Here is a 144179-nt window from a genome sequence, read left to right as displayed (position 1 = left end):
ACAACGTGACTGAGTTAGTTGGGCTTAGGTTGGGATAGCATGGTTTTTTTCTCCTGTAAACTCAGGTTTTTCATCCAGAAAACAAAAAATCACCCACAGGATACATTGCAATTTACAGACAGTATACACAGAGCTATATGGCCATAGCTACATTAGTTACGGAGGTAACTAATTAGTTATGTTTAGATTAGATTAGTTATGGCCATATTAGCTACGGAGCTATATGGCCATAGCTATATAGCCATTACTACATTAACATTGGAAGACACTATAACCATAAAAACACTCAGTGGTCCATAAGGAATCAATTCTTAATCAACAAATTTACTACCAAACTTACTCATCATTAGTTACACCCAGGGGCATATTCAGGGGAAGGCAGAGCGGGAATATGCACCCTCCCTTAACCATGCTTTTAAGTGTATGCATATAAGTGTTCCTAGGTCTATCTAAAAAAAAACACTCAAAAACCTGGTCGTCATGCTCCCCTTACAATGATACCTGGATACAATAGTAGTTACACCTTCCTGTACACTCTGTCACTCTGAACTCAAAACTAATTGCCACTTTATTTGAAAATACACTCAGAGCCTAAAATTGTACTGCATCACAATTGATGTCCATAGTAGGGAAAGTCTGTACTGAAAGGACAAAAATGTCAAAATGTGCTTATATTTCATGGGCGGTCTCCAGGGTTCCCCTCATTAGTTTCTGTATCATCTGTATGAGACATATGCCAATGCTGGCAGCATAGTAAGTGTGGTGTGTGTTTCTGTTGAGTGTTTGCCTGCTCCTGGCATCTTTGCAAGCATGGGGCATAGAATGAGTTCGTTCACTGCTTTCTGCCTCCCATCCTTTGCCGCCTGGAGGCACACAAGGGTTCACATTGCACTGATGGGGTTCCTCTGGGGACCCCATCCAAAAAAAGTGAAAGTGAAAGGAAGATTGTATGTCAGTGGGAGAAGTCAGGTTTCAGGGAGGGGGAGAAGTCAGGTTTTCAGGGAGTAGAGGATTGAAGAGAGAGGCATCCCTTGAGAAAAGTAGAGTTAGGACAGTAGGACCCTTTGGTTCCAATAAGGATTCTTCAGCTTGGCATCATGCTGTGGTCTTTGTCATTGTTAGTGAGTGTCCATCTGCATCCGGGTTCTGTTTAGATCATCTCCTGTGTTTGAAGAGGCCATCTGCGAAGTCAGCAAACGAAGTGAATCTTTGGGGAGTTGAGATGAGATTTTTTGACATTTTCTTGATCATATATACTTCAGTGATTATTTGTAGTTGAGCTCTTAGGTCCTGATTAATGTGGCATTGAAAGATTAGGACTATCTCTGGTGATCCACAGGGGAAGAGAGGTGAGTCTGTTAGTCCAAGAGACTACAACTTTGAATTTACACTGCCATATCCGGTTAGCAAAAATGATAGGTGAAGTCCAGTTCTGAACCATGAACCATGTAGTGTATTGTTTATTGAATATTTTAGCATCTGGTAGGAATTCATATGTGGTCCTTCCTAACACCGAGCCAGTCCACTCCCTTTTCCACTCATCTGTCATTTCTTTGATTATTCTCTTGTTGCCTTCTCTAGTTGACATGTTCAGATTTATTGCGTAGTCTGTTTCTTGCAGGGAGGCGCTTCATTCTGTAGTATTGAAGATGGTGGAAGGCTACTTCATGTTGGATCGGTAGCTTGCCACATATATCTTTCCACATACCCAGTTCAATTTCTGGTAAAGAGTGTAACTGTGGACACTGTCTGCAGGTTCTCTGCAGGCTCCTTGAAAATGCCAGGAGCCTGCAAATACTCAACAGAACAAACACACATCCACACTTACCACACTGTCGGCATTAGCACATGTCTTATACAGTGGCTAATAGGGGAAACCCTGGAGACCGCCATGAAACATAAACACATTTTGACATTTTGTCCTTTCAGTATTAATAATTAAATTCAGTATTAAATTGATAATAAATGACTTAGAACAAATCATCTGAATTGGAAATCAGGGCTAGCCTTTTTGACCAGATAATGCAGAAACAAATTATCTACATCTCCATAAGAATTTTGCTGATGCTGTTCGTGGTAGTTCAAGGCAAAATAGACAGACTTCTAAGATAACAGAGATTCCATCCTGTTTTCTTCAGTGGAAGTGGCAGCTTTTTCACACAGTTCAATTTCTGGTAAAGATAGGATGGGTTCCGGAAGTGGGGTCTCTGATTCCCACAACATGCTGATACTTAGGCCCTCAGCACAATAGTCCCCGGCATCTAGTCAGGGTGTCAGGAAGGCAGTTACTGAAGCAATTAAAAAAGATCACAAGGACATGAAAATCAAGAGTGTACATCTCTTGGGGAACAAGGGTGTATTATTAGAGACAACAAATCCTGATGATGCTAAGATTTCAAGTGCTCCTGCACTGAAAGATGCAGGATTATCCATGGAAAAATCCAGATTGTCTGATCCTACAGTTTTCATCTACGGCATACTGAAGGACTACTCAAAGGAGGATATTTTGGAGGATTTAATTAATAAAAATTTAAAAGATTTTAGTTTTAGCCAGGAGGAAGTTATGAATGTGATCACATTCAGATTTAATTCTGGCACCGGGACCAGAGTGACTGACCAATTGGGTTATTGGTTTTAGCCCACGCCTGATGGGATACATGATTCAGAGTGACAGAAATTATCTAGGATTTACATCACATAGATTTCGTAAGTTTACAATTGTTAGTAAATGCTTCAGATGTCTGGGATATGGTCACAGTATGCAGTTCTGTTCCCATAAGGCTGTATCTTGTGACCACTGCAGGTAGAGGCCATGTTTTTGCTAACTGTATCCACAAGCAGGAACTACCTCAGTGCATTAATTGTAAATGCAGATGTAGGGATTGTAATCACTCGGTTAGGGATAATAAATGCTCTGAGTATCTTAAAGCTCGTGAGTTGACAGAACTGAAGAACCAGGCATGATCAATACAACTGTAAATGATCCAAAAGTGTTAAACTGCAATACAGCGAAATAAAAATTCTTCAAATTAATGGGCAGAGATCTCATGCCAGGGCGAACAAAATTAGGAAAGCTGCTGATGACCTGGGGTTTGACATTGTATGCTTGCAAGAACCCTATTACTCTTCTCAGGTAGGGGGTTCAGCATATAAAATTATAGGATATCCAATTTCTGCAAGGATCATTGCCTCAAGTGACAATCGACCGAAGGCCGCCATAATTATCTTTAACAGTGAATTAGTAATAACAACTATTTCAAGTGAATATTCTGCTACCACAGTTTGTATTCTAGTTTCCCTCAGGGACCAGTCATGTTTATCTGGTTTCTCAGTATTTTCCTCCCCTGGAAGATATTCAGTGAGCTTTACGCAGACTTGATAGGATACGTTGTAGATTTTCAGCTAACAACTTACTAATTATAGCTGATCTCAATGCAATTTTTGGAATAGCAGCTTTTCTGATGTTCGAGGTGAGCAGTTGGTTGATCTGATCTTATATCATAATCTCTATGTAAAGAACTTACCTGATAAACAATATACATTCTCAACAACAAATGGTGAATCTAATATAGATGCTACTTTAACCTCCATTAATCTGGTAGATAGGGTGCAAGACTGGGACATTAATCCGTATCTAATAAATGGTGACCATCAAGCAATCACCTTCACAGTTTTACCAGGGGATAGACAAGTAGATACAACAATAAGGGATTTAACAGCGTTTCCAGATGGATAGGGTGAATTGGACCAAATTTTGCAGATATCTGAACACAATTTTTAATGGAGATGACAAAGAGATCATTAACATCTTAACAGCAAAAGAATATGTCTTTCTGGTTCAATATCATTTATATCAGGTGATGGCCTACATGACTAAAAGAAAACAGACAAGAAAACAGATGAAACTGACTGAAAAAATTCAGTCAGTTTTGAATGGCTTGGGTGGATTTAAATAAACTAAAGATTTCTGTCCCATGGTGGTCTTCAGCACTAGCTGAATTGAGAAAACAAACTCAACAAGCAAGAAAAACATACCAAAGGAATAGGCATTTATCAGATGCAGACACTCGGGCTTTGAAAAATAATTACAGAGACTTCAGAAAGAGGTACTATAAAGCAATTGCTGACAGCAAGCAAAACAGTTGGCAATGCCTCATGGTGTCATGCTAACCTTTGGGGAATAATCTATAAGCTCTCTAGAAATAAACTTTTGTGTGGAAAAATTTACAATACAGTAATCAGAGAGAATCAAAAAACTTCAGACTGGGAATCTACAGTCGAAGCGATAGTGGGCAGCTTCTTTCTGGAAGACTTACCGTATATGGGTAGCCTGACAAAGCCAAAATTAGATGCATTAATTGGGAATACACAGGAATAACTGACATTGCTATTTTTAACATGCTTGAGCTGCAGTAACTAAATTGAATAGTAAAAAATGCCATGGTATTGACCTAATTGAGAATCAAGTGATTGAAAAATTTTATGAATTCTTTCCTGAGACCTTATTAAACTTATTTAATAAATGCTTGCTAGAGGGGCTTTTCCCTCATAAATGGAAGTTTGCATAAACACCAGGAAAGCCAAAAACAAACCCAAGAGCCTACAGGCCAATCTTAGTAAATTATTTGGAAGGATGATTGCCTCACGGATTTTAAAATTATTCACAGAACATCAACTCTCCTCTGATTGCCAGTTTGGATTCAGAAAAGGACAATCCACAGAGAACACAATCTCAACCCTGCTGACTTACAGTCAGGAGGCAAACAGCAAATATGTTCTTGTTGTTTTTATTGACTTTGAGGGCACTTTCGATTCCCTCTAGTGGGAGAGTGCTCTCAGGTCACTGCAGATGGCAAAGTGTGATGACTACCTATTCAAAGTTCTTAGATCTTACTTTAAGGATTGACAAATTAGAGTATGTGCAAAGCATTTATCATACACGACTACCACCATTTCCAGAGGATACCCTCAGGGTTCAGTCTTGGGAACTCTCCTCTGGAATGCAGTGCTAGGCCAGCGGCTCATGAAGGATAGCGAAGGGTTCATAAAAGTTGCATATGCCGAGGACCTCGTGGTGGCTGTGCAGGGTGGATCAAGACAAATTCTTGAACAAAAAATTCAGTCAGTTTTGAATGATTTATTGGCTTGAGTGGGTTTAAATAAACTAAAGATTTCTGTCATTAAGACCAATTTCATGGTGTTCAAACACCACTTCAATTATGGAAGGCTGCCAAACTCTATATGGTACTCAAATTCAGTATGTACAGAACACCAAGTATTTGGGCTTAACTTTGGATGATCATCTCAGGTTTCATGTGCATGTCACAAAAATCAAAGAAAAAATCAAAAAGTTTGTAGCTGCAATGGTTAGAATTTCCTGCAAGGAATAGGGTTTATCCAAAAAACCCCTGGTATTATACTACAAGATGATATTTCTTCCCATTGTGGTTTATGGTATTGGTATTTGGGTTGAAGCTGCTACCAAGGTTACAACTGAAGCTAAGCTTCTGTCCCAACGTACAGTGTTGCTTACAATTATATGTGCTTCCAGAACAGTGTCAACAAACACCTTGCAGGTTATTGCAGGTACCATCCCCTTGGATTTACACATTATTTTCCAAGGTATTGTATATAACTTAAAGAAGGCTGTCACAGATATTGAATATCACCTCTAATCCAAATAACAACATTAAGGAGGAAAAACGAAGAATTTGGGGGGGGGGTGAGCTGGTGAATTGCTGGCAGCAATGTTGTGAGTGAGTTTAGAACTATTACAAGAGGGTTCATTCCAGCTGTAGGCTTTGCAATGAACGAGAGGTTGATTTCTTAGTTTGCTCCCACCATGCCCACGAGTTACTTAATCACTGGACATGGCTTAAGGGCCAAACTATTTCAAAGAGGATTAAAATCTGACCCTTACTGTTAATGCAGTGAGGTTGAACCTTGGAAACGTCATCTTTGATTGTGGACTGTATGTCTTATATAGGCAGGAATTACTAAATAGGTTATCAAACCTAACGGAGAATAATTTACCTCTCTTGGTTCAGAGCTGGGACATCTTTGCTTTGCTTCAGGAATTCCCAGGCAAAGTTTTTAAAAGATGAGAGGTAAGAACTCTATTGCAGGATACAAGTTAACAGAAATGCTGCACTTTTAAGAACAGAACGCTTGCTGTACTGTCATCTTCATTGGATGCTTTTGAATCATAGTGCAAGTTGATCTTCCGCTCCTGTAAACCCAAGTGCAGGCTTTTTAATTGTTTGTTTCCATTCTTTAAGAATTTTATTGATGTAGATATTAAATAAATTTGGTGATAGTCCACATCCTTGTTTCACTCTTTTATTGGTGTTAATAGAGTCTGATAGTTGGCCATTAGAATATTTTATACAGACTTTTGAGTTTTTATATAGGCTTTGGATTGCTTTTTGAGTTGGAGTTGGGTTGGGATATTTTCTTCACATAGAATCTGCCAAAGTTTTTCCCGGTTTACATTGTCATATGTGTTTTCATAATCAATAAAGAGCAAAAATGTTGGTAGGTTGAATTCTCTTCTTTTCTCCAAAATTTGTTGTAGTGAGAAAATGGCATCTATTGTGCTTCTCCCTTTTCTGAACCCACATTGTTCTTCTAAGAATTGTTCACTGTATTTATTAAGTTTATTCTTTAGTATATTAGAGTATAGCTTTGCAGCAGTTGCAAAAGTATGGTGCAAAGAATGGATTTGTTCACTGCTCCCTGCCTCCCATCCTTCGCCATGTAGAGGTGCACCAGGGTTCACATTGCACTGACGGTATGCCCAGGAAGAGGGTCCTCCAGAGAGGAGCCTTTCCAGGTGGGGGAAAGGAGTTATGCTTTTAGTTAAGAAATGCATAAAATCCAAGGTAGTGCATCCAATTGACATGGGTGGCCAGTGCAATTTTGAGTCAGTTTTGTGTGACATAAGCACTGAGAAAACAAAAATAAGAGTAGGAATGTGTTATAGGCCTGACTGTGAAGAGAATAATGAACAACTATAAAGACAAATAGAGTGGAATATTAACTTTCCAGATATTGACTGGAACTTGTGAGTTGGTCTCTCAAACAGTAGAGAGGATTTTGTTGATTTGTTGGCTGTTTTCTACAACATCATGTTAGAGTGGCAATAAAAAAAAATCAGTACCCTTGATCTGATTATGAGCAGTGATACTTCCTTCATGAAGAATCTGCATATAAAAGAACTGCTAGGTGGTAGTGATCACGGTGTTAATGCAGGAGTTAAAGATGTAAGTACTATCAAGGGTGAAGGGAAGGGCTTTGGCTTTTGTGAAGGTGACGACAAGGGGGTATATGAAAAAGTTTTTCCCTTAACCTCCTGTGTATTCTCTAACATTATGTTTTATTGATTTTATTGCTTATTTATGTAGTAATGTATGCTAGACGTTTCATTGTTCTAAATCATATTTCTTTCGTTACAGAACTAAACGTGTGACAATGTCATCATGCATAAAGTTGAATATCAATCCATTATCAAATTCCTGTTTTTGTAAGGCAAACAGCCAAGGACTATTCATGAACAGATGTCTACATCTGTCATCTATATGAGGATATCTGTCATTATATGATGTAAAATATTGGTGAAGACAGTTCAATTGCAGATGGGGGAGAGTTCATAATAAGGAAAGATTGGGCAGCCATCCACATCTCACACTGCCGAATTCATGAAGAAAATTGAACGGATGATCATCAGTGACTACCACATAACAATTAAACAGATAGTTGTTGAGACTGCAATAAGCTATGGATGAGTGGAGATCATAATTCACAGTGATTTGAATATGAATAACATCTCAACATTATTGATTCCTTGCTTGCTTACATTCTTTCAGAAAAAAAAATGGCAGGCCTGCTCTGCTGATTCGACCACATGTTGACGGTGATCCTAACCTGTTTTTTTTCCCATTTGGTGACTATGGATGAATCGTGGATTCATCACTTTGACCCAGAAACAAAACAGGTTTCAAAACAATAGAAATGTTCATCATCACCAACTCCCACAAAAGGCAAGAGTGTAACCATTTGCAGGGAAGGTGTTGCTATCAGCCTTTTGGGATGAGATGTGTATAATTCCCACAGATTACCTGTAGAAGGGTATCACTATCAGTGCACATTACTACAGCAACTTACTGAAGTAGTAACATGTGGCAGTTCAGGAAAAGTAATGTGGAATGCTCAGCAAAGGCATGCTGTTTCTTCATGACAATGCACCAGCCCACACTGCTGTCGCAACCACTGATAAGGCCCAGAAGATAAGACTTCATATCTTGCCACACCCACCTCACTCTCTTAATTCCTCTTTCCAAAGTTAATGTTTTTTTTTTTTTTTTAGGAGCATTAGCAACTAAGGCCATATTGCTCTGGGGATATGCGGTGGTCATTCCCTGACCTTTCCACATCCTCCGTATTTGGTGGTCACAAGCTCAAACCCTGGTCTAATCAAGAAGCGTGTACTACGTACTGCTGCACCTGGCTATGGAGGCACCAAAGTTGAAATAATTTTTGCATGGGAACTATTTTTTTTGCCAGTGCAGAGGTAGTTTCTGTAACAGAAGCATGATTTCAACAGCAAAGTGAGACCGTGTACACAAATGGCATAAGTAAATTCTGCAAAAGATGGACATAATTCTCCTAATCTTTGGTGACTATGTAGAATAGGAGCAATATATGTTCCAAATCGGAAACTTCTGTAATATTTAAAACATAGTCCTTGCACAATTGTCTGAGACAGTTTTTAAATTCTGTTCAGTGGGACCAATTGATATAGCATTAGCAAAGGCACATGATGCAAGAAAGCAAGCTTATATAGCATCAGCCAAACAAAAACCCAAAAAAAAAAAATACCTTATTTCACCCATCGACTTACTCCAAATGTTTGTCAAATTCTGCCTTGAATCTATTTAAGCTATCAACTTTTACGACAGATGGAAATTTGTTTGAGCAATCAACCACCCGCTGGCTAAAGGCAAAATTCCGCACATCTATCCTACAACCGTATTTCCTCAATTTGAATTTATAACCTCTCAGGTGATTATTCTGAGCAAGAGGAAGAATCCCATCAGCATTGAGAATGCTCAAACCATTCAAGGCTTTATAGTCAGATCACCTCAGGTGCCTAGTCTTCAGACACTGTAATTTGCAAAACTTCATAATTGCCTTTCTTCGTAAGAGCAACCCTTTGTTCCATTCACTAATCTTGTTGCCCTTCTCTTTACTGGTGCCTCTGTAGCCAGGTGGGCAGGAGCAGCAATGCGTAGCACACGCTTCTTGATTAAACCGAGGTTCGAGCCCATGACCACCAAATACAGAGGATGTGGAAAGGTCAGGAAATGACCACCGCATATCCCCAGAACAATATGGTCTTAGTTGCTAATGCTCCTAAAAAAACCAACCAAGTACCAAGTGTGAAATGTGGGCATCGTCAGGAGTTGCTGTTATAATAAAGAAAGAATGGGAAAACAAAATATTAGACTACTCTTGGATATCACCCAGATTGAAATTAAGACTAAAAATTCTATCTTATAAAATAGCAATCATTGGCATCTACGCACCAGTAAAATGCAACATTGATGAAACCACAGAATTTTATGACGAATTACAACAGATCATAGACCAAAGACCATACAACAGATCATAGACCATTAATGCATGGATTGGTGCACAATCAGTAGACAAATGTATAGGATCAGAAGGCAAACCCATGGTCAACAATAATGGAAGATGCCTGATAGACTTCTGCATTTTTAATAAACTTAAAATTACAAATACTTTTATCAGACACAAGAATATCCATAAATTCACATGGGAAGCAAGAAACACAAAGTCTATAATAGATTATATTATCATTAATGAAAATTTAAATGACAAAATTAGAGACACTAGAGTATTCAGAGGCAGTGAAATTGACAGTGATCACTGCCTAGTAGAAAGCACTTTCAAAATAAAAAGAAATTATCTTAATAAAAAAGAAAATACCAACAAAAACTACTAAAAAATTAAAAGTACATTTGTTGGAAGATGAAAGCACTAAATTCCTGTATGAAAGTCGATTGAAAGATAAACTCAAATCAGATGAAAGTGATAATGTTGAGGAAATCTGGTCAAACATGAAAAAATCAATTCTGGGAGCTGCTGAAGAAAAAACCTATAAAAAATAAAAACTGGCTAAGATCTTTGAATGAAGAATTGAAACAAACAATCAATGAGAAAAAAAGACCTATAAACTGTTCCTACAAACTAAAGACCTACATCTACACATAAAATAGAAAAAGCTTAGAGCAGAAGTCAGAAAACTAACCAGAAAAATCTGACGAGATGACTGGGATAAATTTGTTAAATCTTTAGAATGTGATATCACGGGCCCACAAAGAGGAGGTTTTAAAATTTTAAGAAATTACAACTAGACATAAATGATCAAATAAAAACCAACTCCATCTCCTAAGCAGAATGGAAGCAACACTATTCCAAACTATGGTATAACTCAGGCACTAGGGAATTGGAAGATGTTATTGTTATTTGGTTTTTAGGAGCATTAGCAACTAAGGCCATATTGCTCCGGGGATATGCGGTGGTCGTTCCCTGACCTTTCTGCATCCTCCGTATTTGGTGGTCACGGGCTCGAACCCTGGTCTAATCAAGAAGCGTGTGCTACGCACTGCTGCTCCTGCTCACCTGGCTACGGAGGCGTCAAATTGGAAGATGAATGTGTGATAACCAAAGATGAAGAAAATATAACAATGGAAGAAATAGAGTTAATATTACAAAAATCAAAAAACTGAAAAAGCCCAGGCATAGACAATTTGAATGTAGAACTATTTAAATATGGGGGCACCTTACTAAAAAATGCACTACTAAAATTATTTAACATCATATGGCATAAGCAACAGATACCTAAAGATTGGGAAACAGGAATAGTAATCAATTTACACAAAAAAAGGCTCCAGAAATAACCCTAACAACTACAGAGGGATAACACTGCTGTCAACTGCTGCAAAGCTATACTCTAATATACTAAAGAATAAACTTAATAAATACAGTGAACAATTCTTAGAAGAAGAACAATGTGGGTTCAGAAAAGGGAGAAGTACAATAGATGCCATTTTCTCACTACAACAAATTTTGGAGAAAAGAAGAGAAGAGAATTCAACCTACCAACATTTCTGCTCTTTATTGATTATGATCCAAAGCAATCCAAAGCCTATATAAAAACTCAAAAGTCTGTATAAAATATTCTAATGGCCAACTATCAGACTCTATTAACACCAATAAAGGAGTGAAACAAGGATGTGGACTATCACCAAATTTATTTAATATCTACATCAATAAAATTCTTAAAGAATGGAAACAAACAATTAACAACGGAATACAGTTGAACAACAGGAATAAAATCCAAACTGTATTATATGCTGATGATCAAGTTATAATTTCAAAATCCGAAGATGAACTACAGATAGCAGCAAACAAACTTAATAAAATAGGTAAAAAGTATGAGATGAAAATCTCCACCTCAAAAACAAAATCAATCGAATTATGTGGAAAAAACATACAAAGAGTCAAAATTGTTATTGATGATAAAATAATAGAACAAATATCTGACTTCACCTATTTGGGAAATTTAATATCAAATGAAGGGAAAGACATCCACACTAAACTACAAAAATATAATAAAATGAATGGAATGATTAAATGCCACTTCGGAAAACAAATGACAACTGAAACAAAATTACGGCTGCACAACATCACTTCAAAACCAGCCCTCTTCTACAGTTGTGAGACTTTGGTCATAAATAAGAAATATGCACACAAACTAGAAGCAGCAGAAATAAGATTTTTAAGACCATTATTAGGCTTTACAAGATTAGACTACCAAAGAAATTTAGATATCCGCGAGAAATTAAAAGTAGATAACATAGTAAATTACATAAAATTACATACTAATTTTATACTACCTACATACTACCACTACTAAAATTACATACTACCACTAATCTTCTCACCATCTGGCAACAGGTTCTAGACACCGTCGATCGCGGGGGACAGGTTGATGTGATCTACACAGACCTTACTAAGGCTTTCGACAGTGTCCCGCATAATCAACTTGCTCAAAAACTAAGCCACTATGGAATACTTGACCCTTTATTATCCTGGTTGATGAGTTATATCTCATATCGTAAACATACAGTGATCATCGGACAGGAAGTCTCAAGGGAATTTTTTCCATCGAGAGGAGTACCACAGGGATCATCTCTTGGGCCTCTTTTATTCACCATCTTTATCAACGATCTACCGCAATTTGTTGAGAGAGGTGGTATCAAGATACTAATGTTTGCCGATGATGTGAAACTATATTCACCTATCTGCAGTCCAGATGATGTAGTTAACCTTCAGACTGCTCTCAACTCTTTTGCTGATTGGGTTGCTTTGAATGGTTTGGAGGTTAATACTATGAAGTGCAGCTCTATTTCCTTTGCCGCTACGAGGAAAACTAAGACTTTAGTTAATGAATATTACATCAAGGAGATGCCGATTTCCAGAGTTGACGAAGTTAAAGATCTGGGAGTTACTTTTACCGCTACATGTGGGTTTGAAAAACACGTTAGGAATATATTGAACCAAGCGAAAAAACAAATTGGCTTCATTAAACGGCAGACGTACAGATTTCAAGATCCTCAGTTCTCTGTGCTCCTATTTAAGACAACTATACTCCCTATAGTGGAGTTTGCTTCTCCTATATGGAACCCACACTATGCATACTTGATACAGCAAATAGAATCGCTCCAGATGAAATTTATCCACTATCTTTCCAGACGTAACCCCATGTTTTACCACAGAATCTTCTACCGGAATCTCTGTTCCTACTTCAAGCTTCAATCTCTGGAAACTCGGCGAACTGTTCTTGATTTAAAACTGTTGTACCACATCTTCGCTGGATCAACTTACCTGCCGGATCTTCTATGCCATATTGACCTTCACGCTCCAGTGGTGGCTACTAGACAGAAGACTACTTTCCACATTGGTAACTCCAGATTAGAGATATCCAGGAACTCCTTCTTCAAAAGAACATTGGCACTCATGAACAAGTTTGACTTGGATATGGCTGTGAACAAGAAACAATTTCACAGATCTATTTGGAGTAAATTGACCGATTGACGGATGAGTTCTGGCCCAAAGATGTCCTCATTAATTCGTGTGTGTGTGTGATGATGTCTCCTGCAGCAAACTGCTTTCTGCGAGTTTACATAGCGCTGGACTTGACGTCATGAATATCTTTTTATTTTTGTGAATTGAACTTTTCCCGTTTCTATTGTACAAAGTATATTAGTCTACCACTTATTTTTATGTTTGTACAACCTTTGCTCTGTTATACACTTTAACTGGGCGAATGCCTGTTGTGTATATTATATGTTAAAAAATAAAATAAAATAAAATAAAATAAAACGGTATCAGGAAAAATGGATCAGCCACATAGAAAGAATGAACCCAGACCAGATCCCAAAATTAGCCTTTAACTACAAACCTACAGGCAAGAGAGATGTTGGTCGATCAAGACCACCTCCAAGAGCAACAACGGAACAGGTCTTAAAAGACCTAAGCTGGAACAAGTTCATGATGATGATGATAAATAACCTTCTTTGTACTTGTTCCAACAGCTCTACATCCTTCTTAAAATTAGGCCTCCAGACCTGTATACAGTACTCAAGGTGTGGCCTGACCATTGCCTTATACAAGGGGGATAATCACTTCCTTATCCCTGCTAGAAAAATTCCTGTACATCATTGACAAGACACCATGAACTACTCTTGCAGACTGTCTACACTGCTCAGAAAACTTCACATCTTCCTGCACAATTACCCCCAGGTTCTTTTCATTCTCTACCACTGTCAGTGTAGTACCACAGAGTTGATACGTTACTCTGGAGTTACTGCTTCCCATATGTAGTACTTTACATTTGTCAATGTTAAACTTCATTTGCCACCTCTTAACCCATCTGCTCAACTTTTCTAGATCCTGTTGTAGCAGGGTACTGTCATTAGTTTCATTAACAACCCTGCCAACCTTTGTATTGTCTGCAAACTTGGATATTAAGCCTGATATACCATCATCAATATCATTTATAAATACAGAAAACAACAATGGACCCAACACTGAACCCCGAGAGACTCAACCAGGGATTGTTTCCCAGGATTTCAGGATCCCGGGATCACGGTTAATTTTTGCTGCGGGATTTCCCTAATTTTAATAATCAATACTAACAGTCTTACACACACACACACACACACACACACACACACACACACACACACACACACACACACACACACACTATAAAGAAATATATATATATATATATATAGTAGTATATAAAACAGGTGAAAAAGGTAAAGAAAGGAGAAGAAAAAGGAAAAGAAAAAGAAAATAGAGAATAGATGTACCTGGACGCGCAAGGCTACAGAACAGGATACAACTATAAAATAAAACATAGAAATAAATGATAAAGGACATAGTAAGATGGGAAAGTTATTAACAACAACGTGCCATGCCTAATGGAAGATATGAGAAGAAAAGAATTCAGCCAATTTTTCCACTTAATTCATTAGGATCTTAACATTCTTTTCTTCTCATATCTTCCATTAGGCATGGCACGTTGTTGTTAATAACGTTCCCATCTTACTATGTCCTTTATCATTTATTTCTATGTTTTATATATATATATATATATATATGCGATAATTGTGCGCTGGCAAGATAAATAGTTTCTTCATAATTTGAGATATCGTCAGCAATAAAGATGTGTATTATTTTAATTTAGAAAGTTATTTATTTTCATACATTACATTTGCAATATATATATATATATATATATATATATATATAGCAGAAAACGAAAGGCCAGCACTTTCTTACATATCTCTGTAATGTCATCGTCGTCATTTCTTGAGTGTCGACTCTTCCCGATTATACTTGTCATTTGTCCTAGAAAGATCCTCTTGCAGTTAAGTAGCTTTATATATATTTTATTGTTTTAATATTTTGTGATGATGGAGAGATCAAAAACATTCATCTGGCAGTACTTCATTAAATGTAATAATAATGAAGAAGTGTAGTCATTGTGGAGCAATACTGAAATGTAGAGGTTTTTCTACAAGTGGCTTGCTTCGGCATTTAAAAACTAAACATTCTATTGAGAAGCCTACATCGGCAAATGATCGTAACCTCAAATTTTCTGCAGGGGATGAATCTATAGAAAGCTCTTCGAAATATTTAAAAATTGTTCATTCTCAGCCAACATTGCTAAGTTTTTTAAAGAACGACACAAAAGAAGAAATCATTGCAAAACTTGTAGCTGTAGATGGATTTCCTCTCAGTGCCATATGTAAAAGTGAATTTATTCAGCAAGCATTCAGTGAAAAAGGTTTGCTTCTTCCTAAAAATCCAAATCATGTTATGCAATTAGTGTATAAACAGTATAATATTATAAAAGAAAATATAATAAAAGAAATTGAACAATCAGCCTTTCTCTAGATGAATATTCGTTGCTTAAAAACAAACGTTATCTAAATATCAATGTTCATCAAGATAAAGACAAATTTTGGAATCTAGGAATGATTGCTATTAATGGTAAAAGAAATGGTTGAAGAAGTAAAACAGAAGTTATTGGAGTTTAAATTATCAATAGAGCATCATATTGCACACCAATAGCCATGAAGAAGTCCTTCCAAAAACAGCTCAGTAAAAAGCTTCCTAATCATTATCTTTTTTGTTATGTAACATGTCTTTGTCTTTTCTTTAAGCAGCCATGAATAAATAATCAGTGAATCATGAAAAATTAATTCTTTCTCACAATAATTTGTAGAGCGGATATCATCTTTTAAGGGCACAAAAGGTGATATAGTTGCACACGTTGGCACTAATGATATTAAGAGTAGGAGACCAGCGGAATTACTTAACAAGTACAGGTCACTGTTGAAAAAAAGCAGCGAAGTAGGGTTGAAAGTGTCTGCAATTTTGCCCAGACACGATAGGAGGGAGTATATGATGAGAGCCTTGTTGATCAATTCGGCCCTGGAAAGATTGTGCAAGGCTCAAGGGGTAGAATTTTTTTCAGCCTGGTCTGTACTTGTTAACAGGAGAGACTGCTTTTACAGGGAAGGGATACACTTGAATTGAAAGGGTGCAAGAATATTTGCTGATGCTGTCGAGGCAGTGTTACGTGGGTCGGAAAACTCCCATTTGGGGGGGGATACAAGGACTAATAGATTAACAGCAGCCACTGGCAGAGGTGAAAGTGATTCTTGCTTCTACTGAAATGAGCAGCAGCCTGGAAAACAAGATGCAGGATATTTCAGAGACTGCTGGGAGTCATCGCGGAACAAGTAAACACATGGGTTGTTGTGTTAGGGCAGCTAAGAATAAGAACAGGTGCATGTATACTTGCATGTACACCAATGCTAGGAGATTGGTAAATAAATTTGATGAATTTGAGGTATTGCTCAACACATCAAAGGCAGATATTGTTGAGATATCAGAGACGTGGTGTCACACAGATATAAGGAATACAGGACTGGAATTTCTATACAATCTGTATAGAAAGGATAGACAGGAAAGGAGGGGAGGAGCGGTTATGCTATTAGTTAAGAAACACATAAAATCCAAGGAAGTGAAGCCAGTCGACATCGATGGACAGTGCAGTGTCGAGTCAGTTTGGTGTGACATAAGCATAGGTAAATCAAAATTGAGAGTAGGAGTGTGCTATAGGCCTAATGACTCTGATGAGTATAATAAGAAACTGTACGGGGAAATAGAATGGGCCAGTAAATCAGAGAGTCTTGTAATGGGTGATTTTAATTTCCCAGATATTGATTGGAATTTGTGGGTTGGTCACTCACACACTAGCAAGGCTTTTGGATGATTGTTTTCTACACCAGCATGTTCGGGAGGCAACTAGGAGTAATACTCTTGATCTGATTATCAGTAGTGATTCTTCATGCATTAAGAATCTGCAGATAAAGGAACCACTAGGTGGCAGTGATCACAGTGTGCTGAAGTGAGATTTACTCAAGGAGGTAACTACCATCAGAGGAAAAGGGAAGGGATTTTGCTTTCGTAAAGGCGACTATGATGGTCTGAGACAGTATTTAAATTCTATACAGTGGGACCAACTGATGATGTTACCAACAGCAAATTCAAAATGGGAAGCATTCAAGGAACTAATCTTGGAAGCTACCAGGCTTTGTGTACCAACCAAGAAATATTGCTCAAGGTTCAGGCCTAAATGGTTGTCAGATGAACTAATGAGACATATGGCAGAGAAGAAAAATGCATTGGATACATATAAATTAATGGGTGACATGGAAGCCTATGATAGATATAAGTTGGTCTGTAACCAAGTCACAAAGGAGATTAGGCAGATTATGAGAAATCCTTGGCAAAGGATGCAAAGAAAAACAGAAAAGAGTTCTTTACCTATTTAAACTCAAGAAGGAAAGGGATGAATCAGATTGTCCACTGGATGTTGATGGTTCAACAGTTGAGGATCCTGCTCAAGTGGCTAACAATCTAAATGAGTATTCTGCATCTACATTCACACATGAGGAGTTATTCAGGAAGGGGAATGTCGTAGGTGAAGTAAACATTGGCAGTGAGCTAGATGATTTTGTAATAACTGAGAGGAAAGTGGAGGAGAAATTGTTGAGAATAAACATAAAAAAGGCACCCAGGGTGGATGGGATCTATCCAGTTATATTAAAGGAGGCAGCAAGGGAAGTAAGCAAACCCCTAGCCATAATTATGAGAGCATCTTTGGACTCAGGATATGTACCTATAGACTGGAGATGTGCAAATGTAACCCCGATTCACAAAGGAGGATCAAAGGCTGACACAAGTAAATATAGACCTGTTAGTTTAACTTCAGTTCCAGAAAAATGAATGGAGGCACTGGTTAAAGAAGCACTGCAGGATCATCTAGACAAGAATTCAGTTATAGCTCAGACACAGCATGGTTTTGTTAAGGGCAGGTCTCGCCTGACCAATTTGATTGGATACTATGATGTAGTCACAAAAGAACTGGATGCAGGGAATAACTTTGATATTATATATTTGGATCTTAGAAAGGCTTTTGATACTGTTGCGCATGGAAGACTGCTGCACAAATTGGAGAAGTGTGGCATTGGAGGCAAATTGCTGCTAGGGATAAAGGGATGGTTGAGTGGCAGAAGACAGAGAGGGGTAATCAATGGACACTGCTCAACGTGGACTAATGTTATTAGTGGAGTTCCTCAGGGTTCAGTGTTGGGTCCGTTGTTGTTTTCTGTATTTATAAATGATATTAATGATGGTATATCAAGCTTAATGTCCAAGTTTGCAGACCATACAAAGGTTGGCAGGGTTGTTAAGGACACTACTGATGTTATGCTGCTGCAACAGGATCTGGAAAGGTTGAGCAGATGGGCTGATAGGTGGCAAATGAAGTTTAACATTGACAAATGTAAAGTACCACATATGGTAAACAGTAACCCCAGAGCAATGTATCAACTCTGTGGTACTACGCTGACAGTGGTAGAGAATGAAAAGGACCTGGGGGTAATTGTGCAGGCAGATATGAAGTTCTCTGAGCAGTGCAGACGAGCTGGATGAGTAGCTTATGGTGTCTTGTGAATGATATACAGGAATTTTTCTAGCTGGGACAGGGATGTGATTATTCCCTTGTATAAGGAAATGGTCAGGCCACACCTTGAGTACTGTATACAGGTCTGGAGGCCTCATTTCAAGAATTATGTAGAACTGCTGGAACGAGTACAGAGAAGGACAACAAGATTAGTGAATGGAAAAAAGGGTTGCTCTTATGAAGAAAGGCTTAAGTTTTCCAAATTACAGTCTGGAGACTAGGCATCGGCGAGGTGATCTGATAGAGGTGCATAAGGCTTTGAATGGCTTGAGCATGCTCAATGCCGATGGGATTCTTCCTCTTGCTCAGAATAATCACCTGAGAGGGCATAAATTCAAATTGAGGAAAGACAGATGTCGGATAGATGTGCAGAAATTTGCCTTTAGTCAGCGGGTAGTTGGTTTGTGGAATAGACTTCCATCACTTGTTGTTGAAATTGATAGCCTAAACAAATTTAAGGCTCGGCTGGACAGGTATTTCGAATGAATGGAGGGGTGAAATGGGAGTGGTGTGTTTTTTTGTTTTTTTTTGGCTGATACCGAATAAGCTTGCTTTCTTGCATCATATGCCTCTTATAATGCTAATGCTAATAATTTAAACTACATTAGCATTAGTAGTACTTTACATTTGTCAATGTTAAACTTCATTTGCCACCTCTCAGCCCATCTGCTCAACCTTTCCAGATCCTGATGCAGCAGCATAGCATCAGTAGTGTCCTTAACAACCCTGCCAAACTTTGTATCATCTGCAAACTTGGACATTAAGCTTGATATACCATCATCAATATCATTTATAAATTCAGAAAACAACAACGGACCGAACACTGAACCCTGAGGAACTCCACTAATAACATTAGTCCATGTTGAGCAGTGTCCATTGATTACCACTCTCTGTCTTCTCCCCCTCAACCACCCCTTTATCCAAAGCAACAATTTGCCTCCAATGCCACACTGCTCCAATTTGTGCAGCAGTCTTCCATGTGCAATGTATCAAAAGCCTTTCTAAGATCCAAATATATAATATCAAAGTTATTCCCTGCATCCAGTTCGTTTGTGACTACATCATAGTATCCAATCAAATTGGTCAGGCAAGACCGTCCCTTAACAAAACCATGCTGTATCTGAGCTATAACTGAATTCTTTTCTAGATGATCCTGCAGTGCTTCTTTAACCAGTGCCTCCATTAATATTCCTGGAACAGAAGTTAAACTAACAGGTCTATAATTACTTGTGTCAGCCTTTGCTCTTCCTTTGTGAATTGGGGTTACATTTTCACATCTCGACTCTATGGGTACCTCCCCTGAGTCCAAAGAAGCTCTCATAATTATGGCTAGGAGTTTGCTTACTTCATTTGCTGCCTCCTTTAATATAACTGGATAGATCCCATCCACTCCGGGTGCCTTTTTTATGTTTATCCTCAACAATTTCTCCTCCACTTTCCTTCAGTTATTACAAAATCATCTAGCTCACTGCCAGTGTTTACTTCACCTACAACATTCCCCTTCCTGAATAACTCCTCATGTGTGAATGTAGATGCAGAATACTCGTTTAGTTTGTTAGCCACCTGAGCAGGATCCTCAACTGTTGAACAATCAATATCCAGTGGACCGATCTGATTTATCCCTTTCCTTCTTGAGTTTAAATAGATAAAGAACTCTTTTCTGTTTTTTCTTTGCATCCTTTGCGAAGGATTTCTCATAATCTGCCTTTGCCTGCCTAATCTCCTTTGTGACTTGGTTACAGACCAACTTATATCTATCATAGACTTCCATGTCACCCATTAATTTGTATGTATCCCATGCATGTTTCTTCTCTGCCATATGTCTCATTAGTTCATCTGACATCCATTTAGGCCTGAACCTTGAACAATATTTCTTAGTTGGTATGTAAAGCCTGGTAGCTTCCAAGATTAGTTCTTTGAATGCTTCCCATTTTGAATTTGCTGTTGGTAACATCATCAGTTGGTCCCACTGTATAGAATTTAAATACTGTCTGAGACCATCATAGTCGCCTTTAATAAAGCAAAAACACTCTTCCCTTTTCCTCTGATGGTAGTTACCTCCTTTAGTAAATCCCACTTCAGCATACTGTGATCACTGCCACCTAGTGGTTCCTTTATCTGCAGATTCTTAATGCATGAAGAATCACTACTGATAATCAGATCACGAGTATTGCTCCCTCTAGTTGCCTCCCGAACATGCTGGTGTAGAAAACAATCATCCAATAAATCCACAAAAGCCTTGCTAGTGTTGTGAGTGACTAACCCACAAATTCCAATCAATATCTGGGAAATTAAAATCACCCATTATAAGGCTCTCTGATTTACTGGCCCACTCTATTTCCCTGTACAGTTTCTTATTATACTCATCAGAGTCATTAGGCCTAGAGCACATTCCTACTCTCAATTTTGATTTCCCAATGCTTATGTCACACCAAACTGACTCGACACTGCATTGTCCAGCGATGTCGACTGGCTTCACTTCCTTGGATTTTATGTGCTTCTTAACTAATAGCATAACCCCTCCTCCTCCCCTGTCCTGTCTATCCTTTCTATACACATTGTATTCCCCAAATTCCAGTTTTGTATTCCTTATATCTGTGTGACACCACGTTTCTGATATTTCAACAATATCTGCCTTTGATGTGTTGAGCAATACCTCAAATTCATCAAATTTATTTACCAATTTTCTAGCATTGGTGTACATGCAAGTATACACGCACCTGTTCTTATTCTTAACTGCCCTAACACAACAACAACCCATGTGTTTACTTGTTCCGCGATGACTCCCAGCAGTCTCTGAAATATCCTGCATCTTGTTTTCCAGGCTGCTGCTCATTTCAGTAGAAGCAGTGCAAGAATCACTTTCACCTCTGCCAGTGGCTACTGTTAATCTATTAGTCCTTGTATCCCCCCAACTAGCAGTTTTCCCACCCACCTAACACTGCCTTGACAGCATCAGCAAATATTCTGACATCATCAAACTATGCTTGATAAGGATTGTGTAATTAATAAATTAATAATTAATTTTGAAGGTTGAATGCCACTGTCTAGCATTATAAAGCAATGCAGCATTAAATAGTTAAGCAATAAATTTTATAATTTTAAAGTTTGAAAAACAAAGCATGATTTATAACACACTGTTTGTCAGCATTTAAATAAATATATAAGAATTAATATAATATATATTTTTTTGTTTTCAGTTAGTAATGAGAAAGGGTATTCTGGTTTTGATGCATTATTGAATAACTGCGAAAAATATAACCCTGATAGCACAAGAAAGTATAGTTTGGCTCTTCCTGCTCTTCTTGAAACAGAAAATAGATTTTTTGATGCATTAAATACTGGTAATTTAGTAATTGTACAAAAGTTCATCCAGGTAATATAATATGTTTATATATTAGGATTTTTCTTAAGGTAAATGCCTTAAATGTAAAAGAAAAACAAAAAATCTGTATGACCTTGCATGCTGTGTAAAATAATATACTCTTTGATAGCTTGATTTAAGATTTTACGTATTAAATTCCTCTCATGGGAAAATCAGTTAAAAAAATAATATAAATAACTCTTTAATTTGCGCTTATCAAAATCATCTCTGAGCTTATTTACAAATACAAAATTTTGAACACCATGAAATTAGGATTTATTTTTGTTTCTTGGTTTGAAATCAAGATGAGAAGAAACTGAGCTCCAGCCAAATACAATTGGTAAGCGCCTCTGTTTGGAGGTTAAAATGCAGCAGAAGAAGAAAGAACCAAACAGGGGTGGCATCTGAAAACCAGCAATGTTAGGACCTGGAGAATGCTGATTATTGAATAATAAATCTAACCAAATATGACTTGCCAAAATAAATGCTAAACCAAGCTTGGACCATCTTAGGTTTTGATAATTTTTCTGCCCGATTAACTTATTTTTTATTAACTTTATAAACTACACCGTAGGAAATTGGAACATCACGAAAAAGTGATCTAGTTTCACTAAATTTGGGAATAAATCATTAAATTTTCAGGGAATTTGATTTGCTATGAAAAGAACCATAATGTATTTGTAAATAAATTTTAGAGTTGAACTTACTATTTTTTACGTAAAAAATTTTCAAAGTTTTTGCTTAAAATTTAATGTATTCCTAGAGAAATGCTGAGAAGAAGATAAATTTCTATGTACGTTCAAATGACAGATTTCAAGGGAGTGAGAGGGTAAAATATTCTGTGATTGCTGAACAAGAGCTTAAAGAAAAGCTTGAACAAGAGCTTGCATGTACACCAATACTAGGAGTATAGTAAACAAATTTGATGAATTTGAAGTGCTGGTTAAGACATCTAAGGCATTTATCAGAGACTTGGTGCCACTCAGATATAAGGGATGCGGAATTGGAATTTGGGGAGTACTATGTATACAGAAAGGATAGGAAGGGAGGAGGGGTTATGGTATTAGTTTAAGAAACACATAAAATCTAAGGAAATGCATCCAGTTGACACAGATGGACAGTTCAATGTTGAGTCAGTTTGGTGTGACATAAACACTTGGAAAGAAAAAATGAGATTAGAAGTTTGTTATAGGCTTAATGACTCCGATGAGTACAATGAATAATTATACAGAGAAATAGAGTGGGTCAGTAAATCAGTGTCCTATAATGGAGGATTTTAACTTCCCAGATATAGACTGGAACTTGTGGGTTGGTCACTTCATACTAGCAACACTTTTGTGGATTTATTGGATGATTGTTTTCTACAGCAGCATGTTAGAGAGGCAACAAGAGGGACTAACACTCTTGAACTGATTATCAGCAGTGATTATTCATGCATTAAGAATTTACAGATAAAGGAACCACTAGGTAGCAGTGATCACAGTGTACTGACATGGGATTTACTTGAAGATGTAACTACCATCAGGGGTAAAGGGAAGGGTTTTTGCTTTCGTAAAGGCGACTACAGTGGTCTCAAAGATTTTTTAGGTTCTATACAGTAGGACCAATTGATGATGCTACCAACAGCAAATTCTAAATGGGAAGCATTCAAGGAAGTAATCTTGGAAGCTACAAGGCTTTTTGTTCCAACTAAGAAATACTGCTCTAGGTTCAGGCCCAAATCGATGCTGAACTAATGAGACTTGTGGCAGAGAAGAAAAAGGCATGGGATGCACATAAATTGTCAGGTGATATAGAAGCCTATGGTAGATACAAGCTAATATGTAATCAAGTCACAAAAGAGGTTAGGCAAGCGAAGGAAGATTATGAAAAATCTTTGGCAAAGGATACAAAGAAAAAGAGCAAAGACTTCTTTACTTATATAAACTCTAAAAGGAAGGGGATGAATCAGATTGCATTAGCATTAGCAGAGGCATATGATGCAAGAAAGCAAGCTTATTCAGCATCAGCCAAAAAAAAAAAAACACACCACTCCCATTTCACCCCTCCGTTCATTCGAAATACCTGTCCAGTTGAGCCTTAAATTTGTTTAGGCTATCAACTTCAACAACAAGTGATGGAAGTCGGTTCCACCAACCAACCACCCGCTGGCCGAAGGCAAATTTCCGCACATCTATCCGACATCTGTCCTTCCTCAATTTGAATTTATGCCCTCTGAGGTGATTATTCTGAGCAAGAGGAAGAATCCCATCGGCATTGAGCATGCTCAAACCATTCAAAGCCTCATACACTTCTATCAGATTACCTCGCCGGTGCCTAGTCTCCAGACTCTGTAATTTGCAAAACTTAAGCCTTTCTTCGTAAGAGCAACCCTTTGTTCCATTCACTCATCTTGTTGCCCTTCTCTGTACCCGTTCCAGCAACTCTACATCCTTCTTGAAATGAGGCCTCCAGACCTGTATACAGTACTCAAGGTGTGGCCTGACCATTGCCTTATACAAGGGAATAATCACCTCCTTATCCCTGCTAGAAAAATTCCCGTATATCATTGACAAGACACCATGAGCTACCCTTGCAGCTCGTCTGCACTGCTCAGAGAACTTCATATCTGCCTGCACAATTACCCCCAGATCCTTTTCATTCTCCACCACTGTCAGTGTAGTACTGCAGAGTTGATAAGTTGCTCTGTGGTTACTGTTTCCCATATGTAGTACTTTACATTTTTCAATGTTATTCATTTGCCACCTCTCAGCCCATCTGTTCAACCTTTCCAAATCCTGTTGCAGCAGCATAGCATCAGTAGTGTCCTCAACAACCCTGCCAACCTTTGTATCATCTACAAACTTGGACATTAAACTTGATATACCATCATCAATATCATTCATAAATACAGAAAAGAACAACGGACCCAACACCGAACCCTGAGGAACTCCACTAATAACATTAGTCCACGTTGAGCAGTGTCCATTGATTACCACTCTCTGTCTTCTGCCACTCAACCATCCCTTTATCCATAGCAGCAATTTGCCTCCAGTGCCACACTGCTCCAATTTGTGCAGCAGTCTTCCATGTGCAACAGTATCAAAAGCCTTTCTAAGATCCAAATATATAATATCAAAGTTATTCCCTGCATCCAGTTCTTTTGTGACTACATCATAGTATCCAATCAAATTGGTCTGGCAAGACCTGCCCTTAACAAAAACATGCTGCGTCTGAGCTATAACTGAATTCTTGTCTAGATGATCCTGCAGTGCTTCTTTAACCAGTGACTCCATTAATTTTCCTGGAACAGAAGTTAAACTAACAGGTCTATAATTACTTGTGTCAGCCTTTGATCCTCCTTTGTGAATTGGGGTTACATTTGCACATCTCCAGTCTATGGGTACCTCCCCTGAGTCCAAAGAAGCTCTCATAATTATGGCTAGGGGTTTGCTTACTTCCTTTGCTGCCTCCTTTAATATAACTGGATAGATCCCATCCACCCCAGGTGCCTTTTTTATGTTTATCCTCAACAATCTCTCTTCTACTTTCCTCTCAGTTATTACAAAATCATCTAGCTCATTGCCAATGTTTACTTTACCTACGTCATTCTCCTTCCTGAATAACTCCTCATGTGTGAATGTCGATGCAAAATACTCGTTTTGATTGTTAGCCATCTGAGCAGGATCCTCAACTGTTGAACCATCAATATCCAATGGACCAATCTGATACATCCCTTTCCTTCTTGAGTTTAAATAGGTAAAGAACTCTTTTCTGTTTTTCTTTGCATCTTTTGCCAAGGATTTTTCATAGTCTGCCTTTGCCTGCCTAATCTCCTTTGTGACTTGGTTACAGACCAACTTATATCTATCATAGGCTTCCATGTCACCGATTAATTTGTATATATCCCATGCATTTTTCTTCTCTGCCATATGTCTCATTAGTTCATCTGACAACCATTTAGGCCTGAACCTTGAGCAATATTTCTTGGTTGGTACACAAAGCTTGGTAGCTTCCAAGATTAGTTCCTTGAATGCTTCCCATTTTGAATTTGCTGTTGGTAACATCATCAGTTGGTCCCACTGTATAGAATTTAAATACTGTCTCAGACCATCATAGTCGCCTTTACGAAAACAAAAACCCTTCCCTTTACCTCTGATGGTAGTTACCTCCTTGAGTAAATCCCACTTCAACACACTGTGATCACTGCCACCTAGTGGTTCTTTTATCTGCAGATTCTTAATGCATGAAGAATCACTACTGATAATCAGATCAAGAGTATTGCTCCCTCTTGTTGCCTCACGAACATGCTGATGTAGAAAACAATCGTCCAATAAATCCACAAAAGCCTTGCTAGTGTGTGAGTGACCAACCCACAAATTCCAGTCAATATCTGGGAAATTAAAATCCCCCATTATAAGACTCTCTGATTTACTGGCCCATTCTATTTCCCTGTACAGTGTCTTATTATACTCATCAGAGTCATTAGGCCTATAGCACACTCCTACTCTCAATTTTGATTTCCCTATGCTTATGTCACACCAAACTGACTGGACACTGCCCTGTCCATCAATGTCGACTGGCTTCACTTCCTTGGATTTTATGTGCTTCTTAACTAATAGCATAACCCCTCCTCCCCTCCTGTCCTGTCTATTGTATTCCTTTGTATTCCCCAAATTCCAGTTCCGCATTCCTGATATCTGTGTGACACCACTTCTTTGATATCCCAACAATATCTGGCTTTGATGTTTTGAGCAATACCTCAAATTCATCAAATTTATTTACCAAACTCCTAGCATTGGTGTACACGCACGTATACATGCACCTGTTTCTATTCTTAGCTACCCTAACAAAACCCATGTGTTTACTTGTACCGCAATGACTTCCAGCAGTCTCTGAAATATCCTGCATCTTGTTTTTCAAGCTTCTGCTCATTTCAATAGAAGCAGTGCAAGAATCGCTTCTACCTCTGCCAGTGGCTACTGTTAATCTATTAGTCCTTGTATCCCCCCCCCCAACTAGCAGTTTTCTGACCCACCTAACACTGCCTCAAGAGCATCAGCATGGTCCACTTGATATCAATGGTTTGACTGTAGATGATCATTCTCAGATAGCTATTGAACTAAATGAGTATGTGGCATCTACATTCACACATGAGGAGTTATTCAAGGAGGAGAGGGCCAGATGTTTATCAAACTCTAACAAGGAGTTAAATGATTTTGTAATAACTGAGAGCAAAGTGGAGAAATTGTTGAAGTTAAACATAAGAAAGGCACCTGGGGTAAATAGGATCTATCCAGTTATATTAAAGAAGGCAGCAAAGGAAATAAGTAAACCCTTAGCCATAATTATGAGAGCATCCTTGGACTTGGGGGAAGTCCCCATGGACTGGAGATGTGCAAACGTATCTTCACTTCACAAATGGGGATCAAAGGGTGATGCATCACATCCTAAAAAAATGTACAACTTGTGAAATGTTTGCCGAACTCTCTGGAACGGAACATCGCTCACACACAAAGACATCCCCCATGGCAATGGGGGATGTCTTTGTGTGTGCGCGCGATGTAAGGAGTGTAAGGAAATCAGGTGGCAACTCAGCGTTGTTATGGGCCTATATGAGAGTTTGAAGGACAGGATGGATGCCCTCGAAAGATCTAAATTGAGGGGCCCATCAGGCTCTGAGCTACCCACATCAACACCAGAGCTTGCACTTGGTCATCACGCAACACAGCGGCAACCCCCAAGGCAGAATGCTCTGGTCCCACAGGAACTAGTAGTTGTTGGTGACTCTATTGTCAGGGAAACGGGGAACATGCTTTGTGACAAGGATAGGTGGAACAGGTCCAGGGTATGTCTGCCAGGGGCAAAGGTTGATGACGTTGTAGAGCAGATATCATCTTTTAAGGGCACAAAAGGTGATATAGTTGTACACGTTGGCACTAATGATATCAAGAGCAGGAGACCGGCGGAATTACTTAACAAATAGAGGTCACTGTTGAAAAAAAGCCGTGAAGTAGGGTTGAATTTGAAAGTGTCTGCAGTTCTGCAGGAGGGAGTATATGATAGGAGGGAGTATATGATGTGAGCCTTGTCGATCAATTTGGCCCTGGAAAGATTGTGCAAGGCTCAAGGGGTAGAATTTTTTTCAGCCTGGTCTGTACTTGTTAACAGGAGAGACTGCTTTTACAGGGATGGGATACACTTAAATAGAAAGGGTGCAAGAATATTTGCTGATGCTATCGAGGCAGTGTTAGGTGGGTCGGAAAACTGCTAGCTTGGGGGGGGGATACAAAGACTAATAGTTTAACAGTGACTGCCTGCAGAAGTGAAGGTGATTCTTGCACAACTTCTATTAGAATAAGTAGTGACCTGGAGCGAGGGGTGTTGGGGGTTTCAGGGATGGATGGCAGTCATCATGAAATAGGTGGGTATATGGGATGTGTTAGGGTAACTAGGAATAGGCATAGGAGCTTGTATGCTTGCATGTATACCAATGCTAGAAGTATAGTAAATAAATTTGATGAATTTGAAGTGTTGGTCAAGACATCTAAGGCGGATATTGTTGGGATAGCAGAGACGTGGTGTCACACAGATATAAGGAATGCAGAACTGGAATTTGGGGAGTAAAATGTGTACAGAAAGGATAGACAGGATAGAAAGGGAGGAGGTGTTATGCTGTTAATTAAGAAAAACATAAAATCAAAGGAAGTGCACCTAGTTGATATAGATGAACAGTGCACTGTTGTGTCAGTTTGGTGTGACATAAGCACTGCGAAAGCAAAAATAAAGTAGGAGTTTGTTATAGGCCTAATGACTTGAATGAGTACAATGAACAATTGTACAGAGAAATAGAGTGGGCCAATAAATCAGAATGTCTTATAATGGGGGATTTTAACTTCCCAGATAGTGAGTGGAACTTGTGGGTTGGTCACTCACACACACACTAGTCAGACTTTTGTGGATGATTGTTTTCTGCAGCAGCATGTTTGAGAGGCAACCAGAGAGAGTAATACTTTTGATCTGGTTATCAGCAGTGATATTAAGATCATTCGTGTATTAAGAATTTGCAGATAAAGGAACCACTAGGTGGCAGTGATCACAGTGTACTGATGTGGGATTTACTTAAAGATTTAATTACCATCAGGGGTAAAGGAAAGGGTTTTTGCTTCCGTAAAGGGGAGTACAGTGGTACAGAGACAGTTTTTAAATTCTGTACAGTGGGATCAACTGACGATGTTACCAACAGTAAATTCTAAGTGGGAAGCATTCAAGGAATTAATCGTGGATGCTACTAAAAGTTTCATACCTATTAAGAAATATTGTTCAAGGTTTAGGCCTAAATGGTTATCAAATGAACTAATGAGACTCGTGACAGAGAAGAAAAATGGATGGGATGCATATAAATTATCAGGCGACACAGAAGCCTATGGCAGATATAAGCTAGTCTGTAATCAGGTCACAAAGGAGGTTTGGCAGGTGAAGGCGGATTACGAGAAATCTTTGGCAAAAGATGCTAAGAAAAACAGCAAGGATTTCTTTACTCTAAAAGGGAGGGGATGACATTGATGGTTCGACTGTTGATGATCCTGCTCAGATAGCAAACAAACTGAATGAGTATTTTGCCTCTACATTCACATATGAGGAGTTACTAATGTTTGAAACTGTCAGAAGGTTATCAAATTGTAGCAGGGTGCTTAATGATTTTGTAAAAACTGAGAGCAAAGTGGAGGAGAAATTGTTGAAGTGAAACATAACAAAGGCACCTTGAGTGGATGGGATCTATCCAGTTATATTAAAGGAGGCGGCAAAGCAACTAAGCAAACCCTTAGCCATAATTATGAGAGCATCCTTGGACTCAAGGGAGGTTTCCACAGACTGGAGATGTGCAAATGTATCCCCAATTCACAAAGGGGGATCGAAGGGTGACACGAGTAATTACAGACCAGTTAGTTTAACTTTGGTTCCGGGTAAAATAATGGAGTCACTGGTTAAAGATGCATTGCAGGATCATCTAGACAAGACTGCAGCAATAATTCAGACACAGCATGGGTTTGTTAAGGGAAAGTCTTGTCTGACAAATTTGATTGGTTATTATGATGTGGTCACAAAGGAACTGGATGCAAAAAATAATTTTGATATCATATATTTGGATTTCAGGAAAGCTTTTGACACGGTTGCGCATGGAAGATTACTGTACAAATTGGAGCAGAATGGTATTAAGGGTAAGTTGCTACAATGGATAAAAGGATGTTTAAGTGGGAGAAGACAGAGGGTGGTAATCAATGGGTGCTACTCTTCATGGACTAATGTTATTAGTGGAGTCCCGCAGGGTTCGGTGTTGGGTCCACTGTTGTTTTGTATATTTATCAATGATATTGATGAAGGTATATCAGGCTTAATGTTGAAGTTTGCAGATGATACAAAGTTTGGCAGAGTTGTTAATGACAGTCATGGCAGTGTGCTACTGCAACAGGATCTAGATAATTTGGGCAGATGGGGCTAAGAAGTGGCAACTGAAGTTGAACCTTGGCAAATGCAAAGTACTGCATATGGGTAGAAGTAACCCCAGAGAAACGTACTACACTTAAGGTGGTAGAAAATGAAAAAGACCTGGGAGTAATTGTGCAGTCAGATATGAAGTTTTCTGAGCAATGCAGACAGTCTGCCAGAGTAGGTAATGCAGTTTTGTCAATGATATATAGGAATTTTGCTAGCAGAGACAAGGAGGTGATTGTCCCTCTGTATAAGGCAATGGTCAGACCACATCTTGAGTACTGCGTACATGTCTTGCATACCTCATTTTAGGAAAGAAGTAGAGTTGCTAGAACGAGTTCTGAGAAGGGCAACAAGACTGGTGAAGGGAAGAAAGGGGTACTCTTATGATGAAAGTTTTAAGTTCTGCCTATTGCAGCTTCTGGAGAGTAGGCACCTGCGAGGCAATCAGATTGATGTGTATAAGGCCTAGAATGGATTGAATAGGCTTAATTCTGATGGGATTTTTCCTTGTGCTCAAATTACAAATCTGAGGGGTCATAGATTCACTGAGGAAAGACAGTTGTAGAATGGATTTGCAGACGTGTGCCTTTAGCCAGCAGGTAGTTTATTGCTGGAACAGACTTCCATTGGTTGTTGTGGAAGTTGATAGCTTAAATAAATTCAAGGCAGAACAACATTTGGAATGAATGGATCAGTGAAATGGGAAGGGGTGTTTTTTTTGGCTGCTTCTGTATAAGCTTGCTTCTTTGCATCATGTCGCTCTACTAATGCTAATGCTAAGAGTAAGGTGGATGCCAGTCAACTCTCAGCTGCTGAACTCTATGCCAGAGCTCATACTTGCTTCAAGCAACACACTGGCAATTCAAGGCAGGAATGTGCTGGTACCACAGGAGGTAGTTGTTGTCGATGACTCTATTGTCAGGGAAAAAGGAAGTATGTTGTGCAAGAAGAAGTAGGTGGAATAGGAAAAGGGGTTGTCTGCCAAGTGCAAAATTAGATAACGTTTAACACATGTCAGTGGTTTTCAACCGGAGTGCTGCGGCACTTAGGTTTCTGCAACAACATTCCAGGGGTGCCATGTAATTTGAGTTTAAGTTAGTTAAACTCATTTTTTTTAAAATGTATATATTTATTTCATTATAAAATGGGATACCGTATCTTTTTAATTTTGTGGCGATCTATAATTGATGTTTATTTAGTATCTCTATATAAAGAATAAAATTATTATATAAATATATATAATTTGTATTATGAATTGTAATTTTGTTTATAGTTATATTATTATAATAACTATCATATAACATAGTTTTTAATAACACACACACACACACACACACACACACACACACACACACACACACACACACACACACACACACAGAATCGGATCTAACAGGCAGAAAATTGAGTAGGGATGGCACAAAATAAAATAAATTACTTAGGGCCGTTATTAAAAAAAGGTCGAAAACCACTGAGATATATCATCTTTTAAGGGCACAAAAGGTCACATTGTTGTACACATTGGCACTGATGTCATTAATGGTAGGAGATCTGCTGACTAACTTAACAAGTACAGAGAACGTTGAGGAAAAGTCATTAGTTAGGGTTGAATTAGTAATAGTAATAGCTATATTGTGCAAGGAAGCCACAGGCTTTTGTTGCATTGGCTGAAAAAAGAAAAAAAAGAGTAGATAAAAAAAAAGCAGCATGTGTACCCTGTACTCAAGAAAGATGTTTTATTTTATGTGAAAACATCTATGGCAGGACTAGAGTAAAACCGTTTAAATTTTTGAACGGTTTGGTTGAAACTTACTTATGCTACTTAGAAGGTTAATCTTGATCAAAATCTTGAGAAGCAGATTTTATTAGTCTGCATTTATTCTTGCATAATATTACTACCCACTGCTTACTCTGCTGAATCAACATTAGTGACTGAGTTGGCTCATTTAGGAAGTGATGTCATTTCGATATCTTAGTATGGAAATACTGTACTGAATCACCTACCAAATCAATGTTAGTGACTGAGTTAGCATCATTAGTGCAATTTAGGAAGTGGCATCATTTGTGTCACTTAAATTCTATCAGCCACCTAATAGGAAGTGATGTCAAATGCGTCATTTCCTTAAAAAATCTCATTAACAATCAGTTGTGTCATTTCTGTTACCGTAAGAAAATTTTGTTACTAATCGATTTTACTCTAGTGCCACCATAGATGTTTTCACATCAAAAATGTCTAATCCACCGAAATTATGATCTACACAGCCTGTAATTTGTCACAAGCGAACATCTGAGATAAAAGTTCAGCTCGAATCATACTAACTTCGTGAATAATTAAAACACGTACATATTTGAAAAGAGTATGATATTGTTGAGCAGCGTTATAAGACAGAGGTAAATTCTTCAATATTGAAATTTTCAATGTGGTGTGCATGGTAGTACCATTAATAGCTAGAGCAGCTTTTCCAGTAGAAGCACAAGTTATGTAAGCATTACAGAAGTTATCGGTGCTAGTAAAACGATTATATCCATCAATAATTGAATCACGAATGTCTTGCCACAGCCAACAGGGCCAGTAAGGAATATTTGGATAGGTTGACAATTATGTTGAAGTAAGATATAAACGACATGCAATAAAATTCCTTCCTGTTTTAAATTAACTTTTTGCATTAAATCCCAAAAACATCATTTGGCATTAAATTTTCTTGTTTCTGTGCTATTGCACTAAGCTGATTTAAAGTTGCTATTCGAAGGTCGCTATTGATTTCACTGTCTGGATGTTCATAGAAATCTTTAAATGGATCCGCATCTTCATGAATCAACATTGCAAAGTTTTGTATATCACCGACGATGGCTGCATTAGCTTCTATGTCAGTATGGTATATTTCACGACAGATCTCCATAGTTTTGTGAATATCTAAATCAGATTCATAATTTTTACGACATTCTAAAATAACTTGTTTGTATTCATCATACAAAGTGAGAAATTTCATTTCAGAAAGTATTTCCTCTTCTTCACTTTGAAAAGGTAAATGAAGAATAACCATCTCTCTTTTATATTCATTCAATTCATTGGCCATATCATAGTTTCGATATCGAATCATTTTTGGACATTGACGAAGTCGATATTCACGCCCTGAGATGTAAGTATAATTGGAAACGAAGTCAGCTAAAGTAACATTTTCTTGTTCTGGAGGTCTTTTCTTGTACTTATTAAACCAATTTTCTTTCCAAATGTTGGTAGAATCGTCATCCAAGTTTTCTCACTCCATTTTTTCATTTGATTTTCTGTTATGCTGTCGCTCAATGGGCTACATGGTAGCCCATTGAGTTACAACTGGACTCTCAGATGGTAGCCTATATAAGTTAGAACAACTGGACTCTCAGACATTGGTTGACGAAGCAAATACCAAGCATACCTGTAACTTACAAACCAAGTAGGTATGTAAGTTACAATAACTGAAATCTCAGACATCGATTGACAAAGCAAATACCAAGCACCTTCTTGACTAGTAATTTCAACAGAGTTGAGCATGTCAATGCTTAATTTTCTTGTAATTTCAACAATGTCAAACTCAGGATATTCATTCATAATTTCAATAATTTTATGTTGTAGATTGTTAATTCCGCGATTGGTCTTATTTGCGTATTCGATGACATAAGTAGCACAAGAATATACTTCTGTGATGAATTGAATATCCATGTTAGAGTAACACTAAACACAAAGGATTGAAGGGATTATGCATTTTTTATAAGGTTCTCGTTTTAGCAAGTTGAGTAATACCAACTCCAACTAAATCGATATAATATGATTCCGAATTAATGCGATTTTCTTTAAAGAAGTGATCAATGCAAGTATATTTGTTTGCCTCTAGATTCTTCCACAATTTCTTGTATTCAATTTGTATTCAAGCATTATATTTGACTTGTCATGTGTTTGCTTTTGGCATGGGAATTAAAATCATTGTAGATTGTGATGGCATAAATGGAGCTTCAAAACGACAAACCTGTTTGTCAGTAGCTTGGATCCTTTTGTAACAAGTAAAAATATGTTTATGAGTTTGGAGTTTGATATTACCAGAGGCTTTTGCAGTAGAAATGGAGATGAGCTGATTTAGCATAGCTATCGTTGTGTTCATACCATTTCACATAGGCTCTTTAGGAGCATTATTAAGCCACAAAAGAATGTGAGCATGTGAACTGCCACAATGTTTAAATTCGATCCATTTAAAATAGTTGACGAAGTAATATTGTTAAAATGGACAGAAACGCTTAGACTGAAATAAAGTTAAAATACAACCCACAAGTTTATTAAAATGAATCACACACATTACTGCATCTTCATTAACTAATGTTGTCTTTTCCATAAAATGAAAAGCTTCTGCTTGCTTGTCAGGGATATCCAAACCATTGTGTTTTAATTTGTATAAAATTTTTAGTGATTTAGACCAGCCAATTTCATTTGCACTCAAAGTTAAGAAGAACGTACATTGTGTCCAATAATAAATTGAATTAGGAATCGATTTCAAAAATGCCGAATTGTTTTCAATGCAGTTATCGACATATTCTCGAGATTTGATTTGTTGTTTGGTGGGCTTAGTGTCTTTTCCGATGTATTTAAAAGCAACTGTTAACGAATTTCGAGTTCTTGGTCTCATTATTTTCATGGCCAAAGAAGATGATTAGACATCACTCTACGCTGTTCTGAACAATGAAGTTCACTCAATGCCATCATAAACAGTGTAACTTTTAAACTACACTGTTCGGGGTAAAATAATGGAGTCACTGGTTAAAGATGCATTGCAGGATCATCTAGACAAGACTGCAGCAATAATTTGGGTTTGTTAACGGAAAGTCTTGTCCGACAAATTTGATTGGTTATTATGATGTGGTTACAAAGGAACTGGATGCAAAAAATTATTTTGATATCATATATTTGGATTTCAGGAAAGCTTTTGACACTGTTGCACATGGAAGACTATTGTACAAATTGGAGCAGAATCGTATTAAGGGTAAGTTACTACAATGGATAAAAGGATGGTTAAGTGGGAGAAGACAGAGGGTGGTAATCAATGGGTGCTGCTCTTCATGGACTAATGTTATTAGTGGAGTCCCACAGGGTTCGGTGTTGGGGTGTTGTTTTGTATATTTATCAATGATGTTGATGAAGGTATATCAGGCTTAGTGTCGAAGTTTGCAGATGATACAAAGGTTGGCAGAGTTGTTAATGACAGTAATGGCAGTGTGCTACTGCAACAGGATCTAGATAATTTGGGCAGATGGGCTAAGAAGTGGCAACCAAAGTTTAACCTTGACAAATGGAAAGTACTGTATATGTGTAGAAGTAACCCGAGAGAAAAGTACCAATTGTGTGGTACTACTCTTAAGGTGGTAGAAAATGAAAAAGACCTGGGAGTAATTGTGCAGTCAGATATGAAGTTTTCTGAGCAATGCAGACAGGCTACCAGGGCAGGTCATGGGGTTTTGTCAATGATATATAGGAATTTTGCTATCACGGAAAAGGAGGTGATTGTCCCTCTGTATAAGGCAATGGTCAGCCCACGCCTTGAGTACTGCATACAGGTCTGGAGGGCTCATTTTAGGAAGGATGTCGATTTGCTTGAGCGTGTACATAGAAGGGCAACAAGATTGGTGGGGGGGAATGAAGGGATCCTCTTACCAACAGAGGCTAAAGTTCTGCAAATTGCAGTGGCTGGAGACTATGCACCTGCGCGGTGATCTGATTGAGGTGTATAAGGCCTTGAATGGGTTGAGCACGCTGAATTCTGATGGGATCCTTGCACTTGTTCAGATTACGAACCTAAGGGGGCATAAATTCAAATTAAGAAAAGACAGATGAAGAATAGATGTTCGGAAATTTGCTTTTAGCCATCGGGTGGTTAATTGCTGGAACAAACTTCTATCTGTCATTGTGGAAGTTGATAGGTTGAATAAATTTAAGGAGGAACTGGACAGGCATTTGGAGGGAATGGTGTGATTTTTTTTTTTTTTTTGGCTGATGCTGCATAAGCTCATACACTTGCTTTCTTGCATCACATGCCACTACTACTATTATCTGTAAACTCTCGATACTGACCAAGGTAAATGTTGGGAAAGGTCAATTCTTTGGCATATTCGTGAAAAAGCAAACTTTGTGGAACATTTCATTCACCAGGAGCTATTAATAAATATTTGTTATCGCTCCACAAAAGAGTTTGTTGTTGAGCGACTAAACTTTCTTTAATAGGTACAGCTTCACTCGTTTCATCACATGTTCCATGTTTTCATGGAAGAATGCTTTGGCAATCTTGATATCATACAGACGATACAAAGGAGTCGTAAGTAGATACTTTAACCAAAGATACTTTAATCCTGACATCTCCTCTATGAACAAGGCCCATTAAATAACTCAATTTGTTTATTTTTTTACATTTGATATGAACTTTAATTCAATAATTGTCATCTATTCTCTGAGGCAAATGATTGACCATTGAATTAATACAGGAACATTTATAATTTGGCCCAAAATTCTGTATTGGCCGAAACCATGTCTTAGTCTTATAATTTGCATAAATGGTATACAAGGAGAAATGAGTCGTTCCGGTACTAAATTCAGTCGAAGCAGATGAGATAGCAGGATAAACAAAACCATCGCTCTTCGAAAATGTTGAAATGGAATCATTTTTGAGAGATGCTCTACAAGTATTACAAGCCTTCATAGTTGTTACATCTGCAGTTGGAAATTCTAGGAGAAGTAATGGGTAACTTCCTGGAGTGCACAATTTTACATCATTTTCATACCATAATCGATCACAGATATCACAAACAGCTCCAAATGTATTTTTCAGAAATTGTCGTTCACATTCTTTATAGGAGTTACAGTCATGTTCGATGTTCTTGTAAATAATTTCATGCTCAATTGAGAGAGAAAAGGCGATTCAGCTGAAATATGATTTTGTTTCTTTGTGGATAATGCAATCGAAGCTGGTTGTTGCACTTTAATCTGTCTAGCTGATTCAGGAATCAATTGAAAATTCTCAAGTAATTCATTTGAACTCAAATCTTCTGGATCAAAATCTTCAGGAAGTTCTTGAATATAATTTTGTGATGTTGATGGTCCAGTTTCTTGATGAGAAGTTGATGTAGAAGGTTGATGTTGATCAAAATCTTGAGAAGCAGATTTTATTAAACTCTGCATTTTTTTTTGTTCTCTATGTTTTTGAACTCATCTTTTTGTCCACTTGGTAAGCTTGTTTGGTGGCTCTGAAACAGCTTCTTGATGAGAAGTTGATGTATGTAGAAGGTTGATGTTGATCAAAATCTTGAGAGGCAGATTTTATTATTATTATTATTATTATTATTAGCTATATGGTACAAGGAAGCCTGAGGCTTATGCTGCACCAGCCAAAAAAAAAAAAAAAAAAAATTCCCGAGTTACCCCCTCTGTGTGAGAGAGAGAGAGAGAGAGAGAGAGAGAGAGAAAGAGAGAGAGAGAGAAGTAGAAAGGCATCACCAAGAAAGAGAAGAATGATGGTATCCAGCTGAGGACCCTGGGTTTGCCAAGCCCATACTCACTAGATGTGAGCCCCCGGGGTTATTTTTATTACACTGAATTATTTTTTCGTTCTCTGTTTTCGAACTTGTTCTTTTTTCGACATGGGAAGCTTCTTCGGTGACTTTGAAGCTTTTATTCTTGCATACATTTCTCGATTTCACTCAGCTGGAGTTTTAGCCATCTTCAAAATACTTTTATAGGTATTTTTACAATTCATTACAAAATCCATTTGTAGACTAGTATGACGTCATAACCCAAAAACTACTGCAAGAAGTTATTGTTTGTTGAAGTGATTGTTTTATTGTTGTGTTCTTGAATCAAAGCCATTTAAATTTTAAGCAATAAAATGGTCTTGTGTGAAAGAATATTCTTTAATAAAATCTGCAGATTTTATTAAAAGTCTGCAATTTTTTTGTTCTCCATGTTTTTGAACTCATTCCTTTTCGACACAAGAGGCTTCTTTGGTGGTTTCAAAGCTTTTATTCTTGCATAATGTTACTACTCACTGCTTACTTACTCTACCGAATCAACGTTAGTGACTGAGTTAGCGGCTTTTAGGAAGTGATGTCATTTCCACATCTTAGTATGAACTTACTCTACTGAATCAACTACTTATCCTACTGAATCAATATTAGTGACTGAGTTAGCATTGTTAGTGCCTTTAGGAAGTAATGTCATTTGTGTCATTTAAAATCTAATAGCCACCTAATAGGAAGTGACGTAATTTGCATAATTTAAAATCTAAATGGTCAGCTTTCTTCATTACCAATCAAATTGTAAGACCTGAAAATCTTACAAAACTAAAATAATTTTTTAAACTTTGGAAGTCAGTTTTTCCTTTGATTCTTGCCGTTAATAGGATAAATGGGTAATATATGCAGTTTCAGAAATAAGAATTATTCTGGTAAGAGGTATAAAAATTAAAAGGGTAGTAGGATCGAAAACAGTGCCATTAGCTTTACATCCGTTAAAACTGGGAACTGACGGAGAATACTATGACAAACCCAGCAGGGGGTTCGGCGCTACAAAAACAACTTAAGGTTTATGAGGGGTCACACACCGGAAACTAGTCTCTAAAAATAGACGCGATAGTCTCCAGTGTCACAATTTGTGGTTTTTCTGAAGTGCTATAGAGACAAGCTGTCATGAGACTGGTAGAATTGTTTTGGAATATTCGGCCGACATCAAAGGACACAACGGATGTCAACAAGTTGGAAAAAAAAAGAGAGGGATATTGGGAATCACGTGCTACGGGGCAGGCTGATCTAGGCCTTCCAACTAATGAAAGGAGAAAAATGGATATAGGAAGGAGGAGATTGGTAGAAAACACTGTGGAGAGGCGTGGAAAACTCCGAAGCAAATTGTGGATGGAGAAGAAAAAAAGGAATATAGAAGAAAGTGGAAAGGTAGGAGGACGAGGAGAGACCTGTGTTGAGCTATGTGGGAGTGTGGGTTTTTTTTTTGTGGTGGTTTTAAGAAATGGAAGTAGTCAGCAGACACAGCTGTTAAGATTTTCGTCAGTGTAAATAAAAGAAGTGAGTAACAGTTAATAGTTGAGGGTTTCGTCGTCGTAAAAATTATGTGTAAGCAACATCTGAGTTTTCAGGGTGTTAGGAAGAGTACGGAGATTAAGCCGGTCTGGCATTAGAAGGCAAGAGCAGTGGCCGTCTTTGCGAGTCAATCCGTCATGGATAGTGACCGTGTGTTACGAGCACTGTCAAATAATTCTTAGTTTAATAAGAAGCTTGTGAAAGGTGGAGTAAAGAAGAGTAGCTCCAGTGAGCTCTCTCCCTGGTGAAAAGATAGCCGTATAGGGTGGAAAAGGGCCTCAGGAAGGAAAGATAGCAGTCCCCATAGCCACGGAGTAAGACCGTGCGACGAAGTGCCAGTCCAGTTCAGGTGTACAGTGAGTCCATCTAAATGCCAGAATTGTGATCCTCACTAGAGAAATTAGCCAGGAGTCCCAGAATGAATGCCCTGAAGTACGACAATGACATTTCCAACTAAGAATGGAAGGATCCAAAACAGCGAAGCCCGACAAAAGGAAAATTAAGTAAGTGTCTAACATAGTATTCTCGTTACCTTAAAGGACTTTAGGACCCTAATAACTGATTAGTGGGGATTTATGATACTTAGAGATATATATACATGTATAAAATTATATACGTAAGGTGAGAGGGATAGGTTAGGAAATAATAATAGAAATTTGACTGATATAAATTTTGTAATTAGAGAAAAGAACTAAAGAAAAAGATAAGAGTGTTAATGATATTATTGGCTTTGATTACTAATCAAACATATGTTATGTTATAATAAAGGAGAGAAAAAGGGAATATTTGTAATAAGTTGTTTCCTGGAAATTGTAGGTATGAATAGCATTTTTAGAAAGGGAGAGTAAGGTCCTAAACCTGTGTATAAGGTAAGAAATATGGAGCATGTAAAGAAAATTATGGATAATGTGCAAGGAAGAAACTATAATAGGTTACAGTACTGATATCGTTTGTGTTATAAATTAAAGGATAACATTAATTGAGAATATCCAATGTATGAAGTTGAATATATAACTAATACTAAGCTGTCAAAGTTGAATATTAACTGTACATTCCCCAGTTGTTCATTTTGTATGTTGTATATATATATATATATATGAAAATAAACTATGTTATATTATATATTTGTGTGTGTAGTTGTTGTACTGGACACAAGCCTAACCAATGGGAATTAAACATACATAAGAGTTTCTCCCCTATGAACTTAGAATTTTCTGAGAAGTAAAGTCAGATACATAAGTGGGGTATAATATTATAAAGGGGATATATAAATAATAAAGGGGACAAACCAAAAAACAAAATAAAAATAAAAAATATATATATATATAACAATCAATATAAAATCCCCCCCCCCCACAAAATGCATCATTTCCGTTACAAGAAAATTTTGTTACCAATCAATTGCATTCCCTCAGCTGGAGTTTTAGCCATCTTTGAAATACTTTTATAGATATTTTTACAGTTCAGTAGTTAGCAAAATCCATTTCTAGACTACTATGATGTCATAGCCCAAAAACTACTGCAAGAAGTTATTGTTTGTTGAAGTGATTGTTTTATTGTTGTGTTCTTGAATCAGAGCTGTTTAAATTTTAAGCAATGAAATGGTCTTGTGTGAAAGAATATTCTTGGCAGAATATTCTTTAATAAAATCTGCAGATTTATTAAAGTATACATTTTTTTTGTTCTCCATGTTTTTGAACTCGTTCCTTTTCGACACGAGAGGCTTCTTCGGTGGCTTCGAAGCTTTTATTCTTGCATAATATTACTAGCCACTGCTACCCACAAGGGTGTGGGTAGGCAGTACTCTAGGTGTGGTCAGGCCACACCTAGAGTACTGTGTACAGATCTGGTGGCCTCATTTTAGGAAGGATATAGAGTTGCTAGAACAAATACAAGATTGGTGAGGGGAACAAATGGTGCTCTTGCCAAGAAAGGCTTAAGTTCTGCAAATTGCAGCTCCTGGAGAGTAGGAACCTACAAGGTGATCTGATTGAGGTGTATAAGGCCTTGAGTGGCTTGAGCAAGCTGAATACTGATGGAATTCTTCCTCTTGCTCAGAATAATTGCCCGAGAGCGCACAAATTGAAATTGAGGAAAGACAGTTGTAGGCTAGATGTGCGGAAGTTTGCCTTTAGCCAGCAGGTAGTTGATTGGTGGAACAGACTTCCATCTTTTGTTGTGGAAGTTGATAGCCTAAATAAATTTAAGGCTGAGCTGGACAGGTATTTGGAACAAATGTAGGGGTGAAATGGGAGTGGTTTTTTTTTTTTTGTTTTTTTTTGCCTGCTGCTACATAAGCTTGCTTTCTTGCATCGTATACCTCTACTAATGCTAATGCATCGTTTCCGTTACAAGAAAATTTCATTACCAATCAATTTTTTACTCTGATGTTGCCATAGCTGCTTTCACATCAATAATACAGTCATATTGAACATAGATTTTTACCTCGAATATACTTGAGGTAGTTGATATAATTAGGGGTGACGTCCTTCACAATACAGATGACAGGGTAACATCATATGGATTTTCCAAAGTGATTATTTTATTGTTACGTTCTTGAATGAAAGTCATTTAAATTTTAGGCAATGAAATGGTCTTGTGTGAAAGAATATTCTTTAATGAAATCTGCATTTTTTTCATTTTCCATGTTTTTGAGCTCATTTTCCTTTTCGACGCGAGAGGCTTCTTCAGTGGCTTTGAAGCTTTTATTCATGCATAATATTTCTGCCCGCTGCTTAGTCTACCAAATCAACGTTAGTGACTGAGTTAGCAGCCTTTAGGAAGTGATGTCATTTACATCATTTAAAATCTAACAGCCACCTAACAGAAGTGATGCAATTTGCATCATTTAAAATCTAAACGGTCAGCTTTCTTCATTACCAATCAATTGCATCATTTCTGTTACAAGAAAATTTCATTGCCAATCAATTGCATCATTTCTTTTACAAGGAAATTTCGTTACCAATCGATTTTAATCTAGTGCCACCATAGATGTTTTCACATCAAAAATTATTTGCTTCCCTCCTCACATAAGTAACTATCCAGTTGGCCTTTGAATTTATTTAAACTGTCAGCGTCAACCACCTGCCAGGGCAACCTGTTCCAACAATCAATTACTCACTGGCACTCCATGGTAAATACCAATCAGATTTTCCACCTAATAGTTACCTTAGAAAAAATAAATTAAAAGAACTTAAATCCAGATTATTTGCACAACAAAATTTCTTCATGACACCTAATTTACAATCTAAAGCAGTAACTGTAGCATCATTTAAAGTGAGTCATCTTCTTGCAAAAAAATGCAAACCATTTTCTGATGGTCAATTCATCAAAAACATATTTTTAGAAATAACAGATTCGCTTTGAAAATTTTAAGAACAAAAATGAAATTAAAAGTGCTCTTCAAGATCCGCAATTATCTCAAAATACTGTGATGCTACCCGTCAAAAAAAATGAGTAAAAATGTGAGAGAACAAATTGCGTGCCCATATTGCTAATTGCGTGTCCTTTTCTTTACAACTGGATAAATCTACAGATGTTAGTGATACAGCTCAATTGCTCATTTTTATTCTTATGGTTTTCGGTGATTCTGCCACTAGAGAAGTGCTGCTGGGTATGGTTTCATTAAAAGAAAGAACTAGAGGTCTTGATATATTTAATGCATTCAAAAATTTAATTGAAAAAATTAAATTACCACTATTTAAGCTCCTATAAATAACAACAGATGGATCTAAAGCAATGACAGGGCATCTTAACAGATTCATCGCATTGCCAAAAAGGATGATGAATTCCCAGATTTTTTGATGATACATACACCAACAAGTGTTAGCCAGCAAAAGATTAAATACTAAAAGTATTATGGACATAGTTTTCAAAATCGTGAATTCTATCAGAGGACAATTTATTCAAAGGAGACCTTTTAAAATGCAACTTGAAACTGAACCAGATGTGATATTACACACAGATGTGAGGTGGCTGAGTCGGAGTAAGTTTCTACAGAGATTTCGAAATTTGTTGAATGAAATTAAAAAATTTGTTGATCAAAGGTGAGATGATTATCAGCAGCTACAAGATGCAGAGCGGTTGTGTGATCTGGCTTTTTTGGCAGATTTTACCAGTAAATTAAGTGATCTGAATTTGTAATTACAAGGAAAAAATAAAAATATGGGTGAGATGATTCATAGTATTTCTGCATACAAATATCAATTTTTGGCAATGGCTAAGGATCTCAAAGAAAAAAAAAATTCTATCATTTTCAAAAATATCCTTTTTTTTGGATTTAATAGTGAAAAATATGTTTCTGAAATTGAGAAAGTTGTGGATGATTCTGAAACCAGATGCAATGATTTTAAAACAGTTGAAGACATTGTTCAGTATATTTCTTATCCATTTATTGTCGACTTAGATACGAAACAAATTGCAGAAAAAATCGCTGAGATTTTTCACATGGAGGAAACATTACTTTAAAATGAAATTATTACATTTCAGAACGATATCTTCCTAAAAGCCAGATCATCAGAACAAGACTTTTGGAAATATGTTTGCAGAGAAAAGTGATCAAATGTGAAAAAATGCAATTTAAAAGTATTCCTGTTTTGGTTCCACATATCTATGTGAATCGGCCTTTTCGTATTTGAAGCAAACAAAGATGAAGAATTGCTCTACTCTTACGGATTTACATACAGAAGATTCTTTACGGTTGGCCTCATCACAATATATCCCTCATTTTGAAAGCTTGGCAGATGACATGAAGACACAAACTTCACATAAATTTAAAATTTAAATTCGTATGAATTTAAAATAAGAATTCTGAATTGTACTTAATTTTAAAATTTATAAACATTTTTCAATATGTGTTGATTAACTTTTTTAAACATGTGCAGTGAAATTCTTGAGATGGTAGATCACGGCACATTTTGAACAAAAAAAGTAGATCGCATTACAAATTAAGTTGGCCATCCCTGAAATACATTATTGATTTTTATGCAGATTGGCTATATGGAATGACATTCTTCATAATATTGACTGGGTAAATAAAGCATTGCAAGCTAAAAAGCTTTTCATACATAACTCTTACCAATTAATAAGTGGATTGATAAAAAATCTCCAAGAAATACAGGAAAGTGAATTTAAAGATATTTTCAGATATGCTGCTACCACAGCAGAAAAAATGGATATACCAGCTACATTTCCAGATTAAATAAGAAGAAAGAAAGAAAGAAAAAAAAAAAGAATGACACTTTATGAATCTTCAAATGATTTCAATTTATTATATTTTTGTTTATAATCTGGCATGACCACCAGGTCAGTGGTGTTTTTAATAAATCAGTCAATACAAACGTTAATCATATTTAGCAGTCATGGGCTTGAACCCCGGTCCACTCAAAGAGCATATGCTACAGCACTCGCACTGCTGACCACTCGACTACAGCCGAACAAAAATTTTGTATTGAAATTAACTATGTTTTGGATGTTCTTATGAATGACTTAAGCACTAGATTTGAAAAACTGAATACTATTTCTTCAGATTTTGATTTTCTATTTGGAACTTCACTGGAATTAATTAATTAATTAATTAATCAATCTGACTTTCAGAAGGCTCCTTCCGACCTTGCGTTAAAATAAAACAAAGATTTAAATGCGTCAGATATTTCAACAGAAATTGAAAGTTTCAAAAATCATATTTTATCAATTCTGCAGGATATAAAATCTGTAACCCCTTTACAATTTCTCCAATTCATTCATGAGTATTGTCTAATAGAATCTTATGCAAATATAGAAATAGCATTACGAATTTTTCTTACTCTGCCTGTAACAGTAGCTTTTTGTGAAAGGTCCTTCAGTAAACTTAAATTGATTAAAAATTACCTTAGATCAACAACTAGACAAAAACGACTAATCAACGTATCAATTATATCTGTTGAAAATCATGAATTATGATAAAATTATTGATGATTTTGCTTCAGCAAAAGTGAAAAAAAATATGATTAAAATGATACATCTTCATTGCATATTTTTATTTTGTGTTATAATGTTAAAAATACTATATTTCGCAATATTTTGTTTCCATGATTTTATGCTAGATATATAAACATAAGCTGTCTGTGATTTTTTAAATTATTTGTATTTTCTTTGTAGTTTATATAAAAACAAAGTCTCTGTAGATATAATTGAATATTTGTAAGTTTCTTTTTCTTTGATATTTGTTTTGTTGTTATATTCATAGTATTATTTAAATTATTTTATTAATAAATATATGCAAATCGTAGATTTTTAGAATAGTAATTTTTATAAATTGATAAAGATTGACTACCTACATATAATGGGGGGGGACGTACTTATAGTTCTTTTGCCCCAAGCGCACGCGCGCGCACACACACACACACACACACTGTATGGATATGTATTATTTATTAATTCAAACAGGTAACTTCAATCCTTTTTTGAATAATAAGCTAAACAAACTTCAGCTTGCTTAGGATACTAAGTAAAAATGTTACTGAACAAATATGGAAATTCATCTAGTTTAATTAATTCTAACTAGTATGGGTATAATGCTGCAATTTTTTTACCTACTGGGAAACCAGATCTATTAATCATAACTGTTTTTCCATGTAATGCAGCAATGGGTGAAAGCCATCACTGTGATGGGATAGTTGCAAGACCTTTGAAACAACTATTTTGATTGGTAATGCCTCATGAAAAAATAATATTTAATCCATTACAAAAAAAGGAATGGTAACTCCTGCTGTTGTAATTAGTATTGCTTTTTACTGCTTGTATGGTTGAAATTGTTTTATATATTTTATTATTATTCTGATTATTTTTACAGCAGTATTAATTAAATTCTTTTGAGATTTAATTGATATTAATATTTAACTGAGTGTTTATTTTAAAATTTATTGCAGAAACATCCTGGTATGAATATAAATTGCACAAATTATAAAGGTTTGAGTGGCCTTCACATTGCAATTAAACATGAAAGTTTTCATTTGGTGAAATTCTTGTTGGAGCAACCAGATATTGAAATTAAAGATACAGTGCTGTATGCAGTATCAACTGGAAACATTGAAATAACAACACTTCTTCTGAATGCACTTAAGTATGATTTTAATCATATAAATAATTTATTTGTTTAGTGTGCCTTACATTTCTCTCCCTCTCTCTCTCAAAGAAAGTGTTGATAAAATCGTATTTTATCAATGCTTTCTTTGAAGGAGTCTTGCATTTACCTAGGCCAAATTGCACCCTGATGTCAGTGCTGACCTCATTGGTAATCCGCAGTAACTGTTACAGTTGATTCTTGGTTGTGGCTTAAAATTTGATGTAATCCATGTACATCAGGTGAGAGAGGGTGTACAGGTTTTTCCTCTCTTCCTATGACACAGCCTGGTGATTTGGCACATCAAAAGACCTCTATAACTTTGGTCTTAGGGGTAACCTTCCTCTTTTTAGTAAAAACTTTTCTCTCGAATTGCCAATTTCAAGTCCATTTAGGATCCACACTCTCTCTCTTGAGTATTTTGTCAGGAGGAGGGAGTCCCGCAAGGATCTGTTCTAAGCATCGTGCTTTTCGCAATCAAAATAAACTGTTACAGAACAACTTCCATCCACGGTAAACAGTGCCCTCTATGTTGATGATTTTGCTTTATTTTGTCATTCGTGCAATATGAGGGTCATTGAAAGGCAACTGCAAATCACCATTGATCACCTTACATTGTGGTTATTGACTAATGGGTTCTGATTTTCATCACAGAAGACCGTTTGTGTACATTTCTGTCACAAATGTAATCTTCATCCTGACCCAGAATTAAGGCTTGGGCAAAACAACATCCTAGTTGTAGCAGAAGTCAAATTCCTTGGACTTATTTTCGACAAGAAGCTGACATTTCTACATGTTCATCAACTTAAGACAAGATATGCTAAGGGACTTAACATCCTTTGTGCCGTTTCGTCAACTTCATGGGGTGCAGATCGTTCTACCCTTCTTCGTCTCTAGCATTAGCATTAGTAGAGGCATTTGATGCAAGAAAGCAAGCTTATGCAGCAACAGCCAAAAAAAAAAAAAAAAAAAAAAAACCACTCCCACTTCACCCCTCTGTTCGTTCAAAATACCTGTCCAGCTGAGCCTTAAACTTATTTAGGCTATCAACTTCCACGACAAGGGATGGAAGTCTGTTCCACCAACCAACCACTCGCTGGCTAAAGGCAACTTTCCGCACGTCTAGCCTACATCTGTCTTTCCTCAATTTGAATTTATGCCCTCTCAGGTGATTATTCTGAGCGAGAGGAAGAATCCCATCAGCATTGAGCATGCTCAAACCATTCAATGCTTTATACACCTCTATCAGATCACCTCGCTGGTGCCTAGTCTCCAGACACTGTAATTTGCAAATCTTAAGCCTTTCTTCGTAAGAGCACCCCTTTGTTCCATTCACTAATCTTGTTGCCCTTCTCTGTACTCGTTCCAGCAGCTCTACATCCTTCTTGAAATGAGGCCTCCAGGCCTGTATACAGTACTCTAGGTGTGGCCTGACCATTGCCTTATACAAGGGAATAATCACCTCCTTATCCCTGCTAGAAAAATTCCTATATATCATTGACAATACACCATGAGCTACTCTTGCAGCCCGTCTGCACTGCTCAGAGAACTTCATATCTGCCTGCACAACCACCCCCAGGTCCCTTTCATTCTCTACCACTGCCAGTGTAATACCACAGAGTTGATACGTTGCTCTGGGGTTGCTGTTTCCCATGTGTAGTACTATACATTTGTCAATGTTAAGGCGCCTCCGTAGCCAGGTGGGAAGGAGCAGCAGTGCGTAGTACACGCTTCTTGATTAGACCGGGGTTCGAGCCCGTCACCACCAAATACGGAGGATGCGAAAGGTCAAGGGAATGACCACCGCATATTCCCGGAGCAATATGGCCTTAGTTGCTAATGCTCCTAAAAACCAAATAAGAAATAAGAAATAAGAAGAAGAGTCAATGTTAAACTTCATTTGCCACCTCTCAGCCCATCTCCTCAACCTTTCCAGATCCTGTTGCAGCAGCATAGTGTCAGTAGTGTCCTTGACAACCCTGCCTACCTTTGTATCGTCTGCAAACTTCAACATTAAGCTTTATATACCATCATCAATATCATTTATGAATACAGAAAACAATAATGGACCCAACACTGAGCCCTGAGGGACTCCACTAATAACATTAGTCCACGACGAGCAGTGTCCATTGATTACCACTCTCTGTCTTCTCCCCCTTAGCCACCCCTTTACCCACAGCAGCAATTTGCCTCCAATGTTACACTGCTCCAATTTGTGCAGCAGTCTTCCATGTGCAACAGTATCAAAAGCCTTTCTAAGATCCAAGTATATAATATCAAAGTTATTCCCTGCATCCAGTTCCTTTGTGACTGCATCATAGTATCCAATCAAATTGGTCAGGCAAGACTTCCCCTTAACAAAACCATGCTGTGTCCGAGCTATAACTGAAGTCTTGTCTAAATGATCCTGCAGTGCTTCTTTAACTAGTGCATCCATTAATTTTCCTGGAACAGAAGTTAAACTCACAGGTCTATAATTGCTTGTGTCAGCTTTTGATCCTCCTCTGTGAATTGGGGTCACATTTGCACATCTCCAGTCTATGGGTACCTCCCCTGAGTCCAAGAAGCTCTCATAATTACGGCTAAGGGTTTGCTTACTTCCTTTGCTGCCTCCTTTAATATAACTGGATAGATCCCATCCACCCCAGGTGCCTTTCTTGTGTTTATCTTCAACAATTTCTCCTCCACTTTACTCTCAGTTATTACAAGATTCTCTAGCTTACTGCTAGAGTTGAATACACCTCTGGCTTTCCCCTCGCTAAATAACTCCTCATGTGTGAATGTCGATGCAAAATATTCATTTAGTCTGTTAGCTACCTGAGCAGGATCATCAACAGTTGACTCATCGATATCAAGTGGACCAATCTGATTCATCCCTTTCCTTCTAGAGTTTACATAAGTAAAGAACTCTTTGCTATTTTTCTTTGCATCCCTTGCCAAAGATTTCTCGTAATCTGCCTTCGCCTGCCTAACCTCCTTTGTAACTTGGTTACAGATCAACTTGTATCTATCATAGGCTTCTGTGTCATGTGTTAATTTGTATGTATCCCATGCATGTTTCTTCTCTGCCATATGCCTCATCAGTTCATCTGACATCCATTTAGGCCTAAACCTTGAACAATATTTCTTAGTTGGTATGTAAAGTCTAGTAGCTTCCAAGATAAGTTCTTTGAATGCTTCCCATTTTGCATTTACTGTTGGTAACATCATCAGTTGGTCCCACTGTATAGAATTTAAATACTGTCTCAGTCCATCGTAGTCGCCTTTACGAAAGCAATAACCCTTCCCTTTACCCCTAATGGTAGTTACCTCTTTGAGTAAATCCCACTTCAGCACACTGTGATCACTGCCACCTAGTGGTTCATTTATCTGCAGATTCTTAATGCATGAAGAATCACTGCTGAAAATCAAATCAAGAGTATTCCTCCCTCTAGTTGCCCCCCGAACATGCTGATGTAGAAAACAATCATCCAATAAATCCACAAAAGCCTTGCTAGTGTGTGAGTGACCAGCCCACAAATTCCAGTCAATATCTGGGAAATTAAAATCTCCCATTATAAGACTCTCTGATTTACTGGCCCACTCTATTTCCCTGTACAGTTTCTTATTATACTCATCAGAGTCATTAGGCCTATAGCACACTCCTACTCTCAATTTTGATCTCCCAATGCTTATGTCACACCAAAGTGACTCGACACTGCACTGTCCAGCGATGTCCACTGGCTTCACTTCCTTGGATTTTATGTATTTCTTAACTAATAGCATAACCCCTCCTCCCTTCCTATCCAGTCTATCTTTTCTGTAGATGTTGTACTCCCCAAATTCCAGTTCTGCATTCCTTATATCTGTGTGACACCAAGTCTCTGATATACCAACAATATCTGCCTTTGATGTTTTGAGCAATACCTCAAATTCATCAAATTTATTTACTAAACTCCTAGCATTGGTGTACACGCAAGTATACATGCACCTATTTCTATTCTTAGCTACCCTAACACAACCCATGTGTTTACTTGTACCGCAATGACTCCCAGCAGTCTCTGAAATATCCTGAATCTTGTTTTTCAGGCTTCTGCTCATTCCAATAGAAGCAGTGCAAGAATCTCTTCCACCTCTGCCAGTGGCTACTGTTAATCTATGTGTCTTTGTATCCCCCCAAGCTAGCAGTTTTCCGACCCACCTAACACTGCCTCAATAGCATCAGCAAATATTCTTGCACCCTTTCTATTTAAGTGTATCCCATCCCTGTAGAAGCAATCTCTCCTGTTAACAAGTACAGTCCAGGCTGAAAAAAATTCTACCCCTTGAGCCTTGCACAATCCTTCCAGGGCCGAATTGATCGACAAGGCTCTCATCATATACTCCCTCCTATCGTGTCTGGGCAGAATTGCAGACACTTTCAAATTCAACCCTATTTCACGGCATTTTTTCAACAGTGACCTGTACTTGTTAAGCAATTCTGCCGGTCTCCTACTCTTGATATCGTTAGTGCCAACGTGTAAAACTATATCACCTTTTGTGCCCTTTAAAGATGATATCTGCTCTACAACGTCATCAACCTTTGCCCCTGGCAGAAATACCCTGGTCCTGTTCCACCTATCCGTTTTACAAAGCATGTTCCCCGTTTCCGTGACAATAGAGTCACCAACAACTACTAGTTCCTTTGGGACCAGCGCATTCTGCCTTGGGGGTTGCCGCTGTGTTTCACGATGACCAAGTGCAAGCTCTGGCGTTGATGTGGGCAGCTGAGAGCTTGATGGGCCCCTCAATTTAGTTCCTTCGAGGGCATCCACCCTGTTCTTCAAGCTCTCATATAGGCCCGTAAGAACGCTGAGTTGTTGCCTGATTTCGATACACTCCTTGCATCGTGCACACACAAAGACATCCCCCATGGCAATATCATGTCCCGTACCTGAATGCTCCACAAACATCATGCAAGCTGTGCATTTTAGAAGGCTGTGACTCAGAAGGCAACTGCCCCCCTCAGTTCTCCTCTGAGCCACAGCACTTCCATTAGCTTGAGCCTTTTGTTTTGCTGCTCTGGTCTGAGTCATGATTACTTTTAATTTAAATAAAATTTCAATTTCAGTTTATAACCCTAACTTATCTCCCAACACAGCTATAACAGGATATATATTTTTAGCGTCAAGTATTAATCAATCAGTCAAGTATTAATTATCTCCGAGTTCCCTTTATATAACTTCCGTATCAGTTATGTATTAATTAATTATACGTATTTATTAGATTACGTTTGTAATCTAAGTCGGTATATGTATTTATTTAAAAGTGCAATTTAAATGCCAACGAAGTTGAACAAGTTTAATAGATTTTACCGATCGCTGTAAATATTATAACGTGTACTATACTAACGCTATCTAGGTTCGATATATAATGATCGTATGACAAAGACAAAGGCGGAAGTTACGAACGGTAATCTATGGTCACTTAAGTATTAATTAACTTTCAAATCTCGCTGTCCCAATTCAGAATAAACCAACGATCCTTACTAGCTCTATAAGCTACTTACAAAAAATAATTTGATGTAAAAGATATTCAATAAGCGGCTAAATTTGGCTAAAAAAAACATGTGGATTTGATACCCTTACCGATACTTTTATGCAATTACAAGGCCGAGTAAAGAATAAATACACCAGATTAATCAGAAATATCACAAAATAATGCTATACTACTAAATTTAAATCAAAAGTTTTAGAAAAACAATAATTTCAAATCAATAAATAAGAAAAATCCACTTAGCGGCTTTGAACACGTCTGGCCCGTACTAGCCTCGTCTACTGAGCCCTTGTCTGTTCCAAACTTGATTATGGGTCTGAGCTTTATGGTTCTGCTAGATAGTGTATTTTGGTGGTTAGATCCAGTCCACCGTCAGGCCATTTGGACTGCCACTCGAGCTTTTCACATATCTCCTGTCCAAAGCCTTTATGTTGAAGCAAATGAACCATCTTCTTAACCCCAGTGGCTCACATCTGGTGAGTATGGGCTTGGTAAACCCAGGGGTCCTCAGCTGGATATCATCATTCTTCTCTTTCTTGGTGATTCCCTTCTATTTTTCTCTCTCCCTCCCTCCCTCTCTCTCTTTCTCTCTCTCTCTCTCTCAGGGTAATGCGGAATTTTTTTTTTTTTTTTTTGGCTGGTGCAGCATAAGCCTCAGGCTTCCTTGCATCATATGGCTAATAATAATAATAATAATAATAATAATAATAATCTCTATCTCTTTGGCATCTGTTTTTGAGCCACATTGGGAAAATCTCTACAACACCCATCGAACTGCCAACAAATCTTTTGGTATTTGTATCCAAGGCCTGTTAAATGAACTAAACATGACTGTAGACAATGTTGCTCAGTCACCAAGGCAATTCCTTCCACCCTGGCTTGCCCACTCTCAACTTGTGACTTCTCCCCTAAGATCTGGAAGAAGTCTACTATGCCGCCATCTCTCTCTCTACCAGCAATTCTTTGCATCACAGAGATCAGTATTCTGACTTTCTGCCAGTTTATATAGATGGCTCGAAGTCAGAATGTTACACGGGATCTGCTGTTGTGTTTCCTCACAAAACTTTATCCAATAAGATCCCACAAGAAGCTTTTATATTTATAGCATTTATACTGCAGAGTTGCGATAGAAACAGCGCTTGATCACATTAAAAATAGTGATTATCAAAGCTATTTGATATATAGCGACTCATCAAGCATGTTGCAGGTCCTATTATTGATGAGGTATAACTCTCACCCGGTCCTGTCCCAGATCCAGCAGATGCTTTTTTTTCTCTCGTTGAATCAGAATTTGATATTCGCTTCTGCTGGATCCCAAGTCACATTGGAATCCGGAGAAATGAATTAGCTGATACTGCTGCCAAGTCAGCCATTTTCCTGAATAATCATTGCCTGTCAGTCCCCCTATACAGACTACAGGCTAATAATATGCTCTAAATTATATTCCCAATGGCAAGATTCCTGGAACGTACAGGCCACAAATAAACTATATCACATTTAGCCTTTAATCACACAATGGCAGTCTAGTCTACTCAGGGTCCGAAGACAGGAAGTTGTTCTTGCTCGGCTCTGCAGAGGTCATACTAACCCATTCCTTTTTGCTGAGGGCGTATGACCCACCTATGTGTGAGATGGGTAATACTGTTTTAATGGTTCGTCACATTTTTATAGAGGGTCCTGTTTCTATAGGAACATGACGTTTATTTTTTAAGGATTTTAATAATCTGACTGAACCATCCACACTCAGTCAGATTTTAGGTGACAGAGACAACATGTCTGACATTTTTAACCAATTATACTCAATCAATTTATATACAGATTTAAGTTTATAATTTTATATTTTTTATTTATCTTTATACATAGGCTATCAAAATTTTTGTATCAGCTTTAATTTTGATTTGGCGCATTATGGCCTCAGTTGCCAATGTGCTATTAAACACCAGACCAACCAACTTCCTCCCTTCTTTTAGAGTATATCTGTACTTGCTGTTATTAGTTTCCAACTAGTGTTCTGTTCGACCCATGTCAAAATTATCCTACACTCAAAATTCTTAATTCTACACTGTAAAACTTAAAACTCCTTTGGCTTGACCCAACCTCTAGCATGCCTTTGTTTTTTTCTTTTTTTTTTAGATTCTAGCCATTGAAATCTCAGGAAACTAGGTGGCAGGACCTGCCAGAGTACTATATAAAAATACTGGTGTAGGGCTTAGGGTGGTCAACGATGGGTCCCATTAGGAGGCCCAGTGGCTAAAAGGTCAGAAGAACAACTATACATGACACTACACTTTACAATATCCATATACTTTTAAATCTCTGGCCTTTACAGTACTGTAACACACAACAATGTATACTACACAGGGATGGGAGGAACCCCTGGTGCCATTAGACCCCACTTGACACTTTACTTGTGTACGACAGAAGCACAGTCGACTCAGGGTACCTCCCAAGAAGATTTGTTTTCCGATGGCAATTAGTCTGGTTGTGATGTTTACGAGTAGTATAGAAAATAGGGGTTCTAGCACAATGTACACTTTTACAGATGAAAAAAAAAATTATTTCTCCCTAAAAACACACTCTCTTTCCTTAAAATTTTTCATTTTCATAAAATAAATGACAAAAAATCGAAAAATTAAAATTCTTTAGCTATAGCTAAGCTATCCTTAGGTATACCTTTAATAGCTTTAGCTGTACTTCCAGGTATAGTTTTTAGATTTTCTGTAATTGGTTTCTGAAATTCATATTTAGTGTAATTTGCATTTTTTGATTTTCCTAACAGAAGAAAAAAATGAGATTAGAAATTAGCACACTATTAAATTAAGTAAGAACGAATTCATAACATAATTTAATGAAGCTCTGAAAAAATTTTATAACTTATTTTTTATTGATAAGGTAACTGATGAGAAAAAATTAAAATATAGAATACATTTAGACAATAATAAATGAGCTATTACAGTAAGTTAAGCACTATAAAATCAGAAACTAGTAAAAGTGAAAGAGGACCTCCTGGTATAGGTTTTAAGTTAGACGAAAATGGTAATTTGAATATTGTAATAAGCAAGTGAAGAATGTAAAAAATTCTGAGCATGATATGGGGCGCCTCTGTAGCCAGGTGGGAAGGAGCAGCAGTGCATATCACATGCTTCTTGATTAGACCGGGGTTCGAGCCCGTCACCACCAATTACGGAGGATGCGGAAATGTCAGGGAATGACCACCGCATATTCCCGGAGCAATATGGCCGTAGTTGCTAATGCTCCTAAAAACCAAAATAATAACATGATATAGATTCAACCACTAAAAATATATGATGAAAATATTACTCATATTACAGGAAGAATGCAGAATGAATAGCTTACTTTGTAAAATGACTTAGTTAATCTTAAAGCATTAGTATTAGTAGAGGTATAGTACTGATGCTGTATAAGCTTGCTTTTTGCGATGCAAAAAATCAGGCTTATACAGCATCAGTCAAAAAAAAAAAAAAAAACAAACACCCTTCCTCTTTCACTGATTCGTTCATTCCAAATGTTTGTCTAGTTCTGCCTTGAATTTATTTAAGCTATCAACGTCCGCAACAACAACAGATGGAAGTTTGTTCATGCAATCAGCTACCTGCTAGCTAAAGGCAAATTTCCACACATCTGTTCTGCAAATGTCTTTCCTCAGTTTGAATCTATGCCCCCTCAGGTTCTTAATCTCAGCAAATGGAAGTATCCCATCAACATTGAGTCTGCTCAAATCATTCAAGACCTTGTACACCTCAATCAGATCGCCTCACAGGTGCCTAGTCACCAGAAGCTGTAATTTGCAGAAATTAGCCTTTCTTCATAAGAGCACCCCTTTGTTTCCCTCACCAGTCTTGTTGTTCTATCAACTCTACATCCTTCCTAAAATTAGACTTCCAGACCTGTACACAGTACTCAAGGTGTGGCCTGACCATTGCCTTATACAAGGGAATAAACTCCTTATCCCTACTGTCTGCACTTCTCAGAAAACTTCATGTCTGACTGCACAATTACCCCAGATCTCTTTCATTTTCCACTACCCTGAGTGTAACACCACCCAGCTGGTACATTTCTCTGGGTTACTGCTACCCATATGTAGCACTTTGTCAATGTTAAACTTCAGTTGCCCCTTCTCAGCCCATCTGCCCAATTTTTTCTGATCCTGTTTTAGCAGCATACTTTCATTATGTTATTAACAACCCTGCCAAACTTTGATATTAAGCTTGGTATACCTTCAACAATATAATTGATAAATATACAAAACAACAATGGGCCCAACACCGAACCCCGAGGAACACCACTAATAACATTAGTCCTCATAGAGCAGTATCCATTAATTACCACTCTCTATCTTCTCCAACTCATCTATCCTTTTATCCATTCTAGCAACTTGCCCTTAATGCCATACTGCTCCAATATTGTACAGTAGTCTTCAATGTGTGAAAGTATTAAAAGCATTCCTGAAATCCAAGTATATGATATCAAAATTATTTTTTGCATCCAGTTCCTCTGTGACCACATCATAGTATCCAATCAAATTGATCAGACAAGACTTCCCCTTAACAACCCATATTGTGTCTGAATTTTTACTACTGTCTTGTCTAGATGATCCTGTAATGCTTCTTTAACCAATGACTCCATTGTTTTCCCTGGAAAAGAAGTCAAGCTAACAGGTCTGTAATTACTCATGTCAATGAGTAATTACAGATCTGTTACCTTTGTGAATCGGGAATACATTTGCACATCTCCAGTCTGCGGTTGACTTCCACTGAGTCCAAGGATGCTCTCATAATTATGGCTAACGATTTACTTATTTCCTTTGCCACCTCCCTTAATATAACTGGATAGATTCCATATAGCATTAGCATATGATGCAAGAAAGCAAGCCTATGTAGCATCAGGCCAAAAAAAAAAAAAAAACGCTCCCCTTTCACCCATCCATTCAACCCAAATGTTTGTCTAGTTCTGCCTTGAATTTACTTCAGTTGCTGCCCTCTACTACAACAGATGGAAGTTTGTTCCAACTACGAACCACCCACTGGCTAAAGGCAAATTTCTGCACATCTATTCTACAATTGTCTTTCCTCAATTTGAATTTATGCCCTCTCAGGTTATTAATCTGAGCAAGAGGAAAAATCCCATTAGCATTGGATGCTAATGGGATTCTTGCTCAATCCATTCAAGGCCTTATACACCTCAATTAGATTAACTTGCAGGTGCCTTGTCTCCAGAAGCTGCAATTTGCAGAACTTAACCTTCCTTGGTAACAGAAACCCTTTGTTCCACTCACTAATCTCGTGGCCCTGCTCTGTACTCGTTCCAGCAGCTGTACATCTTTCCTAAAATGAGCCCTCCAGACCTCTATACAGTACTCAAGATGGTGCCTAACCATTGCCTTATACAAGTAGACAATCACCCCCTTATCCCTGCTAGCAAAATTCCTGTATATCATTGACAAGATACCATGAGCTACTCTTGCAGGCTTTTTTCACTGCTCAGAAAACTTCATATCTGACTGCACAATTACCCCCAGGTTCTTTTCATTCTCCACTACCCTGAGTAAAAGTGTAAAGTGTGTTTGGGGTCAAACGGCACCAGGGGTTTCCCCCATCTCCGCGTAGTTTACATTGTCATGTGATACAGCATTAGCATTAGCATTAGTAGAGGCATATGATGCAAGAAAGCAAGATTATTCAGCATCAGCCAAAAAAAAAAAAAAAAAAACCACTACTCCCATTTCACCCCTCCGTTCGTTCGAAATACCTGTCCAGCTGAGCCTTAAATTTGATTAGGCTATCAACTTCAACAACAAGCGATGGGAGTCTATTCCACAAACCAACTGCCAGCTGGCTAAAGGCAAATTTCCGCACATTTTTCCGACATCCGTCCTTCCTCAATTTGAATTTATGCCCTCTCAGCTGATTATTCTGAGCAAGAGGAAGAATCCCATCGGCATTGAATATGATCAAGCCATTCAAAGCCCTATACACCTCTATCAGATCACCTCGCCGATGCCTAGTCTCCAGGCTCTGTAATTTCCAAAACTTAAGCCTTTCTTCATAAGAGCAACCCTTTGTTCCATTCACTAATCTTGTTGCCCTTCTCTGTATTCATTCCAGCAGCTCTACATCCTTCTTGAAATGAGGCCTCCAGACTTGTATACAGTACTCAAGGTGTAGCCTGACCAATGCCTTATACAAGGGAATAATCACATCCCTGTCCCTGCTAGAAAAATTCCTGTATATCATTGACAAGACACCATGAGCTACTCTTGCAGCTCATCTGCACTGCTCAGAGAACTTCATATCTGCCTGCACAATTACCCCCAGGTCCTTTTCATTCTCTACCACTGTCAGCGTAGTACCACAGAGTTGATAAGTTGATTTGGGGTTACTGTTTCCCATATGTAGTACTTTACATTTGTCAATGTTAAACTTCATTTGCCACCTCTCAGCCCATCTGCTCAACCTTTCCAGATCCTGTTGCAGCAGCATAGTATCAGTAGTGTTCTTAACAACCCTGCCAACCTTGGTATCGTCTGCAAACTTGGACATTAAGCCTGATACACCATCATCAGTATCATTTATAAATACAGAAAACAACAATGGACCCAACACTGAACCCTGAGGAATTCCACTAATAACATTAGTCCACGTTGAGCAGTGTCCATTGATTACCACTCTCTGTCTTCTGCCACTCAACCATCCCTTTATCCATAGCAGCAATTTGCCTCCAATGCCAGACTTCTCCAATTTGTGCAGCAGTCTTCCATGCGCAACAGTATCAAAAGCCTTTCTAAGATCCAAATATATAATATCAAAGTTATTCCCTGCATCCAGTTCTTTTGTGACTACATCATAGTATCCAATCAAATTGGTCAGACAAGACCTGCCCTTAACTAAACCATGCTGTGTCTCAGCTATACCTGAATTCTTGTCTAGATGATCCTGCAGTGCTACTTTAACCAGTGCCTCCATTAATTTTCCTGGAACCGAAGTTAAAACTAACAGGTCTATAATTACTTGTGTCAGCCTTTGATCCTCCTTTGTGAATTGGGGATACATTTGCACATCTCCAGTCCATGGGTACCTCCCCTGAGTCCAAAGAAGCTCTCATAATTATGGCTAGGGGTTTGCTTACTTCCTTTGCTGCCTCCTTTAATATAATTGGATAGATCCCATCCACCCCGGGTGCCTTTTTTATGTTTATCCTCAACAATTTCTCCTCCACTTTCCTCTCAGGTATTAGAAAATAATCTAGCTCACTGCCAATGTTTACTTCACCTACGACATTCCCCTTCCTGAATAACTCCTCATGTGTGAATGTAGATGCAAAATACTCATTTAGATTGTTAGCCACCTGAGCTGGATCCTCAACTGTTGAACCATCAACATCCAATGGACCAATCTGATTCATCCCTTTCCTTCTTGAGTTTAAATAGGTAAAGAACTCTTTTCTGTTTTTCTTTGCATCCTTTGCCAAGGATTTCTCATAATCTGCCTTTGCCTGCCTAATCTCCTTTGTGACTTGGTTACAGACCAACTTATATCTATCATAGGCTTCCATGTCACCCATTAATTTGTATGTATCCCATGCATTTTTCTTCTCTGCCATATGTCTCATTAGTTCATCTGACAACCATTTAGGCCTGAACCTTGAACAATATTTCTTGGTTGGTATGTAAAGCCTGGTAGCTTCCAAGGTTAGTTCCTTGAATGCTTCCCATTTTGAATTTGCTGTTGGTAACATCATCAGTTGGTCCCACTGTATAGAATTTAAATACTGTCTCAGACCATCATAGTCGCCTTTACGAAAGCAAAAACCCTTCCCTTTACCTCTGATGATAGTTACCTCCTTGAGTAAATCCCACTTCAGCACACTGTGATCACTGCCACCCAGTGGTTCCTTTATCTGCAGATTCCTAATGCATGAAGAATCACTACTGATAATCAGATCAAGAGTATTACTCCCTCTAGTTGCCTCCCGAACATGCTGGTGTAGAAAACAATCATCCAATAAATCCACAAAAGCCTTGCTAGTGTGTGAGTGACCAGCCCACAAATTCCAGTCAATATCTGGGAAATTAAAATCTCCCATTATAAGACTCTCTGATTTACTGGCCCACTCTATTTCCCTGTACAGTTTCTTATTATACTCATCAGAGTCATTAGGCCTATAGCACACTCCTACTCTCAATTTTGATCTCCCAATGCTTATGTCACACCAAACTGACTCGACACTGCACTGTCCAGCGATGTCCACTGGCTTCACTTCCTTGGATTTTATGTATTTCTTAACTAATAGCATAACCCCTCCTCCCTTCCTATCCAGTCTATCTTTTCTGTAGACGTTGTACTCCCCAAATTCCAGTTCTGCATTCCTTATATCTGTGTGACACCAAGTCTCTGATATACCAACAATATCTGCCTTTGATGTTTTGAGCAATACCTAAAATTCATCAAATTTATTTACTAAACTCCTAGCATTGGTGTACACGCAAGTATACATGCACCTATTTCTATTCTTAGCTACCCTAACCCAACCCATGTGTTTACTTGTACCGCAATGACTCCCAGCAGTCTCTGAAATATCCTGAATCTTGTTTTTCAGGCTTCTGCTCATTCCAATAGAAGCAGTGCAAGAATCTCTTTCACCTCTTCCAGTGGCTACTGTTAATCCATTAGTCTTTGTCTCCCCCCAAGCTAGCAGTTTTCCGACCCACCTAACACTGCCTCGATAGCATCAGCAAATATTCTTGCACCCTTTCTATTTAAGTGTATCCCATCCCTGTAAAAGCAATCTCTCCTGTTAACAAGTACATTCCAGGCTGAAAAAAATTCTACCCCTTGAGCCTTGCACAATCTTTCCAGGGCCGAATTGATCGACAAGGCACTCATCATATACTCCCTCCTATCGTGTCTGGGCAGAATTGCAGACACTTTCAAATTCAACCCTACTTCACGGCTTTTTTTCAACAGTGACCTGTACTTGTTAAGTAATTCCGCTGGTCTCCTACTCTTAATATCATTAGTGCCAACGTGTACAACTATATCACCTTTTGTGCCCTTAAAAGATGATATCTGCTCTACAACGTCATCAACCTTTGCCCCTGGCAGACATACCCTGGTTCTGTTCCACCTATCAGTACGCTGATAGGTGGAACAGTACGCTGTAAAGGCCAGAGATTTAAAAGTGTAAGGATATTGTACATGATTAGTGTTGTGTACCGTTGTTCTTCTGGCCATTTAGCCGCCAGGCCTCTGCTGAGGCCAGACGTTGCCCACACTTTGCCCCGTGGAGGCAGACCAGATACACCAATATTTTAAATAAGTACTCTGGCAGGTCCTGCCACCTAGTTCCTGAGATTTCAGGGGCTAGGACCTAAAAAAAAAAAATAAAATAAAAAAAAATAAAAATAAAAAAAAAAATAAATAAATAAAAATAAAAATAACTAAGTAAAAAAAAAAAAAAAAAAATTGAGAGGTTATCGCGTGGTGGTTGTGCTAGAATTGTGAGGCCGAAAATTGTGGGCGAATCAAATTTGGCTGTAATTAAGTTTGGATGTGTGGGGCTTTCACTTGCATGCAGGTAGAGTGGGAGAGAGACTGAAGGCTGGGGGGGGGGCGACAGACAGAAGAATGGAGTCGATAGGGATGGTGACTCCAAGATTTGGTGGGACATGCCCATGCCCCACCAGAAGGGAAAGTGTGGGTGGCAAGGAGGGAAGGAGACAGAGGGACCATCACCTTCCCCCCCCTGGCCAGGGAAAGAAGGGAAGAAAAGTGGACCAGGCAAGGGCGCCAGGTCAGATCGCCAATAAGGCTAGTGTGCAGAGAGGCTCTGCAGTTTCTTCAGTCGGTGGAATGTCATTTTTGGGACATTGTCCCATCCGAGGTTTATAAAGTCCAGTTTATTTTGTAGCCATTCATTGGTTAAGATCCCATCCGAGGTTATTTAGTCCAGTCAGCTTGGATGTGCATTTGCGATTTCATTTTGTTCCTTCTGTTATGAAGTCGGATCCCTGTGGGTTTGATTTGTTCTGGTGGTCCATAGTGGTGTCTAATTGTTTTTCAGATTATGGGCAGCTTTGATGGGTACTTGCATTCTCTTCATTGCAGTGGTTGCGGCTGGGGGAAGGTCCGTCTTCTGCTGAAGAGGCCCTGAGCGAATTTTGTTAGTGCTTTGTAGCTGTCTTCTTCTTCTAGGATGAGGTGTTCCTGGTTTTGCAGTGTGAATTGAATTTCAGTGATGAGCCGGCAGCGTAGATCTTGATACAGGTGACAGTGGTACATGAGGTGTTCCCATGTTTCTGTTTGGCCACAGTGGCAGAAAGGAGTGTCACTGAGTCGGAAGCCTGTGTCTGAATGCACCGTGTCCGGTGAGTAGGTATGTGACCAGGAGTCCTGGAGACAGCCAGTGGGGATATTTTGGATATACCGTATGAATTGTCGGCACGAATTTCCGGGTGATTTCACCTATGATTGAATTTTCCCAGCTCGTTTGCCAGGTCTGTTGGAGATGCAGTGTGAGTCGCTTCTTTTCCATTTTAGGGTCATTGGCTAAGTCAATCGTGTAGTTCAGGCAGGTGGACATTTTTCCTTTGCTGAGGTGGTGTAGGATTCCGCGACGAACGATCTCCAGGTCCAGGGGGAGGGCACCCATAAGGACCTGCAGCGCGTGAGTACTCACTGTCCTGCAGGCTCTGGAGATCGTTAGCAGGGTATATATTTGTATCGTCTCGAGTTTTCTCCTGTTGACCGCGGTGGTCGCTTTGTGGAACCAGACTCTGGAGGCATATGAAATGGCTGGCAGGAATACTGTCGTATAGAAGAGGGCGAGGGTCCTTTTCCTCAAGCCCCAGTCCTTACGGGTGACTCTTGCAAAGAGTGCAGAATAGTTTCTGATTTTATTCCTGATGTATGTCAGATGTGGTGTGAAGGATAGATTCCTATCGAGCGTGACGCCCAAATGTTTTAATTCCGTTGCGAGTTTGACGGTTTTCCCCTGGACTTTGATTTGGGGAGGCCTCCTGATATCTAGGTTCCCCCTGAGTAGGACTGAACATGTCTTGGTTGGAGAAATTGTGAATTTGTTGTTGTCAGCCCAGTCTTGCAGGATAGTGACTGCTCTATTTGCGGAGTTCTCTAATTGTGCTCTGGAGTCCTCAGCAAGCATCAGAATAAGTTATTTGGTTTTTTTTTTTTAGGAGCATTAGCAACTAAGGCCATATTGCTCCGGGATATGCGGTGGTCATTCCCTGAATGACCTTTCCGCATCCTCCGTATTTGGTGGTGACGGGCTCGAACCCCGGTCTAATCAAGAAGCGTGTGCTACGCACTGCTGCTCCTTCCCACCTGGCTACGGAGGCGCCTATCAGAATAAGATCGTCTGCATAAGCCTGGGATGTGACGTATCCAAGGTTGAGATTTAGGAAGCCGTCTAGGACGACATTCCAAAGAAGAGGGCCCAGAACGGAACCCTGTGGGCATCCTCTGTGTATCAACCGTGATACAGAGCAATACGGAGTAGTGACTGTGACTGATCTGTCTGAGAGGTATGTACTGATGCATTTGTATAGATTTGCTGGCAGGTTAGCCTCCCGGAGCCTGCTGAGGACACTTGGCCACCAGAGAGGTGTGGTACCACCCAGTTGGTACGTTACTATGGGATTACTGCTACCCATATGCAATACTTTACATTTGTCAATGTTAAACTTCAGTTGCCACCTCTCAGCCCATCTGCTCAACTTTTCCAGATCCTGTTGCAGTAGCATACCATCATTACAGTCATTCATATCATCTGCAAACTTACACATTAACCCTGATATACTTTCATCAGTGTCATTGATAAATACCAAATGGGTCCAACACTGAACCCTGGGAGAACCCTGGGAGATTCACTAATAACATTAGTCCATGAAGAGCAGTGTCCATTGATAACCACTCTGTCTTCTCCCACTCACCCATCCTTTTATCCATTGTAGCAACTTGCCCTTAATGCCATACTTCTCTTCCCCAGGTGCCTTTCTTATGTTTAACTTCAACAATTTCTCTTCCACTTTGCTCTCAGTTATTACAAAATCATTTAACTCCCTGTTAGAGTTTGATAAACATTTGGTCCTCTCCTCCTTGAATAACTCCTCATGTGTGAATGTAGATGCAAAATACTCATTCAGCTATCTGAGAACGATCATCTACAGTGAAACCATTGATATCAAGTGGACCAATTTGATTCATCCCTCTTTTTTAGAGTTTATATAAGTGAAGAAGTCTTTGCTGTTTTTCTTTGCATCCTTTGCCAAAGATTTCTCATAATCTGCCTTTGCTTGCCTAACCTCCTTTGTGACTTGATTACAGACTAGCTTGTCTACCATAGGCATGTGTCGCCTGACAATTTATATGCATCCCATACATTTTTCTTCTCTCCCATGAGTGTTATGCTTTCGTAAAGGTGACTACGATGGACTGAGACAGTATTTAAATTCTATACAGTGGGACCAACTGATGATGTTACCAACAGCAAATTCAAAATGGGAAGCATTCAAAGAACTTATCTTGGAAGCTACTAGGCTTTACATACCAACTAAGAAATATTGTTCAAGGTTTAGGCCAAAATGGATGTCAGATGAACTAATGAGGCATATGGCAGAGAAGAAAAATGCATGGGATACATACAAATTAACACATGACACAGAAGCCTATGATAGGTACAAGTTGATATGCAACCAAGTTACAAAGGAGGTTAGGCAGGCGAAAGCAGATTACGAGAAATCCTTGGCAAGGGATGCGAAGAAAAACAGCAAAGAGTTCTTTACTTATGTAAACTCTAGAAGGAAGGGGATGAATCAGATTGGTCCACTTGATATTGATGGGTCAAGTGTTGATGATCCTGCTCAGGTAGCTAACAAACTAAATGAATATTTTGCATCGACATTCACACATGAGGAGTTATTCAGCGAGGGGAATGCCAGAGGTGTATTCAACTCTGGCAGTAAGCTACAGAATCTTGAAATAACTGGGAGTAAAGTGGAGGAGAAACTGTTGAAGATAAACACAAGAAAGGCACCCGGGGTGGGGATCTATCCAGTTATACTAAAGGAGGCAGCAAAGGAAGTAAGCAAACCCTTAGCCATAATTATGAGAGCTTTCTTGGACTCAGGGGAGGTACCCATAGACTGGAAATGTGCAAATGTGACCCCAATTCACAAAGGAGGATCAAAGGCTGACACAAGTAATTATAGACCTGTGAGCTTAACTTCTGTTCCAGGAAAATTAATGGAGGCACTGGTTAAAGAAGCACTGCAGGATCATTTAGACAAGACTTCAGTTATAGCTCAGACACAGCATGGTTTTGTTAAGGGGAAGTCTTGCCTGACCAATTTGATTGGATACTATGATGCAGTCACAAAAGAACTGGATGCAGGGAATAACTTTGATATTATATACTTGGATCTTAGAAAGGCTTTTGATACTGTTGCACATGGAAGACTGCTACACAAATTGGAGCATTGTGACATTGGAGGCAAATTGCTGCTATGGATAAACGGGTGGTTGAGGGGGAGAAGACAGAGAGTGGTAATCAATGGACACTGCTCATCGTGGACTGATGTTATTAGTGGAGTCCCTCAGGGCTCAGTGTTGGGTCCATTGTTGTTTTCTGTAATTATAAATGATATTGATGATGGTATATCGGGCTTAATGTCCAAGTTTGCAGACGATACAAAGGTTGGCAGGGTTGTCAAGGACACTACTGACACTATGCTGCTGCAACAGGATCTGGAAAGGTTGAGCAGATGGGCTGAGAGGTGGCAAATGAAGTTTAACATTGACAAATGTAAAGTACTACACATGGGAAACAGCAACCCCAGAGCAATGTATCAACTCTGTGGTACAACACTGACAGTGGTAGAGAATGAAAGGGACTTGGGGGTGGTTGTGCAGGCAGATATGAAGTTCTCTGAGCAGTGCAGATGGGCTGCAAGAGTAGCTCAAGGAGTATTGTCAATGATATACAGGAATTTTTCCAGCAGGGATAAGGAGGTGATTATTCCATTGTATAAGGCGATGGTCAGGCCACATCTAGAGTACTGTATACAGGTCTGGAGGCCTCATTTCAAGAAGGATGTAGAGCTGCTGGAACGAGTACAGAGAAGGGCAACAAGATTAGTGAATGGAACAAAGGGGTGCTCTTACGAAGAAAGGCTTAAGTTTTGCAAATTACAGTGTCTGGAGACTAGGCACCAGCGAGGTGATCTGATAGAGGTGTATAAAGCCTTGAATGGTTTAAGCATGCTCAATGCTGATGGGATTCTACCTCTAGCTCAGAAAAATCACCTGAGAGGGCATAAATTCAAATTGAGGAAAGACAGATGTAGGATAGACGTGCGGAAATTTGCCTTTAGCCAGCGGGTAGTTGGTTGGTGGAACAGACTTCCATCCCTTGTGGTGGAGGTTGATAGCCTAAATAAGTTTAAGGCTCAGCTGGACAGGTATTTTGAACGAACAGAGGGGTGAAGTGGAAGTGGTTTATTTTATTTTATTTTATTTTTTTTTTTTTTTTGGCTGATGCTGCATAAGCTTGCTTTCTTGCATCAAATGCCTCTACTAATGCTAATGCTAAAAAAATGTTATTAGTTCATCTGACATCCGTTTGGGCCTAAACCTAGAACAGTATTTCTTAGTTGGTACAAAAAGCCTAGTAGCTTCTAAAATTGGAAAGGAGATAATAAAAAGTTAAATAGTGAACTAAAGAGCTACAAATTTACTACGAATAAAAACATTGATAGTATAAATTCGAGTATTGATTCATATAAAAGAGAAGACAGTGGGGGCCCCCAAAACCTCTCTCAGGCTTCTTGATTCCATCCAGAAGAGGGCAGTTAGGTTAATTAATGATTCATATCTAACAGAGTCTCTCCACTCGCTTTCTCATAGACGTACTGTTTCTGCTGCTAGCCTCTTCTACAGATACTTCCATGGGCACTGTTCTTCTGAATTGGCTTCTATAATTCCCGCTCTCTCTCTCTCTCTCTCTTTCAAAACAGTCCGAACACATGCCGCCACCAGCCAACGTCCATTTACTGTCCAATTTCAAACCCACAGAACCAACTTTTCATCTATCTCATTCATTCATTCAACTGCCGTTTTCTGGAACAACCTTTCTTCATACGTATTTCCTGAAAATTACAATCTACAGAAGTTCAAGTCCAATGTCAACAAATATCTTTTTTTGTCTTCTCAATCTTCAACCCAAGCACGGTACTAAGTACTATAGGTTCTAATACCTCTCATGTTTGGGGTTCACATAAAAAAAAAAAAAATACAGCTCTCATCAGAAACAAGAAAAAGGAATGCTGGAAGCACTTGGTGGGAACTCCTGGAAACAATAACCCTTGGGGAGTTGTATTCAGAATAGCAACCAACAAGCTGCCAAGTGGAGATGTCTTGGAAACTACTATCAAACCAGATGGAACCCGAACCCTGTGTTGTTCAGACTCTGTAAATAACAACCTAGACAGTATTATTCAGCCTGAAACTCGGGATTCATTCCCCCACCCAGCTAGACATTATAAAAGAAAACACCGAATATGGCAATGCCAATATTGAACCTCCATTTATCATACAAGACTTAGAAATAGCACTATATAAAACCAAAAACAATAAATGCTCAGGTTTTGACCTCTTAGAGGTTGAAATTAGCAGAAATAGCACGAGACAAATTAATAGCACTATATAATAACTGTATGATGAAAGGTATACAGTATTTAAAAAAATATAAAAAAAGCTGTGTTAAGATTAATTCTCAAAACTCCTGAGATCGTGAGTTGGATATCATTATTCTTCTCTTTCTTGTTGATTCCCTTCTACTTCTGATTCTTGTTCTCTCTCTCTCTCTCTCTCAGGGTAATTCAGGAATTTTTTTTTTTGGCTGGTGCAGCATAAGCCTCTGACTTTCTTGCACCATATGCTAATAATAATAATAATAATAAAATTGCCCACTGATCTCAAATCATATAGACCCAATAGCCCTACTCCCCATACTAGGGAAAATATACGAAAGACTAATATATAATAGATTAGGTCAATATTACACAGAAGCAGGTTTACATTCCAACAATCAGTATGGTGTTAAGCAGGGCAACGCTACGGTGGCGCCTCCGTAGCCAGGTGGGAAGGAGCAACAGTGCGTAGCACACGCTTCTTGATTAGACTGGGGTTCGAGCCTGTCACTACTAAATACGGAGGATGCGGAAAGGTCAGGGAATGACCACCGCATATCCCGGAGCAATATGGCCTTAGTTGCTAATGCTCCTAACAAAAAAAAAAAAAAAAAAAAAACAAAGCAACTCTACGGAGGATGCCATGCACCACCTACTGACAACAGTTAAAAACTCAGAGAAAAAATATATGCTGGCAATCTCTATTGACTTTACTGGGGCATTTGACTCACTCAGGTGGCCTGGCATCCTTAGAAGGCTCCACCAGACAAATGCCCCACAAAACCTCTGTAAGATAATAAACAGCTACCTTACAGACAGAAGTGTCTCAGTATGCACAAGGTTCCAGGAATTGACACACCCCGTGAATAAAGGCTACCCGCAGGATTCAATCCTTGGCCCTTTGTTCTGGACGAATTTCTGGCCTTGGATCTGAGCCCAGTGGAATGGAAATTCTGGCCTTTGCAGATGACATCATTTTCTAAAAGGTAACACGTGAGTGGTTGTCGAGCAAAGATCAAATGCCGCCCTCTTGCAGCTGCAAGATTGGGCATAAATTCACATGCTCAAAATATCGCCTGGAAAAACCAAACAAATACTTCTAAAAGGTAATTTGGGCATAAGAAGACGTCCACAAATCAAAATTTATAAGACTACTATAAAAATGTAACCAAACTAAAATATTTTCGAGTGGTCTTTAATTCAAAATTAATTTTTATTCCCATTTTACCAATTTGGTGAAGAAAGTGAGAAATTGTGCGGGCATAATTGCCAGGATTAGTTGAGGAGACTGAGGGCTCAAAAGAAAGACTCTGGCAATCATATACTGTGCAATGTTCCTACCTATTATCACTTATGGAGTCGGTGTGTGGTTCACCCGCTCGGCCATAGTAAGAAATTGAAATAAATTAGAATCGATACAAAGGACAATACTACTCACTATTACCAGAGCATGTACAGTAACCATACCTGCGCTACAGTTGCTGGCCAGAGCTCTCCCACTTTACCTGGAAGTAGCCAAAAGAGCCTTATATTATAGACTTAAAAAGGGCATACCCACAGAATTGTAATAACTGAGAGTAAAGTGGAGGAGAAATTGTTGAAGATAAACACAAGAAAGGCACCCGGGGTGGATGGGATCTATCCAGTTATATTAAAGGAGGCAGCAGAGTAAGTAAGCAAACCCTTAGCCATAATTATGAGAGCTTCCTTGGACTCAGGGGAGGTACCCACAGACTGGAGATGTGCAAATGTGACCCCAATTCACAAAGGAGGATCAAAGGCTGACACCAGTAATTATAGACCTGTGAGTTTAACTTCTGTTCCAGGAAAATTAATGGAGGCACTGGTTAAAGAAGCACTGCAGGATCATTTAGACAAAACTTCAGTTATAGCTCGGACACAGCATGGTTTTGTTAAGGGGAAGTCTTGCCTGACCAATTTGATTGGATACTATGATGCAGTCACAAAAGAACTGGATGCAGGGAATAACTTTGATATTATATACTTGGATTTTAGGAAGGCTTTTGATACTGTTGCACATGGAAGACTACTGCACAAATTGGAGCAGTGTGACATTGGAGGCAAAGTGCTGCTATGGATAAAGGGGTGGTTGAGGGGGAGAAGACAGAGAGTGGTAATCAATGGACACTGCTCGTCGTGGACTAATGTTATTAGTGGAGTCCCTCAGGGCTCAGTGTTGGGTCCATTATTGTTTTCTGTATTTATAAATGATATTGATGATGGTATATCAAGCTTAATGTTGAAGTTTGCAGACGATACAAAGGTAGGCAGGGTTGTCAAGGACACTACTGACACTATGCTGCTGCAACAGGATCTGGAAAGGTTGAGCAGATGGGCTGAGAGGTGGCAATGAAGTTTAACATTGACAAATGTAAAGTACTACACATGAGAAAGAGCAACCCGAGAGCATTGTATCAACTCTGTGGTACTACACTGACAGTGGTAGAGAATGAAAGGGACCTGGGGGTGGTTGTGCAGGCAGATATGAAGTTCTCTGAGCAGTGCAGACGGGCTGCAAGAGTAGCTCACGGTGTATTGTCAATGATATATAGGAATTTTTCTAGCAGGGATAAGGAGGTGATTATTCCCTTGTATAAGGCAATGGTCAGGCCACACCTAGAGTACTGTATACAGGTCTGGAGGCCTCATTTCAAGAAAGATGTAGAGCTGCTGGAATGAGTACAGAGAAGGGCAACAAGACTAGTGAATGGAACAAAGGGGTGCTCTTACGAAGAAAGGCTAAAGTTTTGCAAATTACAGTGTCTGGAGACTAGGCACCAGCGAGGTGATCTGATAGAGGTGTATAAAGCCTTGAATGGTTTGAGCATGCTCAGTGCTGATGGGATTCTTCCTCTCGCTCAGAATAATCACCTGAGAGGGCATAAATTCAAATCGAGGAAGGACGGATGTAGGATAGATGTGCGAAATTTGCCTTTAGCCAGCGGGTGGTTGGTTGGTGGAACAGACTTCCATCCCTTGTCGTGGAAGTTGATAGCCTAAATAAATTTAAGGCTCAGCTGGACAGGTATTTCGAACTAACAGAGGGGTGAAGGGGATGCTTTTTTTTTTTTTTTTTTTTTGGCTGATGCTGCATAAGCTTGCTTTCTTGCATCAAATGCCTCTACTAATGCTAATGCTAATTTCTGGGGATAGCCCTTGATAGAAAGAAAACTGAAAGAAAAAGAATAGCCACAAAGCTCCATGAGCTATGTGGATGGCAATGGTTAGCCCAAAGCCACCTAAGTGGTATGCCCCTGGACTTTTTACAAAATTTATTTTTTGACAGGTCACGGCTCCCTAAAGGCAAAACTAACCTCCTTAGGGCTGATTGATGACCCAAACTGCACCTGTGGCAAGAATGAAGACTGAGCACTCATTCTATATGAATGTATAATTTATGACATTCCCAGAACACAGTTAATAGCACAGATTGGCCCCTTTTCCAGGGGAGGAAAAACATGTGTTCATCATAGAAGAGGAAAATTATAAAGCCTTTACCTCTTTTACACAGAAAGTATTCGAAATGTGCAGAACTATCAAAAGAATAGCAATTCAGCCCCCTAGAAATTAAACAATAATGAATAGTTAAAATTGCCCACGTTTCCCACCACACCCAGAGACGATGACTTAAAAACTGTCAGGATAGCAGTATTCTGTGCCCTGACAGAAACCTGACATTACAAAACTGGATTGACCTGGGTACCCCCAGGACTACCTTGCCATGTGTAAGGACCTGGGACCCCACATGAAATAAGTAACCATGTAGGGGAGGGCGATGTACAGCAGCCAGGGAAGCAGATTAGCTAAAAAATATCAGTAAGCTAGTAGCAAGGGGATGCAATGTGGATTGAAAGAAGAATGAATGAGGAGAATGAAAGACAAAATGAATAGGCTGGGCACTGAGTGAAAGGGTGAATTAGGAATTATGGTAAAAGGGAATAAATGGCAGTTTTGGTGAAAGAAAGAGTGACCTACCGTGAGGGAAAGAAAGAGTGAATGGGGATAAGTGGAAGAGCAAATGCAATTGGTCAAAAGAATACAAAGTTAATAATAATTTACATTACTTTATATATACTAATAAAAATTTACTAACAACAAACACCATCACTGCATTCTCCCTTGGCTTGCAAAAACTTGTGGCTAGGTCTGCACCACAATTGAAGAATTGTGGTGCAGACCTAGCCACAGGTAAGTTGAGGTGCCAGAGAGTGCAGCACAGAAAGCAAGAGTCGAGCAAATGAACTAAAAGCCAGATGAATGGATGAGAGTGCAAGTTCGGGAGAAGAAGAACACAAACCATAAGTGCTACAGTTAAGTATACACACTAACCCTAGTTTTAATTAGTATTTAAATTTACATTACACATCTTTGATTCCCCCCACTGTTGTGTGAGAAAAAGATGAATGAGTGAGTAAAAAAAAAAATATATATATATATATATATATAACCAAACAGGAGAAAAAATTAATAAATAAAAATAAATTTATAAAATATAAGAAAAAAAAAATAGAATGCAAGTAGAGTGAGAATGCAGATTATGAATGAAGTAAAATGTGTCTCTCCCACCCCTTCACCTGGTGGGTTCCCCACTGCCAGCTAACATATCTCACCCCCCCAAAGCGGGATGGGCAGTTTGACCTTCCTACTGGATTCAACACTACATGGACCTGACAACCATCACCGACAAATGCATACTGTGGCTTTGCTGCCGACATGCCATTTGGCAATCTGAACTGAGTACTCTAACCTGGTTCCCTTTGAAAACCCATCCCCAGGCAGGGGGAAGTAGATATCTTCAGAGATGTATACTCTATTGTCCCCATACTTCTACCTGTTTCTCACCAGTCTTCAGCTCTCCCCCCACTAAACTGATTCTAATCAACGTCTAAATTCTACTGCTTTCTTGTAAATCTCTTTCAGCTAAATTCTAGTGTTCAACCCCCCCCCCCTTTTTTAAATTTTTTTTTTTTTTTTTATATAGACCTTGCCACTGAAATCTTTGGAAATTAGGTGGTGCAGCCTGCCAGAGTACTTAAATAATCTACTGGGTGCCTGGCCTGCCTCCTTGTGCAAAGTGTGGGCAATAGGGGCCCAGTGGCTAAATGGTTAGAAAAAGAACAGAACATAACACTACACAACAAACCCCTCCCCACACACTTTTAAATCTCTGACTTGCACAGAGTTCTGTGTCACTTACAAAGAATACAATGCCGAGATGGGGGAAACCCGTGGTCCCGTCAGACAACTAATACACTTTACAATTACTTTATAGTCAGTCAGAAGCCTAGCAATGATTCAGTGGCATACGTCACAGAAAGCATTGTCCATGCAGCTGTAATTACAATTCTGAAAACATCTACCCGGTTTCCACCATTTCCAAAACTTTGGTGGAATGCTGAATGCACAGTAGCAAAAAAGGCATGAAACAAAGCTTTTCTGAAAAAAACAAAACCCTCTTCTGGATGGAATCAAGGAGCCTGAGAGAGGTTTTGGGGCACCACCCCAGATGTGGGAACAATATTCCATGGCAGGGCGGATTTGCGATTTATACAGAGTGAGCAGCTGTTTGGAAGAAAAGTAACGCCGAGAGCGAAAGAGAAAACCAAGTTTTTTAGATGCAGAGGAAGCAATATTTGTAATGTGCTTGTGCCAAGAGAGATTAGAAGTCAGGGTAATCCCCAAAAGAGATATATCATTTTGCCTAGAAATCGGAGTGTCACTAAAGATAAGCATAGGAGCAGAAGAATCCTTTTTGCGAGATATAAGACAAGACTCAGTTTTAGAAGGGTTGAAATCAACTAAGTTTTCTTTGCCCCACTGGAGAATTACCTGAAGATCGGCATTTAAGGAATTGGTAGTAGATTTTCGAGAAGTTGAAGCTGGTTGAGCAGGACAAGGTTTCTCAAAATGGAAAGTTGAATGCAATGTGCTATCATCGGCAAAACTATGGATAGGATTTCCAGTCAATGGAAGAAGGTCATTGATATACAAGAGGAAAAGAGTGGGGGAAAGAACTGAACCTTGGGGGACACCGGAATTAGTGGAGAAGTTAGAAGACAGAGCCATCTACCATCACCCTCAGTGAACGATCACAGAGAAAACTGGATAACCAATTACTAAAAACAGTTGGCAAACCATAAGATGGAAGCTTGTTTAAAAGACCTTTATGCCAAACACGATCAAAAGCCTTTGAGATGTAAAGCCTTTGGGGAGTCTGGGTGCGAGGTTAGCCTGTGCGGCATTGTACCTTAAAGCTCTTCAAACAGAGAAGTTTTTCCTGATTTATTTTCTGCTTTATTAGTTTAAATTGTCATATTAACTTATTTTCTAGAGTAGCTTTATATTCCTAGTTACGATACTTAGTTTAAAGTTTAACTTAGACAGAGATTTTGTAGATATTACTTAGTATCGGTAACAGTATCAAATCCATGTGTCACAAACCAAATTTTTTTTAACCAAATTTAGTCAATTTATTAACCAACTGTTATATCAAATTATCTTCTATAAGTAGATTATAGACCTAGTCAGGATCCTTAGTTTATTCTAAATTGAGATAGCGAGATTTGGAAGCTAATCAATACTTACGAGTCCGTAGAAATACCGTTCGTGAATTCCCGCCATTTTTACACAATAGCATAAGCTTAGTGTCGTATAGTGCATAATATAATATTGTCAATTAATCAGTAAATCTATTAATCTTGATAAACTTTATTGTCAATTAAATTTTACTTTTAACTCTATATAACGACTTAATCGTAACAAATGATTAATACATAACTATAGTGGTGCACGTGATACGGAAGTTGTATAAAGGGAACTCGTAGAAAACACTAGATACCGAAAAAAATATATATATAACATAACGGTTTTGGGATATAACTTAAGGATTTAATTTTTGTTTTGAATTTTATTGAATTAAATCGGAATCATGACTCTGACCAGAGCAGCAAAGCAAAAGGCTCAAGCTAATGGGAGTGCTGTGGTTCAGGGGAGAACTGAGGGGGGCAGTTGCCCTCTGAATCACAGTCTATTAAAATGCACTGTTTGCTTGATGTTTGCGGAGCAGTCGGGTACGGGACATGATACTGCCAAGGGGGATGTCTTTGTGTGTGCAAGATGTAAGGAGTGCAAGGAAATCAGGCGACAACTCAGCGTTGTTATGGGCCTTTATGAGAGCTTGAAGGACAGGGTGGATGCCCTCGAAGGTAATAAATTGAGGGGCCCATCAAGCTCTCAGCTGCCCACATCAACGCCAGAGCTTGCACTTGGTCATCAGGCAACACAGAAGCAGCCCCCTAGGCAGAACGAGCTGGTCCCACAGGAACTAGTAGTTGTTGGTAACTCTATTGTCAGGGAAACGGGGAACATACTTTGTAAAAAGGATAGGTGGAATAGGACCAGGGTATGTCTGCCAGGGGCAAAGGTTGATGACGTTGTAGAGCGGATATCATCTTTTAAGGGCACAAAAGGTGATATAGTTGTACACGTTGGCACTAATGATATTAAGAGTAGGAGACCGGCGGAATTACTTAGCAAGTACAGGTCACTGTTGAAAAAAAGCCGTGAATTAGGGTTGAACTTGAAAGTGTCTGCAATTCTGCCCAGACATGATAGGAGGGAGTATACGATGAGAGCCTTGTCGATCAATTCGGCCCTGGAGGGATTGTGCAAGGCTCAAGGGGTAGAATTTTTTTCAGCCTGGACTGTACTTGTTAACAGGAGAGATTGCTTCTACAGGGATGGGATACACTTAAATAGAAAGGGTGCAAGAATTTTTGCTGATGCTGTCGAGGCAGTGTTAGGTGGGTCGGAAAACTGCTAGTTGGGGGGGATACAAGGACTAATATATTAACAGTAGCCAGTGGCAGAGGTGGAAGTGATTCTTGCACTGCTTCTATTGAAATGAGCAGAAGTCTGAAAAACAAGATGCAGGATATTTCAGAGACTGCTGGTAGTCATTGCGGTACAAGTAAACACATGGGTTGTGTTAGAGTAGCTAAGAATAGAAACAGGTGCATGTATACCTGCGTGTACACCAATGCTAGGAGTTTGGTAAATAAATTTGATGAATTTGAGGTATTGCTCAAAACATCAAAGGCAGATATTGTTGGGATATCAGAGACGTGGTGTCACACAGATATAAGTAATGCGGAACTGGAATTTGGGGAATACAATGTGTATAGAAAGGATAGACAGGACAGGAGGGGAGGAGGGGTTATGCTATTAATTAAGAAACACATAAAGTCCAAGGAAGTAAAGCCAGTCGACATCGATGGACAGGGCAGTGTCAAGTCAGTTTGGTGTGACATAAGCATAGGGAAATCAAAATTGAGAGTAGGAGTGTGCTATAGGCCTAATGACTCTGATGAGTATAATAAGATATTGTACAGGGAAATAGAGTGGGCCAGTAAATCAGAGAGTATTATAATGGGAGACTTTAATTTCCCAGATATTGACTGGAGTTTGTGGGTTGGTCACTCGCACACTAGCAAGGCTTTTGTGGATTTATTGGATGATTGTTTTCTACATCAGCATGTTCGTGAGGCAACAAGAGGGAGCAATACTCTTGATCTGATTATCAGTGATTCTTCATGCATTAAGAACCTGCAGATAAATGAACCACTAGGTGGCAGTGATCACAGTGTGTTGAAGTGGGATTTACTCAAGGAGGTAACTACCATCAGAGGTAAAGGGTAGGGTTTTTGTTTTCGTAAAGGCGACTATGATGGTCTGAGACAGTATTTAAATTCTATACAGTGGGACCAACTGATGATGTTACCAACAGCAAACTCAAAATGGGAAGCATTCAAGGAACTAATCTTGGAGGCTACCAGGCTTTACATACCAACTAAGAAATATTGTTCAAGGTTTAGGCCTAAATGGGTGTCAGATGAACTAATGAGACATGTGGCAGAGAAGAAAAATGCATGGGATACATACAAATTAATGGGTGACATGGAAGCCTATGATAGATATAAGTTGGTCTGTAACCAAGTCACAAAGGAGATTAGGCAGGCAAAGGCAGACTATGAAAAATCCTTGGCAAAGGATGCAAAGAAAAACAGAAAAGAGTTCTTTACATACTTGAACTCGAAAAGGAAAGGGATGAATCAGATTGGTCCACTGGATATTGATGGTTCAACAGTTGAGGATCCTGCTCAAGTGGCTAACAATCTAAACGAGTATTTTGCATCTACATTCACGCATGAGGAGTTATTCAGGAAGGAGAATGATGTAGGTAAAGTAAACATTGGCAGTGAGCTGGATGATTTTGTAATAACTGAGAGGAAAGTGGAGGAGAGATTGTTGAGGATAAACATAAAAAAGGCACCTGGGTTGGATGGGATCTATCCAGTTATATTAAAGGAGGCAGCAAAGGAAGTATGCAAACCCCTAGCCATAATTATGAGAGCTTCTTTGGACTCAGGGGAGGTACCCATAGACTGGAGATGTGCAAATGTAACCCCAATTCACAAAGGAGGATCAAAGGCTGACACAAGTAATTATAGACCTGTTAGTTTAACTTCTGTTCCAGGTAAATTAATGGAGGCACTGGTTAAAGAAGCACTGCAGGATCATCTAGACAAGAATTCAGTTATAGCTCAGACGCAGCATGGTTTTGTTAAGGGCAGGTCTTGCCTGACCAATTTGATTGGATACTATGATGTAGTCACAAAAGAACTGGATGCAGGGAATAACTTTGATATTATATATTTGGATCTTAGAAAGGCTTTTGATACTGTTGCACATGGAAGACTGCTACACAAATTGGAACAGTGTGGCATTGGAGGCAAATTGCTGCTATGGATAAGGGGATGGTTGAGTGGCAGAAGACAGAGAGTGGTAATCAATGGACACTGCTCAACGTGGACTAATGTTATTAGTGGAGTTCCTCAAGGTTCAGTGTTGGGTCCGTTGTTGTTTTCGGTGTTTATGAATGATATTGATGATGGGATATCAAGTTTAATGTCCAAGTTTGCAGATGATACAAAGGTTGGCAGGGTCGTTAAGGACAATACTGACGCTATGCTGCTGCAACAGGATCTGGAAAGGTTGAACAGATGGGCTGAGAGGTGGCAAATGAGGTTTAACATCGACAAATGTAAAGTGCTGCATATGGGAAACAGTAACCCCAGAGCAACGTATCAACTCTGCGGTACTACACTGACAGTGGTGGAGAATGAAAAGGACCTGGGGGTAATTGTGCAGGCAGATATGAAGTTCTCTGAGCAGTGCAGACGAGCTGCAAGAGTAGCTCATGGTGTCTTGTCAATGATATACAGGAATTTTTCTAGCAGGGATAAGGAGGTGATTATTCCCTTGTATAAGGCAATGGTAAGGCCACATCTTGAGTACTGTATACAGGTCTGGAGGCCTCATTTCAAGAAGGATGTAGAGCTGCTGGAACGGGTACAGAGAAGGGCAACAAGATTAGTAAATGGAACAAAGGGTTGCTCTTACGAAGAAAGGCTTAAGTTTTGCAAATTACAGAGTTTGGAGACTAGGCACCGGCGAGGTGATCTGATAGAGGTGTATAAGGCTTTGAATGGTTTGAGCATGCTCAATGCCAATGGGATTCTTCATCTTTCTCAGAATAATCACCTCAGAGGGCATAAATTCAAATTGAGGAAGGACGGATGTCGGATAGATGTGCGGAAATTTGCCTTTGGCCAGCAGGTGGTTGGTTGGTGGAACCGACTTCCATCACTTGTTGTTGAAGTTGATAGCCTAAACAAATTTAAAGCTCAACTGGACAGGTATTTCGAACGAACGGAGGGGTGAAATGGGAGTGGGTTTTTTTTTTTTTTTTTTTTGTCTGATGCTGAATAAGCTTGCTTTCTTGCATCACATGCCTCTGCTAATGCTAAAGAGCAACTACTTGTGTTTCACCGAACCTTTCCATTGAATTAGTCCATAAATGGGTAACATAAGCCAGAATATCACCAGTGGATCGACACTGACGGAGTCCATACTGGCGATCGTTCATCAGACGGAAGGTTTCTAGGTAGTTTAAGAGTTGGCGGTTAATTGATTTCTCCATTACTTTAGAAAGAGTAGAAGTAATTGCAATGGGACGATAATTGGATGGGAGGGATTTGTCACCCTTTTTAGGAACTGGCTGGATATGAGCAAAATTCCAAGCAGAAGGAAAAACGCCTTTGGAATAAGAAAGTGAAAAAAAGGCGGCAAAGAATAGGAGTAAGTTCAGGAGCACAGGTTTTGAGAACAAGTGGAGAAATACCATCAGGACCTGGAGCTTTCTTAGCATCAAGATTCATCAAAATCCTTCTGATATCCTTTTGACGGAAGACCACAGGAGGCATTGAATGGAGCGTGTTGGGAATGGTGGGAGGTGTTTTACCAAGATCATTAATACATGAGCTGGAAGAAAAATGGGATGCTAGCAGGTCAGCTTTATCCTTGGCTGAAGTGACAACAGAACCATCTGGTTTGGACAGAGGTGGGAGGAGAGATGGGAAAAGTTGCGGCCAGTAGCTTTGGCAAGAGACCAGAATGCTCGGCTACCATTAGGGCAAGAAGCAAGTTTTCTACTCTTAGCCTGGTCAAACTCTAGTTTCGACTGATTAATAACTGCTTTGCAATTGTTGCGAGCTTTGGTGTGTAGGCAGAAAATGAAACTGAAGAATTAGAAACAAGCCAATTACGATATGCAACATTCTTCTCTTGGACAGCCTTAGCACATTTATTGGAAAACCACGGTTTAGATAAAGGACGAGATTTTAAAGTGGAGTGTGGCATAAAGGATTCCATTCCTGCAAGAATAATTTCACTGACACAATCTGAGTAAACGTTGACATCAGAAGTTTTGAAACAGTAATCCAACCAAGGAAAAAAGAAGAAAAGAAGTCTCGCAGGTCATCCCATTTTGCATTCTTGTAATGCCAAACAACACGAGGTTGGGAATAACCATGAGATAAAGGTTCCATTGGAGAAGAGACATTCACCAAGTTGTGATCTGAAGTGCCTAAAGGACCTCTCACTTCGACCATGTACTTAGAAGGGTTGTTTGTGAGAAAAAGATCAAGCGTATTGGCTGTATGATTAGGATTGTCCGATATTCTTGTAGGTAAATGAACAATCTGTGCTAGGTCATTAGTAATTGGAAAAGCCTCAGCATCTCGACCAGCTGGGTCGGTGTGACTAGAAAATGGAAGCCAGCTGAAGTTGTGAACATTAAAATCACCAAGGAAAATTACCTCACTGTAAGGAAAGTTGGACTGGAGAAAGTCAAGTTGCAAAGAGCTCCAAGTGATTAGTGGAGTTGGGAGAATGGTAGAGACAACAGATGAATTTGATACAATGAGGTAGAGAGAATTTAAGCCAGAGAAGATCAAAGAGAGGAGATTCCAAATTGCCAAGTCTTTGACAGGGAATATCAGAACGGACATATGCACAAGTACCACCTTTGAGGCGAAAGGAATCATACAGCGAATAATTTGGGCATCTGAGATGAGCAGTAGTTGAATCAACCGATAACTGAGATTCTGTCAGAAAAAGTACATGGGGTTTGGCAGACTGCAAGTGGAAATGGACATCGTTGAGGTTAGAATTGAGACCACGTATATTAGTGAAATTAATTAGGAAGTCCTTGGGAGGTTTAGATCTTTTTGCAGATTAGCTTGCTCTATTAGTTTGACAATTCATGGTGTATTCAATAGTAAGAAAAAGTGGGTGAGACATGCTGTATGAAGTAATGAAGTTTTTTGGATATGGCATACACGTGGTAAGAATATACCCAGATCCTTGACATAACGTGGCCTCGACAATGCTCCCCGTATACACACTACTCGGACTCCCTCCAGTCACTATCTGGCAGAGTAGAGGTAGCAAGATTATACACTAGCTGATCCGGAAACCTCCTAGAGAGTTACCAATAGGTTCGGTCCGGTGTACTAACTAGTGGCCGGCCTGCGAACATCGTTTTAGAGCTGTACCCTCGAAATGTAAGGAATATTGGATCTCGCCACAACGTTCATCATAACCCCAAAAGTCATCAATCATACTGCATGATGGAAGAGATAGGGAAGGGTTGACTGGAACTTAGCTCTAGAGACAAAACATGGGTTCCACCACTTCAAGCCTCCAATAAGCAAAGTGGTGGTATTTCGCTGGTTGATGAGAGTCATCTACCACCTAGTAATGCCTGGTAACATAGAGGGGCGGCGTTCCTCCATGTGGCGTTCCTACACCTTGACCCCTGCTTACGTTGGTTCACAACTGGGTGGTCACCCACCATGTACTTGTGCATGGAGGTTATACCCAGGATTACTAACAGTCCCACCATCGTGAAGGTGCAAGCAGAGGATTTGGCTGTCACAGACCGTCTGGACTTCGCCGAAATTGGATCCACTTGACTTGAGTGTCACCCGAATATCAGTTCCATCAGCGTTTTAGATTCCCAGGTAGCAAGTACAGCTTGTCTGGCATATCTGAGAGAATGACTGTGACAACCTCAAGGACCTATTCCGACGATATCCTACCACAGCAAATCTCTTATCCTTCATATGTGCACCACGAAACCATGACATATTCGTGGTTAGACCAGCAGCAAAGCTGTATGTGACAAAATCCGGAAGAGTTAGAAATAGCTCTAATTGTTACCAAGGCAAGTGCTGCTGACCAGATTTTATCTATTACGATAGGAACAAACATCTGTCAGCAAAATCCACGGTTCTTTCTATATAACCATATTTCAAGAAGAGCAGTTTCTGGATTCCTGGCATAAGGCAATTGTGCTTGCCTTTCCTAAATTAGGAAAAATCCCAAAATCCCAAAAAACTACCATCCTATTGCTCTGACTAGCCATCTGTGCAAAATCTTGGAGCTTTATATGGTATTTGGAGGGAAATGAACTCCTCTCCAAAGTGTAAAGTGTGTTAGTTGTCTGATGGCACCAGGGGATTATCCCATCTCCACATGTATTTTTTGCGAGTGACACAGAACTCTGTGGAGGCCAAATATTTAAAAAGTGTGTTGAGAGTGGTCTGTTGTGGAGCATTATGTTCTGTTGTTTCTCTGACCATGTAGCTGTTGCGCCCCTATTGGGGCCCACCGTTTCCCATACTTTGCCACGAGGAATCAGGTCAGGCGCCCAGTAGATTATTTAAGTATTCTGGTAGGTTCTGCCACCTAATTTCCAAGGATTTCAGTGGCAAGGCTAAAAAAAAAAAAAAGAAAGGGGGTGTACACTAGAATTTGACCAAAAGAGATTTACAAGAAAATGGTAGAATTTATATGTTGATTAGAATTTGGCAGCATTGTTAAGAGGTGTACTCGGTCAGTTTAGTGAGAGAAGTGGGAAGACTGAAGACTGGGGGGAAACAGATAGAAGAATAGGGACGAGAGAGTAGGCATCCCCAAAGAGGTCAGTGGAGATGAGCCCCACCAGGCAAAGTATGCGGATAGGCAGAAAGGAGAGGAGACAGAAACGTGTCTCCTCCCTCCCCTGCCCGGGGACGGGGTTTTAAAGAGAACTGGGTTAGAGTACCCAGTTCAGATCGCCAATAGTGTATTGGCAGTAAAGCCACAGAATGTGTTTGTCGGTGTCTTGTCCAAGTAGTGTCAAATCCGGTAGGAAGGTCAAGGTGCCCATCCCGCTCTGGGGGTGGGATATGTTAATTGGCAGTGGTTAACCCACCAGGTGAAGGGGTAGGTGAGACGCACATTTACTTCATTCATAATTTGCATTCTCACTCTACTTGCATTCTATTTTTATACTTTTTTTTTTTTTCTTTCTTTTCTTTCAGGTTTCATATACATATATATATATTTTTTTTTTTTTTTCACTTGCGCTCATCTTTTTCTCACACACCAGGAAGGATGCAATGATGTGTAACGTAAAATTAAATACTAATTAAAAATAATTAAATAAATTAAACTAACTAAATAAGTTGAAACACTAATTAAAACTGGGGTTCCAGAGTGCATTGTGATTTCCGTAGGAATAGGTCCACTTTGGACAATTTAATCAGGCTCGAAACTTGTATTCAAGATGCATTTTTAAAACAGTAACACCTTGTGTCCGTGGTCTTCGATATGGAAAAAGTGTATGACACAACTTTGAGATTTGGAATTTTAAAAGACCTTTATTGCATCAGCCTTAGAGTTCATCTCCCAACATTTATTAAAAACTTTTTTTCTTTTCATTTGTTCCAAGCTCATGTGTTAGCATTAGTCTACCCTCTCTCAGCCATTTTAGCATTAGCATTACTAGAGGCATATGATGCAAGAAAGCAAGCTTATGCAGCATCAGCCAAAAAACAAAAAAAAAAAAAAAAAAAAACACGCTCCCATTTCACCCCTCTGTTTGTTCCAAGTACCTGTCCAGCTCAGCCTTAAATTTATTTAGGCTATCAACTTCCACAACAAAGGATGGAAGTCTGTTCCACCAACCAACCACCCACTGGCTAAAAGAAAACTTCTACACATCTATTCTACATCTGCCTTTCCTCAATTTGAATTTATGCCCTCTCAAATGATTATTCTGAGCAAGAGCAACATTTCCATCAGCATTGAGCATGCTCAAAGCATTCAAGGATTTATACACCTCAATCAGATCACCTCTCAGGTGCCTAGTCTCCAGACACTGTAATTTGCAAAATTTAAGCCTTTCTTCATAAGAGCAACCCTTTGTTCCATTCACTAATCTTGTTGCCCTTCTCTGTACTCATTCCAACAACTCTACATCCTTCTTAAAATGAAGCCTCCAGACCAGTATACAGTACTCAAGGGAATAATCACCTCCTTATCCCTGCTAGAAAAATTCCTGTATATTATTGACAAGACACTATGAGCTACTCTTGCAACCCATCTGCACTGCTTGGAAAACTTCATATCTGCCTGAACATTTAGCCCCCAGGTCCTTTTCGTTCTCTACCACTGTCAGTGTAGTACCACAGAGTTGATATGTCACTCTGTGCTTGCTGCTTCCCATATGTAGTACTTTACATTTGTCAATGTTAAACTTCATTTGCCACCTCTCAGCCCATCTGCTCAACTTTTCTAGATCCTGTTGCAGCAGCATAATGTCATTAGTGTCCTTAACAACCCTGCCAACCTTTGTATCATCTGCAAACTTGGACATTTAAGCTTGCTATACCATCATCAATATCATTTATAAATACAGAAAACAATGGACCCAATGCTGAACCCTGAGGGACTCCACTAATAACATTAGTCCACGATGAGCAGTGTCCATTGATTACAACTCCAGATCAACGTATCAACTCTGTGGTACTACGCTGACAGTGGTAGAGAATGAAAAGGACCTGGGGGTAATTGTGCAGGCAGATATGAAGTTCTCTGAGCAGTGCAGACGAGCTGCAAGAGTAGCTCATGGTGTCTTGTCAATGATATACAGGAATTTTTCTAGCAGGGACAGGGATGTGATTATTCCCTTGTATAAGGCATTGGTCAGGCCACACCTTGAGTACTGTATACAGGTCTGGAGGCCTCATTTCAAGAAGGATGAAGAGCTGCTGGAACGAGTACAGAGAAGGGCAACAAGATTAGTGAATGGAACAAAGGGTTGCTCTTACGAAGAAAGGCTTAAGTTTTGCAAATTACAGAGCCTGGAGACTAGGCATCGCCGAGGTGATCTGATAGAGGTGTACAAGGCTTTGAATGGCTTGAGCATGCTCAATGCCGATGGAATTCTTCCTCTTGCTCAGAATAATCACCTGAGAGGGCATAAATTCAAATTGAGGAAGGACGGATGTCGGATAGATGTGCGGAAATTCGCCTTTAGCCAGTGGGCAGTTGGTTTGTGGAATAGACTTCCATCGCTTGTTGTTGAAGTTGATAGCCTAAACAAATTTAAGGCTCAGCTGGACAGGTATTTCGAACGAATTGAGGGGTGAAATGGGAGTAGTGGTGGTTGTTTTTTTTTTTTTTTTTTTTTTGGCTGATGCTGAATAAGCTTGCTTTCTTGCATCATATGCCTCTACTAATGCTAATGCTAATGCTAACTCTCTGTCTTCTCCCACTCAACCATCCCTTTATCCATAGCAGCAATTTGCCTCCAATGCTACACTGCTCCAATTTGTGCAGCAGTCTTCCATGTGCAACAGTATCAAAAGCTTTTCTAAGATCCAAATATATGATATCAGAGTTATTCCCTACATTCAGTTCCTTTGTGGCCACATCATAGTATCCAATCAAATTGGTCAGGCAAGACTTTCCCTTAAAAAAATGATGTTGTATCCAAGCTATAACTGAAGTCTTGTCTAAATGATCCTGCAGTGCTTTTTTAACCAGTGCCTCCATTAATTATCCAGGAACAGCAGTTAAACTAACAGGTCTATAATTACTTGTGTTGCCCTTTGATCCTCCTTCGTGAATTGTGGTCACATTTGCACATCTCCAGTCCATGGATACCTCCACTGAGTTCAAAGAAGCTCTCATAATTATGGCTAAGGGTTTGCGTACTTCCTGTGCCGCCTCGTTTAATATAACTGGATAGATTCCATACACCACAGGTGCCTTTCTTTGTTTATCTTCAACAATTTCTCCTCCACTTTACTCTCAGTTATTACAAGATTATCTAGCTTACTGCCAGAGTTTAATACACCTCCGGGATTCCTCTACCTGAATAACTCCTCATGTGTGAATGTAGATGCAAAATATTCATTTAGTTTGTTAGCTACCTGAGCAGGATCATCAACAGTTGAACCATCTATATCAAGTGGACCAATCTGATTCATCCCCTTCCTTCTAGAGTTTACATAAGTAAAGAACCCATTGCTGTTTTTCTTTACATCCTTTACCAAAGATTTTTCGTAATCTGCCTTCGCCTGCCTAACCTCCTTTGTGACTTGGTTACAAACCAACTTATATCTATCATAGGCTTCTTTGTCATCTGTTATTTTATATGTATCCCATGCATATTTCTTCTCTGTTACATGTGTAATTAGTTCATCTGACATCCATTTAGGCCTAAACCTTGAACAATATTTCTTAGTTGGTATGAAAAGTCTAGTAGCTTTCAAGATTAATTCTTTGAATGCTTCCCATTTTGAATTTGCTGTTGGTAACATCATCAGTTGCTCTCACCGTATAGAATTTAAATACTGTCTCAGACCACCATAGTCACCTTTACGAAAGCAAAAACCCTTCCCTTTACCCCTAATGGTAGTTACCTCTTTGAGTAAATCCCACTTCAGCACACTGTGATCACTGCCACCTAGTGGTTCCTTTATCTGCAGATTCTTAATGCATGAAGAATGACTACTGATAATCAGATCAAGAGTATTACTCCCTCTAGCTGCCTCCCGAACGTGCCAATGTAGAAAACAATCATCCAATAAATCTACAAAAGCCTTGCTAGTGTGTGAGTGACCAACCCACAAATTCCAGTTAATATCTGGGAAATTAAAATCCCTCATTATAAGACTCTGATTTACTGGCCCACTCTGTTTACCCTCTACAGTTTCTTATTATACTCATCAGAGTCATTAGGCAATGCTTATGTCACACCAAACTGACTCGACTCTGCACTGTCTAGCAACGTTGACTGACTTCACTTCTTTGGATTTTATGTTTCTTAACTAATAGTATAACCTTTCCTCCGTTCCTATCTTGTCTATCCTTCCTGTACACATTGTACTCCCCAAATTCCAGTCCTGCATTCCTTATATCTGTGTGACACCACGTCTCTGATATCCCAACAATATCTGCCTTTGATGTTCTGAGCAATACCTCAAATTCATCAAATTTATTTACAAAACTCCTAGCATTGGTATACGTGCACCTGTTCCTATTCTTAGCTACCCTGACACAACCCATGTGTTTGGGTTGTGTCAGGGTAGCTAAGAAATACCCTGCATCTTGTTTTCCAGGCTGCTGCTGCTCATTCCAATAGAAGCAGTGCAAGAATCACTTTCACCTGTGCCAGTGGCTACTGTTAATCTATTAGTCCTTGTATCCCCCCCCCCAAGCTAGCAGTTTTCCGACCCACCTAACACTGCCTCGATAGCATCAGTAAATATTCTTGCACCCTTTCTATTTAGGTGTATCCCATCCCTGTATAAGCAGTCTCTCCTGTTAACAAGTACAGACCAGGCTGAAAAAAATTCTACCCCTTGAGCCTTGCACAATCTGTCCAGGGCCGAATTGATCGACAAGGCTCTCATCACATACTCCCTCCTATCGTGTCTGGGCAGAATTGCAGACACTTTCAAATTCAATCCTAATTCACGGGCTTTTTTTCAACAGTGACCTGTACTTGTTAAGTAATTCTGCCGGTCTCCTACTCTTAATATCATTAGTGACAACGTGTACAACAATATCACATTTTGTGCCTTTAAATGATGATATCTGCTCTACAACATCATCAACCTTTGCCCTGGTCCTGTTCCACCTATCCTTTTTACATAGCCTGTTCCCCATGTTTGCCAAGAGGAGAGAGTCCCCCCAGGGATCAGTTTTAAGTGTTATGCTTTTGCCATCAAAGTGAATTCCATTTAGAACAAAACTTCCTCCAACTGTAAGCTGTGCCCTCTGTGTTGATGATTTCAGCATATTTTGTCAATCTTGCAACAAGAGGGTTATCGAAAGACAACTGCAATGCGCCATTAATCATCCGAACTCATGGTCAATGAATAATGGATTCAGGTTCTCCTCACAAAAGATGGCCTGCGTACCCTTTTGTAGCAAGTGCAGCCTTCACCCTGAATTGAGACCTGGACAGATGGCTATTCCAGTAGTATCTGAGACTAGATTTTTGGTGCTTGTGTTTGATAAAACAACATTTTGGTAAACAACATTTTGGTTTGATAAAACAACATTTAAAAACAACATTTTGGAATTCAAAAGTACATCACCAGGGGTGTCAAGACTAATACTCAAGATTTCGAAGAGGTACAAGCTAAAGATTATAATGATTTATGCACCAACATTGAGCCATGATGATGAAGAGGTTGAAGAAATGTACACTGAAATTGAGAGTCTTCTAGATGAGCAGAAAACCCACTACACTATTATTATGGGGGACTTCAACGCTAAGGTTGGAAAAAGGCAAAACAGCGCAGAAAGAGGAACTATAGGAAATTTTGGAATTGGTGAAAGAAATAAAAGAGGTGAAAGACTTGTGGAATTTGCAGAATCTCAAGGAATGTCAGTAATGAACACTTTTTTCAAGAAAAGGGTGAACAGAAAGTGGACATGGAAGAGTCCAAATGGATTAACAACTAATGAAATCGACTTCATCCTCACTAACAGAAGATATATTGTGAATGATGTTACCGTCCTGAATAAGGTAAATGTTGGAAGTGATCACAGAATGGTAAGATGTACACTTGATATAGATGTAGGAAAGGAAAGGAAAAAACTGACTCGAGTAAATAATACAAAGGTCTTTGAAATAACAGAGGAGGAGAAAAAGCAGTATGTACTGGAACTTAAGAACAAGTTTGAGCTTCTGCAGACTTCTCAGGACCAAGATATCGACGAGGAATATTACAACTTTCTGAAAGTGATAAAGCCCAAGAAACCTATAGGGAAACAGAAATCCAAAGAAGAAAAAATTAGTCAAGAAACACTTGTCATGATGAACCAAAGACGACAAATGAAGAGCAAGAAAAACACTGACAGGGAGAAAATTGAGTATACTGAGTTATGCAAAGCCATTAGAAAGAGACTCAGAGAGGACATAAGAAGATTTAACACAAGAAAAGTAGAACAAGCATTAAGGGAAAACAAAGGATTTAAATCAGCAGCCATGAGCAGTAATACAGAAAAACAAATGATACTGAAACTGAGGAATAGTGATGGTGTACTTATAAACAGCAGAGAAGGCATAATTCAAATAGCAGAAGACTACTATAGAGAATTATACAAGGAGCGAGGGAATGATACCAGCAGTGGGGAGGATGAATTGCAAAGTAGCAACACATACGACATACCCAATATTCTTCCTGATGAGGTAGAACATGCATTGAAGAAAATGAAGAATCGGAAAGCCCCTGGGGAAGATGAAGTTACTGTAGAGTTTTTAAAATTGGGAGGAACAGACATAACACAAAAACTGGCAAGGCTCTTCACAAAGTGCATTAGAAAAGGTGTGATGCCTAAGCAGTGGAATAATGCAATCATAGTTTTGCTGAATAAGAAACGAGATAAATCAGAAATTGGAAATTATAGACCAATTAGCTTGTTATCCCATATCTACAAGTTGTTCACGAGGGTCATTACTAACAGATTAGAAAGAATACTTGATGAGAATCAACCGAAAGAGCAAGCTGGCTTTAGGACAGGATTCTCAACTATGGATCACCTTCACGTAATATCACAGCTAATGGAGAAAGCAAATGAATATAAAACACCATTATGCCTGGCATTTGTGGATTATGAAAAGGCATTTGACTCCATACAGCATAAGGCAATGTTTCGGGCACTGGAAAGACAAGGCATAGATACTCCATATATTATGATTTTGAAGAAAATATATGAGAGTGCTACATCCTTTATTAGACTAGACAAAGACAGTAGCAAATTTAAAATCGAGAAAGGAGTTCGACAAGGAGACACAATATCTCCGAAGCTGTTTACTGCTGCCCTTGAGGAAGCTTTCAGAAGATTAGACTGGTCGCAGAAAGGAGTCAACGTGAACGGAGAGTACCTAAACCATTTACGATTTGCAGATAACATTGTGGTCATAAGCCACGATCCCAAATAATTAGAGGAAAATCTTAATCAGTTATGCACAGTTAGTAAGGATTTTGGACTAAAGATGAATATGGCTAAAACAAAAGTAATGATGAACAAGTATGCCACGGAAAGGGAAATAATGATTGAAGGAGCAGTAATTGAAAAGGTGGAGTCATATACTTATCTGGGACAAGTTATTAGCTGTAATAATGATAAATGGCTGGAAGTCAAGAGAAGAATAAATTTTGGATGGATAGCATTCAGGAAATATAGTCACATACTGAAGAGCAATATCCCAGTTTGTCTGAAACGTAAAATAATGAAACAATGTATACTCCCCACCATGACTTATGGAAGTGAAACTTGGGCACTCACCAAAAGAATGGAAGAGAAGCTAAGAACTACACAGCGAAGAATGGAATGAATCATATTGGGAATCAGACTGTTAGATAAGAAGAGAAACACATGGATTAGGCAGCAAACTCAAGTAAAGGACATTCTTATCAAAACTAAAGAACTAAAATGGTCTTGGGCAGGACACATAGCTCGAAGACATGATGACAGATGGACTAAGAAAATAACAGAATGGTACCCAAGAGGAGCTAGAAGAAAACCTGGAAGACAAAGGCGGAGATGGATAGATGAAATTCATGAGTTTTTGAGTAGTAAATGGATGGCCAGTGCTCAAACAGAAGGAACTGGAAAGTTGCTGGAGAGGCCTTCATCCTGCAGTGGATTGAAAATGGCTGATGATGATGATGATGATGATGTTTGATAAAAGTTGACATTCCTACAACAAATTCATCAACTACGTATGATGTGCACGAAATATTCTACGTGCAGCCTCTTATAATTTCTGGGGTGCTGACTAATGCACTTTTTTGCACCTCTATCGTGCATTTGTGCATTCCAAATTAGATTAACAGTCTCAAGTGTACGCATCTGCTAGACTCAGCATATTCCATTGGCTGGATCCCATCCACCATCAGGTGATTCGTATTGCCAATGGAGCATTTCACACATCTCCTGTCAAGAGTCTCTATGTCTATGCAAACGAACCTTCATTATCGCTTCATTGGAAACAGCAGTCTCTACAGTATGCTTTGAAATTGAAATCACTGCCAGATCACATGTGGATGCTTGTTTTTGAGCCACATTGGGAAAATCTATACAGTACTCGCCAGACTGCCAATTATCCATTCGGTATTGTATCCAAAGGCTATTCAGAGATTTGGACATTACATCAGACAATGTTGCCCCATCACCAGGGCAACCTCGTCCACCCTGGCATGCTCGTGTTCCACTTTGCGACTTCTCCCTTAACAATTTGAGAAAGGACAGTACTCCATCTGCTGTCTACTTGCAGCTCTTTTCAGTTCACCGATCTGAAATTCTGACTTCTTGCCAGTCTACGCAGATGGGTTTAAAGTCAGAAATGGCTGAGGGATCTGCATCTGTCTTCCCAGACACCACAATATCTGAGCAGATCTCCCATGAATGCAGTGAATTTACTGCAGAGCTGCATGTAGTTGAGCTAGCCTTGGATCATATAAAAACCACCCACCACAAAAAATGTTTGATATATACTGACTCCCGCAGTTCATTGCAGGCTTTATCATCAGTGAGGTTCAATCCTCATCCTGTCCTGTCTCGGATACAGCAGAAGTTGCACTTCCTTTTGCATTCCAAATTTGATGTTCATTTCTGCTGGATCTCCAGTCACATTGGGATCTTAAGAAATGATTTGGCAGACAAATCTGCCAAATCAGTGACCCTTCTTAACTCTTGCCTGTTAGTCCCCCAATACAGACTACAGGCAATTAATATGCAAAAAACTATTACCCCAATGGACACTCATGGCATGGACAGGTTGCAAACAAGTTATATGAGATTAAGCCTGTAATTCAACATTGGCAGTCTGGTTGTACACGTTGGCACTAATGATCTTAAGAGTAAGAGATCTGCAGATTTACTTAACAAGTAGAAGTCAATGCTGAAAAAAAGTTGCAAGATAGGGTTAAATTTGAAAGTGTCTGCAATTCTGCCTAGACACGATAGGAGGGAGTAAATGATGTTAATCATTTACTCCCTCCTATCGCCTTGTTAATCAATTCAGCCCTGCAGAGATTGTGCAAGGCTCACGGGGATAGAATTTTTTTTAGCATGATCTGTGCTTGCTAACAGGAGAGACTGCTTCTACAGGGCTGGGATACACTTAAATAGAAAGAGTGCAAGAATATTTGCTGATGCTATCGAGGCAGTGTTAGGTGGATCGGAAAACTGCTAGATTGGGGGGGGGATTCACAGACTAAAAGATTAACAGTAGCCACAGGAAGAGGCAAAAGTGATTCTTGCACTGCTGCTATTGTAATGAGCAGCAGCCTAGAGAGCAAGTTGCTGGGAACTTCAAGAATTGCTGGGAGTCATCATGGAACAAGTAAATACATTGGCTGTGTTAGGGTAACTAAGAGTAAAAACAAGTGCATGTATACTTGCATGTACACTAATGCTAGAAGTATAGTAAATAAAATTGATGAATTTGAAGTGCTGATCAAGACATCCAAGGCAGATATTCTTGGGATATCAGAGATGTGGTGTCACACAGATATAAGCAGTGCAGAATTGGAATTTGGGGAGTATAATGTGTACAGAAAGCACAGACAGGGTAGGAAGGGAGGAGAGATTATGCTGTTAGTTAAGAAACACATAAAATGTAAGGAAGTGCATCCAGTTGACATGAGTGGATGGACAGTGCAATGTTGAGTCTGTTTGGTGTGACATAAACACTTGGAAAGGGAAAATGAGAGTAGGAGTACGTTATAGGCCTAATGAATCTGATGAATACAATAAACACTTGTGCAGAGAAAGAGAATGGGCCAGTAAATCGTAATGTCTTGTAATGGGGGATTTTAACTTTCCAGATATTGACTGGAACTTGTGGATTGGTCACTCGCACTCTAGCAAGACTTTTATGGATTTATTCGAGGATTGTTTTCTACAGCAACATGTTCGAGGAGCAACCAGAGGGAGTAATACCCTTGATCTGATTATCAGCAGTGATTATTCATGCATTAAGAATTTGCAGATAAAGGAACCACTAGGTGACAGTGATCACAGTGTATTGATGTGGGATTTACATAAAGATGTAACTACCGTCGAGGGTAAAGGGAAGGGATTTTGCTTTCATAAAGGTGACTACAGCGGTCTCAGACAGGTTTTTAAATTCTATACAGTGGGATCAACCAGTGATGTTACCAAAGGTGAATTCTAAATGGGAAGCCTTCAAGGACTTAATCTTGGAGACTACTAGGCTTTTTATACCAACTAAGAAATACCGTCCAAGGTTCAGGCCTAAATGGATGTCGGAAGAATTAATGAGACTCATGGCAGAGAAGAAAAATGCATGGGATGCATATAAATTATCAGACAACACAGAAGCCTACGGCAGATATAAGCTAGTCTGTAATCAAGTTACAAAGGAGGTTAGGCAGGCAAAGGCAGATTACGAGAAATCTTTGGCAAAGGGTACAAAGAAAAACAACAAAGAGTTCTTTACTTATATAAACTCTAGAAGGAAGGGGATGAATCAGATTGGTCAACTGAACATAGATGGTTTGACTTTTGATGATCCTGCTCAAGTAGCTGATAAACTGAATGAATATTTTGTATCTACATTCACACAGGAGGAGTTATTCAAGGAGGGGAATTCCAGAAGTTTATCAAACTCTAACGGGAGCTAAGTGATTTTTTAATAACTGAAAGCAAAGTGGAGGAAAAATTGTTGAAGTTAAACTTAAAAAAGACACCTGGGGAAGATGGAATTTATCCAGTTATAATGAAGGAAGCAGCCAGGGAAGTAAGCAAATCCTTAACCATAATTATGAGAGCATCCTTAGAGTCCAGGGAGGTCCCCATGGATTGGAGATGTGAAAATGTATCCCCAATTTACAAAGAGGGTTGAAAGGGTGACACAAATAATTATAGACCTGTTAGTTTAACTTTTGTTCCGGGAAAAATAATGGAGTTGCTGGTCAAAGAGGTGATACAGGATCACCTAGACAAGACAGCAGTAATAGTTCAGACACAGCATGGGTTTGTTAAGGGAAATCTTCTCTGACCAATTTGATTGGATACTACAATGTGGTCACAAAGGAACTATATGCAAAAAATAATTTCAATATCATATACTTGGATTTAAGGAAAGCTTTTGATACTGTTGCACATGGAAGACTGGTGTACAAAGTGGAGCGGTATGACATTAAGGACAAGTTACTGCAATGGATAAAGGGATGGTTGAGTCAGAGACGGCAGAGAGTGGTAATAAATGGACACTGCTCTACATAGACTAATGTTATTAGCAGCCCCCCAGGGTTCGGTGCTGGGCCCATTGTTGTTTTGTGTATTTATCAGTAATATCAATGAAGGTATACCAGGCTTAATGTCCAAGTTTGCAGATGATACAAAGGTTGGCAGTAAAGACAATATGCTGCTGCAACAGGATCTAGAAAAGTTAGGCAGATGGGCTGAGAAGTGGCAACTGAAGTTTAACATTGACAAATGCAAAGCATTCCATATGGGTTGCAGTAACCAAGAGAAACATACCAACTGTGTGGTACTACACTCAGAGAGGTGGAGAATGAAAAAGACCTGGGGGTAATTGTGCACTCAGATATGAAGTTCTCTGAGCAGTTCAGATGGGCTGCCAGAGCAGGTCATGGAGTTTTGTCAATGATATATAGAAATTTTGCTAGCAGAGACAAGGAGGTGATTATCCCTTTGTATCAGGCAATGGTGAGGCCACTCCTTGAGTACTGTATACAGGTCTGGAGGCCTCATTTTAGGAAGGATGTAGAGTTGCTAGAACAAGTAGAGAGAAGGGCAACAAGATTGGTGAGAGGATGCAACATCTGGAGACTAGGCACCTGCACGGTGATCTGATCAAGGTGTATAAGGCCTTGAATGGTTTTAGCAGGCTCAATTCTAATGGAATACTTCTGCTTGCCCAGATTAAGAACGTGAGGGGGCATAGATTCAAATTGAGGAAAAACAGTTGTAAAATAGATGGGCAAAAGTTTGCCTTTAGCTAGGGGATAATTTATTGCTGGAACAGACTTCCATCTGTAGTTGTGGAAGTTGATAGCTTAAATAAATTTAAGACTGAACCAGACAAACATTTAGAGTTACCGGATGGGTGAAATGGGAAGGTTTTTTTTTTTTTTTTTTTTTTTTCTTTCTGGCTGATGCTGTAGAAGCTGGCTTTCTTGCAGCATATGCCTCAACTAATGCTAATTCTAGTCTGTGCAGAAACCTGGGGTGCTGACAGATGCACTTTATTGCACCTCTATCGTGCACTTGTATGTTCCAAATTAGAAATTCCTGCCAGACCACCCCATTATATTTCAGCTCCACATAGGTTATTATATCTCAGCTCCACACAGTCATGTGACACATTCCTTTCGGCTGAGGGCTGATGATCCTCCTGTGTGCAAGTAATGCTACACCGTTTTAACTGTAAAACATATTACAACCGACTGTCCCAGTTTTAGAAATACTCGCCTTATTGCTTTGGCTTATCTGACTGAGCTGTATACACTCAGTCAGATTTTAAGCGACAATGACCACGTATCAGCAGTTTTTAAATTTTTGAAAGCAATTAATATATATACGATCTTATGAAATTTCAGTTTATTTTTATTCATGTTACAGTTATTATTTAGCTTAATATTTATTTTTATTTATTGATATATATATATATATATATCATATAATAGTTTATATGATATATATATATATATATATCATATAATAGTTTTATAATCTTTAAAAAGGTTGCCTCAGCAAAAGTTCTTATATATATATATATATATGTGTGAACTTATGACTAGGTAACCTTTTTAAAGGTTATAAAACTATTCAGTGTTTTTGAATTTTAAAATCTGTCATTGTGCAATATAACCTTGTCGTTTTTGTGCCATAAAAAACCAAAAACCAAACTAAACCCTGTGATTCCAACCTGTTCCAGCTTATAAAGTAACCACCCATGTGGGACTGAGTAGAATGCTTTGTTGAAATCTAAATAAACAATATCGAAATTATTCCCTAAATCCATCTTATGAGTGACCCTGTCAAAATAGCTAACCAGATTTGTTAAACATGATTTTCCCTTTACAAAACCATTCAACCATTCGGGGTATCCTTCAGAATTCCATTTCTATCTAAATGATTCTGAATTTCACCATTGATCATTGCCTCCATGATTTTCCCTGCTACTGAAGTTAGACTGACTGGTCGGTAATTTCCCACTACACCTCTTAGAACTGCCCTTATGTATTGGAGATATGTTGGCACTTTTCCAGTCCAACAGAATCTCTGCCGAGTTCAGTGATGCTCTCATAATTAGCCTCATTGGTTCAATGCACTCTCTTGCCTCCTCTCTTAAAATTATAGGGTATATGCCATCAACCCTAGTAGCCTTGCCTGTAGGCTCGAAAGTTTTTTCATTAAATAATCATGTGAAATTTCAATATCATTTTCTAACAGAAATTTCAATTTCTATTAGGCTGTTCTCTATAATAACAATATTACTTATCCTGCTGTGCTCAGGTACGTTAGCACAGTATTCCCATTCCCAAAGGGAACTTTTACTGTGAATATTACTGAATAGTAACTATCAGATTATTGGCCATCTTAGCTGTATTATCTATGGTTGTTCCATTTCGCAGTGTTTTTTTTTTTTTTTTTCACCCTTTCAAAAAAATGTTACTTGATGATGATGAAACTGTTGGTTGCATCCTAAAAGCCTGTTTATTATTCATTCACAAAATGTACAGTTGGGTTGTGTGAACCTTTCAAGAACTTGGATCATTATTTGGAAAATAATGATCTCTTTAAAGCTTGAAGTTCATTTATTTCATTTAGGAATACTGCAAAAAGAAATTGTGCAAAGTTGAATGAATACAGAAGGCAGCATTTGACAATTACAGAGTGATGGGAAACTCACATTTGTAGAATTATAAGTTGATTTGTAACAAAACTGCAGATAGAGTTACACGAATAAAATCTAAGTGTGAGAAATCCAAGGGGGGAAACAGTGGGAAAAAGAAGAAAAAATATTAGCACAATATTTCCTTACCCAAAGGGAAATTTACTGTGAATATTGCTGAAAAGTAACTATCCAGATTATTGGCTATCTTGGCTGTATTATCTATGATTGTCCCATTTCCTTTTTGCAATGGCTCGTTTGTTTTTTTCCCTTTTTTTTCCCCACTATTTCCCTCCTTGGATAATGATTTCTCACACTAGATTTTATCCATCTAACTCTGTCTGTAGTTTTGTTACAAATCAACTTAATTCTACCAATGTGAGTTTCCCATCACTCTGTAATTGTGTAGGCCCCGATTTCTATAGCGATTTCTAAGTGATATTAAAGTGATTTTCTCAAAGAGCGGCTGATAATTACAGTTATTTTTCACAGTTATTTAATTTTGCTGTTCTAAAGTAAAGAATTTAGCATACCTAACAGAAGGGAAAGACACCTTTCTTCTTGTACGTAGGATTATTTATTAACGCACTAACTACTAACCTTCCTTTATCGCTTGGTCACTGGTGGCACCGCTCCTGCCTCCACGTGGCGGGGCTGGAAATCTGGGAGAAGAAAGCCATCCTCCCAGGGCAAAAAGGAGCAAAGATGGACAAAATTAAACAGTCCACTTATGGATCTTTTGATCCAGACCTAGATAAACATGATCGAGATCATGACGACACAACATCCCATGCTAAACGACAAAAAAAAGAAGGAACGGATAATACCGTCCCTCTCTTTTTAATTCTATACTCCTCCACAGACCAACCATTGAGTAAGCTTTCCCCGTTTTTGATACAAAAATGTCTTGAAAATGTGGCTGGCCCTCCAAAAATGGTTAGGCGATTGAGATCCGGAGACTTATTAATTGAAATGACTGAACGTAGACACGCTGAGAGACTGTTAAGAGTATCTACCTTTGGTGGAATTCCCACGAAGGTTACCCCACATGCCACCTTAAACTCCTCTAAAGGGGTAATATCAGAGTGGGATCTTTTAAACGTATCGGAGGATGAACTTGTCCAGGAACTACAAGATCAAAATGTGGTACACGCAAAAAGAATCGTCATCAAAAAAGATGGAGAGCCTGTCCCTACTCGGACAGTGATACTCACATTTAAAACATCGAACCTGCCTACCACCATAAAAGCTGTGGTTACCTTAGGTGTCAGGTAAGACCTTATATCCCGAACCCAGTCCGGTGCTTTAAGTGCCAAAAATTTGGCCATTCGCAAACTGTATGCAGGGGAGTTTCTGTCTGCCCAAATTGCGGGTCCTCAGATCACAATCAGAGTGACTGTTCTGCTGCAAAAATGACGTCCGCGAACTGCAAAGGTGACCACCCGGCATATTCCAAAATTTGTGAAAAATGGAAAACTGAAAAAAAAATAGTAAAACACAAGGTCGAGCATAAAGTCAGCTACCAAGAAGCAAGAAAACTAGTTTCACCTACTATAAACAAAAATAGTACCTATGCTAATGTAATAAAAAAAATACCAAACAGTCTCCACTCAAACAGATGTCACAGTTCCCATTACCAAGCCAATTTCTGATTGGGCTAGAACTGTCCTCTCTGAGCAACAACCAAGTGTGCATAAACAACAACCCAAACTCTCAGACCAGGCAAATAACACTCCTCTGACAATACCAGCTGCATCTCCTCCTCAGATATGTGCTAATACATCCGATATTACAAACCCAAAATCAAAGAAAAATACCCAGGACATAATCATGGATACAGATGGCACAACTATACATGAAGAACCAATTTTAGAAATCTACGCTGAAGAAGAAATGGATACTGGTTGATCAGTTTTCAAAAAAGACAAATCAAAATTGGAACGAAATAAGCCAGTCACCTTCAAAAAGCAGTCAGATACAGCTCCATCAATTAAACATAAATAATGGCCTTTGTTTTACAATGGAACTGCAGAGGCTTTCGTTGCAACAGAGATTATATCCATGCTTTAATTAACTAGTATTCTCCAATTGCTCTTGTCGTCAGGAAACTTACCTAACCTTGCAAATTTCTCCTTCAATAAAGAATTATTGCCTTTATCGAACAGATCGTAATAGAACAAATGCTGCCCATGGTGGTGTAGCAATCCTAATAAATTCAAATATCCCAACTAAACATATTCCACTTCAAACTGAAATAGAAGCTGTCGCTGTTCATATAACTCTTTTTTTAATGACAATTGTCTCAATTTACCTACCACCAAACCATACTTACTCCTTAAAAGACCTTGAAGATCTCTTCATACAGATACCTCCACCCTTCTGTATATTAGGGGATTTTAACGGGCACCACCCCTTATGGGGCGATCCTAAACTAGACAGACGGGGCTGACTAATTGAAAGCTTTCTAGAGTCGCAAAATCTTACCATACTCAATACTGGTGCACACACTCACATACAACTCCCAACTGGACACACCTCAGCAATAGACCTCTCAATTTGTTCTCCAGTACTGGTCCCAAACATAGAGTGGCATGTTTCAAATGATCCTATGGGCAGTGATCACTTTCCAATCATATACAATTTTTTAATATCAAAGACTCCTTCAAACAAACCCCACAGGAAATGGAAATTTGTTCGGGCAGACTGGGCAAAATTTCGAACATCAATCTCTCATGATGAGAAAAAATCCAGCTCCAGAATATTGATAATGTAACAGATTACATCACGTCACATCTTCTAAAAGTGGCCAAGGACACAATACCATTATCAAATCCCCCTGGTCGCAAGCATTATAATTACTGGTGGAACGAGGAATGCACAAAAGCAAAGAAAGCAAAAATTAAAGCCTGGAATTTATTTTGGTGATGTCCAACCACAACCAATCTCATTAATTATAAGAAGCTAAGAGCAAAAGCACGATTTGTACAAAGGCAAGCCAAGAAAGAATTCTGGACACGTTTTGCATCGACCTTTAACAGAAACACTGATCTGAAAACTATATGGAAAAAAATTAGACAGTTATCTGGTAAGTTTCCTACTATACCTTCTCCAATCCTCTCCTGGAAAGGGAAAGGGCAAGACCTATCCAGTCCCTTAGATATTGCTAATGCTTTGGGCAGTACGTTTGCTGAGATCTCAGCAGCATCAGCCTTTTCTACATCATTCAAACGAATTAAAAACACCAAAGAAAAGCATGCTATTAACTTTCACACTGCCTGCCTTCTTTCATATAACAAACCTCTGCAATTCTCTGAACTTTTGCATGCTATTAGAACAGCCCACAATGGTGCTGCAGAGCCAGATGGGATTTATTATGTCATGCTACAACATCTTGATGACAAAGCTTTGCACTTGCTGCTGGTTTTTTACAATCGCATATTTTCAGAAAATGTTTTTCCAGCTTCCTGGCATCACTCTACTGTTTTGGCATTTCTAAAGCCTGGGAAAGATCCAACCCCCCCCCCCCCCCCATAGCTATAGACCGATATCTCTCTCAAGCTGCCTCAGCAGAATCGTAGAAAAGATTGTCCACAGAAGACTCGTCTGGATCATTGAGTCAGAACATCTAATGAGCCATAGTCAATATGGCTTTCGTAAAAATTACATCTTGTAATGGTTTCAATAAACATAGAGAAGGCTTTTGACACCACCTGGCGGCATGGCATACTTGGTGATCTGTACGCCCTTGGTCTGCGGGGAAACCTTCCTATATTTATTCAAAACTTCCTACATACTAGATCGTTTCAAGTTCAGTACCAACATGCCCTCTCTACAACGTTCATGCAGGAAGAAGGTGTTCCACAAGGATCAGTACTGAGTGCCACTCTGTTTGCTCTTAGAATAGATTCTATTACAAGACAGCTTCCAAATTCAGTCGAGACTTATCTTTATGCAGATGACCTTTCCATCTCCTGCCATTCCTAAAATATGAGGTCTATTGAACGGCAGCTTCAGATATCACTTAATAAATTACAACAGTGGGCTAGCCTCAATGGCTATTGGCTCTCGCAGCAGAAAACAGTTGCTATCCATTTTTGTAGGCAGCGCAAACTTCATCTGGATCCCGAACTTCAAATTTCTAATGTCTCCATCCCGGTCACTAATAATATCAGATTTCTAGGATTAATCCTTGACAACAAATTAAATTTTATAGACCATATTAAAAATGTACATACTTGCTCTCTAAAAAAGTTAAACATACTCAAAGCTTTATCTGCCCAAACATGGGGTGCATCGTACTTCTCTGCTTCGGCTATACAGGTCATTAATCAGATCCCGCCTTGATTATGGGGCTCCCATCTATGATTCTGCCAGAATGAGTGCATTATGCTGGCTTGATCCCATTAAACACAGTGCTTTGAGGATTGCACTTAGTGCTTTTAGAACGTCGCCCACACATAGTCTTTATATTGATGCTCACGAGCCCCCATTATCATTACGTTTTAGCTGGTGCAGCATAAGCCTCAGGCTTCCTTGCACTATATGGCTAGTAATAATAATAATAATTATAATAATAATTACGTAGAAAAACACTGTTACTAAATTATGCTGTTAAGATACAAAGTTGTGCCTCGCATCCGATTCAGTCATACTTGTTCAATCCATCTTTTACTAGCATAGTAAAGCCAGCTGGTCTTCGCTTCCTTGAACTGATGGAAGTTTGGAATCTTTCCGTTCATTCTGTACAGCAGGTAGCAACCTGCTGTCAACCACCATGGGCTTCTCTTCCTCTGGTGATTTGTGACACTTATCTCTGCCAATGGGGAAAGGACGTTTTACAAGCATCCAATATCATAGAACTTCATGTAGTTCACACTCCAAGATATAGCGATTTTTCCCCAATTTATACAGATGGCTCTAAATCTAATTCAAACGTTGGAGCAGCTGCAGTGTTTCCGAATACCGTTATTTCAGTATTCCCTCCATCTGAATTCAGTAACTTTTCAGCTGAATTATATGCAATTAAACTGGCCTTACAAAATCTCTGTTCTGATCGATCTTTAAAATCTGTTATTTACACCGATTCGCTTAGTTCAATCATGGCTTTATGTAATTTCTCAATAAAGTTCACCCTGTTATAGATGAAATACGAAGCATATTACTAAAAATGGAAGAACGCCATCAACAGGTCATCTTCTGTTGGATTCCAGCACATTCTAGTATTTTGGGCAATGAACTGGCTGATAAAGCTGCAAAAAATCCAACTAGCTTAGACTTAACTAATATCCCTGTTCCGCCATCAGACTTTGCATTAACTATTCAAGCTGCATGCTTGTCAGAATGGACAACAATCTGGCACTCTCAAACAAATAATAAACTCTTTCAATTTAAACACGATCCGAAAATTTGGTGCTCCAGTATCCGTACATCAAGATGAGAAGAAGTAGTCCTATCAAGGGCAAGAATAGGTCATACCCATCTAACCCATCTTTATTTACTTAGAAGAGACGATCCACCACAGTGTCTACATTGTTATGTAAATCTGACTATTAAAAACATACTCATTGACTGCCCCTACTATAGACAAGACAGAACATCAACCCTGCTATCACTGGTAAATCTTTATAAACTAATAACTCTAGAGAATCTCATTGGTGACAAGGCAAATATTTTCGAATTTTTCAACTTTTTGAAGCAGATTGGACTTTTTAATCTTTTCTGATTTTATAAAAATTTTTGATTTCCCTATATAAAAAATGAATAGGCACATTATAGCCATAGTAGCTTATGCACCATTAAACTCCCATAACAACAACAATCTGTAATTGTCCAATGTTCATTCAACTTTGCTCAATTTCTTTTTTGCAGTATTCCTAAATGAAATAAATGAACTTCAAGCCTTGAAGAGAGCTCCAAGTTCATATATTCTTGAAAGTTCCACACAACCAAACTGTACATTTTGTGAATGAATAATAAACAGGCTTTTAGGATACAACCAACTGTTTCATCATTATTATTATTATAAAGTATCCTTTTTTTGAAATGGGATGCCAGTAGTCATAATTATTGGTTTTCAAGCAGTGAGAAGCTCCATTGGATTAATGATACGTACAATTTATTCAAAATGATCATGGGATTATTGTGATTTATGCTTTGCTGTTCATGAAAATTCATCTCAGAGTTTTTACTTTTTGGAAAGTAATAGTTACAGGTCACCTTGTATGATGTCATGGCCTCTATGATTCAGCTTTGATACTATTGGATTTTTTTTACTTTCAATTATGCATCATTGTAAGTTAAGGTGAAGAATATTTAGAAACAGTATGCGAATGCTAATTATGGATATGCAAAGAAATATTAAGAAGTACAAATATCATCCCAAATTAGTACAGTGATATGAGAAATATTTTCCTACCAGAATTGTTATGTAGGTGCCTCCATAGCCAGGTGGGCAGGAGCAGCAGTGCGTAACGCATGCTTCTTGATTAGACCGGGGTTAGAGCCCGTGACCACCGAATACAGAGAATGTGGAAAGGTCAGGGAATGACCACTGCATATACCCGGAGCAATATGGCCTTAGTTGCTAATGCTCCTAAAAAACCAAAATAACAACAACAATTGATATGTATGTGAGTTTCTATGGTATATAGCAGGGGTGGCCAACTTAATTTGTGATGTGATCTACTTTTTTTCTTCCAAATGTGCCGTGATCTACCATCTCAAGAATTTCATTGTACATGGTTAAAAAAGTTAATCAACACATATTGAAAAATGTTGTTTATAAATTTTAAAATTAAATGCAATTCAGAATTCTTATTTTAAATTCATACGTATTTAAATTTTTAATTTATGTGAAGTTTGTGTCTTTGTGTCATCTGCCAAGCTTTCAAAATCGGGGATATACTGTGATAAGGCCAACTGTAAAGAATCTTCTGCCTGTAAGTCCATAAGAGTAGAGCGATTCTTCATCTTTGTTTGTTTCAAATATAAAAAGGCCGATTCACACAGATATGTGGAACGAAAACAGGAATTTAAAAGTTCACTGCATTTTTTTACATTTGGGTACTTTTCTCGGCAAACATATTTCCAAAAGTCTTGTTCTGATGATCTGACTTTTAGGAAGATATCATTTTGCAATGTAATAATTTCATTTTCAAGTAATATTTTCTCCATGTGAAAAATCTCAGCATTTTTTCTGCAATTTGTTTCGTATCTAAGTCGACATTAAATGGATAAGAAATATATTGAACAATGTCTTCAATTGTTTTAAAATTACTGAATCTGGTTTCAAGATCATCGACAACTTTCTCAATCTTAGAAACATATTTCTCACTATTAAATTCAAAAACAGGATATTTTTGCAAATGATCTTGCATACTTGCAAAATGATTGAATTTTTTTCTTTGAGATCCTTAGCCATTGCCAAAAATTGATATTTATATGCAGAAATACTACGAATCATGTTGCCCACATTTTTATTTTTTTCCTTTAATTCCGAATTCAAATCACTTAATTTACTGGTAAAATCTGCAAAAAAAGCCAGATAACCCTACCACTCTGTATCTTGTAGCTGCTGATAATCATCTCCCCCTTTGATCAACAAATTTTTTAATTTCATTTAACAAATTTCAAAATCTATGCAGAAACTTAATCCAACTCAGCCACCTCACCTCTGTGTGTAATATCAGATCGGGCGCCTCCGTGGCCAGGTGGGCAGAAGCAACAGTGCGTAGCACATGCTTCTTGATTAGACTGGGGTTCGAGCCTGTGACCACCAAATATGGAGGATGCAGAAAGGTCAGGTAATGACCACCACATATCCCCTGAGCAAAATGGCCTTAGTTGCTAATGCTCCTAAAAACCAAATAAACAAACAAAAAATATCAGATCTGGTTCATTTTCATCGAGTTGCATTTTGAAAAGTCTCCTTTGAAGAGATTGTTCTCTGATGGAATCCATGATTTTAAAAGCTATGTACATAGCACTTTTAGTATTTTATCTTTTGCTGGCTAACACTTGTTGGTGGATGATGCAGTTGTAACTCAAAAAATCTGGGAATTCATCATCTTTTTGACACAATGCGATGAATCCGTTAAGATGCCCTGTCATTGCTTTAGCTCCATCTGTTATTTGTTATTGATAAGAGCTTAAATAGTGGTAATTTAATTTTTTCAAAAAAGTTTTAAATGCGTTAAATATATCAAGACCTCTAGTTCATCATTTAAAGTGAGTCATCTTGCAAACATTTTTTGCAAGATGACTCACTTTAAATGATGCTACAGTTACTGCTTTAGATTGTAAATTAGGTGTCATGAAGAAATTTTGTTGTACGGATAATCTGGATTTAAGTTCTTTTAATTTATTTTTTTTAAGGTCACTATTAGGCCGAAAATCCGACTGGTATTTACCATGGAGTGTGTTGAAGTGCCTGTCTAAATTTCCTTTTTGGATATAGCCATGGAAGCATTGTAAATCAAACATTTTTCTTTTATCATTACAAAAAAGTCTTCTAGTTCCCACTCTTGATGAAAATTATACATTTTACTCTTTTTCATAGTATTCATTTTAAATCAAATAGTATTAAATTAACATATTAGTACTGCCAGTTATTAATATTAAGTAAGCTAAATAAGAATTCGACACATACACTATGCTCTCCACAGTGTAACTGTATGAATTTTCACTAGACAAGCCTAATGGCTGTGCGGTGACAAGAGTATTCACATGGTTCGACAGATTTGTAATACGAGTGTGCAGTGGGGTGCATAATAATAATAATAACATTTTGACTAATCTATTTTTTATATATATTTAAAATTTGTCATGATCAACTGGTAAATCATGATCGGCTTGTTGGCCACCCCTGGTATATAGTTTGAATATTAGATGAATTAAGGGAAAATGATAAAATATTCTTATGGTTGTGGACTTTTTATGTACTTATTTAGTAGTTATTACATTTTGTTACTGATATTTTCTCATTTTAAACCTCCAGAGAAAAGGATCCAGACCTTGAATTTCATGGACGTGAATATAGTCCTGAATATGATCACCAAATTACACCATTAATCTTGGCTGCAAAACAGGGAAATTACCGTTTAGTGAGACTGTTACTTCGAAGGGGACACACGATTGAGCCACCTCACTTACCAAACTGTAAGATTTTTATTTATTAGTAATGAAATAATAAATTGAAGTCAGCTGTGATGGCTTAACACCAGAACTGCTGGCTGTGGTTGCAGTTGCTTACATAGAACTGCTGCTGCCACTCATTTTGACTGGAGCATATAAACATTGCTTCAACCATTTTAGAAAGCCTTTATTTTAAAGTGTGTCCAAAATCTCACATTGAACACAATTATAATGTGACTTCAAAAAAGACAGAAAATCTGCAACTATTATTACACACTTTTAGGCTTTGTGTAGTAAAATCTTTTCTATCGATGCAATATACTTTCCACAAACAAGTTTTCTGAATTGGATGTAAATATCAAGTGTTTTATTTTAACATTATTCATCTGGTGTATACATCTTTTTTAATTTTGTTTGTAATATTCTGGTTCTTTCAGTTTGTCTGCAGACACCAATTGCTGTGCTCACTCATTAGAATACTTTGTTAATTCTTGTGTGCAGTTTTAGTGTTTTTTCCTGTCCTTTCCTTGTAAATTAGAATGGCATTCATGGCAACAAAATTTGCAATGTATAAAACGCCTGAAAAGGCCAACTTCATGGATTACTTTTAAAGAATTTCCTAGCTATTTTGTGACACGAATTCTATATTTTGTCATTATAAAACAGAACAGTTTTGGGTTTTCCTTGGAATTTGTAATACCAATGGAAATAGATTATTGTAGAATACTTAGTAGGGGAATGTTCTTATTTTTTGTTTTCCCTTGGTAAACAACACAAAATTTTAATGAATTTTAGTCATTCATCATTCTTCAAAATGCCTGCCCCCCCCAATAACTGACCTTTGTTCTTTTTAACCAAATCTGTAACTTTTTCTTTAGAATAGTTTCTTATTTCTACTGTAATGGCATTATTAACTGCTTATTATTGTCCTAACTTCAGACCAGTAAAAAAAGCTCTGCAGTCACATATTTGCATTTCTTGTTGTAAGCTTCTCTACATTGAAAACCATTTGGTCTCATTATACTCTAACTAGTGTGGTGGTTTTAGGTGGAATCTGACTTAAAATAATAACAGAAAAAAAAAAAAAAAAAACCCTCAAAAACTGAATAAGAGAAAAATTAAAATTGATGAAAATATGGTTTGGCAGTTCTAGTATTAATGTATAATAAGGTAGAACAGCATCCTGTGTTTGTTTGTTTGTTTTGATTAAGGCTGATATGGTATCTAAAATTTTTTTGCCTCTGATGACATATAATATTCTTCCCTCTGACACTTAAAATGAATTAATTAAATCTAAATTGAAAACCTTTTAGGGCTAAAGCCTCACGTTGTGAGCAAGTTTACTGATGTATAAGTTATTGCTTTTGCATCATTTTAACATGCAGCAACCTACTAAAGTAGTACAAAATTTAAGTATATATCTCATATTGTGAATACCTTCACAACAACAATGATATTGCACTACCTCGAATAAGTAACGCTTCAATGGAGAAGATTATTGTTACTTATTCTCAGTGGGTACCACTACCCAGATGGCACTGTTTCAAAGCTTATTGGCTTCTCCTCAGTGGTGAGCAGGTACCCTGGTGTTGCAATGATGCCCACCCACTGAGGAGAAGCTGATAAGCTTTGAAACAGTGCCATCTGGGTGGTGGTACCCGCTGAGAATAAGTAACAATAGTCTTCTCCATTGAAGTGTTACTTATTCGAGGTAGTGCAATATCATGGCAAATTGTTGTGAAGGTATTCACAATATGAGATATACTTAAATGATGCCAATTTTGTACTACTTCAGTAGGTTTCTGCTTGTTAAAATGATTCAATAGCACTAACTTATACGTCATTCAATCTAAATTGTAATTCTATTTATAATAATTGAAAAAACCTAAGTAATATGACTTCGGTAAATTAAGGGTATTGTAAAAAATCAAGGATTTTGTTTACTGTCAAATACAAGCACAGTGGATGCCACTTATTGTGATCATTTCTGGACACAGCTTAGTTAGCATTAGCAGTGGCATATTATGCAAAAAAGCAAGGTTATAATAGCATTAGCCAAAAAAAAAAAAAAAATTCCCATTTCAGCTATCCATTCGCTCCAAACATTTGTTCAGTTCTTCATTGAATTTATTGAGTTATCAACTTCCACAGCAGCAGATGTAAGTTTGTTCCAGCAATCAACCACTCGCTGGTTAAAGGAAAATTTTCGCATATCTATTCTGCAACTGCCTTTCCTCAATTTGAATTTATGTACCCTCAAGTGCATAATCTGAGGAAGAAGAAAAGAGGAACAATTCCAGCAGTATTGAGTTTGCTCAAACCATTCAAAGCCTTATACACTACAATCAAATCACCTCACAGGTGTTTAGTCTCCAGATGCTGGAATTTGCAGAACTTAAGCCTTTTCTGGAATGAGCATGCCTTTGTTCACCTCACCAATCTCATTGCCCTTCTCTGTACTCTTTCCAGCAGCTCTACATCCTTCCTAAAATGAGGCTCCCAGACTTGTATGTAGTACTCAAGATGTGACCTGAAATGTTGCCTTTTACAATGGAATAATCACTTTATTATCCTGACTGGAAAAGTTCCTGTAAATCATGACAAAACCCCAATAGCTATCCTGGCAGCCTGTCCTCACTGCTAAGAGAACTTCATATGTGATTGCACAATTACCCCCAGATCTGTTTTTATTCTCTACTGTCCTGAGTGTGGTATACACTCAGGATGCAAAGAAAAACAGAAAAGAGTTCTTTACATATTTAAACTCAAGAAGGAAAGGGATGAATCAGATTGGTCCACTGGATATTGATGGTTCAACAGTTGAGGATCCTGCTCAGGTGGCTAACAATTTAAACGAGTATTTTGCATCTACATTCACGCATGAGGAGTTATTCAGGAAGGAGAATGATGTAGGTAAAGTAAACATTGGCACTGAGCTGGATGATTTTGTAATAACTGAGAGGAAAGTGGAGGAGAGATTGTTGAGGATAAACATAAAAAAGGCACCTGGGGTGGATGGGATCTATCCAGTTATATTAAAGGAGGCAGCAAAGGAAGTAAGCAAGCCAGTAGCCATAATTATGAGAGCTTCCTTGGACTCAGGGGAGGTACCCACAGACTGGAGATGTGCAAATGTGACCCCAATTCACAAAGGAGGATCAAAGGCTGACACGAGTAATCATAGACCTGTTAGTTTAACTTCTGTTCCAGGTAAATTAATGGAGGCACTGGTTAAAGAAGCACTGCAGGATCATCTAGACAAGAATTCAGTTCTAGCTCAGACGCAGCATGGTTTTGTTAAGGGCAGGTCTTGCCTGACCAATTTGATTGGATACTATGATGTAGTCACAAAAGAACTGGATGCAGGGAATAACTTTGATATTATATATTTGGATCTTAGAAAGGCTTTTGATACTGTTGCACATGGAAGACTGCTGCACAAATTGGAGCAGTGTGGCATTGGAGGCAAATTGCTGCTATGGATAAGGGGATGGTTGAGTGGCAGAAGACAGAGAGTGGTAATCAATGGACACTGCTCAACGTGGACTAATGTTATTAGTGGAGTTCCTCAGGGTTCAGTGTTGGGTCCGTTGTTGTTTTCGGTGTTTATGAATGATATTGATGATGGGATATCAAGTTTAATGTCCAAGTTTGCAGATGATAAAAAGGTTGGCAGGGTTGTTAAGGACACTACTGACGCTATGCTGCTACAACAGGATCTGGAAAGGTTGAACAGATGGGCTCGAGAGGTGGCAAATGAAGTTTAACATTGACAAATGTAAAGTACTACATATGGGAAACAGTAACCCCAGAGCAACGTATCAACTCTGCGGTACTACACTGACAGTGGTGGAGAATGAAAAGGACCTGGGGATAATTGTGCAGGCAGATATGAAGTTCTCTGAGTAGTGCAGACGAGCTTCAAGAGTAGCTCATGGTGTCTTGTCAATGATAAAGAGGAATTTTTCTAGCAGGGATAAGGAGGTGATTATTCTCTTGTATAAGGCAATGGTTAGGCCACATCTTGAGTACTGTATACAGGTCTGGAGGCCTCATTTCAGGAAGGATGTGGAGCTGCTGGAACGGGTACAGAGAAGGGCAACAAGATTAGTGAATGGAACAAAGGGTTGCTCTTATGAAGAAAGGCTTAAGTTTTGCAAATTACAGAGTCTGGAGACTAGGCACCGGAGAGGTGATCTGATAGGTGTATAAGGCTTTGAATGGTTTGAGCATGCTCAATGCCAATGGGATTCTTCATCTTGCTCAGAATAATCAGCTCAGAGGGCATAAATTCAAATTGAGGAAGGACGAATGTCGGATAGATGTGCGGAAATTTGCCTTTGGCCAGCGGGTGGTTGGTTGGTGGAACCGATTTCCATCACTTGTTGTTGAAGTTGATAGCCTAAACAAATTTAAAGCTCAACTGGACAGGTATTTCGAACGAACGGAGGGGTGAAATGGGAGTGGTGTGTGTTTTTTTTTTTGGCTGATGCTGAATAAGCTTGCTTTCTTGCATCATATGCCTCTACTAATGCTAATGCTACACAGCTGGTATGTTTATCTGGGATTGCTACTTCCCATATGAAGTACCTTTCATTTTTCAATATTAAACTCCAATTGTCACTTTTCAGCCCATCTACCTAATTTATCTAAATCTTGATGCAGTAGTTTACTATGATTACTGTGATTAACCAGCCTGCTAAACTTTGTGTCATCTGCATACTTAGACATGAAGCCTGATATGTCATCAGTATCATTAATAAATACAGAAAAGAAAACAATGGGCCCAGCACTAATCCCTGGGAGACTATGCCAGTAACTTTAGCATTAGAATTAGCAAGGGCACATGATGCAAGAAATCAAGTTTATATGTCATCAGCCAAAAAAAAAAAAAAAAAACACACACACCCCCTTCTCATTTCACTCATCCACCTGCTCCCAATGTTTGTCTAGTTCTGCCTTGAATCTGTTTAATCTATCAACTTCTACAAAAACCGTTGGAAGTTTGTTCCAGCAATCAACCACCTGCTGGCTAAAGGCAAACTTCCACACATCTATCCTAAAACTGTCTTTCCTCAATTTGAATTTATGCCCTCTCAGGTGATTATTCTGAGCAAGAGGAAGAATCCCATCAGCATTGAGCATGCTCAAACCGTTCAAGGCTTTATACACCTTAATCAGATCACCTCACAGGTGCCTAGTCTCCAGACACTGTAATTTGCAAAACTTCGGCCTTTCTTCATAAGAGCAACCCTTTGTTCCATTCACCAATCTTGTTGCCCTTCTCGGTACTCGTTCTAACAGCTCTACATCCTTCTTAAAATGAGGCCTCCAGACCTGTATACAGTATTCAAGGTGTGGCCTAACCATTGCCGTATACAAGGGGATAATCACTTCCTTATCCCTGCTAGAAAAATTCATGTATATCATTGACAAAATTTATTCCAAGAAGAGTGCACTCATTGATAACCATCTTCTCCCACTCAACCACCTCTTTCTCCTTAGCAGTATATTGCCGTTAATGCCACAATGTTCCTATTTCTATAGCATTCTTTTATGTGCAGCAGTATCAAAAGAATTCCTGAAATCTAGTATGTGATATCAAAATTATTTTTTACATCCAATTTCTTTGTTACGCCACTATAGTTTCGAATCAGTTTGGTCAGACAAGATCACCCCTTAACACTTCCATGCTTTTATTGCATTATAGCTGCATTCCTCTTCTAGATGGTCCTAAATTACTTTAGCATTAGCATTAGCAAAGGCACATGATGCTAGAAAGCAAGCCTATGTAGCATCAGCCAAAAAAACAAAAAAAAAACCCCTTATTTCACCCATCCACTCAGTCCAAATGTTTATTAAGTTCTACCTTGAATCTATTTAAGCTATCAACTTCTACAATGACAGATGAAAGTTTGTTCCCGCAGTCAACCATGCACTGGCTAAAGGCCAACTCCCGCACAACTATCCTACAACTGTCTTTCCTCAATTTGTATTTATGCCCTCTCAGGCAATTGTTCTGAGCAAGAGGAAGAATCCCATCTGTATTGAGGATGCTCAAACCATTCAAGGCTTTATACACCTCAATCAGGTCACCTCGCAGGTGTCCAGACTCCAGACACTGTAATTTGCAAAACTTAAGCCTTTCTTCGTAAGAGCAACCCTTTGTTCCATTCATTAATCTTGTTGCCCTTCTCTGTACTCATTCCAACAGCTCTACATCCTTCTTAAAATGAGGCCTCCAGACCTGTATACTGTGCTCAAGGTGTGGCCTGACCATTGCCTTATACAAGGGAATAATCACCGCCTTATCCCTGCTAGAAAAGTTCCTGTATAACATTGACAAGACACCATGAGCTACTCTTGTAGACCGTCTGCACTGCTCAGAAAACTTCATATCTGCCTGCACAATTACCCCCAGGTCCTTTTCATTCTCTACCACTGTCAGTGTGGTAATTACATCTGTCATAATTAATGTCATAATTACATCTGTCAATGTTAAACTTCATATACCACATCTCAGCCCATCTGCTAAACTTGTCTAGATCCTGTTGCAGCAGTGTACTGTCATTAGTATCATTAACAACCCTGCCAACTTTTGTATCGTCTGCAAACTTGGACATTAAGCCTGATATACCATCATCAATATCATTTATAAATACAGAAAACAACAATGGACCCAACACTGAAACCTGAGGGACTTCACTAATAACATTAGTCCACGATGAGCAGAGTCCATTGATTACTATCTGTCTTCTCCCACTCAACCATCCCTTTATCCAAAGCAGCAATTTGCCTCCAATGCCACACTGTTCCAATTGTGCAGCAGTCTTCCATGTGCAACAGTATCAAAGGCCTTTCTAAAATCCAAATATATGATATCAAAGTTATTCTTTGCATCCAGTTCCTTTGTGACTACATCATAGTATCCAATCAAATTTGTCAGACAAGACCTTCCCCTTAACCAACCCATGCTGTATCCGAGCTATAACTGAAGTCTTGTCTAGATGATCCTGCAATGCTTCTTTAACCAGTGCCTCCATTAATTTCCCTGGAACAGAAGTTAAACTAACAGGTCTGTAATTACCTGTGTGTCTTTTTGATCCTCCTTTGTGGATTGGGGTCACATTTGAACATCTGCAGTCCATGGGTACCTCCCCTGAGTCCAGAGAAGCTCTAATAATTATGGCTAACAGTTTGCTTACTTCCTTTTGCCGCCTCCTTTAATATAATTGGATAGATTCCATCCACCACAGGTGCCTTTCTTATGTTTATCTTCAACAATTTCTCCTCCACTTTACACTCAATTATTACAAGATTAACTAACTTACTGCCAGAGTTGAATATACCTCTGGCATTCCCCTCCCTGAATAACTCCTCATGTGTGAATGTAGATGCAAAATATTCATTTAGTTGGTTAGCTACCTAAGCAGGATCAACAACAGTTGAACCATCGATATCAAGTGGACCAATCTCATTCATCCCCTTCCTTCTAGAGTTTACATAAGTAAAGACCTCTTTGCTGTTTTTCTTTGCATCCTTTGCTAAAGATTTTTCGTAGTAGTAGTAGTAGCAGTGTTATGTGATGCAAGAAAGCAAGTGTATGAGCTTATGCAGCATCAGCCAAAAAAAAAAACACACCATTCCCTCCAAATTCCTGTTTAGTTCCTCCTTAAATTTATTTAACCTATCAACTTCCACAATGACAGATGGAAGTTTGTTCCAGCAATTAACCACCCGCTGGCTAAAGGCAAATTTCCGCACATCTATTCTACATCTGTCCTTTCTTAATTTGAATTTATGCCCCCTTAGGTTCGTAATCTGAACAAGTGGAAGGATCCCATCAGAATTCAGCGTGCTCAATCCATTCAAGGCCTTATATACCTCAATCAGATCACCATGCAGGTGCCTAGACTCCAGCCACTGCAATTTGCAGAACTTAAGCCTCTCTTGGTAAGAGAATCCCTTCATTCCCCTCACCAATCTTGTTGCCCTTCTCTGTACACGCTCTAGCAAATCTACATCCTTCCTAAAATGGGGCCTCCAGACCTGTACGCAGTACTCAAGGCGTGGCCTGACCATTGCCTTATACAGAGGGATAATCACCTCCTTTTCCCTGCTAGCAAAATTCCTATATATCATTGACAAAACCCCATAACCTGCCCTGGCAGCCTGTCTGCATTGCTCAGAAAACTTCATATCTGCCTGCACAATTACTCCCAGGTCTTTTTTCATTTTCTACCACCTTAAGTGTAGTACCACACAGTTGGTACGTTTCTCTGGGATTACTTATACCCATATGCAGTACTTTGCATTTGTCAAGGTTAAACTTCAGTTGCCACTTCTTAGCCCATCTGCCCAAATTATCTAGATCCTGTTGCAGTAGCACACTGCCATGACTGTCATTAACAACCCTGCCAACTTTGTGTCATCTGCAATCTTCGACATTAAGCCTGATATACCTTCATCAATATTATATACAAAATATACAAAAAAAACAGTGGACCCAACGCTGAACCCTGTGGGACTCCACTAATAACATTAGTGGAGTCCCACAGGCAGCATCACCACGAGTCCACGAGCAGCATCACCCATTGATTACCAACCTCTGTCTTCTCCCACTTAACCATCATTTTATCCCTTGTAGCAACTTACCGTTAATACCATTCTGCTCCAATTTGTACAACAGTCTTCATGCGCAACAGTGTCAAAAGCTTTCCTGAAATCGAAATATATGATATCAAAATAATTTTTTGCATCCAGTTCCTTTGTGACCACATCATAATAACCAATCAAATTTGTCAGACAAGACTTTCCCTTAACAAACCCATGCTGTGTCTGAATTATTGCTGAAGCCTTGTCTAGATGATCCTGCAATGCATCTTTAACTAGTGACTCCATTATTTTACCCGGAACAGAAGTTAAACTAACTGGTCTGTAATTACTCTTGTCACCCTTCGATCCCTCTTTGTGAATTGGGGATGCATTTGCACATCTCCAGTCCGTGGGAACCTCCCCTGAGTCCAAGAATGCTCTCATAATTATGGCTAAGGGTTTGTTTAGTTGCTTTGCCACCTCCTTTAATATAACTGGATAGATCCCATCCACTCCAGGTACCTTTCTTATGTTTAACTTCAACAATTTCTCCTCCACTTTGCTCTCAGTTATTATAAAATCATTAAGCACCCTGCTACAATTTGATAACCTTCTGACAGTTTCAAACCTTAATAACTCCTCATGGGTGAATGTAGATGCAAAATACTCATTCAGTTTGTTTGCTATCTGAGCAGGATCATCAACAGTCGAACCATCAATGTCAAAGGGACCAATCAGATTCATCCCCTTCCTTTTAGAATTTATATAAGTAAAAAAATCCTTGCTGTTTTTCTTAGCATCTTTTGCCAAAGATTTCTAGTAATCCGCCTTTGCCTGCCAAACCTCCTTTGTGACCTGATTACAGACTAGCTTATATCTGCCATAGGCTTCTGTGTCGCCTGATAATTTATATGCATCCCATGCATTTTTCTTCTCTGTCATGAGTCTCATTAGTTCATTTGTAACCATTTAGGCCTAAACCTTGAATTATATTTCTTAATAGGTATGAAACTTTTAGTAGCATCCAAGATTAATTCCTTGAATGCTTCCCACTTAGAATTTACTGTTGGTGACATCGTCAGTTGATCCCACTGTACAGAATTTAAAAACTGTCTGAGACCACTGTACTCCCCTTTACGGAAGCAAAAACCCTTTCCTTTACCCCTGATGGTAATTAAATCTTTAAGTAAGTCCCACATCGGTACACTGCCACCTAGTGGTTCCTTTATCTCCAAATTCTTAATACACGAATGATCACTGCTGATAACGAGATCAAGAGTATTACTCTCTCTGGTTGCTTCTCGAACATGCTGCTGCAGAAAACAGTCATCCAATAAATCCACAAAAGTCTGACTAGTGTGTGAGTGACCAATCCACAAGTTCCAGTCAATATCTGGGAAGTTAAAATCCCCCATTATAAGACATCCTGATTTACTAGCCCACTCTATTTCTCTGTACAATTGTACATTGTACTCATTCGAGTCATTAGGCCTATAACAGACTCCTACTCTTATTTTTGCTTTTACAGTGCTTATATCACACCAAACTGACTCAATAGTGCACTGTTCATCTATATCAACTGGGTGCACTTTCTTTGATTTTATGTGTTTCTTAATTAACAGCATAACACCACCTCCCTTTCTATCCTGTCTATCCTTTCTGTACACATTGTACTCCACAAATTCCAGTTCTGCATTCCTTAAATCTGTGTGACACCACATCTCTGCTATCCCAACAATATCCGCCTTTGATGTCTTGACCAACACTTCAAATTCATCAAATTTATTTACTATACTTCTAGCATTGGTATACATGCAAGCATACAAGCATACACCTATTTCATGATGACTGCCATCCGTCCCTGAAACCCCAACACCCCTCGCTCCAGGTCGCTACTTATTCTAATAGAGGTTGTGCAAGAATCACCTTCACCTCTGCGTGTGGTTACTGTTGAACTATTAGTCTTTGTATCCCCCCAAGCTAGCAGTTTTCTGACCCACCTAACACTGCCTCGATAGCATCAGCAAACATTATTGCACCCTTTCTATTTAAGTGTATCCCATCCCTGTAGAAGTAGTCTCTCCTGTTAACAAGTACAGACCAGGCTGAAAAAAATTCTATCCCTTGAGCGTTGCACAATCTTTCCAGGGCCGAATTGATCGACAAGGCTCTCATTATATACTCCCTCCTGTCGTGTCTGGGCAGAATTGCAGACACTTTCAAATTTAACCCTAATTCCCAGCTTTTTTTCAAAAGTGTATTTTTTTAAGTAATTCCGCCAGTCTCCTACTCTTGATATCATTAGTGCCAACATGTACAACTATATCACCTTTTGTGCCCTTAAAAGATGATATCCGCTCTACAACGTCATCAACCTTTGCCCCTGGCAGACATAACCTGGTCCTGTTCTACCTATCCTTTTTACAAAGCATGTTCCCCGTTTCCCTGACAATAGAGTCACCAACAACTACTAGTTCTGTGGGACCAGCGCATTCTGCCTTGGGGGTTGCGTGATGACCAAGTGCAAGCTCTGGCGTTGATGTGGGCAGCTGAGAGCCTGATGGGCCCCTCAATTTAGATCTTTCGAGGGCATCCACCCTGTCCTTCAAACTCTCATATAGGCCCATAACAACGTTGAGTTGTCGCCTGATTTCCTTACACTCCTTACATCGCGCACACACAAAGACATCCCCCATGGCAATATCATGTTCTGCTCCAGAGAGTTCGGCAAACATTTCTCAAGTTGCACATTTTTTTAGGCTGTGATGCATTGTAGAATCGCCCCCTTCAGTTCTCCCCCAAGTCACAGCACTCCTACCGCTTTTTTGCCCGTTGCTTTGCTGCTCTAGTCTGGGGCATGATGTTTAAATTAATAATATCAACCAATTTAATTAATTAAATATGAATACTACGCTATCGAATAGAAACAGTTTTGCGTATTAATAATTATACGTTAGAGCTACCTAGTTAACACAATTAAAAATTTGAATTCCCTACCACTATACAAAAACAATGGCTGTAAGAATCGAACGAAATAACAGTTTCACGTATACAAGTTTTACGTATATATACCCACAAAAACTTTTTATCTAAATTAAAATAAAAATAACCAGTGTAACAATAACTATAAGACTATGTATAAAGTACAGTATAAATAACAATTATGTAAATAAAATGCAAACACTTATCGCTTTTTTCAGAGCTTGTAATTCACAGCTGGAATATTTAAAGAGATTCAGCGCCCTCTCCCTCGTAATCTGCTTTCGCCTCCTTAACCTCCTTTGTAACTTGGTTACAGACCGGCTTATATCTATCATAGGCTTCCGATTCACATGTTAATTTATATGTATTCCATGCATTTTTCTTCTTTGTCACATGTCTAATTTATTCATCTGACCTCCATTGGCTGCCTCCGTAGCCAGGTGGGAAGGAGCAGCAGTGCGTAGCACACGCTTCTTGATTAGACCGGGGTTCGTGCCCGTCACCACCAAATACGAAGGATGCGGAAAGGTCAGGAATGACCACTGCATATTCGCGGAGCAATATGGCCTTAGTTGCTAATGCTCCTAAAAACCAAATAACAAACAACAAACTAAAAAACAAATAACCAACCTGACATCCATTAAGGCCTAAATCTTGAACAATATTTCTTTGTTGGTATGAAAAGCCTAGTAGCTTCCAAGACAAGTTCCCTGAATGCTTCCCATTTTGAATTTGCTGTTGGTAACATCATCAGTTGGTCCCACCATATAGAATTTAAATACTGTCTCAGACTACCGTAGTCACCTTTACAAAAGCAAAATCCCTTCCCTTTACCCTTAATGGTAGTTAACTCTTTGAGTAAATCCCACTTCAGCACACTGTGATCATTGCCACCTATTGGTTCCTTTATCTTCAGATTCTTGATGCAAGAAGAATCACCACTGATAATCAAATCAAGAGTATTACTCCCTCTAGTTGCCTCCCGAACATACTGCTGTTGAAAACAATCATCCAATAAATCCACAAAAGCCTTGCTAGTGTGTGAGTGACCAACCCACAAATTCCAGTCAACATCCGGGAAGTTAAAATTACCCATTATAAGACACTCTAATTTACTGGCCCACTCTATATTTCTCTGCACAATTGCTCATTATACTCATCAGATTCATTAAGCCTATAACACACACCTACTCTCATTTTTCCTTTCCCAGTGCTTATGTCACACCAAACAGACTCAACATTGCATTGTCCACCCACATCAATTAGATGCACTTCCTTAGATTTTATGTGGTTCTTAACTAAGAGCATAACTCCTCCTCCCTTCCAGCCCTGCTTATCCTTACTGTATATATTGTACTCCCCAAATTCCAGTTCTACACTGCTTATGTCTGTGTGACACCATGTCTCTGATATCCAAACAATATCTGCCTTTGATGTTTTGACTAGTACTTCAATCTAATTGAATTTATTAACTATACTCCTAGCATTGGTGTACATGCAAGTATACATGCACCTGTTTCTACTCTTAGTTACCCTAACACAGCCCATGTATTTACTTTTTTCACTATGACTCCCAGCAGTCCTGGAAATTCCCATTGCCTTGCTTTCCAGGCTGCTGCTCAATTGCATTTCAATAGAAGTATTGCAAAAATCACTTTTACCTCTGCCTGTGGCTACTGTTAATCTATTAGTTTGTGTATCCCCCCCCAAAGCTAGCAGTTTTCCGACCCACCTAACACTGCCTCGATAGCATCAGGAAATATTCTTGCACCCTTTCTATTTAAGTGTATCCCATCCCTGGAGAAGCAGTCTCTCCTGTTAACAAGACAGACCAGTCTGAGAAAAATTCTACCCCTTGAGCCTTGCACAATCTCTCCTGGGCCAAATTGATTGAAAAAGCTCTCATCATATACTCCCTCCTATTGTGTCTGGGCACAATTGCAGACACTTCCAAATTCAACCCTAACTCACGGCTTTGTTTTCAGCATTGTCTTGTACTTGTTAAGTAATTCTGCCGGTCTCCTACTCTTAATATCATTAGTGCCAACGTGTACAACAATATCACCCTTTGTGCTTAAAGGATGATATCTGCCCTACAATATCATCAACCTTTGCCTCTGGCAGACATACCCTGGTCCTGTTCCATTTATCCTTTTTGCACAGTATGTTCCCCATTTCCCTGACAATAGAGTCACCCACAACGAGTAGTTCCTTTGGGACCAGCGGATTCTGCCTTGGGGGTTGACGCTGTGTTTCGTGATGTTCAAGTGCAAGCTCTGGCATTGATGTGGGCAGCTGAGAGCTTGATGGTCCCCTCAATTTAAATCCTTCGAGGGCATCCACCCTGTCCTTTAAGCTCTCATATAGACCATAACAATGCCAAGTTGGCACCTGATTTACTCACACTTCTTACATCGCACACAAAGACATTCTCTTGGCAATATTATGTCCCATTTCTGAATGCTCAACAAATATCAAACAAGCAGTGCATTTCAATAGACTGTGATTCAGAGGACAACCGCCCCCCCCCCTCAGTTCTCCCCTGAGCCACAGTACTTCCACTTGTTTGAGCCTTTTGCTTTGCTGCTCTGGTCTGAGTCATGATTTCTATTCAAGTTCAATAAAATTTCAATACAAAATATAACCCTAAACCTCTATTACAATGCAGGTATCGAATATATATTCGATGCATTAGGATATATATTTCGGTATCGAATATATATTCGATACCGAAATATATATCTATTTCGGCATCGAATATTATCTTTGAGTTGCGTTATATGAATTTCTTATCCCCTGTCAACTTATATGTATTAAGTTATGATTTTAAGTTTGTAATAACTAGGTCGCTATATTTATTTAATTAAAAAAGTACAATTCAATTGACAATGAAATTTAATAAGATTAATAAATTTTACTGATTAATTGATACTACTATACTCGCTATCTAGTTTTCCGTTAAACCTTAACGCTAGCACGCGTTGTGTCTTATAATAATGGCGGCAAGTTATGAACGGTTAATCTACGAACACGAGGTATTATTTACTTTCCAAATCACACTATCTAAATTTAAAATAAGCCAAGGAGCTTGACTAGGTCTATAAGCTACTTACAGAAAATAATTTAATCTAACAATTAAGTCAATAAAGCGACTAAGTATAATTAAAAACTTTTCGTTCGTGGGAGCCTCGAAATCGGCCCCGGGTGCCAGGCATTCCATGACCAAGTGATTTCTGTGCGTTCCAAAAAGCGTTATATCCAAAGAGCCTTTGAACAAATTATATTTCGTTCCAACTACTGTTTTCTTTATTTATAAATTACTGCAGCACTTTCACACTACAAGAAGTAGGCAAAGGCCCAGAAAGGGAAGCCACCTTTCTGTTTGTATTTCTAACAGTACTAACCAAATAACTCAGCCGCTTGGTCACCTAGTGGCACCGCTCCTGCCTCCCCGTGGCGGGGCCGGAAACCTGGGAGATAAAGCAAACCCCCCCAGGGCCAAAAGGAGCAAAACATGGAATATGACAACTTCCCCCGATTAAGACTGCAAATCTGAATAATACTGATTTGCATCAACCTGATATTGACTCTACCAATCCAAAGAGACTGAAGATGGATACTCATCGAATTGAACACCCAAGTTTTCTGATTCTTCATTCACTGACAAACCAGCCCTTAGGCAATCTATCGCCATTTCTTATTCAAAAATGTCTTGAGAACGTAGCTGGTTCCCCGAAAATGGTGAGGCGATTAAAATCTGGCGACCTGCTTGTAGAGACCACAAGCTCTAAACACTCTGAGTCTCTACTTAGACTCAGCTCATTTGGTGGAATTCTAGTCAAGGTGTTCCTACTGCCACATTAAACACATCCAAAGGCATAATTTCAGAGTGGAACCGGGCGCCTCCGTAGCCAGGTGGGAAGGAGCAGCAGTGCGTAGTACACGCTTCTTGATTAGACCGGGGTTCGAGCCCGTCACCACCAAATACGGAGGATGCGGAAAGGTCAAGGGAATGACCACCGCATATTCCTGGAGCAATATGGCCTTAGTTGCTAATGCTCCTAAAAACCAAATAAGAAATAAGAAACATCAGAGTGGAACCTAATGAATGTCTCAGAGGAAGAAATTGTTTAGGAACTGCAGGATCAGAAAGTCACACAGGCCAAAAGAATCATGATGAAAAAAGATGGCCAGCTAATTCCAACTCAGAACATCATACTAACATTCACCTCACCAAACCTACCTTCGTTAGTGAAAGCAGGTTATTTGCATTGTAGCATCTGTCCATATATTCCAAACCCAATAAGATGTTATAAGTGTCAGAAATTTGGACACTCACAAACAGTCTGTCGAGGTGACCCAGTATGCCCAAACTGTGGATCGAAAGAGCATACCCAAGCTGACTGCAATGCCTAGTCTTCTCTTTGTCCCAACTGTAAAGGCAACCATCCAGCCTTCTCCAAAAATTGTGAACAGTGGAAATACGAGAAAAAAATCCAGAAATACAAAATAGAAAAGAAAGTCTCATTCCCAGAAGCATGAAAGAAATTGCTACAGATGCCTAGACGTAGATATGCCGAAACCTCTAAAAAATTTCATTCAATATCTATTCAAACTGACACATCAATTCCACCAAACGTCTCTATTTCTGAATGGGCTCAATCCTTGCTCTCTTCTGTACCACAATCATCAAAGCAACATATTTCAATCAGGGCTAACAATCACCATACCACCAATCACCATACCACCTGCTGTCCATGCAGCCCCTGTAATACCCGTTCAAACAGAGAAACCAGATCCCGTTAGTGAACAGCCAGTTGACTCCGTCCTTATGGATACCAATTCTGGAGAGAAACCATTCTGGAGCTCCATCCAGATGAAATAGACAAGAGACTAGTTTTCTCAAAAAGAGATAAAATTAAAATTGACCGCGTCAAACAGACTTTTAAAAAACAGACAGACTCAGCTCCTTCATCCAAATCTAAGCAATGAACAATGTAGTCCAGTGGAATTGCAGAGCCTTGTGTAGTAATATTGATGACATCCAGGAAATAATTAAACATCATAATCCAGTTGGCATCTGTTTACAGGAGACATATTTAACTCCTAAGGTATCTCTCTCGATCAAAAATTATTCTCTTTTCAGAGAAGATAGGCCGGTTACAAATAAAGCTCACAGTGGGGTTGCTATTCTCATAGATTCACAAGTCCCTTGCAGACATATTCCTTTGCAAACCTCTATTGAAGCAGTTGCTACACAAATAGCAATTGGAGTCACTATAACACTTGTTTCTATCTATCTACTGCCCACTTAGCCTTGCACTATTCATAAACTTTAAGATCTAATACTGCAGTTGCCAACCCCTTTCTGTTTATTGGGCGACTTCAATGGACACCATCCATTGTGGGGCTCTCCCAATGCAGATGGACGGGGACAACTTATTGAAGTGCTCATTGACAGGCAGAATTTAACCATCCTAAATACTGGTTCACCAACTTACATCCATCTCCAAACAAGAACTGTGTCCTCAATAGATCTGTCTATCTGCTCTCCGATCCTTTTTCCTTGTATTGAGTGGACAGCTCTGGATGATCCACTGAACAGTGACCACTATCCACTAATCTGTAAAATTCAAACTTCACACTCTGTGACCTCAGAAAACTGACCGCGAAATGGAAATTTTCCAAGGCTGATTGGGCAAAATATGCTTATCATGTATCCTTTGATAATCAGATCATTGAATCTTGTCCAATTGACATAGTCACCAGCCATATCACTAAACAAATCCTAGCAGCTGCGTCTATTGCCATCCCACGGTCACAATCAAGCTCCCGTAGATCCATAAATTATTGGTAGAATGAGGACTGTAAGAGTGCCAAAAAAGAAAAAAAACTGAGCCTGGAATATATTCCACAAACATCCTACTACCAGTAATCTTATAAATTATAAAAAACTCAGAGCCAAGGCTCACCATATCAGGAAGAAAGCAAAAAGAGACTCCTGGGTCCGATTTGCAAATTCAGTTAATAAAAATACAGATTCTAGAATTATATGGAGAAAATTAAAACAATTAAATGGCGAAATTCCTCCTCTATCCTCCCCAATTTTCAACTGGAATGGGCAGGAGCTGTGTACTCCTGCAGAAATTGCAAATGCTTTAGGCTCTGTATTCTCACAGCTGTCTGCATCGACTGCATACGACCAGTCATTTCAGAAGATTAAAGCTTCAGCTGAAAAATCTCGATTGAACTTCAAAACCAAATCGTGTCTATCATATAATCGGCCCTTACTATGATTGAACTTCAAGAAGCTATATATACCTCAAAGAACAGTGCTGCTGCTCCAGACGGAGTGTATTATACAATGCTTAAACACTTAGATAACAAAGCATTATCCTTGCTGCTGACTTTCTACAATCGTATTTTCACTGAACATTCATTCCCCACCTGCTGGCATCACTCTTATGTACTGGCAATTCCCAAACCAGGGAAAGATCACTCTATCCCTCACCACTATAGACCTATTTCTCTTACCAGCTGCTTGGGTAAAACCCTGGAAAAAATGATACAACGCCGACTGACCTGATATCTTGACTGCAAACATCTAATATCTGATAGCCAATTTGGCTTCAGGAAAAATCGATCATCCCTGGATTTCATGGTCAAAGCTGAAACAAACATCAGGAATGCGTTTATCTGAAACGAGCATCTCATTATGGTATACCTTGACATAGAGAGAAGGCCTTTGACACCACTTGCCGTTTTGGCATCTTGAAAGATCTGCATTCCCTTGACCTCAGAGGCCACTTACCATATTTCATACAAAACTTTCTTCAGCATAGAACTTTTCAAGTCCATTATCGGCAAGTCCCCTCGCAAATCTATATACAAGAGGAAGGAGTCCCACAAGGCTCAGTTCTGAGTTCTACCTTATTTGCAATAAGAATAAATAATATAACCAAATGCATATCTGTCCCTGTAAACACATATCTCTATGCCGATGACCTGACTGTTTCCTGCAGTTCACAGAATATGAACTTCATCGAAAGGCAACTATAAATCTCTCTCTCTCTCTCTCTCTCTCTCTCTCTCTCTCTCTCTCTCAACAATATTGAACTATGGATGACACAGAATGGATACCGACTATCGCATCAGAAATCTAGTGTCATTCATTTTTGTAACAAACGAAAGATGCATCCTGAACCAGAGCTTCACTTAACAAATCATCCTATATTAGTCATGAAAAGTATTTGCCTCCTGGGCCTCATTTTTGATAGTAAGCTTTATTTCTTAGAACATATCAAATACCTGCGGACTACTTGTCAGAAAAAAATGAATATACTCAGAGTTCTTTCTTCGACAACATGGGGTGCAGATCGCTATACCCTGCTTCAATTGTATAGAACTCTCATCTTGATTATGGTGCCCAGTCTATGACTATGCCAGAGAAAGTGTGCTTACACACCTTGCACTATTTAACATTCTGCCCTCAGGATTGCTACAGGAGCATATAGGACATTGCCAGTACAAAGCCTTTATATTGAAGCCCATGAAGTTCCACTCTGTCTCAGAAGAAAGGTGTTACTTCTGAATTATGCAGCTAAAATTTGAAGCATGCCTACCCATCCAATTTGGCCTATACTTAGTGATCCACAGTTTAAAATTTTCTATAGAAATAAACCCAGTGCAGTTCAGCCTACTGGTATCAGATTACAAGCGCTATCAGAAACGGAATGTCTATCTCGAAAAAGTCCTCCAAGATCCAACCTGTTCAGTCGCCCCCATGGGCCTATATTAAACCATCCTGCGACAATTACTTCCTAAACTGGGGGAAGCATTCCCTGGCAAATATCAATATACAACAACTCCATACTGCTCACACAGAGAATTATCCTCTTTTTACAAAAATATATACAGATGGATCAAAGTCTGATAGTGGAGTAAGTGCTGCAGCAGTTTTCCCTTTTAACACCATCTCTGTATCGCTTCCCACCACCAAATGCAGCAGTTAGACAGCTGAGTTATTCGCCGTCAAGCTTGCCATAAAAAATATTCTCCGTCTGTCCATCAAAAAGAGTATAATATATACGGACTCGCAGAGTGCACTTATAGCCCTACAAAACACCTCCTCACCAAAGAATCCTTTAATAAAAACTATAAGATGTATGTTGATACATACTCAGGAACGCCAGCTAGCAGTTATCTTTTGCTGGATCCCAGTCCACACTGGGATATCTGGAAATGAATGTGCAGACTATGCCGCCAAACATCCTTCTAATTCAGATTCATCATGTGCTCTCATTCCATATGCTGACTACAAATCTAATATACAAAGAATATGTAAGGAACAATGGACACTTATATGGCAAAATAAAACAGATAATAAGCTCTTTCAAATAAAACCAGATCCAGTTATGGGCCTCTAGCTTCCGGGAAAACAGAAAGGAAGAAGTAATCCTAGTCAGAGCAAGAATTTGTCACAGTCACATTACCCACCTATTTCTCCTCACAGGCAATGATCCTCCTCAGTGTATACACTGCAATTCTCAACTCACAATAAAGCACATTCTTGTTGAATGCACCTTATACTCACATGCCCAGCAACTCTCATTCAGTTTTCTTCCTAATCTTAAAGAATCTTTGAAGCTCTGTCATATCATAGGTAACGATGCCAACCCCACAGAATTTTTCTCATTTATCAAACGGATAAACTCATATGATCATTTCTGACTGTTTGCAAAACAGTCATCATGAGTATCGTCCACATCCCCAATAGGCACAATATGGCCTGAGCAGCCCTTGCGCCAAAAATAATAACAACAACAACAACAGCTGCAAAATCTGTCCATACGTGGATTTGATACCCTTATCGATACTAAGTAATAACTTACAAAATCTCTATCTAAATTCAATTTAAACTAAAGTATTGTTACTAGGAATGTAAAGCAACTCTAAAAAATAAATTAATATGCCAATTTAAGTCAATAAAAAAGCAAAAACTTCTCTATTTGCTGGAGCCGTAAAAACTTCACCTGTTCACATGTACTCTCGCACCCACTCTCCTACTTCTTTAACTAGTGGCATTCATTATTTTCCCTAGAACAGAAGTCAGCTAACATGCTGTAATTAAACGTGTCACCCTTTGATTTCCCTTTATGAATTGGGGTATCTCCTGTACACAGGAACCTTCCCTGAATCCAAGAATGCTCTCATAATCATTTCAAAGGCATGTTTACCTCTTTTTTGCTGCCTCTCTTAATATCATAGCGCTGTTAATATCTGCCTCCCTTAGTATCATAAAAAAAATGCACTTGTGGTGGATAGATCCCATCCACCCCAATGCCTTATTTATATTTCGCTTCAACAGTTACTACTATACTTTCCTCTCAGTTATACCTTCATCAATGTGAAGGTATATCAGGCTTAGTGTTGAAGTTTGCAGATGATACAAAGGTTGGCAAATTTGTTAATGACAGTCATGGCAGTGTGCTACTGCAACAGGATCTAGATAATTTGGGCAGATGGGCTGAGAAGTGGCAACCGAAGTTTAACCTTGACAAATGCAAAGTACTGCATATGGGTAGAAGTAACCCCAGAGAAACGTACCAACTGTGTGGTACTACACTTAAGGTGGTAGAAAATGAAAAAGACCTGGGAGTAATTGTGCAGTCAGATATGAAGTTTTCTGAGCAATGCAGACAGGCTGTCAGAGCAGGTCATGGGATTTTGTCAATGATATACAGGAATTTTGCTAGAGAGAAAAGAAGGTGATTATCTCTCTGTATAAAGCAATGGTCAAGCCATGCCTTGAGTACTGCGCACAGGTCTGGAGGCCTCATTTTAAGAAAGGTGTAGATTTGCTTGGGCATGTACAGAGAAGGGCAACAAGATTGGTGAGGGGAACGAAGGGGTCCTCTTACCAAGAGAGGCTTAAGTTCTGCAAATTGCAGTGGCTGGAGACTAGGTACCTGCGAGGTGATCTGATTGAGGTGTATAAGGCCTTGAATGGATGAGCATGCTGAATTGTGATGGGATTCTTCCGCTCGCTCAGATTATGAACTAAGGGGGCATAAATTCATATTGAGGAAAGACAGTTGTAGAATAGATGTGCGGAAATTTGCCTTTAGTCAGCAGGTGATTAATTGCTGGAACAAACTTCAAACTGTCATTGTGGAACTTGATAGCTTAAATAAATTCAATGAGGAACTGGACAAACTTTTAGAGGGAATGTTTTTTTTTTTTTTTGGCGCTACATAAACTCATACGTTTGCTTTCTTGCATTACATGCCTCTATTACTATTATCACAAAATCATTCAATTTCTGTTAGAATTCAACATACTTCCACCATCCCCATCCCTAAAAAATTCCTTATGCACGAATGTAGATGCGGAAATCAGTTTGTCAGCAACCTGAGGAGGATAAGTTAAATGGTTAAAATCAAGTGAACCAATGTGATTTAACCCCTACTACTCTTTACATAAGTAAAGAAGTCTTTGCTGCTTTTCTTCATTCTTTTCTAGCGATGTCTTGTATTCTGCCATAGCTTGCCTCACCTCCTTTGTAACATGATTGCAGACTGTTTATATCTACTGTAGGCATCTGTATCACCTGATAATTTATGTTCGTCCCTTACGTTTTTCTTCTCTGTCACAAGTCTCATCAGTTCATCTGACATCTATTAAGTTAAGCCTTGTATTGTATATCTTTGTCAATATAAAAAGCCTATTAGCTGTGATTGTATTTCTGAATGCTTCTGGTTTAGAATTTGCCATTGGTGACTACATTAGTTGGTCCAACTGTAGAATTTAAAAACTGTTTGAGACTACTGTTTTCATTTTTATGAAAGCAAGAGTGCAGTAGTGTATAATAGTTTTATATCTTTAAATAAATCCTACATCGATTCACTGTGATCACTGCCACCTAGTTGGTCTTTTATCTATAGATTGTTAATGCATGAAGTCACTACTAGTAATCAGAACAAAGGTATCACACCAGAATGACACCATTTCTGTTGTTACCTATCTAACATGCTGGTGTAAAAAATAATCACCCAGTAAATCCACAAGGTCTTACTACTGTGTGAGGGATCAACCCATAGGGTCCAGTCAATATGTAGAAAGTTAAAATCCCTCAGTATAAGATGTTCTGATTTACTGGCTGACTCTATATGTCTGTACAATTATTCATTATACTGATGACAATCATTAAGCCTATAACATTCCTATTCTCATTTTTCTTTTTCCAGTGCTTATGTTGCACCAAACTCACTCAGTATTGCACTGCCTTAAATTTCATGTGTTTCTCAACTAAGAGCATACCCCCTTCTGTCTTGTCTGTCCTTTCTGACATTTTCTCATATTCGAATTCTGAATCCTTATATCTGACTGACATCATTTCTCTGATAACCCCACAATACCAGCATTTGATGATTTGAAATTCATCAGATTTATTTACTGTACTTCTAGCATTAGTGTACATGCTAGTATTTTTATTAACCCTAACACATCCAATGTATTCACTTGTTCTACAATGACTCACAGCGAGGCTTGAAATCCTCATCACCTTGCTTTTCAGATTGCTCCATGTTCCAATAGAAGCAGTGCAAGAATCACTTTCATCTCTGCATGTAGTACTGTTAACCTGTTAGTCTGTGTTTCTCTCCAAGTTTGTAGTTTCCTGATCCACCTTTGCACATCTTTGTAGCTTTTAAATGCATATAATTTTATCAATTTTTATTCTGCATTTTATCTGCTTTTTGTATATTTTGTCAAATTTAATATAGCATTTATTTTATGCATTTTATTTTACCTGTGTTTTTATCTAGAATGCTTTATTTTTATCAGTGAGAGCTGTCAAGAATATAGTATCATCAATTTCTTGAAATAATATTCCGTGATGTGTGATAGCCAGATCTTGAGCATGTATGAATTTTTTTAACTTGTATTGGGACAGATGTCATTAGTGTAAACATTAAAGATATAGATGTACTGAAACTAATCTCATCTAGGGACTAGTCGTCCATATATTTTGCATGTTAGTTAACATAGTTTCTAAGAAGTGATATGTCTTACTACATATTTTTCAGTTCATGAACTTTAATGAAGTAGACCTTACAGCAACCAGTGTAATTTTTTGATGAAGATTGAGAAAATCATCTACTAATTTCCTTCCTTTCTTATTGTATTTAGAAATCCAGCCTCAGTGTCAGTGATTGGTGCTGCAATATTATCCAATAATAACTTGTTTAGGTGGTAAACTTTGTTCTCTAAACTTTTAGCACAATATTTTTCAGGTGTTTTGCAAGCATTGTCCAGGTGTTTCCCAAAATGCACCATCAAAAAATGTTTCCACTTTCATTTCAATATTTTCTTGCACTTTAAAATAAAATATACTTGATATATCTATATTAAAAATATAGATTTATTATACAAAATAATTCAAAATAATTTGATTTACCTTGTTTCTAGTCATGAAAAGGGTTTCTTTTTTTGTAGTGTAAGTGAAAAAACCAACAACTTAATTCTGTTCTTTATTCTGATTCAGTAATAAGAACGAATCATACACTTAAATCATATTCTTCATTTCATCTTTACTGTGATCCAAGTCAGTAGACACCTGTTTGAAACGGCCCTTAGGCACTATAATAAGACTATTCTATCGGGCATATGCCAAAAACATTCACTACCCATTCTACTACACACATGCTAAAAAACATTCACCACCCAGTCTACCTACTGTGATTAACCACAAAAAGAGCTCCCTTTTGACTATATGTCTTTTCATGATAACCAAACTGCTTTACATGGATACATCTCCCCATAATACCAAGCAAACCAATGTGATGTGTGCTGTGTCTGTGCCACAATTGAATTGTGTCACAGCCATCAAGAAAATGGCACTATCTTGCATGACAAGATAAGCAAACCCTTAGCCATAATTATGAGAGCATCCTTGGACTCGGGAGATTCCCACGAACTGGAGATGTGCAAATGTATCCCTAATTCACAAAGGGGGGATCGAAGGGTGACACGAGTAGTTACAGACCAGTTAGTTTAACTTCTGTTCCGGGTAAAATAATGGAGTCACTGGTTAAAGATGCATTGCAGGATCATCTAGACAAGACTGCAGCAATAATTCAGACACAGCATGGGTTTGTTAAGGGAAAGTTTTGTCTGACAAATTTGATTGGTTATTATGATGTGGTCACAAAGGAACTGGATGCAAAAAATAAATTTGATATCATATATTTGGATTTCAGGAAAGCTTTTGACACTGTTGCGCATGGAAGACTACTGTACAAATTGGAACAGAATGGTATTAAGGGTAAGTTGCTACAATGGATAAAAGGATGGTTAAGTGGGAGAAGACAGAGGGTGGTAATCAATGGGTGCTGCTCTTCGTGGACTAATGTTATTAGTGGAGTCCCACAGGGTTCGGTGTTGGGTCCACTGTTGTTTTGTATATTTATCAATGATATTGATAAAGGTATATCAGGCTTAATGTCGAAGTTTGCAGATGACACAAAGGTTGGCAGGGTTGTTAATGACAGTCATGGCAGTGTGCTACTGCAACAGGATCTAGATAATTTGGGCAGATGGGCTAAGAAGTGGCAACCGAAGTTTAACCTTGACAAATGCAAAGTACTGCATATGGGTAGAAGTAACCCCAGAGAAACGTACCAACTGTGTGGTACTACACTTAAGGTGGTAGAAAATGAAAAAGACCTGGGAGTAATTGTGCAGTCAGATATGAAGTTTTCTGAGCAATGCAGACAGGCTGCCAGGGCAGGTCATGGGGTTTTGTCAATGATATATAGGAATTTTGCTAGCAGGGAAAAGGAGGTGATTGTCCCTCTGTATAAGGCAATGGTCAGGCCACGCCTTGAGTACTGCGTACAGGTCTGGAGGCCTCTTTTTAGGAAGGATGTAGATTTGCTTGAGTGTGTACAGAGAAGAGCAACAAGATTGGTGAGGGGAATGAAGGGATTCTCTTACCAAGAGAGGCTTAAGTTCTGCAAATTGCAGTGGCTGGAGACTAGGCACCTGCGCGGTGCTCTGATTGAGGTCTATAAGGCCTTGAATGGGTTGAGCACGCTGAATTCTGATGGGATCCTTCCACTTGTTCAGATTACGAACCTACGGGGGCATAAATTCAAATTAAGAAAGGACAGATGTAGAATAGATGTGCGGAAATTTGCTTTCAGTCAGCGGGTGGTTAATTGCTGGAACAAACTTCCATCTGTCGTTGTGGAAGTTGATAGGTTAAATAAATTTAAGGAGGAACTGGACAGGCATTTGGAGGGAATGGTGTTATTTTTTTTTTTTCTGATGCTGCATAAGCTCCTACACTTGCTTTCTTGCATCACGTGCCACTGCTGCTACTACTACTACTACTACAAGCACTTTGATTCATCGCAGTACAAGGCCACAATAGTGTGGGTATCAATGAAGAGAGCAGCTAGTTCTAATGAGACATGTGGCAGAGAACAAAAATGCATGGGATGCACAAATTATCAGGCAACATAGAAGACTATGGTAGATAAGCTAGTCTGTAATCAAGTCACAAAGGAGGTTAGGCAAGCAAAGGCAGATTACAAGAAATCTTTGGCAAGGATGCAAAGAAAAACAGTAAAGACTTCTTTACTTATGTAAACTATAGAAGGAAGTGGATGAATCAGATTGGTCCACTTGATATTGATGGTTCGACTGTTGATGAACCTGCTCAGGAAGCCGACAAACTGAATGAGTATTTTGCATCTACATTCACACATGAGGAATTCTGTAGGGAAGTGGCAGCCAGAAGTTTATCAAACTGTAACTGGAAGCTAAATGATTTTTTGCAGTGGTGGCTCATGATTTTGATGTTTGGTGGTGCTGCTTATAACATAACTTCAACTTAGCAAGTTCAAGCTCAGTTCGAATTAAGCTGTAATCACATAATTACACTGTTGAATGTTTGGTATTGACATAACACTAATGTTATTTACTTAATGGGAATCCTAGCGAATCCTGGCATAACAAAAAGACGACATGTGGCGACACACCGTTCATGGTCAATGATCAAATTGGCACTGCTTGCTCCACAGTTCCTTTCACTCATTTTGTCACTTACAAAAAATGCATATTGGCAACCCACCGACCAGGCATTGACTCAATTACTGGAAGTAAAATGTGGAACTGTCTAGCACACAGTTACGCCTACAGTTAAACTTCAAAGTTGAAAATATTTTGTTTTTATTCTTTTATTATTGAAAAAATTATTGGAAATAGTTGTTTTCCCATGAATCAAAGACCTTAGGCTATGGTTGGGCCTGGATGGCCCAGGCTCTGTTTAATACTTGTGTTAAATAAAACAATTTTTTTTTATTTTTTTTTGATTATTGGAAATAATGAATGAGTATACTATATGCGGGACCTGTTAATAAAAATATTCATTGCGTTGCATTATTCTTCAGAACACAATTGAGTATCTGCTATAATAAGATTGTTTATTATATTTAGATTTAAAAAGCCTGGGGTGTTGCATTTCAGCAGTGCCTATCAACGAGCTGCCCCTGATTTTGTAATAATTGAGAACAAAGTGGAGGAGAAACTGTTGAAGTTAAACATAAAAGAGGCACCTGGGGTGGATGAGATATATTCAGTTATATTAAAGGAGGTGGCAAAGGAAGTAAGCAAACCCTTGGCCATAATTATGAGAGTATTGTTGGACAATTATGAGAGTATTGTTGGACTCAGGGGGAGTTCCCCACAGACTTGAGATGTGCAAATGTATCTCCAGTTCACAAAGGGAGATCAAAGTGTGTTATGAGTAATTACAGACCTGTTAGTCTAACTTCTGTTGCGGGAAAAGTAATGGAGTTAAAGAAGGTTAAAGAAGCATTGTAAGATAATCCAGACTAGACAGCAGTAATATTTCAACATGGGTTTGTTAAGAAGAAGTCGCCTACCGGCTAGCCGAGTTGGTAAAGTGCCTACCTGGCAACCCAAAGGTCACGGGTTCGAATCCCACCTCGGGCTTGGATCAGAGTAAATGCAAAAACTTTGGGAAGTGCATTATGGCCACAGAAGCCGATACAAAAAATAAGAAGTCTTGTCTAGCCAATTTGGTTGGTTCCTATGATGTGGTCACAAAGGAACTGAATACAAAAAAATAATTTTGATATCATATACTTGGATTTCAGGAAAGTTTTTGATACTGTTGCACATGGAGACTGCTGTACAAATTTAGCAGATACCATTGTATGTACATCATTGAATGGATGGGTGAAATGGGAAAGGTGTTTTTTTGTTTTTTTGGCCGATTCTGTATAAGCTTGCTTTCTTGCATCATATGCCTCTACTAAGCGGACGAAGCTCTTTGACGCTCTTGGAACAGAGAAGTTTTTCCTGATTTATTTTCTGATTTATTAGCTTAAATTGGCATATTAACTTATTTTCTAGAGTAGCTTTATATTCCTAGTTACGATACTTAGTTTAAAGTTTAACTTAGACAGAGATTTTGTAGGTATTACTTAGTATTGGTAACGGTATCAAATCCACGTGTTACAAATTGCAGCTCCGTTGAACGAGAGGTTTTTTTTTTAACCAAATTTAGTCGATTTATTAACCAATTGTTATATCAAATTATCTTCTATAAGTAGATTATAGATCTAGTCAGGATCCTTAGTTTATTCTAGATTAAGATAGCGAGATTTGGAAGCTAATCAATACTTACGAGTCCGTAGAAGTACCGTTCGTGAATTCCCGCCATTTTTACACGATAGCATAAGCTTAGTTTAGTATAGTGCATAATATAATATTGTCAATTAATCAGTAAATCTATTAATCTTGATAAACTTTATTGTCAATTAAATTGTACTTTTAACTCTATATATATATATATATATATATATATAACAACTTAACCATAACAAATAAGGCGCATTTAGGGCTAGAGCCCTATGATGCTAAGCACTTTATATACATAGCCATAACAAATAATTAATACATAACTATAGTCGTACACGTGATACGGAAGTTGTATAAAGGGAACTCGTAGAAAACACTCGATACCGAAAAAATAAATATAGCGTTATAACTGTTTTGGGATATAACTTAAGGATTTAATTTTGTTCTGAAATTGAAATTTTATTGAATTAAATCGGAATCATGACTCAGACCAGAGCAGCAAAGCAAAAGGCTCAAGCTAATGGGAGTGCTGTGGCTCAGGGGAGAACTGAGGGGGGCATTTACCCTCTGAATCACAGTCGTTTAAAATGCACTGTTTGCTTGATGTTTGCGGAGCAGTCGGGTACGGGACGTGATACTGCCAAGGGGGATGTCTTTGTGTGTGCACGATGTAAGGAGTGCAAGGAAATCAGGCGACAACTCAGCGTTGTTATGGGCCTTTATGAGAGCTTGAAGGACAGGGTGGATGCCCTCAAAGGAAATAAATTGAGGGCCCATCAAGCTCTCAGCTGCCCACATCAACGCCAGAGCTTGCACTTGGTCATCATGCAACACAGAGGCAGCCCCCTAGGCAGAATGCGCTGGTCCCACAGGAACTAGTAGTTGTTGGTGACTCTATTGTCAGGGAAACGGGGAACATGCTTTGTAAAAAGAATAGGTGGAATAGGACCAGGGGCAAAGGTTGATGATGTTGTAGAGCGGATATCATCTTTTAAGGGCACAAAAGGTGATATAGTTGTACACGTTGGCACTAATGATATTAAGAGTAGGAGACCGGCGGAATTACTTAGCAAGTACAGGTCACTGTTGAAAAAAAAGCCGTGAATTAGGGTTGAATTTGAATGTGTCTGCAATTCTGCCCAGGTACGATAGGAGGGAGTATATGATAAGAGCCTTGTCGATCAATTCGGCCCTGGAGGGATTGTGCAAGGCTCAAGGAGTAGAATTTTTTTCAGCCTGGACTGTACTTGTTAACAGGAGAGATTGCTTCTACAGGGATGGGATACACTTAAATAGAAAGGGTGCAAGAATTTTTGCTGATGCTATCGAGGCAGTGTTAGGTGGGTCAGAAAACTGCTAGTTGGGGGGGATACAAGGACTAATAGATTAACAGTAGCCACTGGCAGAGGTGGAAGTGATTCTTGCACTGCTTCTATTGAAATGAGCAGAAGCCTGAAAAACAAGATGCAGGATATTTCAGAGACTGCTGGGAGTCATTGCGGTACAAGTAAACACATGGGTTGTGTTAGGATAGCTAAGAATAGAAACAGGTGCATGTATACCTGCGTGTAGACCAATGCTAGGAGTTTGGTAAATAAATTTGATGAATTTGAGGTATTGCTCAAAACATCAAAGGCAGATATTGTTGGGATATCAGAGACGTGGTGTCTGATATCCCAAATTCCAGTTCCGCCTTACAGATATAAGTAATGCGGAACTGGAATTTGGGGAATGTGTATAGAAAGGATAGACAGGACAGGAGGGGAGGGGGGTTATGCTATTAGTTAAGAAACATATAAAATTCAAGGAAGTGAAGCCAGTCGACATCGATGGACAGGGCAGTGTCGAGTCAGTTTGGTGTGACATAAGCATAGGGAAATCAAAATTGAGAGTAGGAGTGTGCTATAGGCCTAATGACTCTGATGACCATAATAAGATATTGTACAGGGAAATGGAGTGGGCCAGTAAATCAGAGAGTCTTATAATGGGGAATTTTAATTTCCCAGATATTGACTGGAATTTGTGGGTTGGTCACTCACACACTATTAAGGCTTTTGTGGATTTATTGGATGATTGTTTTCTACATCAGCATGTTCATGAGGCAACAAGAGGGAACAATACTCTTGATCTGATTATCAGTAGTGATTCTTCATGCATTAAGAATCTGCAGATAAATGAACCACTAGGTGGCAGTGATCACAGTGTGTTGAAGTGGGATTTACTCAAGGAGGTAACTACCATCAGAGGTACAGGGAAGGGTTTTTGTTTTCGTAAAGGCGACTATGATGGTCTGAGACAGTATTTAAATTCTATACAGTGGGACCAACTGATGATGTTACCAACAGCAAACTGAAAATGGGAAGCATTCGAGGAACTAATCTTGGAGGCTACCAGGCTTTACATGCCAACTAAGAAATATTGTTCAAGGTTTAGGCCTAAATGGTTGTTAGATGAACTAATGAGACATGTGGCAGAGAAGAAAAATGCACGGGATACATACAAATTAATGGATGACATGGAAGCCTATGATAGATATAAGTTGGTCTGTAACCAAGTCACAAAGGAGATTAGGCAGGCAAAGGCAGACTACGAAAAATCCTTGGCAAAGAATGCAAAGAAAAACAGAAAAGAGTTATTTACCTATTTAAACTCAATAAGGAAAGGGATGAATCAGATTGGTCCACTGGATATTGATGGTTCAACAGTTGAGGATTCTGCTCAGGTGGCTAACAATCTAAACGAGTATTTGGCATCTACATTCACGCATGAGGAGTTATTCAGGAAGGAGAAACGTAGCTAAAGTAAACATTGGCAGTGAGCTAGATGATTTTGTAATAACTGAGAGGAAAGTGGAGGAGAGATTGTTGAGGATAAACATAAAAAACGCACCTGGGGTGGATGGGATCTATCCAGTTATATTAAAGGAGGCAGCAAAGGAAATAAGCAAACCCCTAGCCATAATTATGAGAGCTTCTTTGGACTCAGGGGAGGTACCCATAGACTGGAGATGTGCAAATGTAACCCCAATTCACAAAGGAGGATCAAAGGCTGACACAAGTAATTATAGACCTGTTAGTTTAACTTCTGTTCCAGGTAAATTAATGGAGGCACTGGTTAAAGAAGCACTGCAGGATCTAGACAAGAATTCAGTTATAGCTCAGACGCAGCATGGTTTTGTTAAGGGCAGGTGTTGCCTGACCAATTTGATTGAATACTATGATATAGTCACAAAAGAACTGGATGCAGGGAATAACTTTGATATTATATATTTGAATCTTAGAAAGGCTTTTGATACTGTTGCACATGGAAGACTGCTGCACAAATTGGAGCAGTGTGGCATTGGAGGCAAATTGCTGCTATGGATAAGGGGATGGTTGAGTGGCAGAAGACAGAGAGTGGTAAGCAATGGACACTGCTCAACGTGGACTAATGTTATTAGTGGAGTTCCTCAGGGTTCAGTGTTGGGTCCGTTGTTGTTTTCGGTGTTTATGAATGATATTGATGATGGTATATCAAGTTTAACGTCCAAGTTTGCAGATGATACAAAGGTTGGCAGGGTTGTTAAGGACACTACTGACGCTATGCTGCTGCAAGAGGATCTGGAAAGGTTGAACACATGGGCTGATAGGTGGCAAATGAAGTTTAACATTGACAAATGTAAAGTACTACATATGGGAAACAGTAACCCCAGAGCAACGTATCAACTCTGCTGTACTACACTGACAGTGGTGGAGAATGAAAAGGACCTGGGGGTAATTGTGCAGGCAGATATGAAGTTCTCTGAGCAGTGCAGACGAGCTGCAAGAGTAGCTCATGGTGTCTTGTCAATGATATACAGGAATGTTTCTAGCAGGGATAAGGAGGTGATTATTCCCTTCTATAAGGCAATGGTTAGGCCACATCTTGAGTTCTGTATACAGATCTGGAGGCTTCATTTCAAGAAGGATGTAGAGCTGCTGGAACGGGTACAGAGAAGGGCAACAAGATTAGTGAATGGAACAAAGGGTTGCTCTTACGAAGAAAGGCTTAAGTTTTGCAAATTACAGAGTCTGGAGACTAGGCACCGGCGAGGTGATCTGATAGAGGTGTATAAGGCTTTGAATGGTTTGAGCATGCTCAATGCCAATGGGATTCTTCATCTTGCTCAGAATGCATGCACCTCATTTATGCACCTCAGAGGGCATAAATTCAAATTGAGGAAGGACGGATGTCGGATAGATGTGCGGAAATTTGACTTCGTCCAGCGGGTGGTTGGTTGGTGGAACCGACTTCCATCACCTGTTGTTGAAGTTGACAGCCTAAACAAATTTAAGGCTCAACTGGACAGGTATTTCGAACGAACGGAGGGGTGAAATGGGAGTGGTGTGTTTTTTTTTTTTTTTTTTGGCTGATGCTGAATTAGCTTGCTTTCTTGCATCATGTGCCTCTACTAATGCTAATGCTCATATCTCAATTATGTCAAAATGGAGATGCCTAGTTTCCAGATATTGAAATTTACAGAACTTCAATCTTTCTTAGAATACCCTGTGTGACTCCAGCTACTCTTCCTCTTCTCTGCACCCTTTCTCATAGATCTGTGTCCTTCCTAAACTGGTGTTTCCAAACCTGTATGTGGTACTCAAGGTGACGTCTGACCATTCCCTTATACATCTCCTTGTCTCTGCTGGCAAAATTCCAGTATATTACTGATAGAACTTGCATGAACTGCTCTAATAGCCTCTTTGCACTGTTCAGAGAACTTTGTGTCCTCCAGGTGTTTTCATTATTGAAAACGAAAGTGTATGATAGTTACTAATATACAGGAGCTCCCCGACTTATGTAATACTCTACTTACGGAAATTCGACTTTATGTAAGTTTTTGCAAGCCGGTGCAAACTTAAAAAAATCGTGGAAACGTATTTTGCATCCTGTAGGAATAAATGGAGGTATCATGAAAATATTGTGATGTTTGAACCCAATAACACATTATTTTATTTTTATTTTTTTTTGTAATTTGTTCCAAGTCCTTGGAAGTTGAAAATTTCACTATATAACTAAGCCTATTTATCTCTCTCTAAAAGTTCATATTTATAATCGAAATTTCACTACCCTTTCATCGTTATCATATGTTCCCATAATAAGAATCAATGTTGAATGCCTTTGTTATATTTTTCTAAAGGACGTTTCTGAAGGTCACGACCAAAAAACAATATGCACTTTCTGGTTTATTGGGCTTTTCTGTTAATGCATCTAATTATAAACGGGTAGTAAACTTGATATTATTGCATTTGCGATAATACCGATAACTGGAATTGTGTGGGTTTTTAGGTTATTACGGTGAAATGTGTTTCCCCTTCACTGAAATCTTCAATCATATAAAAAACAAATTTTCAGAAACTTTTCTTCATTCCTATTTCTGTATTACAATGATGAAGGGAAAGCAACCAATGGAAAGTGCAAACGGTAGTAGTGCTAGGAAACGAAAAAAAATTGATTTAGAAATGATTAAATATGAAGCAGGACAAAGTTTGTCAACTATTGTAAGGGAATTAGGTCTCACCGCTTCAACAGTGAATACTATTTTAAAAGACAGTGCGTGTACAAAAGAACATGTCAAAGGATCAACGCACTTAAGATCAACAGTGATCACGAAACAGCGTTCAGGTGCTATATCAAAGATGGAACAGCTGTTAATAATATGGATGGAAAATCAGATTCAGAAGCTAGTGAATGTCTAATGACCATTCAAGCAAAAGCATCAAGTATTTATAAAGATATTAAGGATAAGTACAGCGAACCCCAACCCAAGTTCATGGCAAGCAATGGGTTGTTTAATAGGTTCAAGCATCGCGCTAGTTTCCACGACGTTAAAGTAGACAGTGAAGTCACCAGTGCCGATTCTGCAGCTGTAGAGAAATTTTGCGATGTGTTGGAAAAAATTATTGATGAAGGTGGCTATTCAACGTAGCAAATTTTTAACATTGACAAGACTGCTCTGTATTGGAAAAAAATGCCGGATCAAACATACATTGCCAAAGAGGAAAATACAATGCTGGGTATCAAGGCGTCAAAAGATAGGGCCACACTCTTGCTTGGGGCTAATGCAGCGGAAGATTACAGATTAAAACCACTGCTTGTGCGCCATTCTGGAAATCCTCATGCATTTAAGGACATCAATAAAGCACCCTACCCTTGCATTTCCGATCAAACCAGAGAGCATGGATAACAATATCTCTCTTTGAAGATTGGTTTAAATGCTGCTTCATTCTCAAGGTTGAAATATATTGCAAAGACAATGGCCTACCTGGCAACCCAAAGGTCGTGGGTTCGAATCCCGCCTTGGGCTTGGATCAAAGTACTGCAAAAACCTTGGGAGGTGCATTATGGCCACAGAAGCCAATGCGCCAACAACTACCCCAAAAAAAAAAAAAAAAAAGCAAAGACAGTGACATTCCTTTCAAGATTTTATTTCTTTAGATAGTGCTCCTGAACGTCCTACGCATCTAGATGATTTAAATTCGAATGTAAGAGCTATTTGTACCGCCACACACGACTTCACTCATCCAACCTATGAACCAGGGTGTTATTTCGAATTTAATAGCATACTATTTATGCAACATTTGCTCAGGAGTAGACAATGAGAAAAATTTTACATTAAGAGACTTTTGGAAATCTTACAATATTTACCACACCATCTTAAACATTAATAAGGTCTGGGCCGAAATTACTAAAAGTTGTTTAAATGGCGCATGGAAGAAAATATGCCCATGGCACATAAAAAGCTTTGAAGGATTTGAAAAAGATGAATCTTATGAAGAGGTTACAGATAAGATTGTAAAGGTTGCAGAGCTACTTCAGTTGGAGGTTGATGCTAAAGACATGGAGGAGTTAATAGAGGAAGAAAAGAAGGAATTATCTAATGAAGAGCTTATTGACTTGCAGGCAGTGATAGTGATAGAAGAAAATGCTGACGAAGCTCAAGATGAACCAAATAAGGAGCCGAGATGCTTCATCAACAGAGAGATGGCAATGGCAGTTAGTGAAATTGCATCGGCAATGGCACGGTGTGAGAAGATGGATCTTGACAGTGAATGATTCTTAAAAGTTAACAGAGGGGTGAATGATATGCTTGCTTGGCACAAAGAAATCTAGAATGAAAAGAAAAAAGTCACCGTCCAGTCACCCATTAATATGTTCTTTTGTAGGGGTGAGTGGACCACCCTTCTAATTCTCTGCAGGCCTCAACCTTTGCAGCGGTGTACTTATCAGCTGTAGATGTCAATTCTGGCAACGATGCTCAAGAGGAAAAACTTACTAACATTATTCCTGTTCCCTCTTTTTTTGTAATTTATTAATTTTGAAATTTTTTTAAATTCATGCTTTTGTAATTTTTCCTACGCTTGAGATAAACAATTGAATAAATACAATAAATAATTCTATTAACATGTTCGTCGAACATTTCTTTTTTGATTTAATCAATTCAGTGAGCACAGTTGCGAGTGCTGCACAAGCATGGGGGAAATTCAGACGTATGTAGTGGTCTGTGGAACGCAACCCTTACGTAAGTCAGGGAGTTCCTGTATATACATATTTTAAAATTTCTTTAGAAGTTTTTGTACACATAATAATGTGATTACTGCTATCCAAATGCAATACTTTGCATTTATCAATGTTATACCTGTTTCCATTTTTCCACACATTTGATTAGTTTAACTAGATCTTGTTGAAGAGTAGCATATGCTAATATGTCATTAATTGGTTTGCCCACCTTTATTCCATCAACAAACTTAAGCATTAAACTTGAAATACTCATATCAGTATCATTAATAAATATTAGAAATGGTAGGGAGCCCCAGTAAGTGAAAACTTGTAGGACCCACTTATGACATTAGTCTACGAAGAGAGAGAGAGAGAATGGCACCGGATCTGACAGATTCTGCTCCAAAATAATGATTCTGCATTATGATTTAATTATTGATTAAAAATATGAAGTTGTTTTTAGCATCCAAAATATAGTCAAACTTTTACTGAAATAATTCCGGAAATTTTTTTTAAAACAGTTTTTGCAAAGCAGTTTGGGAACTGATATACACCTATATGGCTAAAAAGTTTTGAATTGTGTGTTTGTTAAGGTTACTTGCGCACTATTGAGTAAATATCTGCTGTTTCAAACAAGTTGTTTGTGAAAGATTTATTGCTTTCACATAAATAAAGACAGTGAAAACAAAAAACGGTATTCATGACATGAAACATGATATCAGTCAAGATGGAGGCTTCTCTATGGGAAGCAAGTTAAGTACGTTTCAAATTCTACTTCCAATGAAGTGTGCCATATTTGAAATAAATTTTGAAAAACTTTATGAAAGTGAATAATAGTACCTAATATATATAAATTGTATTTATAAGAGTTTGAAATAAATTCAAATTGCATTCAAATTCAAATTGCATTACCGATACCACTACGTGCTTATGTATATTTCATGTCAGAAACAGAGGCCTTATCTTGCTGTAATTCTTATGATTTTGATGGTTGACCCTTGAAGAAGACATTGAAATCATAAGTTTTTTAGCATTAAGTACTTTTCATTTTATCTATATCTTTTCCATGTTTTCCGTATCCTCAATTTCTGTTTGGTAGCTCTTTGGCTGTTCTGTTCCTCTCAATCATACAGGGTGTCTCAAAAATATTGGTACAAATGTTTAGGGGAGGTAGGTAACATCTAAAGAAATGTGAATCGCATAGGAACCCATAACCGTAAATGTCACCGTAAGTCAGTACACGGCGCTGTTCATCAGTTCACAAGAGGAGAGAGAAAATTTCTGGTTTACTCATTCAAGCAGTAGTCGCCGCACGAAGAGCATACATTGATATATGAACTGTGAGCTGGCAGACATGCACCTAGTGTATGGATTAGCAGAGGGCAATGGACGAGCCGCTCAACCGAATTTGTGGAGAATGCTTCCTAGACAGACATGAACCAGACCACCATTTGTTTGCGCATGTGCATCAAAATTTGTGCGATTATGGGTCATTTAGAGGTAACAGGAGTAGTGTGGGCAGACCACATTCAACGCGAACTCCCACCATGGAAGAAAGTGTGTTGAATTCCATCCAGAATAATCCTACTACCAGCACACGTGCCATTGCCTCTGCCTTAGGAGTGTCTCGTTGCAGTGTACAGCGTGTCCGGCATGACGATTCCTTACACCCCTTTCATCTCCAAAGGGTTCAGTTACTGCTCCCCCAAGATCATCCTGCCCGTGTGGCTTTTGCACAGTGGTTTCTCCAAGAAAGTGTTCAAGACTTGAATTTTCCAGCCTATGTTTTGTTCACGGATGAGGCCTATTTCACTCGGGAAGGCTTATTCAATCAGCACAATGCTCATGTGTGGGCTCACGACAACCCACACTGTGTTTGCCCCCATGCGGCACAGTATCGCTTCGCAATAAATGTATGGGCAGGTATGGTCGGTGACTGCTTATTCAGCCCATACCTGTTACCATCCCGCATGAACTCTGCTAAATATCGGATCTCTCTTGAACAAGTTCTACCAGGGTTACTTGATGATGTTCCAGCAAATGGGAGACGCAACATTTGGTTTTAACATGACGGGGCACCTGCCCATTATGGAAGGTGTGTTCGTGACCATTTGAACAGGCGTTTTGTTTTGGGCGTCGATGGATTGGCCTGGTGGACCCATTACCTGACCCCCACACTCACCTGATTTATTGAGCCTTGATTTCTTTCTGTGGGGGGGCCCTCAAATCTATCGTGTATGAATCGCCTGTGGAGATGGAAATGGATCTCGGGGTGAGACTCGTCTGCGCTACTGCTGTTACTGTCAAAGAAATTCCATGTGTGTTCGACCGTGTCTGCCAATCCATGCTGCATTGGTGTCATGCATGCATCGCGTCTCATGGTGGAAGCTTCGAGCATCTGTTGTAACATCATGAAATGCATCCATCTCATACTCCATTGTTAATATTATGTCAAATAAATGTTTGCCACTAATTACTGTCTTGTGTCATTTCTGCTTCTTGTGCGTCTGCTACTACTTTCCCGTGACGTTTCCGGTTATGGGTTCCTATGTGATTCACATTCCTTTAGATGTTACTTACCTCCTCTAAATGTTTGTACCAATATTTTTGAGACACCCTGTATATATATATATA

This window comes from Mastigoproctus giganteus, chromosome 12 (genome assembly GCF_048544385.1).
Source record: "Mastigoproctus giganteus isolate SK-2022 chromosome 12, ASM4854438v1, whole genome shotgun sequence".
Taxonomy (NCBI): Eukaryota; Metazoa; Arthropoda; class Arachnida; order Uropygi; family Thelyphonidae; genus Mastigoproctus; species Mastigoproctus giganteus.
Note: the sequence above shows the minus strand (reverse complement) of the source record.